Source organism: Urtica dioica, chromosome 2 (genome assembly GCF_054948205.1).
Source record: "Urtica dioica subsp. dioica isolate 48M chromosome 2, U.dioica_male_clone48M_v1_H2, whole genome shotgun sequence".
In the NCBI taxonomy this organism is placed as follows: Eukaryota; Viridiplantae; Streptophyta; class Magnoliopsida; order Rosales; family Urticaceae; genus Urtica; species Urtica dioica.
The window spans coordinates 28,488,456-28,632,634 of NC_142757.1; the positions used below are offsets into that span (position 1 = coordinate 28,488,456).

Here is a 144,179-nt window from a genome sequence, read left to right on the forward strand (position 1 = left end):
TGACCCGGAGTCCATGCAACTCGATGGTGATTAGCATGGCAATTATTTTCTAATTGCGACATGTTAGGGGAAGATCATGGCATCCGTCTCGGCCAGCTTGGAAGGCGACTGCACTTTTGCGTTTTGCAAAGGCGTGCTCATTCCGAGGTCTTGAAGACGGAGGTTGATGCTACGGGTCGATGCTTCGAGAAGACGAAGTGGCACCTGGTGGAAGGCTCTGCCGCACCGGAGGGCTTCGACTGCTGCGGGATCAACGCTAAAAGTTTGACCACGCATCAAGCATAAGTCAGTCTCACGGGGCATCCGCCATTCCTGCCCTGGTGACGCTTCTTCGTCTGCGTTCGGAAGATCGGCCCTTATTCCCCAGACGCGAGCGAGGGTCTCTACTTTGGCTGACCTGTTCTTCAGGTCGCTCCAGGTGTTTGCTCGAGGAGCAGAACTCGACTCGAGGAGAATGGCTCGACTCGAGGAGCAAGGCTCGACTTGAGGAAAATGGCTCGACTCGAGGAGCGAGGCTCGACTCGAGGAGCGAGGCTCGACTCGAGGAGAATCACTCGACTCGAGGAGCAAGGCTTGACTCGAGGAGAATGACTCGACTCGGGGGGCGAAGCTCGACTTGAGGAGAATGATTTGACTCAGGGAGCAAGGCTCGACTCGAGGACAGTGATTTGACTCGAGGAGCAAAGCTCGACTTGAGGAGAATGACTCGACTCGAGAAGCGAGGCTCGACTTCGAGGAGAATGACTCGACTCAAGGAGCGAAGCTCGACTCGAGGAGAATGCCTCGACTCAATGAGCAAAGCTCGACTTTAGGAGAATGACTCGACTCAAGGGGCGAAGCTCGACTCGAGGAGAATGACTCGACTCGAGGAGCAAAGCTCGACTTGAGGAGAATGATTCGACTCGAGGAGCGGGGCTCAACTCGAGGAGAATGATTTGACTCGGGGAGCAAGGCTCGACTCGAGGACAATTATTTGACTCGAGGATCGAAGCTCGACTCGAGGAGAGTGACTCGACTCGAGGAGCGAGGCTCGACTTCGAGGAGAATGATTCGACTCAAGGAGCGAAGCTCGACTCGAGGAAAATGACTCGACTCGAGGAGCAAAGCTCGACTTGAGGAGAATGACTCGACTCGAGGAGCAGGGCTCGACTCGAGGAGAATGATTTGACTTGGGGAGCAAGGCTCGACTCGAGGACAATGATTTGACTCGAGGAGCGAAGCTCGACTCGGGGAGAATGACTCGACTCAAGGAGCGAGGCACGACTTCGAGGAGAATGATTCGACTCAAGGAGCGAAGCTCGACTCGAGGAAAATGACTCGACTCGAGGAGCAAAGCTCGACTTGAGGAGAATGACTCGACTCGAGGAACAAGATTCAACCCGAGGAGAATGACTCGACTCGAGGAGCGAGGCTCGACTCGAGGAGAATGATTCGACTCGAGGAGCAAGGCTTGGCTCGAGAAGATTTTAAATGACCTCACTCGTCGCCTGGGACTCTTCTAGGAGGAGCATGCTCGTGCGAAGTCTCAGCTAGCTCAGGCCGAGCTAAGTTCTTGCTCAGAGGCGGAGTTCACGAGTCTTTGCGAGCAGCTTCCATTAGCTCGCATGGAGTGGGGAGTCTCCAAAGGCGAGTGTGATCGTGCTCAGTTGGCGGTGCCGAAGATGGCAGGACCTACGCCTTGTATGACGGTTCAGGTGTGTCTTGTGGCGGCTCCAAGTGCGTTGTGATTGGTCATCGTACGCAACGCCTTGTGGCGACTCAGAGCGCGTCGTGAGAGACGGTTCTGTGCGTCGTTTAGCCGTCTAGGCAAGTCGCGAGGGATGGCCTAGATATGTCATGTAGGCTTCCTAGGTGCGTCACGAAGGACGACGTGGTTGCGCCATGTAGGCGTCTTACGTGCGCCACGTAGGCGTCTTAGGTGAGTCACGATGGACGACGTGGTAGCGCCATGTATGCGTCTTACGTGCGCCATGTAGGCGTCTTTGGTGCGCCATGTTGGCATCTTAAGTGCGTCGCGAGGGACGACTTGGTCGCGCCATGTAGGCGTCTTTGGTGCGTTGCGAGGGATGGCTTTGGTGCGCCATGTAGGCGTCTTAGGTGCGCCATGTAGGCGTCTTACGTGCGCCACGAGTGACGACTTGGTCGCGCCATGTAGGCATCTTACGTGCGCCATGTAGGCGTCTTTGGTGCGTCGCGAGGGACAGCTTTGGTGCACCATGTAGGCGTCTTAGGTGCACCGCGTAGGCGTCTTTGGTTCATCGCGAGGGACGACTTGGTCGCGCCATGTAGGCGTCTTACGTGCGCCATGTAGGCGTCTTTGGCGCGTCGCGAGGGACGACTTTAGCCTGCATCTCTGGGATGTCTTATGGTGCGCCGCGGAGGCGTCTTAGCCTGCATCTCTGGGATGTCTTATGGCGCACCGCGGAGGCGTCTTAGCCTACATCTCTGGGATGTCTTATGGCGCGCCGCGGAGGCGTCTTCAGCCTGCATCTCTGGGATGTCTTATGGTGCGCCGCGGAGGCGGCTTAGCCCGCATCTCTGGGATGTCTTATGGCGCGCCGCGGAGGCATCTTAGCCTGCATCTCTGAGATGTCTTATGGCGCGCCGCGGAGGCGTCTTTAGCCTGCATCTCTGGGATGTCTTATGGCGCGCCGCGGAGGCGTCTTTAGTTTGCATCTCCGGGATGTCTTATGGCGCGCCGTGGAGGCATCTTTAGCCTGCATCTCTGGGATGTCTTATGGCGCGCCGCGGAGGCATCTTTAGCCTGTATCTCTGGGACGTCTTATAGCGCGCCGCAGAGGCGTCTTAGATGAACGCTCGTTCCCGTTTATGTTTGGGTGTTTTGTTTTGGTGGAGCGTACTTTCTTTCGGTGGAGCGTACTTTCTTGAGGATTTTGAGTGTACTTACCGTTGCCTATGTCACTAGCCCCCCTGGTTTTTAGGTTTACATTCGTATTTTGATGACCGAAAATCTTTGATAAAGTGGATTTTGAAGGAAAAACCTCGAACTTTATTAATATTGCAAAAATATGAAATCCTAAAACATTGGCTCGTAGGCTTTATTGAATGTTGGAAAGCAAAGAAATAAAATGGGGGGAGGGCTGGCTAATGGTAGTACTTTCTCAAGTGTTCCGCATTTCACAGGCGACGGATCGGGGTCTCGTCCGTGTAGTATGTCCCGTCATGTATGACTTGGTAGACTTTGTGGGGTCCCTCCCTGTTTGGGATGAGGACGTCGGCACCTTGCACTTGGGTGTCATGCAGATGTCTTCGTGGATTTCGAGGAGGACCTTGGTCGACTCGACGCTATCTCTAAGCTGGGAGATCGTGTTAACCGTCTTGCTAGCGGTTTTTCCATCGATTCCTTGGATGTAGCAAATTCTGGCTTGGGATTGATCTCAAGCCATGATGCCGATTCCACCCTTGGTAGGGAACTTCACCAGTAGGTGGTATGTAGAAGTAATAGCCCTTAGTCGGTTCAGCGTGGGTCGCCCAATGATTACATTGTAGGGCGACTCTTGATCGACCACTAAGAATGGGACCATGTGAACGACTTCAATGCCTCCGGGAGTTCCGAAGGTGACCAGTAGATCGATGATGCCTTCGGTCATGACTCTCTCCCCAGCGAACCCGAATAGAGGCGTTTGGGTCAGAGTTGGGCGTAGCCCCCCGAGTTTCATGCGCTCTAAGGTGGTCTTGAAAATTATGTCTGCAGCACTGCCGTTGTCGATGAGAACTCTTTTCACCAAGTTATTTGCCACTTGGGCTTTGAGCACAATTGCGTCATTATGCGGATGCACAACTCGCTTGGCCTCTTCGTTGGTGAAGTACATCGTCTCGTGAGGCACGGACGGAGGTTCTTCATAGGTGAGGTTGACGTGCATAGCAGCGTCTTCTTGAGCTACGGCCCTTAGGAATTTTTTCCGTTGTCGGGCTGAATCTCCATCTTGTGGGCCACCCAGTATGGTGGTTACAACGTGGAGTTGCGGATTGGCGTTGGCAGTAGCCGTGGTTCGGTCGGCAGAAGCGGCTGTTCCTCATCCTTTACCAGATTGTGATCTGTTTGTGGTGGGGCCCCCAGCGCTGATCATGCGTAACACGAACTCTTTCAGCTCACCCCGTTGGATCAATGCCTCGATCTGCCTTTTAAGACTGTAGCATTCGGAGGTTAAGTGACCGTATTCCTGATGGAACTCGCAATATTTAGATCGATCGCGAGTCGTGGGATCTTTGCTCATTGGAGCCGGGGAATGAACTTGTCACGTGCCAAAGCCAGGATCTGCTCTGGCGGCGTGTTCAGCGGTGTGAACGACGAGTACCCTTTAAAGTCTTCTGTAAGTCGCGACTTTTGGGGCATGGGAGGTCGGCTATCAGAAGTCTGACCCCCTCTGTTTCATCTTTTACGGGAGTTGCCTTGCTCGTCGCTAGGCTCGTCTCGGCGGTGAGGGCTTTGAATATTGCCCTTGCGGCCATCGAGATAATCTTCGACTCCCATGAAGGTCTTGGCTCGAGTCATTAACTCGGCCATGGTAGAAGGGACACGGCCGACGATGGACTTAAGAAAGTCACTTGTGCGCAAGCCTTCAATGATGGCAGTGATTGCGTCTTTGTCGTCAAAGCGGTCGACCTTATTCGATTCTTCAGTGAATCGGGCGAGGTATCGTCTAAGAGACTTGCCATTCTCTTGCCTGATTGACCACAGGTACATCTTGGTCTTCTTTTGGACCATAGATGTAGCGAAGCGTGCTAGGAACATGTCCTTCGGGTCTTTGAACGATCGGATGCTTCCCGGGCTTAAGTTCTTGAACCACTCGAAGCCGGGTCCGGCGAGGGTAAGACAGAAAGCTTGGCACATGGCGCCGGGAGCGACACCCTGCATCGTCATCCAGGTTTCATAGTGCTGGATATGGTAAGCGGGATCCGCTTTTCCATCGTAGGGAGAGAGGTTCGGGAGTTTGAAATTTCCCGTGCATACCTCGGCCAATATCTTAGTCATGAAAGGTGAGGAACTCTCCTCAACAACCCCATAGGCACTTCCGCCTATTCCATGTTCTAGGAGATCTCGTACTTCATTTCGAAGATTGTGGATCATTGTGATCACATCGAGACCGGTAGTCGGAGTAACTCCCTGTTCGGGAGGAGTCACCTGTCGTCTTTCATTTGACCCTTGACCCGTGCGGCGGTTCCCGTTAGTTGGGACTGCTACGGGGATGTTTGGCCGAGAGCTTAGTCGCTCTCTTAAGTCATTGCCACGCTCATTGCGTTGGGCGGTGAGGTGATCCTTAAGATAAGGGCTGGTCGTACGGAGGCGCAGGCTTCGTCTGCGACGGCGCGCTCTCCGCTTGCTCTGACTCTCCGTAACATTCTCCCTTTGACCTAGTCGGTCGAGGGCCGAACGTCGGGAATTTCCCTCTTGAGAAGCAGCCGGCGCGTCGCTTGTGCGGGTTAGGGGACTCGAAGGACCGGCTTCAAACACGGCGGGGTGTTCCCCGTCGTTCGTGAGAAAAGTCTCGATATCCTCCGACTCACCAGTACCCTCGTAATCAGGGTCGCGGTCGCGGCTTTCCTCGTTGAGGTTCTCAGGATCCCCGTTGGGGATTACCGTGTCACGCACAGGTTGCTTCGCAGCCAGTCGGCTGTGGTACCTTGCGTTCCTCGCCTTTAGTCGGCGGATACTCTCCTCCAACTCCATGATGCGGTTGTCCCTGCTATCAGGAGACAGAGATGGTGAGCGGGTCGAGGTCTCTTCATGGAGTGACTCTTCGTCACCATGCGCTCGGGAGCGCAAGAAGTACTTTTTGGTCCCAGTGACGTTATCGGGGTTGTTAACGCCCTCAGAACGTATGGGTGGTTGACTACTCATCTTTTCTCAAGTTCGAGAAAGTTGAGTTTGTAGAAGAAAAGAAGAAGATGAACAGAAGGGATTTCGGGCTGAACAGGTCGGGAAGTCCCCTCCTTCTAGCGCCAAAATGTTGTCGCACGAAAATGAACAACTATTGAATACCTCGGGCGGTTCGATCCAAGACCGGACCAAGTGATCGCACCCGGGCCAAAAGTGTGGACTCGAAAGTCTCGAGCTAGGCTTTCTCCGATCAACCCACGTCTCAGAGGAGAGAAGGGGTGAGGATGGGGAGTGACCGTGCCTTGTGTGTCGGCTGCCTACGTACCCGTGTGTGGGATCAGGTCCAAACATAGTTCAGGCGTATGTAACGCAGTGTGAGGCGTAGAGCCTTGGTGGAGAAGCGTACTCGACGAAGGAGACGAGGCGCGGAGGAGTCCTCGGCGGCGTCTCAGAACTTCGGAGATCGCGTGAGCGTCTGGCGTGTTAGACGCGCAGGGGGACTCTAGTCGAGAACCCTAGGGGCGTGCTTGAGCACCGGGGGGCGTTTGGTAAGAGGGAGCAACGTCCGAGAAGTCCCCGTGAGTGCTTCGGAACCTCCGAGAACGAGAAATCGAGGAGAATCCGCTTCAGGCCAAGGATGGCATCTAGAGAAGCAAAGAGAAGTTTCAAGTTCCTTGAGAATGAATGGGATGGCTTTCCCCTCAATAAGAGGGGGTATTTATAGGTGTTTGAGGGCCTTAGAAGGCTTCTTTTTCGTCCATGTGGGACTAGGGGCACGCGCTGTTGTCAATGGTGCCCACAAGAAGAGTAGAAGTGTCTATTTATGTACATTTGATGTCATATAGTCTTACGAAGACTCTTGCTTGTAATTGCTTATTCATTAATAAAAAGTTGAAACGTTCATTCAATCTTCTTTGTTTGAAGCTTTATGATAAAACCTTAGTCTTTTAGTCCATAAACAAACTTAACAACTTACGAAGAGACAAATGTAGATTTGCATGAACAAACTCTTCGTAGTTTGCTTAAAACGATATATTCGCAATCTTAGGGTCAAAGGACTATTGACCTCAGTATGATTGTTAGAAGAATCTATGATGTCTGGTTATGAGGCATTGAGAGTTGGAGACTCTATAGTTCTTCTAGGTATCTTCCGAAGGTACTGAATTGACCAGTGCACTTCTAGAGACAATATAAGAACAAACCATTTAACCTCTTATGTCTCGAAGTCACTATGTATGAATTGCATCATGCTTACCTTAATCCTGAAATGAGACATGCCATTTCACACCTTAGTATTCTCATTTGAGAAAGTCAAAGTTCGGACTCACTATGTGATTTCGCACAAGGCCTATTGGTGAAGTACTAAGTTGTGAGTCTGTCATGAGTAACTTTGTGAAGTTCTCATAGATATGGAATTCATGTACAAGATTGCTGAAATGCAATGTATGTCACCTCATGCTTTGTTCCTTGGAGTGTGAATAAATGAACTGGCCAGTGTCCAAATTGAGTCCTGACTCTTTCGGATGAAACAATGTGACTTGTTAGCTCCTCGTCAATACATTGTTTCTAACTTATTCACAAGCGACAAAGGAGTTGAGGAAATAACAGCTAGAAGGGTAAAATGGTAATTTAGTAAATCCCGATTAGCTGATGACATTCATGAAGGGTAAACATAGATAATATTCAGTGGATCCGCTCATCATAATTAGGTTGAATTCTTGAGTAGAAAATAAATTCATTTGAACCGAGAGATTTTCAGTGTCAACTCTTTAGTGGAGTCAGTTGGCATTAAGCTAAACTTGGAAAAGGTTTGTGAACTTTTGAGTCCAAGTGTTTAGCTCAAGCTTTGTTCATTTGGGTCCATGAGGTCACTGTCACGAATCACATCGAGTAGGAATAGTTAAACTGGAAGCTAAGTCAAAACAAGAACGAAAATTGTCGAAAGGGTATTTTTGTCTTTTGAGACATAAGGATGAAATGGATGTCAATAAATTTTGACAAGTTCATTTGATGACTTAATGTCACTCGGCCATAATATGATTAACTGGGCCTTGTGAATTAATTTCATTTCATAAGAATTTTATTGAAAATTCTAAATGGGCTTTTTCTTATGTTGTCATGAACAAGTGAAGAAAATTCTAGAAGCCTTTTCTAGAAGCCATAGGCGCCCAACACTACCCAAAGAGAAAGGGAAATTATTTTGTGCATAAATGTATCAAGATACTTGCCAAAAGAAAAAGAGGAAACAAATTTCCTCTATGAGGAAAGCATAAGTTCGGCCAACACAAGGGAAAGAGAGAGACAAACTAAATGAGGAAACAAATCCAAGGCTTATTGAAGCACATGTTGTACGTGCAAAGCAATGGAAAAAGAGGAAATAAGATTTCCTCATAAAGGCTTGGAAAATAAGAGGAAACTACTTCTTTCCAAGGCCAACCCTTCTCCTATAAATAGGACCCTCATTCCTCTCATTCTATTCATTCAACATAAGTTAGAGATTGAGAGACTCTCTCTCTAGACATTGTTGGCCGCCCCTCTTCTCTCTCTCTCTAGTTTCTATTTTCGATTTTTCTTGTCTTGGCACCTAGGTCCTCACTCGACCTAGCGTTTAGCTCTGCGACTTCGAGACTCGTTCTTAATTCGTAGCGTTTAAAAGTGCCCACTCACTGATTCCTTCTTTTCGAGTGATTTAGTGATAGAAACTTTCGTGGTTGCTCGAGCTGCCGAGGAAAGAAAGAGAGACGTGCTGCGAGGGGAGACGAGCGTTGCAAACTTTCCACAAGCTTCTTCAAAGTTCAAGCTTCAAGAAAGGTTAGTAAACTTCTAGCTCATATTGGTTTTTAATTACATGTACTTGCACTTGTCTAGGTTAGTAAAAACCGTTTTTACTTGTAAAAGAAAATTTTTAAAATTCCGCCGCTTACCGAAGCGTTAATTATTTTCTCAAACCCTAGATCGATTCCAACAAATGGTATCAGAGCTATGGTCAAAGATTAGAATGTACATGTTTTTAAAATTATGAGCTTGAAAATCGTTTTCGAAAGTTTACTAATTTTGTGACAAGTTAGAATTGTAATCTTAGATTTTTTTAATTTAATGCTCATGTCTTTAAATTAAAAAGCATGTTGATTTTCTATGAGTTTGGGATGTTTTTAAAACACATTAGAATCAGTTCTAAAAGTTTTTAATTTTTTATATTGAAAAACGTGTTTTAAAGGTTTGAGAAATTTCGGTAAATTTTGTGACTAGTTACTTTGTCTTTCTAGTTTCTTTTATTTACCGTATTCGTTTTATGCTTGTTGTTATTTCTTTTATTCTATGTTATTACCCTGCTAATAAAACACAAATAAAAGCTTTAAACAACATCTTAAAACGTTCCGTTACACTCGATTCTTTTTCGCACTTAAAAAGGACCAAGCTTTAATTTATTTCTTTTTCTTCGAGCTGGAGTAAACCCGCATTAAAAGTGGCATAACTCTCTACTCAGAAATCGAAATTTAATGATTCTTGAATCAAATTAAAGCTCTGTCTGTCCTCTGTCCAATGCCACCGGTTTCAGCTGAAAAGGACATCGGAGCCACCAGATATGGCGATTTTACTCCGAGGTGCGTGGCTGTCTGAAACTCCAGTTTTTTTTAGAAATCCGGATCTTCAAACCCCACTACCATGAGTTATAGAACTCTAATGAGAAAATTTTCTTGAGCAAAATTTTTTTTCATATGATTATAAACATGATGTGTGAGATTAAAATGTTTTGTTTTTTGAAAGTTTAATTGAAATTGAATCTTTACAAAACTAGTTTGAATTTTGAAAAACCGTTTTCACTTTCAAACTTGAAAAATATTTTGTCATCCAAATCAAATAAATTTTCAAAATGTTTTCAAAACTATATCTATATCACATATGTTCAAAATCTATATGCTCTTGAAAATTTAAGTGGGAGGTCTCCTTGTAGACAAGCCGAAAAATAAAAAGATGTGTAATCTCAAACTTTCAAGTGTTCGAGTGAGTTGAAGTTCACACTTCCCTCACGCACTTTCCCGAAATAGAAAATAGGAAAAGATCGAGTATGTACCTTGTGCCTTTATGCACTAATACTGCTCTGAACATGTCAATCTAGGATTCTCTTCTAGTTGTCCGCTCTGTCGCTCTCTAACTAGGAAATTTGTTTCCGAAATTATAAGAGTCGATGAACCAACTCCAAAAACTAAGTGGGAGGGTTATATTCGTTGTTTGTAACCCACGATCCCCAACACTAATGAAAGATGCAATAACGTGGGACTAAGAGCCGCTCTTGCGACCCTCACTTAAATGTGAGTACTCCAAGGCGTTATTGCTTCGATCATTGCTCAATGAGCTACGTCCGAGAGTGATGCAATGATGGCAAGGCCTCCCCTTGAGGGATTGTTTTTCAAAGCTGATCTTTTGGACTAAGTAGTTGGTTGCACACTTAGGCTCAATCCCTAGTATCCTCCCTTGAGGCTCTGGGAAAGGATGTGAGTGATCAAACCAATTTAAAAGGTGGCTAGTCTAAATAGATGTATTGACATCTTGGCTTAGCATTAATGATGTGTCATTTACTTATAAATGGAGATTTTTTGCGGCCTTCTCTTGAGGGAGTAAATTATCGTTTGGTTTATAACACCTTTGGATTTTACAAAAGTCTTAATAAAACTTAAATCCTAAACCAAAGACTAATCATAAACTTGTTTCAACTTTTATAGGCAATATGTCTCTCAACCCTCTCTCTACAATTCTTTCCTCGATCAAACTCGAAAACGAAAACTACGTAGATTCGAAACGTAACCTCGACATAATACCTACCGTTAACAAGCACAAATGGGTACTCACCACCCCGTGTCCTCCTCTGACGAATGCTGATTCAACTCAAGAGGACAATGACGCCTTAGCGGCCTGGCTTCGATCCGATGAGATTGTGAGGTGCTATATCTTGGCATCTATGAACAATATGCTGAAAGAGCAACATCGTGACTTCGAGACTGCCGCTGACATGCTCTACAATCTCCTTGAGATGTTTGGAGGGCAAAGGCGTCAAACAAGGCTACAAGCAGTCCGACAGTTTATGAACTGTCATATGCAGGCTAGGACTCCTGTTGGAGACTTCATGATACTGATCATTAGTTTTCTGAATAAAATGGAAATCCTAGGATCTGAGATTGATGGGAAGAATATCATAGATATGATCTTAGAAACTCTCCCCGCATCTCTTGATACCTCCAAGATGAACTACTCCATAAACAAGCTAGAGTACACTGTTACCAAGCTTGTGAAGGAACTTCACACTGCTGTAGGTCTCACTAAGAGAAAGAGGAATCAAGGAGAGGCACATGCTACTGAGCAAAAAGCCTCTGCCTCTGGAACTAAGAAGAGACCTCACAAGGCCGATAAAAAGAACTATCCTGCCAATCTCAAAGCAAAGGAACATAGTATTGTACTAGTTACCGAAGCATGCTTAATAGCTGATAATGTATCAACGTGGATTCTTGACTCCGCTGCTACTAACCATATTTGTTGTTCCTTGAATGGTTTCAAGAAAACCAAAAGCTTAGAGGAAGGCGAGTTCTGTTTCAAATGGGGTGATGGGAGCCTGGTGTCTGCAAAGGCTGTGGGATCCGTGACGCTGTCTTTTGAAGACCGCACTTTAAACTTGAATAATGTTTATTTTGTTCCTACCTTTGGGAAGAACGTAATATCCGTTGCTCGTCTTCGTGAGCAAGATTATTGTTTAAAGTTCATTAAGAATGGAATTCGTATTTCGTTTCTTGATAATTCTTTTGTCACTGATGCATGTATGAAGAATGCTCTTTTCTACATCTATCCCACTCAACCTCCTCTTTTAGACACCGAAATAGATAACGATCTAATTAGGGAGCCAAAGAGGATCAAACTTTCTGAATCCTCCGATCTAACAAAATCAACATACCTCTGGCACTTAAGACTTGGTCATATCAGTCTAGATAGGATTAAGAGACTTGTGAGGGATGGTCCACTCCAAGCCTCTGCAATAGGTTCACTACCTACTTCTGAATCCTGCATAGAAGGAAAAATGACTAAGCGACCTTTCTCCGATAAGGGTCGAAGAGCCACTGAGTTGCTGGAACTAATACATTCTGATGTATGTGGTCCGCTCAACCAACAAGCACGTGGAGGATACGAATACTTCGTTACCTTCACTGATGATTACTCAAGATATGGGTTTGTCTATTTGCTTAAACACAAATCCGAGACCTTTAACGTATTTAAGGTCTTTAGGGCTTTAGTGGAAAAGCAAACTGGCAAAGTGATCAAAACCCTTCGATCTGATCGAGGTGGTGAGTATATGTCTGGAGAGTTCGATGACTTTCTTAAAGAAGAAGGTATCGCTTCTCAGCTTACCGCACCTGGCACACCTCAACAAAACAGAGTGTCAGAGAGAAGAAACCGAACTCTTATGGAGATGGTTAGATCAATGATGAGTTACTCATCACTCCCGCTGTCCTTTTGGGGATATGCCCTCGAAACAGCCGCCTACATTCTGAACCAAGTTCCATCCAAAACGGTTCCTGGTACTCCTTATGAACGATGGACTGGCCGTAAAGTGAATCTTGGCCGCATCCGAATTTGGGGTTGCCCTGCACACATGCTGAGGCAAAAGACTAGCAAGTTGGCTAGTAGGTCAGAATTGTGTCTGTTTGTAGGATATCCGAAGGAAACCAAAGGTTTTACTTTCTATAGTCCCGAGGACGATAAGACTTTCGTTAGCACGAATGCTCGTTTCCTTGAGGAGGACGTTATGAAGGATGCGAAACCTAGAAGCAAAATTGTGCTTGAAGAAAAGTTGGGCGAGGAAGCTTCTACCTCATCTGTAAGAACTGTTCTTACCCCAACTGAAACACAACCTAACTCATCAGAATCTCGTCAAGTAGTACTTAGACGTAGTGGGAGGGCTACTCAAAAGCCTGACAGGTACATGTCTTATGGAGACTCTCTTGTAGCCGTCTCCGACATGGATGACCCTGTTTCCTATAGCCAAGCGATGGCTTGTTCTGAATCAAACCTTTGGCTTGACGCCATGAAAGTTGAAATGCACTCGATGTATGTCAACAAAGTCTGGAAACTTGTAGACCGTCCTGAAGGGATTAAACCCGTAGGGTGTAAGTGGATATACAAGAAGAAAAGGGGTCCTGATGGGAACGTCGAGACGTTCAAAGCACGACTTGTGGCAAAGGGTTATACCCAACAAGAAGGGATTGACTATGAAGAAACCTTCTCGCCAGTCGCGATGCTTAAATCCATCCGCATACTCCTATCCATAGCTGCAGCTCTCGACTATGAGATCTGGCAAATGGATGTCAAGACAGCCTTTCTGAATGGCAATCTTGACGAGCGCATTTACATGGCTCAACCAGATGGTTTCGTGGATAAAGGTCAACAGACCAAGTTTTTTGAGTTGCTTAAATCCATTTATGGACTAAAGCAAGCATCTAGGTTATGGAATATTAGATTCGATGAAACTGTAAAGAGCTTCGGCTTTGAACAGTCAATAGATGAGCCCTGTGTTTACAAGCTAATACACGAAGGCAAAGTTGTGTTTCTGGTACTAGATGTCGATGATATATTACTCATTGGTAATGACGTGGGTAAATTATCTTAGGTTAAGGTCTAGTTAGCAAAGCAATTCGATATGAAGGATCTAGGAGAAGCCGCGCACATTCTGGGGATCCAAATCTTTCGAGATAGGAAAAACCGGACCCTGTCGCTCTCTCAAGCATCTTATATTGATAAGGTGATGGATCGCTTCTCGATGCTAGACTCCAAGAAGGGCCAAACACCCTTTAGGCATGGAGTTTCACTCTCTAAGGACCAGTCTCCCAAGACTGCACAAGAGATTGAAGACATGAGGAAGATTCCTTACGCCTCTGCCGTAGGAAGCCTCATGTATGCTATGCTTTGCACTAGACCTGACATCTGTTTCGCCGTTGGCGTAGTTAGCCGTTTCCAATCCAACCCTGGACCCGAGCACTGGATTGCTGTTAAGCATGTTCTTAAGTATCTTCGAAGAACTAGGAACTTGATGCTTACATACTCAGGTACTGACCTGACTATGACGGGAAATCCACTTCGGGATCTGTGTTCATCCTTAATGGTGGAGCTGTTGTGTGGAGAAGTATTAAGCAATCTTGCATTGCTGACTCCAGAATGGAGGTAGAATATGTTGCTGCTTGTGAAGCATCCAAAGAGGCTGTATGGCTTAGAAAATTCCTTAAGTATTTGGAAGTTGTTCCAAACGTCGACGAGCCCATGACCCTTTATTGTGATAATAGTGGGGCTGTCGCTAACTCAAAGGAACCTAGAAGCCATAAGCGCTCTACACATATTGAGAGGAAATACCATTTGATTCGAGAGATCGCGCAACGCGGAGACGTGGAGGTGAAATAGATCTCTGGAAGATCTATTCACCAAAGCCCTAGCGAACAAGGTCTTCGACCAACTTCGAGAGGGATTAGGCATGTAGGACTACTCACATCTGCTTTGAGTCAAGTGGGAGTTTGTTGTCAATGGTGCCCACAAGAAGAGTAGAAGTGTCTATTTATGTACATTTGATGTCATATAGTCTTACGAAGACTCTTGCTTGTAATTGCTTATTCATTAATAAAAAGTTGAAACGTTCATTCAATCTTCTTTGTTTGAAGCTTTATGATAAAACCTTAGTCTTTTAGTCCATAAACAAACTTAACAACTTACGAAGAGACAAATGTAGATTTGCATGAACAAACTCTTCGTAGTTTGCTTAAAACGATATATTCGCAATCTTAGGGTCAAAGGACTATTGACCTCAGTATGATTGTTAGAAGAATCTATGATGTCTGGTTATGAGGCATTGAGAGTTGGAGACTCTATAGTTCTTCTAGGTATCTTCCGAAGGTACTGAATTGACCAGTGCACTTCTAGAGACAATATAAGAACAAACCATTTAACCTCTTATGTCTCGAAGTCACTATGTATGAATTGCATCATGCTTACCTTAATCCTGAAATGAGACATGCCATTTCACACCTTAGTATTCTCATTTGAGAAAGTCAAAGTTCGGACTCACTATGTGATTCCGCACAAGGCCTATTGGTGAAGTACTAAGTTGTGAGTCTGTCATGAGTAACTTTGTGAAGTTCTCATAGATATGGAATTCATGTACAAGATTGCTGAAATGCAATGTATGTCACCTCATGCTTTGTTCCTTGGAGTGTGAATAAATGAACTGGCCAGTGTCCAAATTGAGTCCTGACTCTTTTGGATGAAACAATGTGACTTGTTAGCTCCTCGTCAATACATTGTTTCTAACTTATTCACAAGCGACAAAGGAGTTGAGGAAATAACAGCTAGAAGGGTAAAATGGTAATTTAGTAAATCCCGACTAGCTGATGACATTCATGAAGGGTAAACATAGATAATATTCAGTGGATCCGCTCATCATAATTAGGTTGAATTCTTGAGTAGAAAATAAATTCATTTGAACCGAGAGATTTTCAGTGTCAACTCTTTAGTGGAGTCAGTTGGCATTAAGCTAAACTTGGAAAAGGTTTGTGAACTTTTGAGTCCAAGTGTTTAGCTCAAGCTTTGTTCATTTGGGTCCATGAGGTCACTGTCACGAATCACATCGAGTAGGAATAGTTAAACTGGAAGCTAAGTCAAAACAAGAACGAAAATTGTCGAAAGGGTATTTTTGTCTTTTGAGACATAAGGATGAAATGGATGTCAATAAATTTTGACAAGTTCATTTGATGACTTAATGTCACTCGGCCATAATATGATTAACTGGGCCTTGTGAATTAATTTCATTTCATAAGAATTTTATTGAAAATTCTAAATGGGCTTTTTCTTATGTTGTCATGAACAAGTGAAGAAAATTCTAGAAGCCTTTTCTAGAAGCCATAGGCGCCCAACACTACCCAAAGAGAAAGGGAAATTATTTTGTGCATAAATGTATCAAGATACTTGCCAAAAGAAAAAGAGGAAACAAATTTCCTCTATGAGGAAAGCATAAGTTCGGCCAACACAAGGGAAAGAGAGAGACAAACTAAATGAGGAAACAAATCCAAGGCTTATTGAAGCACATGTTGGACGTGCAAAGCAAGGGAAAAAGAGGAAATAAGATTTCCTCATAAAGGCTTGGAAAATAAGAGGAAACTACTTCTTTCCAAGGCCAACCCTTCTCCTATAAATAGGACCCTCATTCCTCTCATTCTATTCATTCAACATAAGTTAGAGATTGAGAGACTCTCTCTCTAGACATTGTTGGCCGCCCCTCTTCTCTCTCTCTCTAGTTTCTATTTTCGATTTTTCTTGTCTTGGCACCTAGGTCCTCACTCGACCTAGCGTTTAGCTCTGCGACTTCGAGACTCGTTCTTAAGTCGTAGCGTTTAAAAGTGCCCACTCACTGATTCCTTCTTTTCGAGTGATTTAGTGATAGAAACTTTCGTGGTTGCTCGAGCTGCCGAGGAAAGAAAGAGAGACGTGCTGCGAGGGGAGACGAGCGTTGCAAACTTTCCACAAGCTTCTTCAAAGTTCAAGCTTCAAGAAAGGTTAGTAAACTTCTAGCTCATATTGGTTTTTAATTACATGTACTTGCACTTGTCTAGGTTAGTAAAAACCGTTTTTACTTGTAAAAGAAAATTTTTAAAATTCCGCCGCTTACCGAAGCGTTAATTATTTTCTCAAACCCTAGATCGATTCCAACACGCGCGCCGTCAAGTGGAGGCGCACGGCGCGCGCAGCGCGCGGCGCGCGGCGCAGGGGGCGTGGCGCGCGGGTCATCTGGCGCGGCGCGGGATGTGCAGCGCGGGATGCGCGGCGCGGGATGCATGGCGCATGGGCGCACGGCGTGGGCGTGTCTTCACGCGGTGCGCGGTCTGCCTGGCGCGGCGCGCGGCCTGCCCGGCGCGGCACGCGGCTTGCTGTGTGGCTGACCAGCGCGGCGTGCTGTGCGCGCGGTGCATGGCCCGTCTCGTCAGACTCTTGTGGGCCTTTTGGTCTTTGGATATTTTGCTTTCTACGCGAAATGTGAAGGTCTCTATTTGACGAGAGTGTCTCGACTCAAGTAGCGACTCGAGGCTCTACTCGAGGAGGACGACTCGAGGCTCGACTCGAGGAGGACGACTCGAGGCTCGACTCGAGGAGGACGACTCGAGGCTCGTCTCGAGGAGTGACTCGAGGCTCATCTCGAGGATTGCCTCGAGGCTCGACTCAAGGAGAAAGACTCGAGGCTCGACTCGAGGAGCGAAGCTCGACTTAAGGAGCGAGGCTCGACTTGAGGAGCTGAGAGTATGGCACGAGGGCTTGCCGGTTGACTCGTGATGGAAGGCTCGCCGTTCTTCAGGACCTCCAGCTTGACCACTGGCCCTTTGAGCGGCGCGTCTTTCCGGCGTTCCGAGTTTTCCGAAAACGACCGAAAACATCACGGATCCCATAGCCTTAGCAGACACCAGGCTCCCATCACCCCATTTGAAACAGAACTCACCTTCCTCTAAGCTTTTGGTTTTCTTGAAACCATTCAAGGAACAACAAATATGGTTAGTAGCAGCGGAGTCAAGAATCCACGTTGATACATTATCAGCGTCTAAGCATGCTTCGGTAACTAGTACAATACTATGTTCCTTTGCTTTGACATAGGTAGGACAGTTCGTTTTATCGGCCTTGTAAGGTCTCTTCACAGTTCCAGAGGCGGAGGCTTTTTTCTCAGTAGCATGTGCCTCTCCTTGATTCCTCTTTCTTTTAGTGAGACCTACAGCAGTGTGAAGTTCCTTCATAAGCTTGGTAACAGTGTACTCTAGCGTGTTTATGGAGTAGTTCATCTTGGAGGTATCAAGAGATGCGGGGAGAGTTTCTAAGATCATATCTATGACATTCTTCCCATCAATCTCAGATCCTAGGATTTCCATTTTATTTAGATAACTAATGATCAGTATCATAAAGTCTCCAATAAGAGTCCTAGCCTGCATATGACAGTTCATAAACTGTCGGACTGCTTGTTGCCTTGCTTGACGCCTTTGCCCTCCAAACATCTTATGGAGATTGTTGAGCAAGTCGGCGGCGCTCTCGATGTCACGATGTTGTTGTTGCAACATATTGTTCATTGATGCTAAGATATAGCACCTCACAATCTCATCGGATAGAAGCCAGGACACGGGGTGGTGAGTACCCATTTGTGCTTGTTAAAGGTAGGTATTATGTCAAGGTTATGTTTCCAATCTACGTAGTTTTTGGTTTCGAGTTTGTTCGAGGAAAGGATGATCGAGAGAAGGTTGAGAGACATGTTGCTTAATGAAGTTGAAACAAGTTTATGATTAGTCTTTGGTTTAGGATTTAAGTTTGTTTAAGACGATAAAATCCAAAGGTGTTAGAACCCAAACGATAATTTACTCCCTCAAGAGAAGGCCGCAAAAAATCTCCATTTATAAGCAAATGACACATCATTAATGCTTAGCCAAGATGTCAATACATCAATTTTGACTAGCCACCTTTTAAATCGGTTTGGTCACTCACATTCTTTCGCAGAGCCTCAAGGGAGGATTACTAGGGATTGAGCCTAAGTGTGCAACCAACCACTTAGTCCAAAAGGTCAACTTTGAAAAACAATCCCGCAAGGGGAGGCCTTGTCATCATCGTCTCACTCTCGGACGTAGCTCAATGAGCAATGATCGAAGCAAAAACGCCTTGGAGTACTCACATTTAAGAGAGGGTCGCAAGAGCGGCTCTTAGTCCCACGTTAATTGCTTCTTTCATTAGTGTTGGGGATCGTGGGTTACAAACAACAAATATAACCCTCCCACTTAGTTTTTGGAGTTGGTTCATCGACTCTTATAAGTTCGGAAACGGATTTCCTAGTTAGAGAGCGACAGAGCGGACAACTAGAAGAGAATCATAGATCTTCATGTTCAGAGCAGTGTTAGTGCATAAAGGCACAAGGGACATACTCGGATCATTTCCTATTTTCTATTTCGGGAAACTGCATGAGGGAAGTGTGAACTTCAACTCACTCGAACACTTGAAAGTTTGAGATTACACATCTTTATTTTTCGGCTTGTCTACAAGGAGACCTCCCACTCAAATTTTCAAGAGCATATAGATTTTGAGCATATGTGATATAGATATAGTTTTGAAAACATTTTGAAAACTTATTTGATTTGGATGACAAAATTTTTCAAGTTTGAAAACGAAAACGGTTTTTCAAGATTCAAACTAGTTTTGTAAAATTCAATTTTAATTAAACTTTAAAAAAATAAAAACATTTTAATCTTACACATCATGTTTATAATCTTATGAAAAACATTTTTGCTCAAGAAATTTTTCTCATTAGAGTTCTATAACTCATGGTAGTGGGGCTGAAAATCCGGAATTCTAAAAAACTGGACTTTCGGAACAGTCGCGCACCTCGGAGTAAAATCTCTATAACTGGCGGCTCCGATGTCTTTTTGACCCAAAACTGGTCGCATTGGAAAGAGGACAGACAGACCTTTAATTTGATTTAATAATCATTAAATTTAGATTTCTGAGCATAGAGTTATGCCACTTTTTTTGCGGATTTTACTCCAGCTCGAAAAAAAAGAAATAATTAAAGTTCGGTCATTTTAGGTGCGAAAAAAAAATCGAGTGTAACGGAACGTTTTAGGAGGTTGTTAAATATTTTATTTGTGTTTTATTAGCAAGGTAATAACATGGTATAAAAGAAATAACAACATGCATAAAACGATTCAAGTAAATAAAAGAAAACTAGTCACAAAATTTACTCGAAAAATTCTCAAACTTAAAAACACGTTTTTTAATATAAAAAATTAAAAACTTTTAGAACTGATTCTAATGTGTTTTAATAACATCCCAAACTCATAGAAAATCAACATGATTTTTTTAATTAAAAGGCAAGAGCAATAAATTAAAAAAAATCTAAGTAAACAATTCTAACTTGTCACAAAATTAGTAAACTTTCGAAAACGATTTTCAAGCTCATATTTTTAAATACATGTACATGCATATCTTTGACCATAGCTCTGATACCATTTTTTGGAATTGATCTAGGGTTTAAGAAAAAGTTTAACGCTTCGTTAAGCGGCGGTATTTTAAAAAATTTCTTTTTCAAGTAAAACAGTTTTTACTAACCTAGACAAAGAGCAAGCACATGTAAATAAAAACTATAATGAGCATAAAAGATTACTAACCTTTTTAGAAGCTTGAACGTTGAGAAGCTTTTGGAAAAGGTTGCAACGTTTGTCTCCCTCACAGCACGTCTCTCTTCCTTCCTCGGCAACTCGAGCAACCACGAAAGTTTCTATCACTAAATCACTCAAGAGAAAAGGAATTAGTGTGTGGGCACTTTTAAACACTACGACTTAAGAACGAGTCTTGAAGTCGCAGAGCTAAACACTAGGTCAAATGAGGACCTTGGTGCCAAAACAAAAACCGAAAATTAACTAGAGAGAGAGAGAGAGGATCGGCCAAGTTCTAGAGAGAGAGTCTCTCAAATCTCTTAAACTTGGATGAATGAAATGAGGAGAATAAAGCTCCTATTTATAGGAGAGGTCTCACCTTCAATAAGGTAGTTTCCTCTTCTATAGAATATCACATATTCATGAGCAAATATTGCCTTATTCTCTCACAAGTCACACGGCCAAGGGAGCCTTCTAGAAGGCTTGGATTTGTTTCCTTTTTTGTTCCCTTGCCTTGGTTGACTTGTCTTGGCCGATTCCCTTCAAGCATGTGTGGGAAATTTGTTTCCTCTTTTTTCTTTTGGCAAGTATCATGATACATTTATGCACAAAATACTCTCTCTTTCTTTGGGTATGTTGGGCGCCCATATTGTCTAGAAAAGGCTTCTAGAAGCTTTTCCATTTATTCATGACAACATGAAAAAGGCCCATTAAGAATTTTCAATAAAATTCCTATGAAATGAAATTAATCCACAAGGCCCAATAAATCTAATTTTGGCCGAGTGATGCATGTCATCAAATGACCATGTCAAAAAATTTATTGACATTCATTTCATCCTATGTCTCAAAAGACAAAACACTACTACAAATGTTGGATTATACAACCCACTTTCTACAACGCTTAACATAAGCGTTGTAGAAACTAGGGATTCTACAACGCTTATGGGTAAGCGTTGTAGAATCTCGGTGTTTCTACAACGCTTATGGATAAGCGTTGTAGAATCTGATGGTTTCTACAACGCTTAAAGCTAAGCGTTGTAGAAGTACATAAATTTCAGATTTTCCACAACGTTTACACTATCTGTTGTAGAATCCTCGCCGTGGCACCACGTGATTTATGCCTCGGCGAGAACTTTCTACAACGCATGGTAAAAGAGTTGTAGAAGGATGGGCCTCGTCGCGGCACAATTTCAACATCGCCGCGGCGACACTTTCTACAACGCTTGTTACAAGCGTTGTAGAATCTATTCGCCGCGGCGATAAATATTTCTCGCCGCGGAGACATAATTTCGCCGCGGCTAGAAATATCCTCCGCCGCGGCGAGGTGGATACCGTGGCCAAGCAGTTTTTTAAGAAACTGTCTCGCCGCGGCGACTGAGGAATCTCGCCGCGGCGAGACGTTCCTACAACGGTTATAATATCCGTTGTAGGAACACCTCGCCGCGGCGAAGACATATGTTCGCCGCGGCGAGGGTTTTTAGGTTTTCACTATAAAAGGCCGTTTTCAGTTTTTTTCTCATTTTTTCCAATACCCACACACGAGACAACCATTTTCGGCCGCATCTCTCCAGTTTTTTCTTTCAAAATCCCTCGCCACGTCCTCGCCGCCCCAAAATCTCGCCGTCGCCTTGTCCTCGCCGCCAACTCTCTCTCACGTTATCCTCACCGCCATTTTTCTCTCGCCGAGTCCTCGCCGTGCTTCCTCTCGCGCCTCTCTCTCTCTCTCTCTCTCTTGCCGCCTCATTGTAAGGTATGATTTTAAAAGTTTTTTAAGGTGTATATTGATTTAATTTCGTGTTGTTGATATGGATTTCTTGTTGTTTACCCGAATTGCATATAGTTTGATTTTTTTAATTCACAAATTTAGGGTTTTGTTTGATTTTCTCTTTTTAGAACAAGAAATTAGGGTTTAGGTTAATGGAATTTGAATGAGTGAATTTAGGTTAGTGGAATTTGAATGAATGAATTTAGTGAAATTAGGGTTTTGTTGATATGAATGAATTTGAATGAGAATTTGAGTTAAATTGAAATGTCCGGATTGTGTTTGACATATTGTTACATAGGTTAGTGGTTAAAATGGTTATGTATATTAATGTTGAGATTGAATTGTTTATGAATTTGTGATTGATCGAATTGTTCATGAATTTGTGATTGGTCGAATTGTTTATGAATTATTTGTGATTGTTGGAATTGTTTTAATTTGTCATGTTTAAATATATATTCTTGGAATTGATATATAATTTGTTATATGTTAATTGTAGAATTGTTTATGATTATGTTTTGTAGGAGCTTGAAAATGCGTCGAACTAAAAACACGGCCTCCAAGGCTCCGAGCTCTTCCAGAGGTCAGAGTAAAGGAAAAAGCAAGCGACCTCGTCAACAGTCTCCCGAAGAGGAATACAACTCGAGTATGTTTACTAGCAAGGTCGCGGAGGAACGCTACGACAAAATCTTGCCGCGTAATATTATCCATGAGAGAGGATTCAATGTAAGCAATACGTCGGATATAGGAAAGCTAATCCGCAACAGCATAGTTGGTCATGATTGGGGGAGATACTGTGTTGTACCCGAGTTCGATTTGAACGTCAACTTCGTGTACGAATTCTATGCAAACTTGCCGGACTCCCAAGGTGATGTTGTGACGGTCCGTGAGAAACCGGTCGATATGAGTATCGAAGCTATCAACGATCTTCTTGGGACCCCAGATGTGCCTTTCGAGAATGAGGGCTATCGAGAATGGCTAAGAAGTTGCAGCCATGAGGAGATGTCGCGGGTGTTGTGCATTCCAGGAGAGGATTGGGTCACTGAAAAAGGAAAAAGGGTACTCAAGCGTGACCAACTCACCAGGATCGCTAAAGCGTGGATTTACTTTGTTTGCGCTCGTCTCTATCCGATCAAGCACTTCACCACTCTCGACGAGGATCGTATCCAGGTGTTGTTCTGCATTGTTAAAGGCCTTTCCATTAATGTCGGTCGATTCATCTATAATTGGATGAAGAAACTAGACTATACTAATGAACGACACGGTTTGCCATATCCGGCGATCATTACCGGCCTTTGTACAAATGCGGGGGTACCACGCTCGAAAAGGGATACGATCAACAGTTCAATGGGGCCTATTACGGATTCCATTATCGAGCGGTACAAGATTAGGGAGGATCCACAAGCGGAGGAAGCGGAAGAAGCGGAGGAAGCGAAGGAAGAGGGGGAAGAGGGGGAAGTGGAGCCCCTATTGCGCTTACCAGCACCTCCGGTAATTGACCCCGCCACCATCGACTACATTGCTCATTGCTCCAACTACCTCGTCGGCGGGTTCCAACACACGCAACGGTACATGCACCAACAAGCGGAGTATGGCGCCTCTCACATCAATCAGTTGAACGATCTCTACTCTCGGTGGGATATCAACCAAGAGAATCAGGTGTTATTTCCTCCATATCCTCAGTACTCCGACTATCCGTACACACCACCACAGTGGCCACCGCATATGGCACCTCCTCAATATCCGGCGAACCCACCACCACCACCACCGAATGACGAGTAAATTTCAAGAACCAACAACACCAACTCTTCCATATAAATTTCAAACTCTTTTTAAATTTAAGTTTCAGTTTAAGACTCGCTTGGTTTGTTTGTTTATGTTTATGACTCGCTTGGTTTGTTTATGTTTATGACTAAATTTAAGTTTCAGTTTAAGACTAGTTTGGTTTGTTTTATTGATTGTAGAAATTTAAATTGAATGATCATTTTTAGTTGGAGAACAGGTTAAATATTGCAAAAAAAAGTGAATGATTAGGTGGTAGAGTGTTTCTTTGCCGCGGCTAGGTACCTTTCTCGCCGTGGCGTGACTATTCTCGCCGCGGCACAGTATATTCCCCGCCGCGGCGAGTGGTCTACGCCGCGGCTAAAATATTACTTCGCCGCGGCGAGATTTTGATTTTTTTAATACCGAGAGTATGTGTTTTTTAAGAACTTGTCTCGCCGCGGCGAGTTGATATTCCCGCCGCGGCGTAATAACCTCGCCGCGGCATGGAATATACGTTGCTGCGGTGAGGTTTCTACAACGCTTGTTAAGGCGTTGTAGAAGGGTCCTCGCCGCGGCAGGATTTGTATGTCGCCGCGGCGAGATTTTGATTTTTTAATACCGAGAGTCTGTGTTTTTTAAGAACTTGTCTCGCCGCGGCGAGGTGATATTCCCGCCGCGGCATAATAACCTAGCCGCGGCATGGAATATACGTTGCCGCGGCGAGGTTTCTACAACGCTTGTTTAAGCGTCGTAGAAGGGTCCTCGCCGTGGTAGGATTATGTCGCCGCGGCGAGATTTTGATTTTTTAATATCGAGAGTCTGTGTTTTTTAAGAACTTGTCTCGCCGCGGCGAGGTGATATTCCCACCGCGGCGTAATAACCTCGCCGCGGCATGGAATATACGTTGTCGTGGCGAGGTTTCTACAACGCTTCTTTAAGCGTTGTAGAAGGGTGCTCGCCGCGGAAGGATTTGTATGTCGCCGTGGCGAGATTTTGATTTTTTAATACCGAGAGTCTGTGCTTTTTAAGAACTTGTCTCGCCGCAGCGAGGTGATATTCCCGCCGCGGCGTAATAACCTCGCCGCGGCATGGAACATACGTTGCCGCGGAGAGGTGTCTACAACGCTTGTTTAAGCGTTGTAGAAAGGTCCTCGCCGCGGCAGGATTTGTATACTGCCGCGGCGAGATTATCCTGCCACGGCGAGAGTTGTACTCAGCCGTCGGAGAAATATAATTTTAATGTAAATGACATTGTATAGAGAAATTTTGAATGAAAAATAACGTTGTCCACAGGAGAATAACATAAAATCCAAAATGAAAATACATTATCTAAATGTTCAATATCAAACAAAAATAGGATCTATATCCTTACGAAGTATATATGAAACATCGTCATCATCAAAATCATCCACCTCTTGATCAATTGGCGGTAATCCTGATGTGAACGGAGGAATGCTAGACATGTCTTCGTCTTCTTCTTCGTTACCGTTTCTCGCTTTCATATGAACCACTAACGATAACTCAGGATTTGCTGGATCCGAAACATAAAACACTTGACTTGCTTGCGAAGCCAAAATAAATGAATCATTCTCGTAGCCAATCCGTCTAAAGTCAACAATTGTAAGTCCTTCATTATCAACTTTAACGTGATTATTGTCTGCCCATTTGCACTTGAATAATGCGACTCGCAACCCGCAATAATCAAGTTCCTAAATATCTTCAATGTATTCGTAATACTTCATAAAAGCATGTTTTGGATTCTTATCTTTTGCCGACGAAACATGTAAAGCTTCAGCAAACAATGTAACACCACTATTTTGTACGGGATGCTTATTGTCTCGTTCCCTTGTGTAAAATGTAAAACCATTAAAAGACCAAGCAGTGTACCTTGTAACCATTGAGGAAGGCCCGCCAGATAGTTTACTCAACGTAGATGAATGTCCTGCCTCTTTAAATATGCGTTTTCCAAGCCAGTTTTGAAACAAACGGTTGTGCTCTTCTTGCAACCATTTTTCATTTCTACCCTTCTTTGGATGATTTACTCTCAACTCATTCAAATGAATATCCACAAATGGCTTGATCTCGGAAACGTTGTGTAGCACATGGAGACTTGCTTGCTCCCATTCTTTTCGGTTGACGATCGAATAAGTACCTATAATGAAACAAATACTTAAAAATAATGTTCATATATAATTTAAATAAACAAATAAAGTGTTAAAAAAATACCTTTAGATAGAGCTTTTGAATCAAAATTGGTATTCTTGGGTAACCCAATTTCGTCTGTTTTAGCTAAATACTCATAACAAAACTCAACCGACTCTTCTGCTATGTAATTTTCAACTATGCTTCCTTCCGAATCAAAGTTGGATCGATGACCTTTGAGCAAATCGAGTTAAAGAATACACATATCTTTGATATTGCAAACCTCACATCTTTTGGCACAATTCCTCGCAAAGCAAGAGGCAACATTTGTTGTAGCAGCACATGACAGTCGTGCGTCTTCATTCCAGTAAGTCTCAAATCTTTCAAAGACACGAACCTCTTATAGTTTGACGAATGACCTTCTGGGACTTTAATAGAAGCAAACCAGTTACACAATTTCTTTTTCTCCTTTCGATCTAGAGTGTACTTTGCCGGTGGTAATTTTGTTTTTTTCCCACCCCCCTCCTCGGGATGCAAAATGCTTCTTATATTCATCTCTTTGAGATCCAATCGAGATTGTATTCCGTCTTTCGATTTATTTGGATCATCAAGAAGTGTACCAATAAGCGATTCGCAAACATTTTTCTCGATGTGGATAACATCCAGACAATGCCGGACGTAGTGTGTCTTCCAATAAGGAAGGTCGTAGAAAATCGATTTCTTCTTCCAAGGATTCTCTTTGAACGATTCTTTAGTACTAGCACTCCGCTTTCTTTTCCCAAGCACTTCATTGACGTTTTTAACCATCTCATAGACATCTTCACCAGACAAAATTCTAGGAGGGGGTCGTTCTTCTGAATTTCCATCAAACGCTTGTTTCAATCTTCTATACGAGTGATCTCTTGGTAAGAATCTTCTATGACCCAGAAAAACAGTTTTCTTACCATGCTTCAAACGGATGGAAGATGTGTCTTTCATGCAAATCGGACAACCAATCGAGCATTTCACAGAGTATCCTGACAAGTTTCCATAGGCCGGAAAATCGTTAATAGTCCACATTAACATTGCCCTTAAGTTGAACGAATCTCCACGGTAAGCGTCTTTAACTTCCATCCCTTTTCTCCCATAACATCTTCAAATCATCGACCAACGGTGCCAAATAGACATCAATATCATTTCCTGGTTGATTCGGTCCTGAAATCAAAAGCGTTAACATCAAGAACTTTCTCTTCATACATAGCTTTGGAGGGAGATTGTAGTTCACAAGTATAACCGGCCAAACACTGTATTTACTACTCATCATGCTGAACGGGTTCATTCCATCAGAAGCTAGACCAAGGCGCAAATTTCGAGTATCAACACTGAAATCCTTATACTCTAAATCGAATGATTTCCACTGTGCAGCATCAGCAGGATGTCTCAACATACCATCATCGATACGCTTTTCGGAGTGCCAAACCATGTTCTTCGCGTGTTTGACACTATTAAACATTCGACGAAAGCGCGGCATTAGAGGAATGTACCATAAAGACTGAAATATATTTAACAAAAATCAGTAATAAATAATGAATATGAGCTACATGTATTTCCTAATCAAGTGATGAAAATGTACGTACCTTAACTGGAACTCCTTTAACCCCGTTACATGGAATTTTACCCTTCTTCCACCGTGACGCTTTGCACGTCGGACATTCATCTAGATCTTCATACTCGTGTCTATATAAAACACAATCACTTGGGCACGCATGGAATTTCTCGTACTTCATGCCTAATGTACCCAAAGTCTTCTTTGCTTCATACATACTTAAAGGTACTTTATTGTCTTTCGGAAATGCTTCTTTCAGTGTTTCCAACAATAGAGTAAAACTAGTGTTTGTCCAACCCCCCGACGCCTTCAAATGAAATAATGTAACTAAAAATGACAACTTCGAATAGCTTGTACACCCTTCATATAATGGTGTCTCCGCATCATTCATCATGGACTCAAACAATTCCGGTCTCTCAACAAAATCGTCCTCCAAATCATTCATCATTCCTCACATATCATCAATATCATCTTCAACATCATCCTAATTTGCCGTAGAACGAAAAACCTCACCATGGTAGAACCATCTTTGATACGAGGTCATTATTCCATATGCAAACAAATGGGTCCGAACGACATCAATCGAAAAATGTCTATGATTTCCACATTTAATACAAGGACAACGAATAGATTTCAAATCTACCATGTTCTCTCTAGCAAAATCACAAAACTCATCTACACCTTTCCGATATATCTCATTCAATCTATTCTCCCACATCCACTTTCTCATATTCATAGAAAAACCCTAATTATACAAAAAATTGCCAATTCTAATTAGTAAACTATCAAGAGAACAACAATTAGAACAAGTTAAAGAAGAACTTACAAGATTTGAATGTGTAGATGAGACTAGTAAACGAGGACGCTCTAGAATGAGTAGGAAAGGTACTGGAAATATTTTTTCGAGTGAGGTTATGAGAGAGTTCAAAGTGAAAAAGACCAGAAATGAGAATTTATATCACGAGTCGCGTGTCACTCGCCGCGGTGACATTTCTACTTCGCCGTGGCGAGACATTCTACAATGCTTCCAAAAGCGTTGTAGAATGTCCTCGCCGCGGCAAAAATATGCGTTCGCCGCGGCGACTAAATCACGCCGCGGCGAGGTACAAATCTCGCTGCGGCAGGAGTCCTGCGCCGCGGCGGGAACACGTCGTCGCCGCGGCGAAAATCTTACCGAGAGCACCATGTTCCAGACATATAGTCTCGCCGCGGCATTATACATTTTACGCCGCGGCGACAATTCGCTGTCGCCGCGGCGAGGATTCTACAACGCTTGTTTAAGCGTTGTAGAAGGGTTTCGCCGCGGCGAAAATTGTATACTGCCGCGGCGAGGACATCTAGGGTTATCTCGTTGCGGCGATGGCACATTTTCGCCGCGGCGAGAATTTTCTGGGTAACCCTCGCTGCAGCGAGAATTTGGTTTCGCCGCGGCGAGGCTCCTACAACGCTTTTTATAAGCGTTGTAGAAGCATCTCGCCGCGGCGAGAAATATACATCACCGCGGCGAGATCCTACAACGCTTAGAATAAGCGTTGTAGGAGCGTTTTAAAATCTGAAAATTTCAAATTTTTTTAACTACCCGCCCATTTCATATTCTATACTTAGCGTTTTTTTTTTCAATTTTCCCTCATTCTCATTCCTTATTCTACTTCAGTTCTTCTCATCTCTCTCTCCACTACTCATCTCTCTCGTCCCTCTCTCTCTCTCCGCCACTCTCTTGCCGCCCCGCCCCTCTCTCGCCACCACTCTCTCTCTCTCGGCCCCTCTCTTTCTCTCCGTCCCTCACCTCGCTGAGCCCCCGCGCCCTCGCCCCGCGCGCTCTCTCCCTCTCTCCGACCCTCACCTCACTCATCTCTCTCGGCGCCCCCGCCCCCGCCCCCTCCCTCACCTCGCCGTGCACCCACGCCGCCCTCCGGCCCCCACATTGCCGCGCCCCCTCCGGTCTCACCTCGCTCGCGCCCACCCTCGCCGCGCGCCCTCACCTCGCCGCCTTCGGCCATTACCTCTCCGGCCCTCATCTCACCACCTTCTCTTCGCCGCCCTTGTGCTCGTCCAACTCCGGGTAATGTTTTTGAACATTTTTACATGGACTTATTTAGTGTGAATTCGATATTGATTTGAAATTAGGAGATATTGTATTGGATTTGAGTTTAATGAAATTTAAGTTTGATATTGATTTGATTTGAGAAATATATTTGATATTACATTGAATTGGGATTGAAATTGTGTTTTTGTTTAGAATCGGATTGGATTTGAGTTTATATTGTGATTGGAGTTGAGTTTATATTGGATTTTTGTTACATTTGAGTTGAAATTTTGATTACATTTGAGTTGAAAATTGAAATTATGTTTTGAATTTTGTTTATTAGATTCAATGTCGTCCACTACTACTACTTCTAGCGGTAGTGGTAAAAGAAAAATTAGAAGACAACTAGCGCTTAACTCCGATGAACAAGGAAAACGAAGAAACACTCTTATGGGTCGGGTTAATAAGGCTAAAACACTTGGTAAAAAAATCCCGGTACAATTTGATGATAAAGGGCAACCAATCGGTAAAGAGGGTGATGAGTTGTCGAGTTACTTTGGCGTGTTAGCAAGAGAACACGTTCCACTTTCGATGCGTGATTGGAGATGTAAAGACAACGCCAAAATTAAAGAACGGATTTGGAATGAAATGCAAGAAGGATTTACGATTCCTATCGAACAAAAACGCGATTGCCTTATGAGAGTCGGAGAAGCCGCAAGGTTATTTCGTCATGAGATATACAACGATCTACTCAAAGACATAATCAACGAACCAATCGCCTTAAAGAGACCGGCTTGTATTTTGAAATACTATACAAGTATCACCAAAGAAGATTGGATAGCATTTGTTGAGTATAGACGAACCGAAATGTTCAAACAAACATCGGAACATGGGAAATCAAATATCGGAAAAAGTGTGTACAAATCTCGAACGGGCCGAAATGGATATCGAAAGCTTGATCAAGAAAAGGTTAGATTCATTTTTTTCTTTTAGTTATTTCAAATGTTGCAATTATTTTTTAATTTATTATATAATTACTTCTTACTAGCATGACGAAACGGGGGAATGGCCTACGAAAGAGGAACTTTGGATTGACTCGCGAATGAAAGACGTAGATAACTATAAGGATGAGAAAGACAAATTGATGGGAGAAAAAATCGTAAGTTCTTTACCTTTGTTATAACAATTAACCTTGTAATTTTATTTTCAAATAATTTTATGTGTAGAAAACGTTATCACAACAAGCATCGCAAGGGACATGGTTGCCGGAATCGGGAAAGAGTGTTTTGCAAGAAGCTTTGGGAACGTCGCGAGTTTGCGGTCAATCCAAACACACGTCGCGTTTTAAGTACTTTGTTCCTCCAACGCCCAACGAAGAAGTAATGAAGATGCGTCGGGAAATGAGCGAGTTAAAGTCTTTGGTGATGAAGGCCTTCGGTGGAAATGGTAGCATTAATGTCGAGTCGCCTAGTGTCGAGCAAGTGGAAGAGAATCTCAACCCAAAGGTTGTTGATGATAAAGAGATGGCAAATGTTGAAGAACACGTCAATGAAGCGGTCTCTTTAGGTATGTTTAATTTTTTTTATCTATTTATTAAAGATAAATGTTTTGGTATTAAGTTATTCATAAAATTCTTGATTCGCTTAGAACACGACGATGTTGATGATCGTCCGAAGATCGATCCTATCATTGCTGATGATCGTCCGAAGATCGATCCTATTGTTGTGGAAAAACCCAATAGTGTTCGTGCTAGTTGCTCTTTGAATCCAACCACGCCGGTGACACCGAGTTCGGGTGAAAGGGTCGAGTGTCTTCTTTTCATTGATGACACCGAGTTCGGAGGCACAATTCATGTTGCAAATGGGCGAGCGTACATGAATGGAGGCGTAGTTCATTTCTCACATTTGGAGGAAGGAAATTTACGCGTGGCCGTTTTGGGGGTTTTGATTAAAAAAGCAAAATTGCCAATTCCCACCGAAGAAGCTCAAACCATTGAAGATGCTATGGGCGGGTTTGTCTCGTGGCCGAAGAGACTCATGGAAATGGACACGGGAATAGAGAGTCGCGGTCCGGTTGTCAAACAACTCTCAAAGCTCGGTTTTGAGAGTGAAGCTAGCATCGATGATGCTAAGAAGATTCCGTACAAGGTGATTAATCCCAAGTATCGATTGCTCGCTCAACATGCCAACAAAGTAATGTTACCGGAAGGGGATGTGATTATGGTCAATGTTAGTCCAAGTCTCGCGGCTATCCCGATTCCGGTGTCGTTTGAAGACATTTCCGATTTTTTGCAATACTTGGAAATTGGCGCGGGGAGCATAACGGTTTATATGGAGTAAGAGTTTTCTTTATATGCGTATTTTAATATCAATATTCAATATTTAGTGTTTTGATCAACTAAATATTTGTTTGTCATAGCTATCTACGCTCGAGGCTAGAAAAGGCAAAGAAGACTCGAAATCATTGTTTTATAAATCCGAGCTTAAGTTCGTATATCGAAAATGACGACGAGGAGGCTTATTTGTCAAAACGAGTCAAGGACGTTGGAAACGTGGTACGAGATTGCAAATTTGGTGAATTAGTTTTGATGCCGTATAACAAAGGTGCGCATTGGATGCTCGTTGTCCTCGACCTTTGGAGAAATAGCGCTATGTTCTTTGACCCGTTGAGAAATAAAATCCCAATCGATTTAAATCGATTGATAAAAAGGTAATATTTTGATTTCTTAAATAATTTTTATTATAAATCGTTCTAGATGTTTTTTCTCTTATAATCTCCGTGTTATATAGGGTTCTTGTTGATTTCAAGCTCGAGCATCAAAACGCCCATAGTATCGGGCAATCAACGTACATCAAGGCTTGGGACGCTCCGAGACAAACGGGAAACACATAATGCGGGTATTTTGTGATTTCTTATATGCGTGATATAGTCGTAGGAGGTGTAGGAAAATTAGAAAATAAGAAATCCTATACAAAGGAGGATTTAGAGAGAGTTAGGGAAGAATGGGTAAGTTATGTACAAACATTTATTAACTGTGATGATTAGCTAGTTTTTTTTATTGAATTATGGATTGGTTGTAGATGTATATATTAGATTTTGAATTATTTGAAGATGAGAATATTTGAAGATGAATGTATATATTAGATATTTTTTGTATTGAAGATTATTTTCAGGTGCTAGTATCGTGTAAAAACAGATTTTGGATTGAAAATAAATGATTCTCGCCACGGCAAACTATACTTCTCGCCGCGGCAAGTAATTCGAGCTGCGGCGGGAAATATTATTCGCCGCGGCGAGAAAAGATACCGAGAGCAGGCAAATTAGAAATCTTAGTCTCGCCGCGGCGAGTTTTAAAAAAAATTCATCGCCTTCCTACAACGCAAAATTATCCGTTGTAGAATAATCTCGCCGCGGCTAAGATATGACGTCGCCGCGGCGAATTTCTCGCCACGGCGAAGTGTAATATTCGCCGCGGCGAGTTGATTCGAGAACGCTTGACAATCCGTTGTAGAATATTGTCGCCGCGGCTCGGAACGTACCTCGCCGCGGCAAATAACTCGCCGCGGCGACGTATATTTCTCGCCGCGGCGAAGTGATTCTACAACGGATTGAAGATCCGTTGTAGAATATGTCGCCGCGGCGAGAAATATACTTCGCCGCGGCGAGATGTTTGAAAATATTTAAAAATTACACAATGGATTCTAACTGTTGTAGAAGCTTCTACAATGTTTAAAAATCCGTTGTAGAATCTTAGTTTCTACAACGGATAATTAAGCGTTGTAGAAAGCTGTTGGATTCTACAACGGATTTTTAAGCTTTGTAGAAGCTTCTACAACGCAGGATTCTACAACGCTTAAGAAGCGTTGTAGAATCATTCTACAACTGTTTTTAAGCGTTGTAGAATCATAGTTTTGTAGTAGTGAAAATACCCTTTTGACAATTTTCGTTCTTGTTTTGACTTGGCTTCCAGCTTAACTATTCCTACTCGATGTGATTCGTGACAGTGACCTCATGGATCCAAATGAGCAAAGCTTGAGCTAAATACTTGGACTCAAAAGTTCACAAACCTTTTTCCAAGTTTAGCTTAATGTCAACTGACTCCACTAAAGAGTTGACACTGAAAATATCTCGGTTCAAATGAATTTATTTTCTACTCAAGAATTCAACCAAATTATGATGAGCGGATCCACTGAATATTATCTATGTTTACCCTTCATGAATATCATCAGCTAGTCGGGATTTACAAAATTACCATTTTACCCTTCTAGCTGTTATTTCCTCAACTCCTTTGTAGCTTGTGAATCAGTTAGAAACAATGTATTGACGAGGAGCTAACAAGTTACATTATTTCATCCAAAAAAGTCAGGACTCAATTTGGACACTGGCCAGTTCATTTATTCACACTCCAAGGAACAAAGCATGAGGTGATATACATTGCATTTCAGCAATCTTGTACATGAATTCCATATCTATGAGAACTTCACAAAGTTACTCATGACATTCTCACAACTTAGTACTTCACCAATAGGCCCTGTTCGGAATCACATAGTGAATCCGAACTTTGACTTTCTCAAATGAGAATACGTAAGCTGTGAAATGGCATGTCTCATTTCAGGATTAAGGTAAGCACGATGCAATTCATACGTAGTGACTTCGAGACAGAAGAGGTTAAATGGTTTGTTCTTATCTTGTCTCTAGAAGTGCACTGGTCAATTCAGTACCTTCAGAAGATACCTAGAAGAACTATAGAGTCTCCAACTCTCAATGCCTCATAACCAGACATCATAGATTCTTCTAACAATCATACTGAGGTCAATAGTCCTTTGACCCTTAGATTGCGAATATAGCGTTTTAAGCAAATCTACATTTGTCTCTTCGTAAGTTGTTTAGTTTGTTTATGGACTAAAGACTAATGTTTTATCATAAAGTTTCAAACAGACACGGAAGAATGAATGAACGTTTCAACTTTTTATTAATGAATAAGCAAATTACAAGCAAGAGTCTTCATGAGACTTTATTACATCAAATGTACAATATAAAGATTACAACTCTTCTTGTGGGCACCATTGACAACAGTATATGCATGATCTCAAAGTGGACATCGTGAGCCAAGTGGATAGCGGTGAAATTGGACCTCGCACCTATGCCAATGTTGTCCAGAGAGCCCTACGAATTGCCTGATGGCGTGAGGCGAATCGAACTCCTGGTCCAAAGCCAGATGCTGCAGTTCCACCGGAGACCCCCAACCTAAATCGGGTCAACGACGGGAAGCAAAGTAGATTTCAGTCGAGACATGAGGATAGGAATAAGTCCTTACAAGGATCTAATAATCGATCTCAGTCTACTTCCTGGAATAGATCGCATGCGAGGAAGCAAACATGAGTGGCTGGAATAATAGTCAACCAGAGCCGTCCAATAAAAAAGCCAAGACTTCTGCAAATGACCAGTCGTTGCAATGCAAAAGGTGTGGTAGAGTACAAAAGGGAGATTGCTTTGGGCGTACGTTGGTGTATTTCCGCTGTGGTCAGGAAGGTCATTTGTCTCAGGTCTGTCAAAATCTAGAGATTAACGCACCAGCACCACAAGAGCAATCAAAGGCAAATGCACAGGTCTTCACGATCTCCCAGGATGAAGACCGAGTAGAGACGTCCACAACCACTACTACAAATTCAATTTTCTAATCCGGAAAGGTATAAGTTGCGACATGTCGCACCTAAGCACATATTAGGTGCGACATGTCGCACCAGATACCCATACAGATAACTAAATATTTCGTTGAAGTTAAGTGGTATTCGATGTGACAATGTCGCACCAGATATGATTTCGTCGCACCTAAATGGTTCAAAGTTTAAAACGGTCTGAAAATCCCCTCAAAAATTTTTCACTGTGTGATTTCATATTCGGTACGACGCTGGGTGCGACGGCATCGCACCGAATAAGTTTAGGAAATTATAAATACCTGAGCCCTCTCTCTCTCTCTCTCTCTCTCTCTCTCTCTCTCTCTCTCTCTTTCTCTCTTTCTCTCTTTCTCTCTCTCTCTCTCTCTCTCTCTCTCTCTCTCTCTCTCTCTCTCTTTCTCATTTTCTCTCTCTCTCTCTGCAACTCCCTCTATCTCTCTCTGCAATTCCCTCTGCGCCGACCTCGGCCCAACCCCCTCACCTAACCCCATCGGCCCCGCCTCCTCGCCCCAGCCCCCTCCAGCCCTGCTCGTCGTCCTCCTCCGGGAAGCCCTCCTCGACCGATTTCGGTAAGCCCCTCTCTCTCTCTCTCCATGTCTCCCCATCTCTCTCAATCTCACTATATCTCTCCGACCAGCGCCGCCGCCTAACCCTCCCCTCGACCCGCCCCTCGGCCCAACCCCCTCGGCCCGCCCCTCCCCTCGGCCCGCCCAACCCTCCCTCGGCCCGACAGACGTCCCAGCTCCTCGGCCAGCCCCTCTCCTCGGCCCGCCCAACCCTCCTCAGCCTAGCCCTGCTCGCAGCCGCCCGAAGTAGCGAGTCCAGCCCGTCCCCGACCTCGCCGCAGCCCACTGTAACTCTCACTCTCTCACTCACCGTCTCACTCTTTCCACGCAGCCCGGTCATTCGCAGCCCCGTGTCGTAGCTCACTGCCTCGCAGCTCCTCCTCGTCTCATCGTCGCCTCGGTGAAGGTTAGTTGTTATTTGTAATTAGTAACATTTTTAGATTATTTAATATGTAATATGTTATAAAATTAAATAATAACATGTTAGATTAGTTAAATTAAATTAAAAGTAACCTGTATGTTTAGTTTGATAATAAATATGTAACATGTTAGATTAGATTAATTAAGTTAAAAATAACATATTAAATTAATTAGTAACATGTTTAGTGTAATTTAAAGTAATTGTAACATGTTTTGTTTAATTTGATTGCAATTTGTTGAAAATTTGGTTAATTAATTAATTAGTAACATGTTTAGTTAGATTAATTAGTACTATATATTAATATGTTTTAAAATGAATTAGTAACATGTTAAATTTAATTTAAATTTATTGAAAATTTATTGCGACTGAGCCACGGAGGCTCGGTTTAGCATTTAGTATGTTAATAGGATAGTCCTGGTTGGTTTTATATGTGTTTTTTTTTCATTGTAGATTTTGGTTAGTCAATATTATAGGGGAAACTCTACCGATTTTTTGTAGAATAAAACGTATTTGTCAAAAAATTAACTCTTTCAATAACATATTTTAATAAAATTAACTAATTTGTTGAAATTGGTTAACTCGTTAATGAAATCAGTAGCAAATTTGTATTTAATAACGTATTCTAACAATTTCGTTTCAAAATTAATACGTGTCTTTCACAATTTAATGTAGCTATCAAGTGAAGGACTTCCGGGAGGTCAGAACGATAGAACTGTGCTGCTTTGTTGTTTGCATGTCTTCAACCACCAAGAAATGACTAACATTAACAGCGGTTGTTAAAGCAAGGGCATGTGATGCTCTATAATGCTGGGTCTATAAGGACAGTTCAGTTGAAGAGCCTTCACTCTTACGAATTCGCTCTCGACTCTTTCAAATCTTAATGATTCATTTTTTCATCTCAATTTCCTTACAAAACGAATCCTAACGATTTATTTTTACCTCTCAATTTCCTAACAATTCACTCTTATAAAATGAATTCTAACGATTCATTTTTACCTCTCAATTTTCACTCTCATTCAGCGGAATATCAAATCCAAGTAGAGATTGGATTACCAAGAACAATCGGTTGAGTTTGCAGTATAAAACAAGGGTTAACGAGTTTATCCGCCTTGCAAGCAGACTCCCGAACAAAAATGGTCAATATCATTGTCCTTGTAAGTCTTGTAATAACATGAGATGGCACGACCTCGGGGTCATAAAGAATCACCTTTTGAACAAGGGGTTTACACCGAGATAAACCGATTGGTATCATTACGGTGATCGTCATGTGCTTACCCAAGTAGAAGACGCCAGCGAAACTAACCAGAGAGGAGTCAGTGGATTGCACGATGCTCTCCATGATATAATGGATCACGAGGACTTCGACGACTTTGTGGATCCGACCCCGAGTGAAGTGCGTGCACAGGAGCAAGTGGAAGACTTATTCGTCGAGTTGGAAGCGGAACTGTACCCTGGATGCAAAGAGTTTTCGTCTTTGTCGTGATTGATTTCGTTGATGCACATCAAAATCACGAACCATTGGACGAACAAGTCGTTCACAGAATTGTTGCAGCTCTTGAGGAAGTCTCATCCAATTTTTTAACCGAATTCTAGAAAAACACTACGAGGCCAAGGCGAAGCTGAAGCGTTTCGGCATGGGATATGAGATGATCGATGCGTGCTGAAGTGTACCCAATTTGTAATGAGAGCAGATGGAAGCCAACCAGGAAAAATATATCACAAAAGATATTGCGATACTTTCCCTTGAAAGATCGATTGAAGCGATTGTATGCTTCTCGACACACGTCGCTTGAGATGCAGTGGCACGAACGAGATCACGTCAAGGAAGAAGGCGTTTTGCGACATCATGCAGATGGTTCGACGTGGAAGAATCTAGATGAGAGATACCCAGATTTTGCTGCAGAGCCTCGCAACGTACGGCTGGGACTAGCTTCTGATGGGTTCACCCATTTGGGGAAATGAGTCTAGCATACAGTATGTGGCCCGTGGTACTAACTATGTACAACTTGTCGCTTTGGTTATGCATGAAAAAGGATTACCTGATGTTAACGCTTCTGATACCTGGGCCGAGCTCACCTGGAAAAGACATGGACGTGTTCTTACAACCAATTGTTGAAGAGCTAAAAGAATTGTGGGATACTGGGTTCCAAGTGCGGGATGGGGCGAACGATGAAGTGTTTTGGTTGCGTGCCGCGCTTCTATGGACGATAAACAATTTTTCGGCTCGATCGTATTTGTAGGTATAAAGTGGCCAAGGGTATCTTGCGTGCCCCACGTGCAACCTCAAGCAGCCATCTACTAAAGTCAGAAAGAGGATCGTCTACTATGACAATCGTCGATTCTTGCCTACACCTCACTGATTAAGGAAAAGCACTGATCACTACGAGAAACGCCGTAAACCTGGCAAGTTGACTCCGCAAGACATACTCGATCAGTTGACTAGAGTTTCTTGCACGACAACTGGCAAACATGTCGATAAACGAAAACATGCTGAGTGCGAATTGAATTGGACCAAAAAAATCATCTGCTATTAGTTGTCTTACTGGTAAGAGTTGGAGTTGAAGCACAACATGGACGTCATGCATATAGAGAAGAACATGTGTGAGAATCTTCTTAGGACGATGCTCAGCTTGGAAAAGAAGAACTATGATACGGAGAAGTCGAGACTTGACTTGATGGACTTAAAAATCAAGACTTCTCTGCACTTGAGACAACAAAGGAATGGGTGGTATAAACCGCCAGCAGCGTACACGTTAACCCTTGAACAGAGACAACGGTTTAACATGTTCTTCCAATTTGTAAAATTCCCAGACAGTCTCTTATGAGCTCGATTCATAACGAGTACCGCTTCATGTACGCTCATCCTGACACTAGCTAGCGAGCTTGTGTCAGCAGATCCTATTCGCAACGAGATTGATATGGCTACCATTCGCGATGCGAAGAAGATGCGACGTGGCCAGAAGTTGAGATTATCGCAGCTCTTCTTCAAGACATTTTGCGGGAGTAAGAATCCCGCTAGAAACGAAACTCCCGAGAGCTATAACCAGAAAGCCTGGTTGAAGGCAATAGAGACGTTCGACACGTCAGAGCATAAGGTATGAGTTGAATTTTTATTTGAATTTCTTATTATTGAATTTAATGAATTTATGTCTCGTAGATTATGGAAGTTCAGGTACCATATAATAGACATAAGTTCAGTTTTAACTCATCTAAATGTCTTTATCTTGGTCCTAGTCCTCATCATAAGGGTCATAAACATCTTTATTCCACTGGTCGTTCATACATAGTTCGTGATGTCACCTTTGATGAATCTGACTTTTCTTGTTCAACTTTGATTGCTAAATCAAAATCTTCTTCTGTCACATAGTCTACTTCATCTAAATTGTTGTTTCCTAGTCTAAGTTGTTGGAATTGATCTAGGATTTAAGAAAAAGTTTAACGCTTCGGAAAGCGGCGGAATTTTAAAATATTCTTTTGACAAGTAAAACGATTTTACTAACCTAGACAAAGAGCAAGCACATGTAAATAAAAACTAATATGAGCATTAAAGATTACTAACCTTTTTAGAAGCTTGAACGTTGAGAAGCTCTTGGAAAGTTGCAACGTTCGTCTCCCTCGCAGCACGTCTCTCTTCCTTCCTCGGCAACTCGAGCAACCACAAAAGTTTCTATCACTAAATCACTCGAGATAAAAAGGAATCAGTGTGTGGGCACTTTTAAACACTACGACTTAAGAACAAGTCTTAAAGTCGAAGAGCTAAAACAAAAACCTAAAATTAACTAGAGAGAGAGAGAGGATCGGCCAAGTTCTAGAGAGAGAGTCTCTCAAATCTCTTAAACTTGGATGAATGAAATGTGAAGAATGAGGCTCCTATTTATAGGAGAGGTCTCACCTTCAATAAGGTAGTTTCCTCTTCTATAGAATATCACATATTCATGAGACAATTTCCTCTTTTCCTTCATGAGTCACACGGCCAAGAGGATCCAAGTGTATCCTTGGATTTGTTTCCTCTTTTATTTGCTTCTCCCTTGACCCATTTGGCCGCCCCTTATACTTTCCACTTAGAGTAGATTCGTTTCCTCTTTTTCTTTTGGCAAGTATCTTGATACATTCATGCACAAAATATTCTCTCTTTCCCTTTGGGTAGTGGGGGCCTAAAATAATTCTAGAAAGGCCTTCTAGAAGCTTTTCCATTTGTTCATGACAACATGAAAAAGGCCCATTAAGAATTTTCAATAAAATTCTTATGAAATGAAATTAATCCACAAGGCCCAATAAAACTAATATTGGCCGACTGATGCACGTCATCAAATGACCATGTCAAAAAATTTATTGACATTCATTTCATCCTATGTCTCAAAAGACAAAAATACCCTTTTGACAATTTTCGTAAAACTTATCTCGTTCTTGTTTTGACTTAGCTTCTAGTTTAACTATTCCTACTCGATCTGATTCGTGACAGTGACCTCATGGATCCAAATGAACACAGCTTGAGCTAAACACTTGGACTCAAAAGTTCACAAACCTTTTCCAAGTTTAGCTTAATGTCAACTGACTCCACTAAAGAGTTGACACTGAAAATCTCTCGGTTCAAATGAATTTATTTTCTACTCAAGAATTCAACCAAATTATGATGAACGGATCCACTGAATATTATCTATGTTTACCCTTCATGAATATCATCAGCTAGTCAGGATTTACGAAATTACCATTTTACCCTTCTAGCTGTTATTTCCTCAACTCCTTTGTCGCTTGTGAATAAGTTAGAAACAATGTATTGACGAGGAGATAACAAGTCACATTGTTTCATCCAAAAGAGTCAGGACTCAATTTGGACACTGGCCAGTTCATTTATTCACATTCCAAGGAACAAAGCATGAGGTGATATACATTGCATTACAGCAATCTTGTACATGAATTCCATATCTATCAGAACTTTACAAAGTTACTCATGACATCTTCACAACTTAGTACTTCACCAATAGGTCCTGTTCGGAATCACATAGTGAGTCTGAACTCTGACTTTCTCAAATGAGAATACGTAAGCTGTGAAATGGCATGTCTCATTTAAGGATTAAGGTAAGCACGATGTAATTCAAACGTAGTGACTTTGAGACATAAGAGGTTAAATGGTTTGTTCTTATCTTGTCTCTAGAAGTGCACTGGTCAATTCAGTACCTTCGGAAGATACCTAGAAGAACTATAGAGTCTCCAACTCTCAATTCCCCATAACCAGACAACATAGATTCTCCTTACAATCGTACTGAGGTCAATAGTCCTTTGACTCTTAGATTGCGAATATATCGTTTTAAGCAAACTACGAAGAGTTTGTTCATGCAAATCTACATTTGTCTCTTCGTAAGTTGTTAAGTTTGTTTATGGACTAAAGAATAATGTTTATCATAAAGCTTCAAACAGACAAGGAAGAATGAATGAACGTTTCAACATTTTATTAATGAATAAGCAATTACAAGCAAGAGTCTTCGTGAGACTTTATTACATCAAATATACAAAATAAAGACTACAACTCTTCTTGTGGGCACCATTGACAACATAAGTGACCTCCCTCCTCTATCAGCGTCATCTTCTCAGTCTCTATCACAATCTTTCATTGTTTCTAGTGTAGAGTCCGGTTCTAGGAATCAAATTGCATCACCATCTGTGTCTCTTGAGCTAACTAATTCTACGCAAGATTATCTCCACAAATTCCCTAATCATCTCAGCAACAGCCAGGCAGTGGACATAAATTCCCACATAATCCATTTTACCAATACTTCCTATTTTGCCAACCCTTGAACCTCCAAACACCTACCCCATGATAATTCGCTAAATAAATGGTATTTTCCAACAAAAAGTACTTCTTGTTCATTATTTTACTCTTGATACACTAACTAAGCCACAAAATGCTGATGACGCTCTAGCTTTGCCTTCATGGAAATTTGCTACGCACTCTGAGTTTGCTGCCTTATTGAAAAATGGCACGTGGGAGTTAGTTCCTATAAGTCCTGACATGAATGTTATCATCAATAAGTGGGTTTTCATAACAAAGTTCAAGGGTAATGGGTCGTTGCACAAGTTTAAAGCCAAGTGGGTCGCTCATGGATTTCAACAAACCGTTTGTGTATATTTCTTTGACACGTTCCGTACGGTGGCCAAACACTCCACAATTTGTGTGCACTTCACCATGGCGACCATGTTCAACATGAAAATTCAACAAGTGAACGTGAACAATTCCTTTTTGAATGGTGTCTTACATGAACAGGTTTTTATGGAACAACCACTTCGCTTTGTGGATCCGAGATTTCCAAGGCATATCTGTCAACTCATGAAGGTAATTTATTGCCTCAAACAAGCTCCTAGAGCTTGGTTTGAATAACTCAGCCATGCTCTCGTGGATCTTGGTTTTCGCAGCTCTTGATCGGATCACTCACTCTTCTACAAAGGTGCTTGGTCAAGCCTGATTTTGTCGTTGGTTTACGTGGAAGATATCTTGATTACAAAGGGTGATCGTAATGCAATCAAATACAGTCAGGAAAATCAACGGCGAGTTTTCTCTCAATGATCATGGTTTGATCAATTTCTTTCTTGGCTATAAAGCAAGCAAAATGGAAAATGAGTATCACTTGTCTCAGCGCAAGTACACAGTGGATATACTAACCAAGACTGGTATGCTCAGCTCCAAAGCTAGTCCTTCACCCATGTGTTAGAACAAGCATTTATCAAAGGAATGGGTTGCCTTGTTTGACACTCCACAACTATATAGGAGTACGGTTGGAGATCTCACTAGGACTAATATTGCCTATCCAGTAAATAAACTGAGTCAATGTATGCAAACTCTAACCATTGAAAATTGGAGTTCTTGCAAGAGATTGTTGAGATATCTCAAAGGAACGCTTGATCGTGGCATTTTCAAGCCTAGTGCCAAATTGGATCTGATATGTTTTTCAAAAGCTGATTGGGGTTGTTCGCTAGATGATAGAAGATCAAATTGTGTTTATCTTGGAGGTTGCTTTGTTACTTGGTGCTCACGAAAATAGAAAGTGGTGTCTTATTCAAGTTATGAAGCAGAGTACCGGCTACTAGGATATCACCGGCAGTCTTGTCATGGTTCCAAACTCAACGGTGGCAACTAAACACGAGGGTTGCGCTTACTACGGGACTTAACCCAACACATTACGACATGAGCCGAAGACAACCCTGCATCACCATTGTTCGCGTTCTCGAAGGTACCCCTCTCTTTCAAGAGGATTCGCGGCAAGTCAAGCTCTGGCAAGGTTCTTCGCTTTGCATTGAATTTATTACAGAATAATATACATTTATTAGAGATATAGGGCAGTTATTACAATATATATGTAGTTATTACAGAGTATCTTTATATTCATTGCTTTTCTTGGTTATCACAATTTGTATATGTATAAAAGGACCACTACATGATACAACATAGAACTTTTAGTCTCAATTCTCTCTACTACCCTGATTACATGGTATCAAAATCTCGCCAAATTCAAAATTAATCATCCCAGTCGTGGGTTCAAAATTCATCCTCAGAAAATCTGCTACCTTCTCTAAATTCAAAAAAATTAATCCCGACCAAGTCTGTGCCGGTCCCCGACCCAGAGCTTCAGCCATGCGCCACCCACTAGCCGATGCTCTCCACCGTGCGTGCAAGCCACGCACCACCTTCTGCCAGTCATTTTCCAGTCCCTTTGCCTCCAGCTTTTTCGTCCTCATCTGCTTAGTCGTTTGAGCCTAGTTCGAGCTTTTTTGTTAGAGGTTTCATACGTGTCTTTTCCTTGCTCCCGTTCTCTCAAACATTTTGTTCTCTTTGATGACTCTACTCTAATTTAAATGATTGAAAATGCTGAACATAAGACTCTTAGTGTATCGGAGATGGTACCCGTACTCTCGACGATCAGGACCACAAGTTGAATGGTTCAAACTTCCCCGATTGGAGCAAGACTTGTTAGGAACTCTTGCCCACGAGAAGATACTTTTGTAAATTCTCGCTCAAATATTAATTATATAAAAGTTTTGACATTTATGAGTTATTCGAATCGAAAGCGTTATTTCTTATACACTAAGATTTATCAAACATTTAATACGATTTAGTTAACTGATCAAGTGGATCACCTATATTAATGTTAATGCTAGGAAAATTAAAATACTAAAAGTATATTGAGTCTGTAAGGCCTCCAACATTAACACAACACTGTGAGGGTGGTCTTGCTCGCCTCGTGACCGACGGTCTTTTAGACATGGTGGTCTATTCCCTTCGGAAGGTATAAGCGCATTCCAATACCAAGGTTGTGTTTCTGACGATAGGTGGAGAAGTGGATCTCGTGTCTGACCTAGGCTTCCCTAGCACACACGGGCTAAGCTTTGTCTGCTGAAATATTGGGTCGACTCAAGTGTGAGATGACCGGTGGTTGTCTCATATGCCAAAGACTCCTATAAAACTGGTAGTTAGTAAAGCATAGTTATGAATTTCCATGAACCACGATTGCTTTATTAATCTGAGATGGTCCTCATTTTCGCTAGGTGCACTCTGTTGCATCACCTTAGTGAAACAGACTATGACTATTGGTGAATTACCATGGAACATAAAAACTAGGTCTTTTTATTAATTAGTATTTTTTTTCCCCATGCTTGTTGCATTATGTTTTTATTTCCTAAACCTTTGTGATGAATGTTTTTCTTTTCAAATAATTATTTGTGTACTTGTATTTTATTAAATTTCAGCATGACTTCATACTATTCCTTGTTAAAAGAAATAATGGATACTAAGATGAAAAGCAGAGAGTGTGCCCTCGAACACATGAAGTCGATGACTGATAGATTGAATCTGATTGCCTTATTGGGCATTGACATTAATGAAGCAACTCGAGTCGAGATCATTCTTGGATCCCTCGCTGAGGAGTACGCCAGCTTTATAGAGTACTTTCGTGGTTTTGGCCCAAAGTATGTCATGAAGAAGTTCCAAGTTGAACTTCTAGCCCGGCGTGATGGTTTAGTAAAGGACGAGCTCCTTTATAGATTGCACTCTGCTGGTGTGGCAATCCCATCTCATCATTACTCTCCGATAAGACAACCCATGGAGAATGTTCTCGCAGTGGGAGAGACTTCGGTTATCTACATCTCTGATGATGATGACGAAGTAGTAGACTTGTACCCAGAGTCTCGTTGAGGTATGGTCCCGTCCACAAACATACATGTATTAGAGGCATTTTATGCTAGAGATTTATTCTCGTCCTGGATTGTAGATTCAGGGACTACTAATCATGTTTGTACATTTTTATAAGTGTTTGATTCCTGGGAGGAGCTGAATGGAAATGAACTATAGCTTAAAGTGGGGAACGGAGAGTCCGTCCGGCTAAAGCTATGGGAGTAGTTCGGCTCCAATTTGGAAATAAATATTTGATACTTGATTCAGTTTATTTTATGCCTGATTTTTATAGAAACCTTATTTTAGTTTCTGATTTACTAAAACATAAATATTCTTTGTCAATGAATGAAAATGCTATTAGTATTTCTTATGATGGAAGAATCATATGTGATGCTTAATTATACAATGGCTTATATGTGATATCCCCTGAAAATAAATTTGCTTTTAATGTTGAGATGTTTAAGGTAGCTAAACCCACATCTAATAAAAGATTAAAGGTATCCAATGATGATGAAACATATTTATGGCACCTAACACTTGGTCACATTAATATAAACAGGCTAGAGAGGCTTTCAAGGCTTGGGCCATTGAAACACCTTAAAGTGGGAACTCTGCATGTTTGTGAATCTTGTATTGAAGGAAAGATGACCAAGAGATCTTTCTCTGGAAAAGGACTAAGTGCCACCGAGCCTCTGCAACTAGTTCACTCTGACGTCTGCGGACCGATGAGTGAAGCTACGAGTGGCTGTTATGAATACTATGTCACTTCACTGACGATTATTCTAGATATGGTTTCATTTACCTAATGCACCGAAAATCTGAAACTTTTGGCAAGTTCAAAGAATTTCGTGCCTATGTTGAAAACCAATTAGGTAAAACTATTAAGACCTATCGATCTGATCGGGGAGGCAAGTTCTTAGATACTGAGTTCACCGATTATTTGATGGAACATGGGATTGTGTCACAATTATGGACTCTTGGTAACCCACAACAAAATGGTGTTGCTGAAAGGAGAAATATGACTCTATTAGACATGGTTAGATCCATGATTATCTATTCTTCACTCTCAACATCTTTCTGGGGATATGCTTTGCAAACTGATGTATTTTTCTTAAACCATGTTCCTTCTAAATCAATATCCAAAACCCCATTGGAACTATGGAATGGAGCTAATCCTAGCTTCGTCACTTTCGCATATGGGGTTGTCCCGCTCACGTCTTGAAAAAGAAGGCGAGTAAACTGGAACCAAAAACAAACTTATGTTTCTTTGTTGGTTATCCGGAAGGGACTAGAGGAGGTATATTCTATGATCCTATGGATAAGAAAACTTTCGTCTCTACTCATGCTACTTTTCTTGAAGATGATTATGTTAAATTACATGAGCCTTGTAGTACAATAGTACTCGAGGAAACGATTAGACCAACCCCAAAGACTAACGTCCGAGGGGAACCATCTCCACCTATAATTGATGTGAGAGTGGGAGATGAAGAAGAAAACACAAACATTAGTCCAAGTGCTACATTGCCTCGTCGTAGTGGGAGGGTCTCTAGAGAGCCTGACCAATATCTTGGCTTTGAAGCAAATGTTGTTACATTGGATGCGAGCGACGACAATACCGCATCATTTAAAGATGCAGTGGTCGACTTGGACAAAGATAAATGGCTAGAAGCCACGAATCAAGAGATAGAGTCTATGCACTCAACCTCAGTCTAGACTCTTGTAGATGCACCAGAACAAATTAGACCGATTAGGTGCAAGTGGATCTATAAGAGAAAGAAAGGAGCTGGTGGACAAGTCGAAACCTATAAGGCTAGAGCTGTTTAAGGGTTTCACCCAAAGAGAAGGAATTGACTACGATGAAACCTTCTCTCTTGTAGCCATGTTTAAATCCATCAGAGTTCTTTTGGTCATTGCCGCTCATTATGATTATGAGATATGGCAAATGGACGTAAAGACAACATTCTTGAATGGCTATCTGGAAGAAGAAATCTATATGGCTCAACCAGACGGATTCATACAAAAGGGTCAAGAGCACAAGGTTTGCAAATTATTGAAGTCCATTTATGGACTTAAGCAAGCGTCTAGATCATGGAACCAAAGGTTTGATGAGGTTATCAAGACCTATGGTTTCGAACAAAACCTTTCTGAGATTTGTGTTTACAAGTACTCAAAGGGAAAGGTAGTGGTTTTCTTAGTGCTTTATGTAGACGACATCCTACTGACATGAAGTGATATTGAGATCATGTCTGACATAAAAGCATGGCTGGAAAAGCAATTCCAAATGAAGGATTTGGGAAATACGGATTTTGTTCTTGGAATCCAAATCATACGTGATAGGAAGAACAAACTACTAGCTCTCTCTCAAGGTACTTATATTGATAAGGTACTTGCCCGCTTCTCTATGATAAATGTTCATTGCGCATTGTTACTGATGCGGATAGGGTTAGCCCTGTCAAAAGAGCATTGTCCTAAGACACCTCAAGAAGTGGAGGATATGAGTTGAGTTCCATATTCCTCCGCAGTTGGGAGTCTAATGTATTCCATGTTGTGTACTAGACCTGACATATGCTATGCAGTGGGAGTTGTTAGTAGGTACCAGTCAAATCCTGGTCTTGATCATTGGATAGCTGTTAAGCATATCCTCAAATATCTTAAGAGAACTAGGGACATAATGCTTGTGTACACAAGTAATGACTTGGTGGTACAAGGATACACTGACTCTGATTTTCAAGCAGACCGTGACATGTTGAAGTCAACGTCTGGGTCAGTGTTCACTCTCAATGGAGGGGTGATTGTCTAGAGAAGCATTAAGCAATCTAGTATCGCGGACTCTACGATGGAAGCTGAATATATTGCAGCATCCGAGGCAGCCAAAGAGGCTGTTTGGCTTAAGAACTTCTTAGCCGAACTGGAGGTAGTTCCTGATATGAACGAGCATGTGCAACTCCACTGTGATAACACCGGAGCGATTGCAAACTCGAAGAAACCTCGCAGCCATAAGAGAGGAAAGCATATAGAGCAAAAAAACCACCTCATAAGGGAGATAGTTCGAAGGGGAGAGGTGGTTGTCATGAAGATCTCGACGCTGGGTAACATCGCGGATCCAATGACTAAGGGGCTACCCGAACGTGTGTTCTTGAAACATATAGAAGGGATGGGTCTTAGATATATGCCATATCTTTTCTTGGTCAAAGTGGGAGATTATTAGGAATTCTTGCTCACGAGTAGGAATGGCAACGGGTACGGGTTTTAGCGGGTACACCAATACCGGTACCCGTACCCGCCTATTAAAATACCCGTTAACCCGGTTTTCCCAACAGGGCGGGTAACGGGTATACCCGCCGGGTGACGGGTGCCAAAATTGAGCACCCGCTAACCCGTTAACCCGTTTTAAAAAAATAAAAAAATAATTTTTAATAAGAATCAAAACAACAACCTACTCATTATGATGTAATCTAATGTTTTCTTAAAAAAAATATCTAGTTTTTTTCCATAAAAATAATTAACGGGCGGGTTAGCGGGTTAACGGGGCGGGTTTAACATTTTCGCTACCCGACCAGTACCCGCTAAAATACTAACGGGTAATACCCGTTAGCCCGTTAACTCATTTTGAACGGGTATTACCCGACCCGTTAAGACCGGGTAACGGACGGGCTAACGGGTTTCGGGTAAAAATGACATCCCTACTCACGAGAAGATACTTTTGTAAATTCTCGCTGAAATATTAATAAAATAAAATTTTGACAATTTTAAGTTATTCGAATCGAAAGCGTTATTTCTTATATATTAAGATTTATCAAACACTCTGTTGTCAATGGTGCCCACAAGAAGAGTTGTAGTCTTTATCTTGTACATTTGATGTAATAAAGTCTCACGAACACTCTTGCTTGTAATTTCTATTCATTAATAAAAAGTTGAAACGTTCATTCATTCTTCTTTGTCTGTTTGAACCTTTATGATAAAACATTAGTCTTTAGTCCATAAACAAACTTAACAACTTACGAAGAGACAAATGTAGATTTCATGAACAAACGCATCGTAGTTTGCTTAAAACGATATATTCGCAATCTAAGGATCAAAGGACTATTGACCTCAGTACGATTGTTAGGAGAATCTATGATGTCTGGTTATGGGGCATTGAGAGTTGGAGACTCTATAGTTCTTCTAGGTATCTTCTGAAGGAACTCAATTGACCAGTGCACTTCTAGAGACAAAATAAGAACAAACCATTTAACCTCTTATGTCTCGAAGTCACTACGTATGAATTGCAGCGTGCTTACCTTAATCCTGAAATGAGACATGCCATTTCACAGCTTACGTATTCTCATTTTTGAAAGTCAGAGTTCGGACTCACTATGTGATTCTGAACAGGACCTATTGGTGAAGTACTAAGTTGTGAAGATGTCATGAGTAACTTTGTGAAGTTCTCATAGATATGGAATTCATGTACAAGATTGCTGAAATGCAATGTATATCACATCATGCTTTGTTCCTTGGAATGTGAATAAATGAACTGGCCAGTGTCGAAATTGAGTCTTGACTCTTTTGGATGAAACAATGTGACTTGTTAGCTCCTCGTCAATACATTGTTTCTAACTTATTCACAAGCGACAAAGGAGTTGAGAAAATAACAGCTAGAAGGGTAAAATGGTAATTTTGTAAATCCCAACTAGCTGATGATATTCATGAAGGGTAAACATAGATAATATTCAATGGATCCACTCATCATAATTAGGTTGAATTCTTGAGTAAAAAATAAATTCATTTGAACCGAGATATTTTCAGTGTCAACTCTTTAGTGGAGTCAGTTGACATTCAGCTAAACTTGGAAAAGGTTTGTGAACTTTTGAGTCCAAGTATTTAGCTCAAGCTTTGTTCATTTGGATCCATGAGGTCACTGTCACAAATCATATCGAGTAGGAATAGTTAAACTAGAAGCTAAGTCAAAACAAGAACGAGACAGGTTTTACGAAAATTTTCTAAAGGGTATTTTTGTCTTTTATGACAGGACGAAATGAATGTCAATAAATTTTTTGACATTGTCATACGATGACAAATGATTTAAAAACCACTCGGCCATATTAAAGAATTTGGGCCTTGAGGATTAATTTCATTTCATGGAATTTTAATTGAAATTTCATTTCATGGAATTTTAATTGAAAATTCTTAATAGGCTTTTCTTAGTTGTCATGAACAAATAAAGAAACATCTAGAAGCATGTTCTAGTGCCTAAATTTCGTCCAACCCAATAGAGAAAAAGAGAGTTTATTTTTTGCATAAATGTATGAAGATACTTGCCAAAAGAAAATGAGGAAACAAATTTCCTATACAAGGAAACCATGTGGGCGGCCAACAATAGGCAAGAGAGAAGCAAAATAAAAGAGGAAACAAATCCAAGGCTTCTAGAAGGCAAGCCTTGGCCGTGTAACTCATGAGGAGAAAGAGGCAATATTTGCTCATGAATATGTGATATTCTATAGAAGAGGAAACTACCTTATTGAAGGTAATCCCTCCCCTATAAATAGACGCCTCATTCTCATTGTTTTCTCATCCCACATAAGTTAGAGATTGAGAGACTCTCTCTCTAGACCTTGTGGCCGCCCCTCTCTTTCTCTCTCTAGTTATTTTTCGGTTTTGTTTTGGTATCTAGGTCCACATTTGACCTAGAGTTTTAGCTCTTCAACTTTGAGACATGTTCTTGAGTCGTTGTGTTTAAAAGTACCCACACACTAATTCCTTTCTTTCTCGAATGATTCTTGTGATAAAAACTTTCGTGGTTGCTCGAGTTCCCGAGGAAAGAAGAGAGATGTGCTGCGAGGGGAGACGAACGTTTCAACCTTCCGAAGGCTTCTCAACGTTCAAGCTTCTCAAAGGTTAGTAAATTATATAATGCTCATTTATAGTTTTTATTTACATGTACTTGCTCTTTGTCTAGGTTAGTAAAATCGTTTTACTCGTTTTAAAGAAAAATTTTAAATTCCGCCGCTTGCTCGAAGCGTTAAACTTTTTCTTAACCCTAGATCAATTCCAACACACTCATCACACCATAGTTTCCATATCAAATTGAGTCACATGCACGGCATCTGAGCTCGGGCGGTGAACTAAAACTAGTTGATGATTGGTTCATGCCTGGGTAGCTGAATGTGAAATCATATATGTGGAACACAAGTGAAGGTTGACCACTTAGTGGGAGCATTCTACACTTTTGGTTAGTGTAGGACCCGGACAGATCTTGGTTGTAGATGTGTCGTTTAAGGACCGTTACGACAAACTAACCGAGATCACAAATGATTGTCACAGTGAGACTTTATCTAAATCCTGAAGTGATCATGGACACTGAATTATGTTACCGCACTCTTTCACTCGCTCGCTAAAAGGCTACTATCATGCTAATCAGAGCTTATGTCTTGGGAGTATAGAGGAACATGGTTCGAGTGGAAGTGATTTGCAGATATGGAATCCAGCCTTCCTAAAAGAAGGTAAATGTTCTCTCACCTAAAGGTTGATTCCAGAACTGATAGATTGCGCGCACTTCCGAAGTTTTACGTTCGGAAGAATCTTTCGCTGGGGAAGCAACAATGCTTAGGGCTTATAGGTGTCAAGAAAAGTATAATGGAATAATTGACTTTTCTCGACACGAGTTGAACCTGGAGGATCTTGATCACGAATTGACTATATTAGTGGACACTCGCCACGATATAATTCTAGTACCAAGGAGGATTCAGTCTTTGGCTTGCAAGGTGGAGTCTGACCAAGATTAGACAAATCGATGTAGAAAAGAGAAAGGACTTTTTCGTCTTTTCATCGGATTTGTTAAGCTTCTAATACTAGGTCCATAGTCCCTGATTCGGCTCTGATAAAGAAGGATAAGAACTTTCGAATAATAATGTTTTCATTATTATAATCTCACTAGTTGTAATTGTGATTAACAGCATCAATTCTGGAATTTGGGTATTTGCATAATTAAATAATTATTTATGGTAGTATTAATTATTTATTGTTTGATCAAGTATATAATTAATCAATTACTTATTTGTTTATTGTTGGACCAAGTAAATAAATAATTAATTAGGTTTTAAGCAATTGGGCCTTATACAAATTGAGATGGACGTTTTTTTTGGAGGACCCCGGCACAAGATTTAGGCGAAATCCTCCTTGGCCGTGTGCCATAAAAATCGTCCATGCCTTATTTGTACTTACCAATATTTCATCTTTAGTTGTTTAAATAAAGGAGAGAAAATTATTTAAAAGGAAAAAGATATTGTCATTTATTCTCTTTCATGAATATGAGGAGAGAATAATATTTAAAATGAAATAAGATATTGTCCTTTATTCTCTTTCATGAATATGAGCAGAGAATAATATTTAAAAGGAAATAAGATATTGTCATTTATTCTCTCTCATGAATATTAATGAGAGTAATATTCAAAAGGAAATAAAATATTGTCTTTTATTCTCTCTCATGAATATTAATGAGAATAACATTTAAAAGGGAATAAGATATTGCCATTTAAGAGGATTCGTGAGAAGAAAAAAACGCACTTCTGTGCATTGAAAATTTCGACCAAGAGAGCATCTCTCTCTCTCTCGGCCGACTCTCCCTCTCCCCTCTTGGAAGTCCGTGATTCCAATCCCGTAAACATGGTGCGATCTAAACACCTCGTTGTAGATCGTAGTGAGATAAAGATTGTGCCCACTCGTCTTTCTTATTCGTCTCGGAGATTACGTTTCGGAAGATCACTATGTCATCACAGACGAGTTCAGAGTATCGAGGTGCTAAAGCTTGAAGAATGAGCTAAAAGCTTGAAGATAGTCTTTTAAGACTGATGATGGAGGAGTCAAAGCTTGAAGATTCTGTAGCTGATCCAAAACATGTAAGTATTACTGAATCTCTGAACCTAGGTTTTATTGTTTGCTTATATTGCTTTCGTGAATAATTAATAAGTAAATCTAGATCTTGTTAGATAACCATAATATTAATTAGCTCTTGTTACTGTAATTCTTCTCCGCACTTAAAATGGTTATCAAGGTGCAATAATCACCAACAAAACCATTTGTATGTTCCTCCGGAGTATTGACAAAGATGATCATTTGACCAATACGGCTCCGAGTGACGAGTCAAAGCAAGCATGGATTCACGAGGATGCTCGTCTTTTTCTCCAAATCCAGAAATCCATTGATAGTGATCATTGGACTTACTTTACTCCGGAAAAGGAAATCTATCTCGTATGTTCGATGTGTGCAAAGCCTTCTATAGGGTTGAGAAGTGGGACCAATCACTCACCACCTACTTCATGGATTTTCAAGAAAACATATGAAGAGCTCAACATGCTTCTACCCTTCAGCGCATGTGAAAGTTCAGCAACAACAACAAGAGCAAATGGTCATTATGATTTTTCTTGCAGGACAACTCCAACCTTTGACACTGCAAGGCCTCAGATTATCATTGGCTCTGACATTTCCTCTCTCCAATAGGTTTTTAGCCACGTTCTTTGCATGGAGGGAACCGCACCTAATTCTGTTAGTGGAGCCCAACTCTCTCGAAACACGTATGGCTCAAACCGTCCTACTAATTACAAACCCGGAGGCCAAAAGAATTCTAATTCTTGTCCTAAAGATATTACTGCAATCACTTGTAATTATATCAAGAAACCGGGTAACACCATACAAGAGTGCAGAAAGCTTCAGTACAAGAATCAGAAAAACCAGTCAGGTCATGTTGTATCTCCCTCTGAAACTCATTTTGCATCCTGACCGATGAGTATCCCAAATTTTCCGAATACCAGGAATCACTAAGGACTTCAAAACCCTTTGTCATTGTCATTGTTGAATAAGGTAATCCAAATTCGTGTCTTCTTTCCTCATCCTCCAAATGGGTCATTGATTCTGGTGCCACAGATCATATAATAGGTAATTCAAAACTCTTCTCCACCCTTATACCTCATACTTCTGCTTCCACAATTACTCTAGCTGATGGATCCCCTTCAATTGTTATTGGCTCTGGCACTATCACACCTACTCCTTCTTTTTCATTATCTCATGTCTTGCATTTACCCAACTTATCATTTAACCTATTGTCTGTTAGCCAACTCACAAAAACATTATATTGCTCAATCTCTTTTTCCCCGATTCTTGTGTTTTTCAGGATCTCATGACAAAACAGACTATTGGTAAAGGAATGAATCTAGGGACCTCTACATTCTTGACACATCCAAATCCATTGCTTTCATGAGCGTCACATTTTCGCTTGAAGAACATTGTCGTTTAGGTCACCCATTCCTTCATCTTCTCAACCTACTTTGTCCTCAATTATTTGCGTGTCCAACAATTGATCATCAAACAGCATTAGAGAAGATCTTGTGTTATTTGAAAGGAGCACCGGGACATGGAATCTTATACTCAAATCATGGTCATACTCAGATTGAATGCTTTACAGATGCAGACTATGGAGGGTCCAAGATGGATAGAAGATAAACTACTGGATACTGCGTCTTTGTCGGAGGAAAATTGGTCTCATGGAAGAGCAAGAAGCAACATATTGTATCAAGATCCAGTGCTGAGTCAGAATACAAAGCCACGGCATAAGGAACATGTGAGATAATGTGGATATATCAGCTTTTGACAGAGTTAGGCTTCAACGTCACTTCCAGCGAAGTTATTGTGTGACAATCAAGCCACCAATCATATCGCATCCAATCTAGTATTCCACAAGAGAACAAAACACATTGAGATCGACTGTCACTTTGTTCGCAAAAAGATTCAATAAGACTTGATTTTCACATCATACGTAAAGATAGACGATCAAATAGGAGATATATACACGAAGGCACTTAATGGGGTTCGGGTCGAATATTTTTGTAACAAGCTAGGCATGATTAACATACATCCTCAAGCTTGAAGGGAGTGTTACACAATAATATACATTTATTAGCGATATTAGGCAGTTATTACAATATATACGTAGTTATTACAAAGTATCTTTATATTCATTGCATTTCTTGCTCATCAAACTTTGTATGCGTATAAAAGGACTACTACGTAAATATAAAACATAGATTTTTCAGTCTCAATTCTTTCTATTACTTTGATTACATAATTAAACCACATGCTCCAACCTCTTGTGCAGGCCCCCGTCAATTCTTTTGAGTTTCATTCTTGCAAACGTACTCCCAAAGCAGGACATGCAGCTTCTGAACTAGTGTGGATACAAAGTCTGCTGAAAGAGCTGGGCATTAAAACAGTTGGTGAAACTGTTCTCTAGTGTGATAATGTTGGAGCGACTTCACTTGCTGCTAATCTTGTTTTTCACGCCAAGTCAAAGCATGTGGAGATAGACGTTCACTTTATGCGTGAGAAATTCTTGGCCAACGAATTGGATATCAGGTACGTCCCATTTGAGCATCAAACAGCCGACATCTTTACAAAGGCACTATCAATCCCTCGTTTCCAGATTCTATGTGACAAGCTCATCTCTACTTGACATGACGTCTCGCTTAAGGGGGTGTGTTAGATATATTAGCGATGTACATTGTTGCTTATGTGTTCAGCTGAGTCAGCAATGAGGTGGTCAATTGTCTGACCAACTCAATGCATATAAGTACTCAAGCCTACGTGTAATAAACGTCGAGAAAATCAGAAATATTATTCTCCAACTTTACTCTATATTCTCTTTCCGTTCTCTATCTACTCTTTATACTTGCTTTACATCCATAACATAGATAATAAGTATCTACGCTCCTTAAACTCCTATCCACGCCTTTGCCACCTTCTTTGCGCGACACGTGGCTCAATTGGCCTATTCCTTGCGTTTTCTTTTCTCGATACCCACGCCATCGATTCGTCTTCTTCTAAAAACCCACGCCATCGATTCGTCTTCTTCTAAAAAATGAAAAAGAAATCAAATTCATTTATCTTACTTCTTTTCTTTTCCTCTTTCTTCTTCACTCGACCACGCCCAAAAAACACCCAGAGAAGAAAGAGAGCGAGAAGCAATAAGAGAGAGAAATCGTGAAAGATCGGAATTCCTCTGCCTCATCCAAGGTAAGGACTCGCTTTTTTTTTCCTCCTTAATCGCTCGGATTTTGTTGATTCTTGAGCGTGATTTTTAGAAGATGAAGTGGAGATGAAGAGCGTGAATCCGTGATTCCTGATTGGAACCCGATTGACTTTCACACTTCTTCTTCTTTTTTGGCACTCTCTCTAGATCGACGTCGATCTTCTCTCTTTCTTGCTCTCTCGAACCTGTCTCTTGTCAGTCCCTCATCTCGTTTGCTCACTCTCTATCTCCTAAAAACCAGGTGAGCTCGACCCCCCCAGGCGAGCTCGACCCCCAAGTCAGGCTCGACCTCCAAACGAGCTCGACCTCAAGGCGAGCTCGTCCTCCAGGCGAGCTCGACCCCCCCAGGCGAGCTAGATCTCCAGGCGAGCTCGACCCCCCCAAGGGAGCTCGACCTCCAGGTCAGGCTCGACCTCCAAACGAGCTCGACCTCCAGGCGAGCTCGACCCCCCCAGGCGAGCTCGAGACCCCCAGGCAGGCTCGACCTCCAGGCGAGGCTCGACCTCAAGGCGAGCTCGACCTCCAGGCGAGCTCGACCTCCAGGCAGGCTCGACATCCAGGTAGGCTCGACATCCAGGCGAGCTCGACCCCCCAGGCGAGCTCGACCCCCCCAGACGAGCTCGACCTCCAAACGAGCTCGCCTCCAGACAGACGACCTCCATGCCAGGCTCGCCCTCCAGGCGAGCTCGACCTACAAACGAGCTCGACCTCCAGGTCAGGCTCGACCTCCAGGCAGGCACGACCTCCAGGCGAGGCTCGACCTCCAGGCAGGCACGACCTCAAGGCAGGCACGACCTCCAGGCCAGGCTCGACCTCCAGGCCAGGCTCGACACCCAGGCGAGCTCGATCTCCAGGCAGGCTCGATCTCCAGGCGAGCAGGACCTCCAGGCAGGCTCGACCCCAGGCGAGCTCGACCCCCCAGGCGAGCTCGACCTCCAAACAAGCTCGACCTCCAGGCAGGCTCGATCTCCAGGTGAGCTCGACCTCCAGGCAGGCTAGATCTCCAGGCCAGGCTCGACCTCCAGGCGAGCTCGTCCTCCAGGCCAGCTCGACCCCCAGGCGAGCTCGACCCCCCGAGGCGAGCTCGACTTCCAGGTCAGGCTCGACCTCCAAACGAGCTCGACCTCCAAATGAGCTCGACCTCCAGGCGAGCTCATCCTCCAGGCAAGCTCTGCCTCCAGCCGAGCTCGACCCCCCAGGCGAGCTCGACCCCCAGCCAGGCTGGACCTCCAAGCTCAAGATCTGAACACCAAGCTCAAGAAAAAGCCAAAAATCGAAAAAACAAAAAAAAAAAACAAAACGTGTTACTTTTGTTGAAATCAAACTATGGTTTTTTATTTTTTATGACGTGTCCTTGAATTCACTCTTTTGCTCTACCTCCAGGCAGGCTCGACCCCAGGCGAGCTGGACCTCCAGGTCAGGCTCGACCTCCAAACGAGCTCGACCTCCAGCCAGGCTCGACCTCCAGGCCAGGCTCGACCTCAAGGCGAGCTCGACCTCCAGGCGAGCTCGACATCCAGGCGAGCTCGCCCTCCAGACGAGCTCGACATCCAGGCGAGCTCGACCTCCAAGCGAGCTCGACCCCCCAGGCGAGCTCGACCTCCAAACAAGCTCGACCTCCAGGCGAGCTCGACCTCCAGGCCAGCTCGACCCCAGGCAAGCTCGACCTCCAGGCAGGCTCAATCTCCAGGCGAGCTGGACCTCCAGGCAGGCTCGACCCCAGGCGAGCTCGACCCCCCAGTCGAGCTCGACCTCCAGGTCAGGCTCGACCTTCAAACGGCTCGACTTCCAGGCAGGCTCGATCTTTAGGCGAGCTCGACCTCCAGGCAGGCTCGATCTCCAGGCCAGGCCCGACCTCCAGGCGAGCTCGTCCTCCAGGCGAGCTCTACCTCCAGGCCAGCTCGACCCCCAGGCGAGCTCGATCTCCAGGCAGGCTCGATCTCCAGGCGAGCTGGACCTCCAGGCAGGCTCGACCCCAGGCGTGCTCGACCCCCCAGGCGAGCTCGACCTCCAGGTCAGGCTCGACCTCCAAACGAGCTCGACCTCCAGGTGAGCTCGTCCTCCAGGCGAGCTCCGCCTCTAGGCGAGCTCGACCCCCTAGGCGAGCTCGCCCCCAGCCAGGCTCGACCTCCAAGCTCAAGATCTGAACACCAAGCTCAAGAAAAAGCCAAAAATCGAAAAAAAAAACGTGTTACTTTTGTTGAAATCAAACTCTGGTTTTATTTTTTATGACGTCCTTGAATTCACCCTTTTGCTCGACCTCCAGGCAGGCTCGACCCCAGGCGAACTGGACCTCCAGCCAGGCTCGACCTCAAGGCGAGCTCGACCTCCGGGCGAGCTCGACATCCAGTCGAGTTCGACCTCCAGACGAGCTCGACATCCAGGCGAGCTCGACCTCCAGGCGGGCTCGACATCCAGGTAGGCTCGATCTCCAGGCGAGATGGACCTCCAGGCAGGCTTGACCCCAGGCGAGCTCGACCTCCAGGTCAGACTCGACCTCCAACCGAGCTCGACCTCCAGGTCAGGCTCGACCTCCAAACGAGCTCGACCCCCAGGCGAGCTCATCCTCCAAGCGAGCTCGACCTCCAGGCAGGCTCGACACCAGGTGAGCTGGACCTCCAGGCGAGCTCGACACCCAGGCGAGCTCGACCCCCCCAAGCGCGCTCGACCTCCAAACGAGCTCGACCTCCAGGTCAGGCTCGACCTCCGAACGAGCTCGACCTCCAGGAGAGCTCGACCCCTAGGCGAGCTCGAGACCTCCAGCCAGGCTTGACCTCAAGGCTAGCTCGACCTCCAGGCGAGCTCGTCCTCCAGGCAGGCTCGACATCCATGCAAGCTCAACCCCCAGGCGAGCTCGACCCCCCAGGCGAGCTCGACCCCCCAGGCGAGCTTGACCCCCCCAGGCGAGCTCGACCTCCAGGCGAGCTCGTCCTCCAGGCGAGCTCGACCCCCAGGTGAGCTCGATCTCCAGGCAGGCTCGATCTCCAAGCGAGCTGGACCTCCAGGCAGGCTCGACTCCAGGCGAGCTCGACCCCCCAAGGCGAGCTCGACCTCCAGGTCAGGCTCGACCTCCAAACGAGCTCGACTTCCAGGTCATGCTCGACCTCCAGACGAGCTCAACCTCCAGGCGAGCTCGTCCTCCAGGCGAGCTCGACCTCCAGGCGAGCTCGACCTCCAGGCGAGCTCGACCTCCAGGCGAGCTCGACCTCCAGGCGAGTTCATCCTCCAGGCGAGCTCGACCACCCAGGCGAGCTCGACCCCCAGCCAGGCTCGACCTCCAAGCTCAAGATCTGAACACCAAGCTCAAGAAAAAGACAAAAATAAAAAAAAAACGTGTTACTTTTGTTGAAATCAAACTCTGGTTTTTTATTTTTTATGACGTCCTTGAATTCACTCTTTTGCTCGACCTCCAGGCAGGCTCGACCCCAGGCGAGCTGGACCTCCAAACGAGCTCGACCTCCAGCCAGGTTCGACCTCAAGGCGAGCTCGACCTCCAGGCGAGCTCGACATCCAGGCGAGCTCGACCTCCAGGCGGGCTCGACATCCAGGTAGGCTTGACATCCATGCGAGCTCGACCCCCCCAGGCGAGCTCGACCTCCAAACGAGCTCGACCTCCAGGCAGACAACCTCCAGGCGAGCTCGTCCTCCAGGCGAGCTCGACCTCCAGGCCAGCTCGATCCCCAGGCGAGCTCGACCTCCAGGCAGGCTCGATCTCCAGGCGAGCTGGACCTCCAGGCAGGCTCGACCCCAGGCGAGCTCGATCCCCCAGGCGAGCTCGATCTCCTGGTCAGGCTCGACCTCCAAACGAGCTCGACCTCCAAACGAGCTCGACCTCCAGGTCAGGCTTGACCTCCAAACGAGCTCGACCTCCAAGCGAGCTCGTCCTCCAGGCGAGCTCGTCCTCCAGGCGAGCTCGACCCCCAGCCGAGCTCGACCTCCAAGCCCAAGATTTGAACACCAAGCTCAAGAAAAAGCCAAAAATCGAAAAAAAAAAAAAAAAAAAAAAAAAAAAACGTGTTACTTTTGTTGAAATCAATCTCTGTTTTTTTATTTTTTATGACGTGTCCCTGAATTCACTCTTTTGATTATAGATATAGAATGTAGGCTGCTCTTGAAGTTGGTTTTTTTTTTTTTTTTGGTATTACCCGCATGGTTCGGTTGGATGGATTAGATTTTGCGATATGTCAAAATTTTCATCAACGATTTGAATTTCTTCGAACTTTCTTGTTTTCGTTTTACGATCATTCGCGCGTAGCGCGTACCCATTACTAGTCAATAAAGAAAGCAAAAAACCCACCTTATCTCTTTGAGATTTTCGGTCAAATGAGTGGTGTGGGAACTCTCAAATGTTGTGCCTAGCTTCTAGAGAGAGAAATAATTGTCTTTTTTATTTCAAAATTCAAAAGGAAGAGGGAAATGTGTAAAGAATACGGTCAAATCATGAATAAAGTAAAGCAAACACAAGAGCCATCACCCCACATGGGAATCTTGGCCAAGAGAGAGAAGGAAGCGATGGTGACATGGACAAGAAGACAAAACCAAAGGAAAAAAAAAAAGCAAAAGCAAGCTCCTTTTTTATTATCTCGATTATTTTAAAGAAGAACGCTTCAAGAAAACCTTTTACCAAAAAAAGGATATAATTTTAGAAGTTAAACCTTTTTCGAAATGGAAAGTCAATAACACAGATATCAAGTGACTAAGATTCTCGGTGACACAGAAACCAAGAAAGTGATACAAATATCGAGGAAATCAAATGAAGTCTCCAGGTGACGAAAACTAAGAAAGGAGTGAACGTCGTGTTGAACCGGACCTCTCTGTGGAATGCACGTCACAAATGTTGAGCGATAAAATCGCATCAACATATATATATATATATATATATATATAAGAATGTATATATATATATATATGTGTGTGTGTGTGTGTGTGTGTACGAGAGAGAAGAAAAAATGGGCTTACGAAGCCGTAACCCTTGGATCTTCCGGTATTTATGTCAGTGATGAAAACGGCCTCAAGAATGTCTCCGAACTGCTCAAAATACCTTCTCATCCTCTCTCACTGAGTCTCCCTAGCCAAACCTCCGACAAAGATTTTTGTGAATGTTGTGTCGTTGTTGCAGTTATTGTTACCCATCATCTGAGACTGTCTACTCTTTTGATGAGGCATTTTTGGCTTTTACATGGAGACCTCTCTCTTCTCTTCTCTTATCTCTCTCTCTCTCTCTCTCTCTCTCTCTCTCTCTCTCTCTCTCTCTCTCTCTCTCTCTCTCTCTCTCTCTCTCTCTCACACACACACACACACACACACACACACATTTGCAAATCTGGTGCACAACGAGATCCTTGTTCCAAATCTATACTCCTCGGCCGTGGATGACACCACTCTTCCATTCCCCGACAGTCGTAGCTATTCTTTTAGACGTAGCGGCTATGGCCGTCCTGAAGTTTTTGTAAATCTGTATATTTGTGTTGATTTAGTGTTAACATCTTTGTAAATCAGCGTTACCTGCATTATCTTCTTCTATAAAACTTACTATTGTTTGTGTTTATCTATGTTAATGTCGGTAAATTTGTGTTAATTTCGAATTACTATATGTTTATTTGTGTTCATCTCTGTAAATTTATTACAGAAATGCGGGCTGAATAAGAATGGGAGACTACGATGTGAAAGAGTAAAAATTGGAGCACGTTTATGGGGAGAGAGAGAGAGAGAGAGAGAGAGAGAGAGAGAATTAAGGAATGAATGGTCATTAAACGTGGCTATGGCTAACTCATTTAATGACTCATTTTTATTTTTTATTTTTAATTCTGAAATGTTTAATGAATAGTATTTTTGATATTTGATGCTCGTTAATTTTTGTTAATCGCTGTTTTATAGAATTAACAAAACTTTGGTCATTTAGCAAAAATTAAGTTTGCTATTGGCTAGTTAGCTTTAGATTTAGAGTGACTATGATGTGCATAGTACACGCTTTTCCCCTTACATATATATATAATGTATATATATATATATATGATAATTTGTGACAAAAATAATAATACTAAATTGGAGTATCAACTTTAACAATGATATTACTCGACGAGAATCCATATAATAATTTTCCAAGAGCGATTATTTGTCTCAAACCAAAAATTATTGTGGGATTTCTCCGATACTCAAACAAATTGCTACATAGAAAAGTTACAACTCAAACTGTTCATCCCTTCAAAGTAATGAAAGCCACTGCAAAAAGGGCCGAGGTCAGAATTGCTGAAAGAAGAATGGTTGTGGTATGAATTCCTCTCCTCTTACTTTGAAATATGATGGCTTCATAAATGGGATAGCAATTTACCACCGCGAATGTAGCCACAAGTAACTGCATGAAGTATTTCTCAAAACCGTTTTTGCTTCCCAATACATAGATTAGCCCCGAGACAAGAGCAACGATGTTGGTCATAGCAGCCATTGTGAATGCCACAAACAAGGGTGAATGAATCCCAAACTCAAATCTACCTTGTTCATATCTTCTACTTTCTTCCTCGTTGATCACTTTGCTAGTTAGATTGAAACCAAATTTGGAGATGCCTAAGGATTTCGTAAGGAACTCGATCAACCCGAACAAATAGCTTGAAAGGCTTCTTATCAACCACATTCTTTGATCGCTCCACCATTTTTGAGCAGTTCCTCCTTCCACCAAGTAGTCCAAAGCATCTTGTCCATAGGCTCCGAAGAAAAGGAACAAATATAATGTAAACCACGATTCTGAAACCTAGAGATACATATGGCATTTAAGGTGAGATTGGGATTGTTACGTAAGAGAATAGCATATCATTGTCATAGATTATGAGTTGATACTGCGTGAATACAAAATCTCACATGCATCAAGGGTCGAATGTATTATATAGTAATTCTATAAATTGAAATAATAATAAGGAAATAACTCTCTATATATGTGTAGTTTGTTATGCAAAAAGGAAAACACTTCGTGGAAATAAGATAGTGATCAGTTACTAAAAAAATATACCATATTCCTTAACGACTTATGGCGACATCTTTTTATTAGAAAACTTTATTTACATCAATATGATTGTAAAGAATGGAGAATAAATATAAGAAAATCAGCACCATTAGTAATCTTATTATCATCTTATGATCATCCACTAATCTTCTAGTCCTTAATTTTTTTTAAATGTCACAATTTGAACTGTAATTATAAGTTACGTCTATAATCAAATGCATCCCTTTATCAAAATTCTTATTTACAATCGTACCCCATGAATGCGTCCTACTTAAACTATTAATGGCATGTTTGATTTCAGCAAAAATTAAAAGTAAAAATACTCCAATAGTGTCTCATTTCCTCACTGAAAAGCGCTTAAAAATGGTGCGTTACCTTAGGGAAGACAGAGATTCCATTGACTAGAGCTAGCTGGGGAAGAAATGCGTAAATAGTAACGGGGAACGACAAAATGGGCCAGAATGCATAATGGGCATATGCGAGGCCCATGGGAAGGCCCATTGAACGGACCCCGAATGTTAAAGGGCAATACTTGGAGAAGGCCACTTGAAGTAGGCCCACACACCAGCGCTTGTTCTGGTTAAGAACGTCTACAAGGTTTGTTGGGGCATTCCCATAGAAGCCTGCCCTTTTTGGATTGCAGAAGATAGCTTTCCATCCCTCGCATTGTACACGATAACCTGTGAAATAGTCCTCCACTAATGATCCATATCTCACACCAATCTGTGCAAAATTTAAAAAAAAATAAATAAATAAATAAATCTCTCTCTTTTTTATATATCAAAAGAAAAGTATTCCAAATCATGCTTTAAGTTTTCTTACATTTATAAAATATATGGAATATTTTACCTAAATGTCAATAGTAAAATAATGAAGAAATATAGAATAATTCCACCAAATTTGATTCAGAGCATTTTATTACAATTTTATGATGATATTTTTCGTAAAAAAAAAAATCAAACATTAATAAAAAAATATTCAAAATAAAAATTTATGATATTCGTCTTTCAACCTTTAATTAATGGTGATATTATATAGTTGAAAATGCTCTGACATCAAACCTGATCACCCCACTGTGTTTGGCGTTCATAGTTGCCATTTACAACGTTGTGTGCCAACTCCATCACCTCAAGAGATTGAATGGGCTTTGTAACAACATAGTGTGGAGCTAACTCGGGCAACTCAGGTAGCACAAAAGATTTTGGTCCCCCAAAGAAAACCCTTCTGCTAAAGAAGCACCCCGTACCCACATAATTTGGGCCCATAAGCCCATCCATTCCCTCTGGATTTATCACAAACAGTCTCTTCAATTCGGAACCGTAGATATCATTTTTGTTGACACCTTTGAAGCGCTGAGGAAACTGAACATAGCCAACGCTTTGTTGTAATTTGGGGTCTGAGAAATAGCAAAGTGCTCTCAACGGCGTCTGGGGGTCGTTTGAAGACGTATCACAGTCCAGTGTGAGAATTATCGGTGCGTTTGTCATGGTTGCCGATATCCTAATCTTCAATACGTTCAACACATCAGAATACTAATATTAATACACAATACAATCTAAAAAAGAGACCCAACACTAACAAAGACCCATGATTTCCTCAAAAAACAAAAAAAAATAACAAAGACGCATAAAAAAATTTAAAAAAAAAAAAAAAAAGCCACATTGTTAGATACCCAACCAACAGGGACTTTATACTAATCACTATATATTCATTATGGAATCTGAGTGAAGCAAAGTAAAAATAATAATAATAATAATAATAATAATAATAATAACAATAATAATAATAAATAATATTGTAACCGACTAAGCCTATTCAAACCTAAAAATTTAGTTTTATCATACGTTTCAAATTATTATTTTTTTATTTCTAGCCATTCTACTTATGTGTCACAATGTTTATACCATTTTTACTCTTATTAATTAGTTAATATAATTTATTTTCGAAATTAATTAAATCTAATTTATTATTCAAAATTCCTAATTATTAGGATCTCAGTTCTCTCTCTCTCTCTCTCTCTCTCTCTCTCTCTCTCTATATATATATATATATTATATATATATATATATATCACTCTCTCGTCATATTTTTTAGCCATGGACAAATGTCAAAAACATAAAAAAGCGCAATTAATAATCGTATAATTGTTTATAGGTTTCTGCTTTAACTAATAGTCAGTAATAACTGTTAATAGGTTTCTATAAGAAACCTATTAACAGTTATTATCGACTATTAACTCCGATGTTGTTTTTTTAACCTCTGTTATGGCTAATAATCGTTAATATATGTTAATAACTTGCTGATTTGCAATTTTTTGGGTTTTATGCACAATTATTAACTGTTAATTATTGGTTATAAGCGATTGTGTTCATTGGTGATTGTTATTTCAGTATTCTAAATTATACAGTCAATTTTTGTTTTCTTTACTCTAACCATTAGAGCTAATGTGATGGATTTTTTATTATTTATTTATTGAAATGGTAATTAATTTGTTTGATTGCGTGTTTTAGGGAGTTGTCCCCATAATTGAGTGATATTAGGATTGCATGTATATCACATAAATTATTATTTTTTAAAAATAAAAACCGTGCTTATATGTTGGTATAATTGTGGGGGTAATTTTGTAACATTTAGGCAGTTGATAATAGCAAGTGGCTAATTTTCAAAAATTTATAAAACTTTGGCTAAATTGAAATTCAACGTATCAATATTTGGCTATTTTGCTAGAGTGCCCAAAATATAAACTCAAATAAGAGTTTGTATAAGAGTACCCCTAAACCTTAAACCCTAGTTGACACAACATTTTGTCAAATCCCACTGGGATTATTCAAGATTTAACCGAAAATTTGTTAAATTGATAACCAAATGGATCAAGAACCAAAAAATTATACATTATAATATATTGTAATATGATAAATAAATAAATATTATACATGATCCGAATATTTTATTTATTAAAGTATTTTGGAGATATTTAATTTCTTTGTTCTATTCATAGAATAAATATCTCATATTAAATAGAATAATATAAATCAAATCAGAAAAATGCATACTTTATTTGGATAAAGTTGAAAGCTATAAATATGGGACTTGAGGTAAGTGAAAAAAACGTCCAACATAGGGTTTTCACTTGGTGTGGTCGAATTTTTCTCTCTACCGGAATCGAGAAATTCGTCCATAGCACTTCCCAAAGAAAGAAAGAATTTTTCCGACACATTGTTGGAATAATTAGTGAGTGAATATTTAGCCCACATATTGGTCTTTATCCTTCCGGAGATTACATCTTGAAAGATTACGGTATTGATCAACCTGAGCAATAGAGGAATCGACGATATGAAAATGAGGATATGTAGCTGAACCGAAAGGTATGTAATCTGATGTCCTCTTATGGTATTGTGTTTGCCCAAATATTAGATCAGTTGTTGTTGAATAATTTTAGGCATACTGGTAATTATTATTTACCTTAAAGATTAGCGATTGTTCGCATTTTCTTCTATTTCGCATTTGTAATCATATCCTAGGGTTAAAAGATTGGTTATCCAAAACGAAGTATCGAAACGATGGTTCGTGTTCAATACACGGGAACCATATCTAACCTTTTATAGAAGTAATTTACCCAATATGAAGTATCGAACAGATCGTTCGTGTTCAATACATGTAAATCGTAACTAACCCTTTATGGAAGTAATTTACCCACCAACTGGCATTAGAGCGATTATGTATGTCTAATATCACCTTATTTCCCCGAAATTGGTATAAAACATAAGTTAAATTCTCGTAGTTTACCATTTGACTCAAGAATCATAATTTTCGTTTTTAAAGCATTTATCAAAATATTATAAGATATGTTTGATCATTCATCATTTTATTCAAAGTTAAAATTATTCAAGAACATGTTCGTAATAATTTATGATTCGTTCTAAAACCTAGATTCATTGGTTTGATGAAATATGTAGTATGTTCATAATATTCTATAATTGGCTATGAGAATATTTTATTTAGTTTCATCGTTTATTAACCAAAGATCTTATTTCATTTATTTTATGGTTTTAAATCCTAGTTTAAAGGGTAACAAATAAATTTGATTTGATTTTTTTAAAATTCTATTCTAAAGAAAATATTGTTTTTAAAATAAAAGGTTTTTCTAACATAAAAGATTTGAATTTTTAAAATAAATTATTCAAAGAATATAATTATGGTTACAACGAAATCCTACTAGGTTATAACCATATTCATAAGATTTTATTTTTGTTTATTTCCGGAATGCTTTTTCAAGCAATTAAATTTTTAAAATTGGTTTTCTGAAAAGTGGGTAACAAACTTTTTTAGGCTTAAAAGTGTATTTCAATTGAAAGAGAGCTTAAGGCCCACACTTAAATGGGGATGTGATGTTCACTTGGCCAAACCTCACGCGGGTCGGGCTTGCGAGACTCATTGGGCCTACTTCATAAAGATTTAAAATTTAATTATTTTTCTTATGAAATTTTATTTTATCTTATAGGCCAATTGTATTGAGCCTAACCCCTTGGAACAAATTGTATGTGTCCAATAGCCTATGATGAGATTTATTTAAAATAATAAATAAAGCATAGTTTTTTAATTAAAATAAGATCAAAGGGATTTTGACCTAAACTTTTTCAAAGTTAATTTTATTTTCAAATGTTTTTCCAAAAATAAATCAACGATCATTCTTTATGACAAACCATTGCTTGATTATTACTAGATATGTTGTTGTTGGATAAGTATGAGTATCTTGGTAATTATTGTTTACGTTAAGGATTAGCAATTGTTCGTATATTCTTCTATTCTGCATTTGTAAACATATTTTAGGGTTAAGAGATTCGTCACTCAATAAGAAGTATCAAAACAATCGTTCGTGTTCGATACATGGGAGCCGTAATTAACCCATACGAAGTAATTTCTCAACAACTGGTATCGGATCGATTATTCGTGTCTGATACCATCTTATCTCAATAATTGGTATCAGAGCGATTGTTCAAGTATGATATGAACTTATTTTTTGAACACGAAGAGATCAAGGGGGATGGGGACAAACCTAACAGTCAAAACCTCCAAGGAGCTTTAGAAGAGTGATATTAGGTGGCGACGAACCTGCCAGTGACTTCCTTCCTTGGGATTGACTGGCTTCACTCATTCTTGCTCTTTTTTTTTTCCTAAGTCACGTAATGAAATAGGAAAATAATTGGATTTTCCTCTTTATAAGATGAGGATTTTGAGGATTTTGAGAATATGGTTTCAACAAACTCCTAAACACCTTGAGAAGGCTAATAATATAGCATCTTGTAGAGCCTACAAATGTATATGAGTGAATATGTGAGAAAATGATGTTGAGAGTAAGATGTAGAGAAATACAACTTTTCTTTGTTGTTTTTGTGGTTCTTTTGAGAGAAATGTGGTAAAAATATGGATTTTTTTGTGGTGATGAGAGTAAGGTGTAGAGAAATATGGTAAAAGGTAAGAGATATGGGTTTAAGGTGATGGAAAAACATATGTGGTACTATTGATGTGATGGGAGAAGAATACGGTGCTCTTGAGGTGATGGAAAAGAGAGAGATGATGTGATGCTCTTGAAAATTGTGTTTTTGTATAGTGAAATGGATGAGAGGGAATTTGTGTAGAATTTTAGTGTAAAATTGTGCTATTTCCTTATGAGGTGAAGAAAAGAGGTTTTATAGAGTTCTTAGAGTGTTGGGTGTATTTGGATGAGTTATGGGACACATTTTGGGTGTTGGAGCCGAGAAAATGGGTTACAAATCATTTCTAGGCGCCTTGGCTCGATTTCGGCCCAGCAGATGAGTTGGTCGGTCCGACAAGGGGCCGAGGCTCCCAACTTGGCAGATGAGTTGGCTGGCCCGGCAAGAGGCTAACCGAGGCTCGGGACCCAACAGGTCAGTTGGCTGGCCCGAAAAAAGTGTTGGATGCGTCAAGGGCCTAACCCTATAGGATGGTCGGCCAGGGATGTTGATTGTTAGGAATATTACCCAGTAGAAGATTATTATTACTAAATAAGATAAGAAGTTACATTATTAGCATCATATGATTAGTGGGTGGAGGTCTGATAACATTTAGAATCAATAACAACTATCATCCATAGTCTCCGTATCAAACTGAATTGCATGTTGGGCATCCGAGATCGGACGGTGAACTAAAACTTGGTCGATGACTGATATGCGCCTGGAAAGCCTTATCTAAAGTTATATATGTGGAACATGAGTGAGGGTTGATCACTCAGTGGGAGCATTATACACTTGCAAAAGGTGTAAGACCTGGACATGCTTTAGTTTGGATAGATGCGTCATTTAATGACCATTACGATGCACTAGCCGAGGCCGCTTATGATGGTCACAATGACGCTTGATCTAATATCCTGAAGTAATCATGGACTTCTAGATCATGTTATTGGCTTCTTTGACTCACCACGTTAAAGGCTAGTAAGAAGCTGAAGTCGGGATATGATTGTCGAAGAAAGTGTTTTACAGATACGGAATACAGCCTTCCTGAAAGAAGGTAAATGTTCTCTCACCTAAGGGTTGATTCCAGAACCGATTGATTGTGCACACTTCCGAAGTTGTCTTACGTTCGATTGAATCATTCACTGGGGAAGCAACGATGCTTAGGGCTTATATGGGACGAGAAAGGTATAACGGAACAAATTGACCTATCTCGATACGGGCAGAATCTGGAGGGTCATAATCACGTACTGACTAAATCAGTGGACACTCATTACGATGCGTAAATATAATTCTAGTATTAAAGAAGAGTTCCGTCTTAGATTACACGGTGGAGCATTGAAAGAGGCTAGACACTTCGATTTGAAAATATAAAGGAATATTTTGTCTTTTATCGAGATTGTTAAGCTTCTACTACTAGGTCAATCGTCCCCGATGCGCCTTCGATAAAGGCGGATAAGAACGTTGATATAAATCTGTTTTTTTTATTATAATCTCACTTGCTGTAATAGTGATTGACAGCATTAATTCCAAAAATGGTATTTTGGGAATTCAATAAATATGTATGGCAATGATGTTTATTTGTTGCTAGATCAAGTAAATAAACTTTATATTTATTGTTGGACAAATAAATATGTGTTTTAAATGAGTTTAAAGCTATTGGGCCTTGAAAAAGCAAAACTTTGGGCCTCCCTACCTTGGTATAGGTGATTGTTGTACTGGTTGTAGAACCAGTATTTTTTCTGTTTTTCTGTTCCTAAATTAAAGGAGAAAATATAAGAAATATGATTGTTCTATATTCTCTCCTAATATTTAGTATATTAGGCTAAATATTAGGAGAATATTTAGGAGGATATATTTTCCAAAATTTTCTCAACAACAAATATTTTATAATGTTGTAGAAAATAAAATCCTAGATACTGATCTGATGGATGAGAGGAAAAATAGGATTCACTTGTTGAGATCCAAGGGTTGAGATTTAATCCACTAGTATGAACACAATAAAAAGAAATAATATTTTCTAGAATATTCTGGAATATTCTATAAGATACATTTTGAACTGCTATAAATAGAGGGCTGATGAGAAGCAAATTTTAACCTAATTTGATCACAAATTTTAACCTAATTTGATCACAAATTTTGTGGCCTCCTATGCCTAGGGTGTGCCGACTTTTGCTTCATCTCCCTCCCCTCGGAGGCTCTTCAATTCCATTCTTATAAATAAGAGAGAAAGCTTTAAGGAAGAGTCCTTGAAGGAAGAGTTCCAGATCTGATCGTGTGGAGGCTTGTACGTTCAAGACAAAGATGGATTGTGAAAGCTTTCGGTTCGTGAGCAAAAAACTGTACGTTTTCTTAAACTCGTCTTTCTCATCGGTTGCTTGACATATTGCTTGCTCTCATTAAATAACGTAGATCTAGATCTTGTATAAATAACCATGTTTTAATTAGCTCTTGCTAGCGTAATTTCATTGCTTCCGCTGCATCATGGTTGTTTTCTGGTGTCGTTTAATCGAGTGAACCACCAACATTGATTGCATCAATGCATCAAGGGCCCAATCTAATAGGATAGCCGATCTAGGATTAATTGAGTCAAGGGCCTAGCCCAACATGATGACTGGGCGAGGTGGTTGATTGCATCATATTCGTGGTTTTGTCTCGGGTTCCGTTCCACACGTGTTTTTTTTTTACTTTTTCCGAACTGACGCGTTAACAAGTACCACAAGGGATCAGAGGGACGAGAGCGAGGACCAAGAGAACGAGCATTAGGAGAGCTTGGAGACAAAATCATATACCTATTTTCTGAGCCGTGATTTCACTTAATCCATATGACTTTTATATAAGTTATTGTATTTATCGAACCATCATATTTTGTACGTTTGTATAGTATATGTAGCTTATACTCTCGTATTTAATTTGAATTATTTTTTTGAAATTTTTCATTTTAAATCTTTTTTACCTAATTGGAAAAAATATGTACAAATGCGACTAGACCCGTCTAATCACAGGAGAAGATAAAACACGCAGAAGACTTCACGGATTTGTTTCTTCTCCCGCCATTCGGTGGGAGTTTATAATTGTGTCCTCCAGTAGTCATGCTTGTTTGTCGCATCTTTACAAACAGACGTGACTTGTCACGTTTATTTCTTTTTAGACACAGATCAATATGTGTGATGCGTGTCGCGTCTAAAGTTGTGTATGCTAAGAGAACAAATGCAAGTTGTATCACGTCTAAAAGTTTACTTTATCCTTATGTTCTTGATAAACCATTCTCCTACGTAAGTTTGGAGCACTATACCGAGTTAAGGTTGCTTTACCCTCCTATCGGATCACCCACTTTCCCATGAACTTCAACACCCAACCCAACTCATTGTCCGATATGCTACTCTATACTCCATAATTCTTGCATTGCTCTTTTCACTACCTATCAAAACTTTCTGCACTAAAATAATAATAATATAGTAAATCTAGAAAACATGAAGAGGTATATACAGGGCCGGCCCAAACTCACCGGAAACTCTAGGCGATTCAATATTTTGGGGCCTTATAATACTACTAAAAATTTAAATTTTCAGGGGAAAAAATGTAAATTTTTTAGAAAATGGGCCAAAAGTGTAAATTTTTAAGGTAAAAAAATGTAAATTTTCTTAAAAATAGGCAAAAAGTATAAAATAATTTTTTTGGAGGCCCGACCCAATTGGGGGCTCAAGTCACAAGCCTTGTCCGTCTTAGGTCAGGGCCGGCCCTAACCCGTATATATACTCCTCAAACTATAAGAGTCTATTTCTCACTCAAATTTGGTGCAGCCCAAATTATAATTTCCGTTTAAAGTGTCTTTCTTATCGAACAAAATTCTTTTTATGATCGAAACAAGACATTCTAGAGATTACAAATTATGTTTTCCTAATTCAAACCAACCGAATTACAATTGAAAGTTTTCTTTTCATTTACTATATGTTGACATACAAAAACGGTACAACAATTGTCCTGCGAGGAACACTAGGGTCCGAGTAGGGAGCCCCGACCACACATAGGTTCCAGGTAGGATTTTCTCTATATACAGACGAATCTAGTACAAGAGAGCAGGGGTGACCGTGCTCTTGATGAGCTGCCTACGTACCCGCGTTTGCGGGATCAGGTCATGACGTAGTTCAAAAATGTGGATGAGGGTGCTTTTGGATAGGTGAGATTTCCGGCGTATACTCATCTCTCCCCTTTTCTTTGTTGATTCGCCTCCCTTTTATAGAGTTGAGTTTGGAGATAATGGGGAGTTCAAACCCATGATCTAGAAGTTACTTTGTAACTTCCCCATTATCCTTGTGAGTGGGTGGTTATCATGCATAACCGCTTGGTAGTTATTTTTATTAGAGTAACCATCGAGTACGCATTCTCAGGTGGTTTTAAATAATGATATGACCACATTTTCTTAGTCATCCGACGAGGGTCTGACCACATGCTCGGAGGGTCCGACCACATGGGTCCGAGCACAAGGGTCCGAGTACAAGGGTCCGAGCACGTTCTTGACCTTGCTAATTTTATGTGTAACATCAGCCTTCCAGTTTCTTATTATTTTGGTAAAAATAATAAGTAACTATATTGAACAATCCTCGATTTAATTATTCATGGAATGCTTTTCTTGGATTATTCCTCGTGATGTTCCGAGGTTGATTATTTGTCGGCTTAAAAGCCGAGATTCGATTGAGGTGTCTTTATGAATTTCTTTTATATTGTTCTCATACCTCTGACTACATCTTATGAAATTTTTTCTATATCGTTCTCATACCTCCGAGAACAAACTTGAAATTTCATTCGTGTGTGCTCATACCCTTTGAGCTAACACTTATTATTATTATGAAATTTCATTTAAGTCTTTTTGCTCTTGACTTAGGAGCAAAGACTACATTTTATGAAATTTCTTCTATGTTGTTCTCATACCTCCGAGAACAAACTTGAAATTTCATTCGTGTGTGCTCATACCCTTTGAGCTAACACTTATTATTTTTATGAAATTTCATTTTAAGTCTTTATGCTCTTGACTTATGAGCAAAGACTACATTTTATGAAATTTCTTCTATGTTGTTCTCATGCCTCCGAGAACAAACTTGAAATTTCATTTATGTGTGCTCATACCTTTTGAGCTAACACTTATTAATTTTATGAAATTTCATTTAAGTCTTTTTGCTCTTGACTTATGAGAAAAGACTACATTTTATGAAATTTCTTCTATGTTGTTCTCATGCCTCCGAGAACAAACTTGAAATTTCATTTATGTGTGCTCATACCCTTTGAGCTAACACTTATTATTTTTATGAAATTTCATTTAAGTCTTTTTGCTCTTGACTTATGAGCAAAGACTACATTTTATGAAATTTCTTCTATGTTGTTCTCATACCTCCGAGAACAAACTTGAAATTTCATTCGTATGTGCTCATACCCTTTGAGCTAACACTTATTATTTTTATGAAATTTCATTTTAAGTCTTTATGCTCTTGACTTATGAGCAAAGACTACATTTTATGAAATTTCTTCTATGTTGTTCTCATGCCTCCGAGAACAAACTTGAAATTTCATTCGTGTGTGCTCATACCCTTTGAGCTAACACTTTTTTATGAAATTTCATTTAAGTCTTTTTGCTCTTGACTTATGAGTAAAGACTACATTTTTTGAAATTTCTTCTATGTTGTTCTCATGCCTCCGAGAACAAACTTGAAATTTCATTCGTGTGTGCTCATACCCTTTGAGCTAACACTTATTATTTTTATGAAATTTCATTTAAGTCTTTTTGCTCTTGACTTATGAGCAAAGACTACATTTTATGAAATTTCTTCTATGTTGTTCTCATGCCTCCGAGAACAAACTTGAAAGTTCATTTATGTGTGCTCATACCCTTTGAACTAACACTTATTATTTTTATGAAATTTCATTTAAGTCTTTTTGCTCTTGACTTATGAGAAAAGACTACATTTTATGAAATTTCTTCTATGTTGTTCTCATGCCTCCGAGAACAAACTTGAAATTTCATTTATGTGTGCTCATACCCTTTGAGCTAACACTTATTATTTTTATGAAATTTCATTTAAGTCTTTTTGCTCTTGACTTATGAGCAAAGACTACATTTTATGAAATTTCTTCTATGTTGTTCTCATACCTCCGAGAACAAACTTGAAATTTCATTCGTGTGTGCTCATACCCTTTGAGCTAACACTTATTATTTTTATGAAATTTCATTTTAAGTCTTTATGCTCTTGACTTATGAGCAAAGACTACATTTTATGAAATTTCTTCTATGTTGTTCTCATGCCTCCGAGAACAAACTTGAAATTTCATTCGTGTGTGCTCATACCCTTTGAGCTAACACTTTTTTATGAAATTTCATTTAAGTCTTTTTGCTCTTGACTTATGAGTAAAGACTACATTTTTTGAAATTTCTTCTATGTTGTTCTCATGCCTCCGAGAACAAACTTGAAATTTCATTCGTGTGTGCTCATACCCTTTGAGCTAACACTTATTATTTTTATGAAATTTCATTTAAGTCTTTTTGCTCTTGACTTATGAGCAAAGACTACATTTTATGAAATTTCTTCTATGTTGTTCTCATGCCTCCGAGAACAAACTTGAAATTTCATTCGTGTGTGCTCATACCCTTGAGCTAACACTTATTATTTTTATGAAATTTCATTTAAGTCTTTTTGCTCTTGACTTATGAGCAAAGACTATATTTTATTAAATTTCTTCTATGTTGTTCTCATGCCTCCGAGAACAAACTTGAAATTTCATTTATGTGTGCTCATACCCTTTGAGCTAACACTTATTATTTTTATGAAATTTCATTTAAGTCTTTTTGCTCTTGACTTATGAGCAAAGACTACATTTTATGAAATTTCTTCTATGTTGTTCTCATGCCTCCGAGAACAAACTTGAAATTTCATTCGTGTGTGCTCATACCCTTTGAGCTAACACTTATTAATTTTATGAAATTTCATTTAAGTCTTTTTGCTCTTGACTTATGAGCAAAGACTACATTTTATGAAATTTCTTCTATGTTGTTCTCATGCCTCCGAGAACAAACTTGAAATTTCATTCGTGTGTGCTCATACCCTTGAGCTAACACTTATTATTTTTATGAAATTTCATTTAAGTCTTTTTGCTCTTGACTTATGAGCAAAGACTACATTTTATGAAATTTCTTCTATGTTGTTCTCATGCCTCCGAGAACAAACTTGAATGTTCATTTATGTGTGCTCATACCCTTTGAACTAACACTTATTATTTTTATGAAATTTCATTTAAGTCTTTTTGCTCTTGACTTATGAGAAAAGACTACATTTTATGAAATTTCTTCTATGTTGTTCTCATGCCTCCGAGAACAAACTTGAAATTTCATTTATGTGTGCTCATACCCTTTGAGCTAACACTTATTATTTTTATGAAATTTCATTTAAGTCTTTTTGCTCTTGACTTATGAGCAAAGACTACATTTTATGAAATTTCTTCTATGTTGTTCTCATACCTCCGAGAACAAACTTGAAATTTCATTCGTGTGTGCTCATACCCTTTGAGCTAACACTTATTATTTTTATGAAATTTCATTTTAAGTCTTTATGCTCTTGACTTATGAGCAAAGACTACATTTTATGAAATTTCATCTATGTTGTTCTCATGCCTCCGAGAACAAACTTGAAATTTCATTCGTGTGTGCTCATACCCTTTGAGCTAACACTTTTTTATGAAATTTCATTTAAGTCTTTTTGCTCTTGACTTATGAGTAAAGACTACATTTTTTGAAATTTCTTCTATGTTGTTCTCATGCCTCCGAGAACAAACTTGAAATTTCATTCGTGTGTGCTCATACCCTTTGAGCTAACACTTATTATTTTTATGAAATTTCATTTAAGTCTTTTTGCTCTTGACTTATGAGCAAAGACTACATTTTATGAAATTTCTTCTATGTTGTTCTCATGCCTCCGAGAACAAACTTGAAATTTCATTCGTGTGTGCTCATACCCTTGAGCTAACACTTATTATTTTTATGAAATTTCATTTAAGTCTTTTTGCTCTTGACTTATGAGCAAAGACTATATTTTATTAAATTTCTTCTATGTTGTTCTCATGCCTCCGAGAACAAACTTGAAATTTCATTTATGTGTGCTCATACCCTTTGAGCTAACACTTATTATTTTTATGAAATTTCATTTAAGTCTTTTTGCTCTTGACTTATGAGCAAAGACTACATTTTATGAAATTTCTTCTATGTTGTTCTCATGCCTCCGAGAACAAACTTGAAATTTCATTCGTGTGTGCTCATACCCTTTGAGCTAACACTTATTAATTTTATGAAATTTCATTTAAGTCTTTTTGCTCTTGACTTATGAGCAAAGACTACATTTTATGAAATTTCTTCTATGTTGTTCTCATGCCTCCGAGAACAAACTTGAAATTTCATTCGTGTGTGCTCATACCCTTGAGCTAACACTTATTATTTTTATGAAATTTCATTTAAGTCTTTTTGCTCTTGACTTATGAGCAAAGACTACATTTTATGAAATTTCTTCTATGTTGTTCTCATGCCTCCGAGAACAAACTTGAAATTTCATTTATGTGTGCTCATACTCTTTGAACTAACACTTATTATTTTTATGAAATTTCATTTAAGTCTTTTTGCTCTTGACTTATGAGCAAAGACTACATTTTATGAAATTTCTTCTATGTTGTTCTCATGCCTCCGAGAACAAACTTGAAATTTCATTCGTGTGTGCTCATACCCTTTGAGCTAACACTTATTAATTTTATGAAATTTCATTTAAGTCTTTTTGCTCTTGACTTATGAGCAAAGACTACATTTTATGAAATTTCTTCTATGTTGTTCTCATGTCTCCGAGAACAAACTTGAAATTTCATTCGTGTGTGCTCATACCCTTGAGCTAACACTTATTATTTTTATGAAATTTCATTTAAGTCTTTTTGCTCTTGACTTATGAGCAAAGACTACATTTTATGAAATTTCTTCTATGTTGTTCTCATGCCTCCGAGAACAAACTTGAAATTTCACTTATGTGTAATGGTCAGTTATGTAGGGTGATCAGTCCTACATCCTTGATAGATATTAAGTAACCGTTCCCTGAATTGTGCGTAATGGGTGGTTATTTCATCGAGTGTTTTGTTTTGGAATTTACACGTGTTTGATTTGTTTTGACTAGTCTTTGACCTATTATCTTCTCTTCTCTTCGAAGTTCTGATTGATAGGGCTCGTTCTTAACTTATGAACAGGTCGTTCCTTCTCAATAGTGAGCTCTCAGGCCTATTTTTCCTGAGCTCGGTGCTGGATTCCTTGCGTCTTCTCGGGATTCCGACCAGCCTACTCGGCTTAGACAAAATAATCCCGTAACAGTAGCCTTCCAGTTTCTTAGTATTTTAGTAAAAATGGTAAGGAACTATTTCAGTTTGATTTCGCTGCAACTCAACTGTGTTCATTTTTACCTTATTCATTCCTCGGATTCGGCCCGAGAAGTACTTTTGTTCATTATAGAACGTTTTATTTTCTTCCTCAACTTTAGGCCGAGAAGAGATTCGCTTGAATCTTTTAAAACAAATATTTTTGTTAACGGTGTCATTTTGCTTTTATCGAGAGTGAATCGTATCGAGAGTGACTCGTTGCGGTTCTTACCCGAAATTTCATTCGTGTATGCTCATACTTTTTGAGTTAACACTTATTATTTTTATGAAATTTCATTTAGGTCCGTGCTCTTGACTTATGAGCAAAGACTGAGATTTTAGGAAATTTCTTTTATGTTGTTCTCATACCGAGCCGAGTAGAAGGTACCGAGGCCGAGAACAAACTTGAAATTTCTTTTTATTTTGTTCTTATACCGAGCCGAGTAGAAGGTACCGAGGCCGAGTTGAAGGTACCGAGGCCGAGAACAAACTTGAAATTTTATTAATGTCTTTTTGCTCTTAACTTATGAGCAAAGACTATGATTTTAGAAAAATTTCTTTTTATTTTGTTCTCATACCGAGCCGAGTAGAAGGTACCGAGACCGAGTAGAAGGTATCGAGGCCGAGAACAAACTTGTAATTTTATTAATGTCTTTTTGCTCTTAACTTATGAGCAAAGACTATGATTTTAGAAAATTTCTTTTTATTTTGTTCTCTTACCGAGCCGAGTAGAAGGTACCGAGGCCGAGAACAAACTTGAAATTTTATTAATGTCTTTTTGCTCTTAACTTATGAGCAAAGACTATGATTTTAGAAAATTTCTTTTTATTTTGTTCTCATACCGAGCCGAGTAGAAGGTACCGAGGCCGAGAACAAACTTGAAATTTCTTTTTGCTCTTAACTTATGAGCAACGACTATTATTTTAGAAACTTTCTTTTATTTTGTTCTCATACCGAGCCGAGTAGAATGTACCGAGGCCGAGAACAAACTTGAAATTTTATTAATGTCTTTTTGCTCTTAACTTATGAGCAAAGACTATGACTTTTGAAAATTTCTTTAATGTTGTTCTCATACCGAGCCGAGTAGAAGGTACCGAGGCCGAGAACAAACTTGAAATTTCATTTAGCGAGATCTATCCCGTCCATACGTACAAGTTATAGAAACATATATCTAGACTATTGTAAATTAATGAAAATATATTTAAAATAGTACCTTTTTATGCGTTTTTCGTGGGTTAGAGCATGTGCTCGGACCCTCTTCTCGACATCCATATCCATGCTCCTTATTTTTATAAGTTGCATGTGTTTTGATGTTATGGCCATCTAGCCATTTTAATGTGCCAGATGCCCTTAAATTATGCTATATTAAAGCCTTCCAGCCTTTCGGTGCGTGTTAGGCATTTTTTGTTTTTTCTAGTCATCCAAGCATCTAGACGTGCTAGAAACCATTTTTTGTCGTTTTCGACGGAGAGACAATGTTTCGACGGACCCTAATGTTCTCGATGATTTTTCACGAAGAGATGTTGATCTAAACACGGTCTACGATGTTCAAAACGTACTTGCCTTTAATCTCAACGATATCCACTCCTTCTAGCGCCAAAATGTTGACATACAAAAATGGTACAACGATTGTCCTGCGAGGAACACTAGGGTCCGAGTAGGGAGCCCCGACCACACATAGGTTCCAGGTAGGATTTTCTCTATATACAGACGAATCTAGTACAAGAGAGCAGGGGTGACCGTGCTCTTGATGAGCTGCCTACGTACCCGCGTTTGCGGGATCAGGTCATGACGTAGTTCAAGAATGTGGATGAGGGTGCTTTTGGATAGGTGAGATTTCCGGCGTATACTCATCTCTCCCCTTTTCTTTGTTGATTCGCCTCCCTTTTATAGAGTTGAGTTTGGAGATAATGGGGAGTTCAAACCCATGATCTAGAAGTTACTTTGTAACTTCCCCATTATCCTTGTGAGTGGGTGGTTATCATGCATAACCGCTTGGTAGTTATTTTTATTAGAGTAACCATCGAGTACGCGTTCTCAGGTGGTTTTAAATAATGATATGGCCACATTTTCTTAGTCTTCCGACGAGGGTCTGACCACATGCTCGGAGGGTCCGACCACATGGGTCCGAGCACAAGGGTCCGAGTACAAGAGTCCGAGCACGTTCTTGACCTTGCTAATTTTATGTGTAACACTATATATGCCAGAAAAATTAGGAAAACATTATTGACAAGTATGTTATTGCATAGATTGCGATTTCAAATCTTAAATTCAATTCAGCGAACAAAATTAAAATATGTTTAATAAGAAGTACTGCACTTACTAGGGCATTCAAGGCACCAGCTTTAAAATGGTGAATTGTAGACTTTCTTTTCTCTCTAGAGACGTATATGAGGTTGGGCATGACATGACCCATGACATCCTTATCTTCGCTATTATCCAAGATTACCTAAGAATAATAATTGTTGTATCAATGGAAACTCCAACATTAATATTTAATATATATGTATATGTTGTATTAATTATGTAATGAGACATTAACGTGGAGAATTAATGATGCATGTGATAGATGATCATATGAAACCTGGATGACCGTTGGATGATCTTGCCGTGTAAATCCATTCGTCCATTTGCTGAACGCCCGCCTCTCCTTATCACCACTGATGTACACATCGTCGACTATTCCTCTCTTCACCACGTTCTCTATCTTTACTTTCATGTTTTTGTACAAGCTCTACGGATACATAAATCAGTTCTTAGATTAAATTAGCCACATGAAAATAACAGGTTTCCTTTCTACACCGAAAAATTCAACACTAATTAGATCACTTCAACACTAGTTTGTATACACGAAGTTTAATAATTAAGATTGATCCGTTTTGTCCCTTTGATTTTCCAAAAAAGACAAATATAACTTAATATATACTTTTTGTTAGCTGTGGCTACTTCATATGAAAATATCTTATTTTAAGAGGGATTCGAGCTGGTCTATCTAAGCAACAGTTTTGGTTTTTCAAAAAGGAAAAAAAAAATTTAATGTCATTTATTATTTGAAACATTTTTTATACTAGCTACTTCATAAAAAGATAATGTGCTGGTTGTTGTTGCCGTAAATTTCAGAAAGTTCCATCAAGTAGAGGGATGCTACAGCCTGCGAATTATGGTATATCCAATATCTAGCTATGCCACAGCTATTCAGCCTGCGAATTATTATATCTGTTACATGGCATATATCATCGGAGTTATTATTCATTTTTTTAATGAATAATTTTCTCTAACTTCATTTATTATCTTCATTTTTTTTAATATTATTTAGTCCAATTCACTATCTTTTAAAGAAACGAGTAGCACATTAAAAAAAAAAAAAAAAAAAAAAAGCCCCCGACTAGACTTAATAAAATCAAGAAAAATCACATAAGCATTTAAAAAAAAATGTTTGATTTTGTGTAATAACATATTATAAACATTCTCGAATTCAAACTTATAAAACACCAATTATTCTACATAAATATATATATATATATATATATATATATATATATATATATATATATATATATATATGATCAACATCAGCAATAGTATCATTCATTTAGGTTTTTTAGAATTATTAAAATGTCTTACATCGGTCGGCTAAATATATGAGCAGTATACTCTTTATAAATTTGTGCCATCTATTCAGTTTTGAGCTAATTTTTTTAGTGTGAGTTAGACTCACGCTTCTAATCAGAATCTAATATGAGAATAGAGAACCAACCAACTAATTTTGTTTGAAAGCATGACAAAGAAAAGAACTTTAATTTATTGTTCGATGCATGCTCTTTACTTTTTAATCCAAAATATATTGCTACTACATTCGATGTAATTTTCTCTTTCTTCCTCGCATGTATTATGTTTTTAATTTTTTGGTATCATAATACGAAGATAATCTGGTTGGTTGTCTAAACATATGTACTTCTTATCACCTTTAAAATCAAAGCAGTGCCAGTGAATAAATAGTTCTCTTCTTCGGAAGGCAGTGAGCAATCACGTCTGATGCTTTTAGACATCGTTGTTACTATTTTTTTTCTCAAAAGATTAGTTGTCTTTTAGATTATTTCATGTTCTTTTTATAAAAAAAAAAAAAAAAAAAAAAAAAAAAAAAAAAAAAAAAAAACAGTATCAACATTGTAATGTTGAAATATATCTCCACATTGAATTTTGTATCCGCTTTCTAAAATTATCAATAATACATAATTTTCGTTCTAAAAAAATAATAAGACACAATTCCAATATAAAGAAAAACTTAGTAATAAGTTGAACAAGCCAACAAGAGGAAGAAGAAATAATGAAATTAAATAAGAGTATATGCTTTTTGGAAGGAAAAAGAAGATAAATGAAGACAAAATAATTTTACTTGTAGAATTTTACTGCTTTGCATTTTAAATTGTTTTATACAGAAGGAACAAACCGAGGAGAACTGACAAGAAAAATGGTGAACATCTCATTTAGCATTTATTGAAACTCAATCTTTTAATATTCTCAATAGTAATCTAAATTAATGTCTATGTCATCAAGGATCGTTACGTCAATACGTAAGATTAACATAAAAAAAAACTCAAGATAGTTCGCATTTTTATATTTTTAAAGATTTATTTTATAAAGTAACCAATTCAAGTTAAGTATTTAGCAAAATAGTCAAAGTTTCATAAGTTGGTGTATTCTAGCCACTTATAATGTAAAAATATTAATATACTCTTAATTAATCTAAGTGTCTAATTTTTTTTTATCTATTAGAGTTTCTTTATATACCAAATAGGTTCAAAAATTTTAATCGTCCCTTTAAAATATTTAATCCTCCACCTAAACTAGCAACAAATGTTTGAAGTCTAGTCATATGCAACGAGAAATCAACAAAGTGTCAAATTATAATAATGTATTCAAAAATTTAAATGCACTCTTCGATGAACTAGAAAAAAAACGAAGACAGTGATGGTGGTGGTGGTGGTGATGACGATCGATGAAGATATTGGGCACAAAGATCGACGGCAACGATCTAGAGACCGCCAAGCCCGGACACTGCCAAGTCCTAGCCCACTCACGATGATTCCAGCTAAAAATTAGAGTTTCGCGTCAGAGAAGAAGATGAGGCATAAAGCTTCCGTTGAATGATGAGGAGATGGAGGAGTCGCGACCGACGACGGTGAAGACTCCGACGACGGCGGAGACGAGATCGAGGTTGATGAACACAAGCTTCTTCATTCGGTTACCGATGATTCGATTTTTTATCTCGCGAAGAGCTTTGACCTTCACATCAAAGTCCGGCGAGACGAAGCGTGGAAGGAGGTCGCAGCGAAGTAGAGCGGCGGAGATACTCACAGGAAAAATCGAGGGAGAAGCTGAGGTTATGGCAATCTCGACGGGGTCAAAGTCGATAGACTTATGTCATACGAAAAAGAAGATGCAGAGCGAACGTCGCGCAATAGTATTTTTTGGAGTTTGAAAATTTTGGTTATTTTATCTTAATTTTGAAAAATTAGACTATTTTATTAAACTCAAATTTTAAAATGTCTAAATAGCCACATGATTTTTTTTTTAATGTTATTAGTTTGTTGCATCGTAAAATATGATTAATAAATATAAATAATCAATTCCAAAACTTTACAGTATTGATTTATATAATCTAGGAGTGGAATTTAACTGTACTTCCTTGTCTCAAAAATTATTAATTTGTTCCCTAGAGCCTAATATATATATAGTAAAGTGCGTTGTACTTTAATTCGGTGTAGTGTGATCCGTACGTAACCGTGAGGTCCTCACGGTTACGTACGGATCACACTACACCGAATTAAAGTACAACGCACTTTACTATATATATATTAGGCTCTAGGGAACAAATTAATTCGACTTTGAGTTGTATACCTCACGGTGAGGTATACAACTCAAAGTCGAATTAATGAGGTCCAGTTCCTCGAAAGGAACAACACGATTCAATTTCGGGAAAGGTAACCAAAATCAGATATTATAGGATCTCGTGCTCTTTTGTCTTATTGAAAGTTTAAAATACGGACGGCTGCGACGGCATCTTTATATCAAAATAAAAAAGCTCTTGCTAAATATCGATATACTATTGTTATTTATTTTTATTTTTTAACTAAAATAAATTACACTTTTATAATGATAGCTGAGTTATGTTTAAAATTAATATTACATGCACAATTGCATTTAAATTTTCATTTATACATACGATATTTTTATTTTTTGGCATATATAAATGACAAAAAAAATTTGTGCACATGGATATACAATTTTCATTGTAGATACTTCTTTGTTTTTTGTTTTTTTTTCCTTTATATATATATATATATATATATATTTGTTTATATATATAAAAATACATATATCTATGTATATTTATTAGATACGTTGGTATATATGATATACATTTTAAAAAATAAATATACAACATATTTATAGTTATATTGTTTTATAAGATAATAATCGGTATATCCGTCGGTAAGCAATACATCAACGATATACCTATTAACATATATATATATATATATATTAATTATTATTATTATTATTTTTAGGATTATTTTATTTTTTCTTTATTTCCATTTTTGGTGTATTATGGTTATATATACTCACACCATTGTATTTCTTTTCTATGCAATTCATTATTCAAATTTTCTCTTTTTCTCTGAATCCCTAAATCATCATAGTGTCAGAGCCATCTTCTCCACTCATGGCTTTTGTTAATTGATTGAAGAAAGTTAATCCCTACATTTTTCTGGCGAGTCGAGCTACGTTTTTCGTCCGTATCGTTTGTATTTTCGTCACCTTTTCTTGATTTGTGGATGTCGTAATTGTTTGAGTGATTGTCATGTTCGTCGTTTTGGTGCTGTTTGGATGCGTTGTTGATTTCGTTTTTGGATTTCGATTTGGGGGTTTCTTTCTGTCTGTTTGGATTTCGTCTTTGGAGTGTTTGGATTTGTGTTTTTTGATATGGCGGATCGTAGAGATGATTCTCTTCAGGCGATTGGTGTTCAACTGGATGGAAAAAATTACTCATATTAATGGAGTTACGTTATGAGGAATTTTTTGCGTGGAAAATCGATGTGGAGTTACGTTACCCGGTCGATCGGTGCTCAATTGGCGAAGTACGAGACTGCGAAAGAGGTCTGGGGGCATCTGCAGAGACTCTATACTCAGTCTATTTTCCCAAACAGTATTAGTTGGAGATGGATATTCGTGCGCTTCGGTAAAACGGTTTGAGTATTCAAGAGTTCTGAGTTCTATTCTGCCATGTCCTCGTTGTGGGATCAGTTGGCATTGACTGAGTCGGCTGAATTGAAGGCAGTGGCGGCTTACATCTCTGGGCGTGAAGAGCAGCGATTGGTTCAATTCCTGATGGCCCTTCGTGACGACTTTGAGGGATTGCTGGTGCAATTCTTCACCGCATTCATCTTCCTTCTGTCGATTCTGTGGTCAATGAGCTGCTGACCGAAGAGGTTCGTCTCAAGTCCAAGATTGACAAGGAGAGTCCATCACCCGTGATGCCTGCTGTCATTGCTGCCTCGTACCGTTCTCCTACTGGTAGTACGTCCAGGTCATCAATCCCTCTGGATAAATGTGTCTTCTGTAAAGAGAAGGGACATTGGAAGGCTCAGAGTCCGAAGTTAGGTAGGGACAGAGCACAACAGCATCAACAGAAGCAGCAACAACGCCCACCCCAGCCTCAGTCTCGGCCGACGTCTTCATGGGCACCCCACCCGACAACTCCATGGGCACGTCGTGCACCAGCTCTGTGGGCACCTCGTCCGACACCTCCGTGTGCACCTCCGCCCACCAACGACGTTGCTGCCCCATCTGTGGACCCGTACATGTTTGAGCAGTTCTAGTAGTTCCTTGCCTCTCAGCCTCATTCCATGTCAGCTTCTTCCTCTAAAGATTTGTCCTCATCGTCGGTCCCAGGTATACAATCCTCTATTTGGATAATTGATTTGGGTGCCTCCAATCATATGTCCCCTTATTTTTCATATTTTGTGTCTTTGTCCCCTCACTCGTCCATACTCATTATTACTGTTGATGGCACCCCTATGCCATCAAAGGGTTCTGGTTCTGTTGTTATATCTCATATTTTCATTCCTGATGTTTACTATATTCATAATCTTACTTTAAATCTTGTGTATATTAGTCACTTGACCGATTCTGGTTTCGTAGTCACTTTTTCTTCTTCATCTTATTGTGTTCAGGATCCGCGATCTCAGATGGTGATTGGGACAGGCCGTAAGCAGATGTGACTTTATGTCTTGGATGAACTTAAAGTAACGGATGTGGCTGCCTCTAGTGTGGATTTATCTTGTTTTCGTTTGAGTCATTCGTCCTCTAACTTTTATTTGTGGTATTCTCGTTTGGGTCATGTTTCAGCATCTCCTTTGTGTTTTATTTTTGTTTCTACGGGAGTTTTAGGAAATTTGAACTCCCAAGATATATCTGATTACAGTAGTTGTAAACTTGCAAAATTTTCATCTTTACCTTTTCATAAAAGTGTTTCGTCATCTCTTGCTCTGTTTGATCTTGTGCATTCTGATGTGTGGGGACCTGCTCCCGTGTCTACTAAGGGTGGTTCTAGATACTACGTTTCATTTGTTGATGATTTCACTCGTTACACTTGGGTTTATTTAATGAGGCGTAGATCTACTTTTTTTAGCATTTATCGTGATTTTAGAGCTCTCGTAAAAACACAATATTCTGCTGTCATTAAATGCTTTCGTTGTGATTTATGGGTGAATATATTTCTAACGATTTTTTCTAGGTACTTCCTCCCAATGGGGCCATCCGTCAAACCTCATGTACTGACACACCTCAACAAAAAGGTGTAGTTGAAAAGTTGTTTGGAAATGTCCCTGATTATGCTTTTTTGCGTGTTTTTTTGTTCCACTTGTTTCGTGCTTCGACCTCACGTCAAGCACAATAAATTATCTCCTAAGTCTGCTTTGTGTCTCTTTTTGGGATATGGTGTTGGTCAAAAGGGATATCGTTGTTTTGATTCGAATAGTAAGAAATTGTATGTCTCTCGTCATGTTGTGTTTTTAGAGCATATTCATTTCTTCATTGTTCCCGCTAGTTCTCATAACATGACTCAGAATGATCTTATTTTCATTGATCCTTTTGATATTGACACACTGATACTTTGGTTTCTGAGACACACATGCCTCCGAGCCCTTCTGCTACGACTGCTAAGCCATTACTTGAGATTGCGGATCATCCTCCTCTGCGTCAGTCCACTCGTCCTCGTAAATCCACTAAACTTCCCGATTTTTCCTGTTCTTCATACTCTACCTCTTTTGTTTCCTTTCTCGTGTCTCTTCACTCTTTGTCTGAGCCTTTGTCCTATAGAGAGGCTGTTGTTGACCCTCTTTGGTAGACTGTTATGGCTGAGGGACTTACTGTTAGGAATATTGCCCACTAGAAGATGATGATTACTAAATAAGATAAGAAGTTACTTTATTAGATCATATGATTAGTGAGTTGAGGTCTGATAACATTCAGAATCAATAACAACTATCATCCATAGTCTCCGTATCAAACTGAATCGCGTGCTGGGCATCCGAGATCGGGCGGTGAACTAAAACTTGGTCGATGACTGATATGTGCCTGGAAAGCCTTATCTAAAGTCATATATGTGGAACACACGTGAAGGTTGATCACTTGGTGAGAGCATTCTGCACTTGTGGTAAGTGTACGACCCGGACAGACTTTGCATGAAGATGTGTCCTTTAAAGACCATTACGACACACTAGTCAGGGTCATAGTGATGGTCACAATGACGCTTGATCTTAATCCTGAAGTGATTATGGACTTCTAGGTCGTGTTATCGGGTTCTTTGATTCATCACGTTAAAGGCCAACGAAGGTTGAATAAATGGATGTTTTGGGAACTCGGGACATGATTGTAGAATAAAGTGATTTACAGATACGGAATTCAGCCTTCTTGAAAGAAGGTTAATGTTCTCTCACCTAAAGGTTGATTCCAGAACCGATTGATTGTGCACACTTCCAAGGTTGAATAAATGGATGTTTTGGGAACTCGGGACATGATTATAGAAGAAAGTGGTTTACAGATACGGAATTCAGCCTTCCTGAAAGAATGTTAATGTTCTCTCACCTAAGGGTTAATTCCATAACCGATTAATTGTGCACACTTCCAAAGTTTGCTTACATTCGGTTGAATCTTTCACTAGGGAAGCAACGATGCTTAGGGTTTATATGTAACGAGAAATGTATAACAGAACAAATTGACCTATCTCGATACGGACAGAATTTGGAGGGTCATGATCATGTACTGACTAAATCAGTGGACACTCGTTACGATGAGTAAATATAATTCTATTATTAAAGGAGAGTTCAATCTTAGCTTACACGGTGGAGTATTGACTAAGATTAGACGAATCGATCGAAAAAGATAAATGACTTTTTTCATCTTTTTTATTGGATTTGTTAAGCTTCTACTACTAGGTCCATCGTCCCCGATTCGGCTTCGATAAAGGCGGATAAGAATGTTAATATAATAGTATGTATTATTATTATAATCTCACTTGCTGTAATAGTGATTGACAGCATTAAATTCCAAAAAAGGTATTTTGAAAATTAAATAAATATTTATAGTAAAGCTGTTTATTTATTGCTAAATAAAATAAATAAAGTTATTATTTATTGGTTGACAAGTAAATAAGTGTTTAGTGGGCTTAAATCTATTGGGCCTTGAAAAACAAAAAAAATCGCATACACCCCTACGGTGTTGGATGTCTTTTTGCACTGGTGTGGTAACCAGTATTTTTTCTGTTTTTCTGTTCCTAAAATAAAGGAGAATAAATAAGAGATATATTTTCCTATATTCTCTCTTAATATTTAGGCTAAATATTAGGAGGATATTTAGAAGAATGTAATTTCCTAGATTTTCTCAACAGAAAATATTTTATACTGTTGTATAAAATAAAATCCTAGATATTGATATGATGGATGAGAGGAAAAATAGGATTCAATTAGTGAGATCCAAGGGCTGAGATTTAATCCACTAGTGTGAACACAATAAAAAGGAAATAATATTTTTTAGAATATTCTGAATTATTCTATAAAGATACCTTTAAACTGCTATGAATAGATGGCTGATGTGAAGCAAAATTAAACTTAGTCAAACAGCTAAAAACGCCCACACCTTCTCCCTTGTAGCGTGAGCTTCTTGCTTCTTCTTCCCCTCGGAATTGCTTCAATTCCATTCTTAGAAATAAGAGAGAAAGATCGGAACACCCCGTTTCTAGTTCTAGTGAGATATAACGAAGCCCACTCTTTTGTCTTATCTTCCTCGAAGATTAGGTTTCGAAAGACTTTGGTGTCATCACATATCGAGTCCTTGAAGGAGGAGTTCCAAATCTGATCGTGTGGAGGCTTGTACGTTAAAGACAAAGACTTATTGTGAAAGATTTCGGTTCGTAAGCCAAAAACTGTAAGTTTTATTAAACTCGTCTTTTATCTGATATGGTTGCTTGATGAAGTTTCTTATGATTAATTAATTAAGTAATCTAGATCTTGCTTAATAACCATGTTAATAATTAGCTCTTGTGAGCGTAATTATTCTTTTCCGCATTTAATTGGTTATTTAAGGTGCATTAATCACCAACACTTACCGCTCTACATCAAACTCACAGTTGGGACTTCGTACCGTTGCCGTCAGGAAAGCGGGCCATCGGTTCTCATTGGGTCTATAAGATCAAGACCAAATCAGATGGGTCCATGGAGCGATACAAAGCCCGTCTTGTTGCGAAAGGCTATTCTCAGGAGTATGGTATGGATTATGAAGAGACTTTTGCACCAGTCCCAAAGATGACGACGATCCGCTCTCTGATCGTTGTGGCTTCCGTATATCGTTAACAAATATCTTAGATGGATGTGAAGAATGCATTCTCGTATGGTGATCTTCACGAGGAGGTCTACATGACACCCCCTCATGGTATCGCGCATCAGCTCGGTCATGTGTGCAAGCTGCTCAAAGCTCTTTATGGTCTCAAACAAGCTCCCTGAGCTTGGTTTGAGAAGTTCTCCACTGTGATCACATCCCTTGGTTTCATTCCTAGTCAACACGATAACGCTTTGTTCGTCAAGCATACAAGTACATGTCGTATCCTCTTGTCTTTGTATGTTGATGACATGATTATTACCGACGATGATTATAATAGGATTGAATCGTTGAAGTCTGACTTGGCTCGGTGCTTTGCTATGAAAGATCTGGGTTCGTTGTGTTACTTTGTGGGTATAGAGGTGGCTTTTTCTCCGAAGGGCTACCTTTTATCTCAATCAAAGTATATATCAGATCTCTTTGAGTGCGCTCGTCTCACTGACAACAGGATCGTTGATACTCCTCTTGAAACCAATGATCGCTACTCTCCATCTGGCGGGTCTCCTCTGCGCGATCTCAGTCTATACCGCACGGTGGTTGGAAGTTTGGTTTATCTCACGGTTACTCGTCCTGATATTGCGCATGCTATTCATATTGTCAGTCATTTTGTAACTGCTCCTACCACAGTTCATAGGGTTGCCGTTCTGCGCATTCTAACGTATCTTCATGGTACTCAGTTTTAGAGTCTATTGTTTCCCTCCTCGTCTTCATTAGAGTCGTGCGCTTACTCTGATGCCGATTGGGCTGGTGATCTTACGGATCGCAAGTCCACCACTGGATTCTGTCCTTGGAGATTCACTCATCTCTTGGAAGAGCAAGAAGCAGGATGTTATTTCTCGCTCTTCCACTGAAGCTGAGTATCGCGCTATGGCTGCGACAACATGTGAGATTGTTTGGTTATGTTGGTTACTTGATGATCCGAGTGTCACTCTTCATCATCTTACACCGTTAAACTGTGATAATCAGAGTTCCATTTAGATTGATCATAACTCGGAGTTTCATGAGCGAACAAAACATATTCAGATTGATTGTCGTTACACCCGCTATCATCTACAGCTTGGTACGATCACATTGCCATATGTTCCCTCTTCTCTTCAGATTGCCGATTTATTCACGAAGGCTCACTCCACTTCGCGTTTCCGCTTCTTAATTGACAAACTCTCACAACGCTTATTGTTGTAGCATCATGAGTTTGAGGGGGATATTAGCATATATATATATATATATATATATATATATATTAGTCATTATTATTATTATATTTAGGATTATTTCCCTTTTTGTTGTATTAGGGTTATATATACCCAGACTATTGTATTTCTTTTCTATGCAATTCATTATTCAGACTTCCTATTTTTTTCCGAATCCCTAAATCTTCAATACCAATAGATTATCGATACGGTATGTATATTTTTATAAGATACCAATCGATATATCAATCGGTAGTTGATATATCAGTAAAATCAGAACTTCGGTATCGATATCGATACTTTATTATTCATTGGTCTTATTTTCAGTCAACACAAAAAAAACACTAAGGCAATGTAAAAGCAATTTCAGTGTTTAACAAGTCGTCCAACTTTAACTTTGACACATCATTACAATAATGACATTTAATTTGATTCTATTTTTATCCCACATCATGTAGTTTCTAATTTTTAAGAAAAGAGAAAATGATGAATATATATAAATATAAATATATATTTTGTGTTTAAGTAAAATATCGAATTTAACATTTGGTTTTCAAAAATGTACAGTTTGTACCTTCTGTTTAATTAAAATGACAAAATCATACACTAAAATAGATAATTGTGCCATATATCTTCTTTTTATTGACTTTACATGAATATTGACTATCTGATATTTATATATAAAAATCATTTTACCCTTATTCATTCGCGCATTATAGTTCCATATATAATTTTTTTTAAACAACTCATAATCATCCGTTTTGAATTCGATCTAAATCAAAATAGATTAATAAAATTCATATATCTCAAATTGCAACTTTGATTCTTGGATTTCATGCTGGAATTAGTGATTTGATGATTTTTGAATGTCGATTTTTATCGTTTGCTCTGTATATGTTCTTCACGATATTTCAGATTTATGAGATCGTTGCATTTTTATTTATTTATTTTACAATAAATTACAGATATAAGACGTAAATGAATAAGGGTAAAATGAAGTTCACATATAAATATCAGAATCAAAATTAGTAAAAAATCAATAAAAAAATATTTATGACGCAATTATTTATTTTATGGTATAATTTCATTTAAACACAAAGTAGTCCATCAAGGTTTCCAATGACTCATTGTCAAAGTAGACTGGTTGCAAATTATTCTCCATTATTATCCTAAAACAATTAATCTAGTTAGACTTAGATATACGTACTCCATGTGGCTAATCTTTTCATTCATACTTTTCGTTATTTGACGGCTCAATATAACACTTTCATTATCTTTAATGCTTTTGTATTGTTTTGCATAACCTGGTCACTCTTGATCAACTATTATGCCTAGTAGTTGTTGTGGTTTTTTTATACAACTCTGTTTGTTAAAAATAACAACAATTCCTTCCTTAAAAAAAAATGCAACAACAACAATAATAACAGTAGTAATAATAAGAAGGAAGTCTGAGTTTTTTTTTTATTATTTTTTTATACAACAATAGGCATCACTGAGTAAAAGAATAACATAAAAAAAATTTGATTATATGTTTTTTTTATAAGAATATGAAGAAAAAAAAATTATTTGACGCATGTCTAATCAAATTATCAATTAAAAACGAATTGTGTTAGTAAATATGCGTTATACAACAAAAATTGGAACTAGGCATCTCCAACCATTACCCCTTATCCTAAAACCTCAAAAATTTGATGATAAGGGTGCTGTTCTCCAATGTAAACTCTTATCTTTATCTTTATAATTTTTTAGATATTATATATTAGTCCTTAATATTTATTATTATTGTATTTTCATATAAAATATTAAAACATACACTACATAGAATCATTATGTAATTAAAACTAAGTTAAACACACCTAATAATAATTAAATAAAAGTTACAATTTAATAAAAAAAATTACACAAATATTAATAAGGCATACACTACTACTCGGTCGACCTATTTCCGTAATTCTCCCATATATGACCAATTAATGCATTTTTGGTAATTTTGGAAGTTCGGGGTCCGATTTGCCAGATTATTAGTCAATTTTTATTTTCACTTAGTATACTTGTATCTTGTATTTAATTTAAATATCAATGTGATGTAATTTTTTTTAATTTGAGTGTAGTCTAATTTATTTGTACTCTTCAAGATAATTTGTGTTTTTTTATTCATACACTAGCAATAATATCTATTAAAATACTATACTGGATCTAATTAAAATATTTTATATTTTTATTATTTTTTGTGAAATGGGATAGTTTTTAACAAGTTTTATAAGTAATGGATCTAATATATAATTTATCATAAATTTTTGAGGATCCAAATAATTGAGGGTATACTATTTGGATCCTAAAAAATTTAAGGATTTGAGGTTCGAGGGTAGACTTGGAATAGTATGAGGGCACCTCAAATTCGAGGATATGATGATAAGGGGCCTTGATTTGAGATGCTCTAACACCTTATCACCGAAAAACTCCAAAAGACATGTCAATATGAAATCTGTGATATTCTCTCAACTATCATTGTTTTTATTATTTTTAGGGAACTTGCTATGCTTAAAACACCAGGTAAAATATATATATATATGAAATTTGTGATATTCTCTCAACTATCATTGTTTTTATTATTTTTAGGGAACTTGCTATATGCATTCAGAGGTGCAAAGGTGTTTTTTTTTTTTTTTTTTTTTTTTTTTTTTTTTTTTTTTTTTTTAGGAATAAGCTCCTAAAGTATGCTTTTGAGGAAGAAAAAAATCATTGTAGAAATTACTTAATTTATTTAATAGTTTTTTTTTTCATTTATGATGATTTAAAAACCAAACATAAGGACAAATGCAATGTCAGAAAGAAAAAAAATGACTATATAAATCGTGCAACTGATGCAATATTTTTACAAAAAATTGACTACGTAAACCACCTAAAGTATAAGAATTGTAAATTAGCCAACCTTTAGTAAATATTTTGTAAATAGCCAAATTGCATACGTGGCAACCTATTAACTACTTTTTATACATATTTGGCTGAATTAAATAAGTCTTTTACTAATCCGTTAATAAGTTAACTTGCTATTTACAAAAAATTAACCAAATGTGGACTATATCTCAATTCACTATAACCGTGTGGTTATATAACTTAATAACCCATATTTTTATTCCATGCGGCGAATTCTTATCTATATCTTTCTACGTGGAAAACCGCATTTTTAATATATACTAGTCTTACGCCATGCACCCCCCCCACCCCCCCCCCCCCCCCCCCCCCCCCCGCGTATGGCACATTAGCATAGTTACAATAGCCCCCCCCCCCCGTACATTAGCATAGTTACAATAGCCCCCCCCCCCCCCGTATGGCACATTAGCATAGTTACTATTGTATAAGAAATATATATTAAATGCTAGAAAATAATATAGAAAACATAGTATTAGGTTTGAGAAAATTAAATTATTTTAAATATTATATTTGAGTGATAAAATTAAATCAGTAATAATTTAACATTTATAACTAAATTGATTCTAAGGAAAGAGATAGCATTATACATTTATACTTATACTCTCCTACGAATAAAAAAAAGTAAATGATAAAAAACATATACAATCCTCTAAAATGAAAAATCTACGTTTTGTTATAAAATGCTCTAAATCAGTAATACGTATTTTTTTTATATTAAAATAATTTATTAATAAATTTACAGTTTTTAAATAAACTTAGTCGTTAGTAATAAAAAAATGCGATTTTTTAATATAATTCATAAATATAATTATCATACAATGTATTGTAAATAAATCAATTTATCAAGTTGTAATATTTTTCGTAGTTATTAATAATAATTTATTCAATTAATTAAATATAAGTTTTATTCTACAGTAATTAATAAAAAATGAAGATTTTAAAATTTAAGTGTACATTTATAAAATTTTTAATCTAATATCTAAATACATGTTTTTGTGTGGCACGTGGCATTCATTCATATAAAATGATCCATGATAGCTTAAAAAAAACCATTCTTAAAAAAAATTGATTAAAAAAACTCATAAAGGCGCTTGTCACACTCTCAAAGAGCTTCCACTATTTATATTTAGTAATAGATTTATTTATTTTTCCTTCATGAGAAAAAAAAAAAAAATCCTTCAACATATGGTATGGAGCTGCAACTATTTTTGTATCTTTGTGAGGTTTTCCACGTGTTTTATTGATGCTTATCATTTCACATTTTACAATCCACACCGTAAAAGAAAAAATGCAAGGGAAATATGTGACACGTGTCACTTTACAGTCCATTCCCTACGCTTTTTATAGCATGTATAGCATGTATAGATTGTTGTCGTGTTTAGTTTCCCGAGGTCCGAATTATCGCTCACACTCATCAAGTAAAAACATCAACTGCTAATGAAAAACTACTAATAAAACAAACAAAAATAGCTACTAGAGACTTTGACCAAGAACAAATGACCGACAAAATTTTCAAGTAAAAATGAGATTCAATAACAAATTAAGTATCATGAGTCCATGACGTACGTACCTGAATCCTTTCAAACTCGTCGGACCACACAGAGCGACCGTCAAGGCTATCAGAAGTAAAAAACGCCTCCGGCGAGCGCTCAAGGACGCCGTATTTGCGACAGAAGGGGAGCCAATGGGCAGCGAACTTGGCGGCCTCGAAGAACGCGAAGAGAGTGAGAGAGGAGCCTCCGTCGTCGGAGACGTAGACGGAGAGCTTCTCCGGCGGATAGTCGTAAGCCATGGCAGCGAGGGCTGTGTCGGCTACTCCGGCCGGCGGTTCCTTCAAGGGGTCAGCGGTGCACACGAACACGTCCATCGCCGGGCGATCGTCCCCGGCCGCGGTCTTTAGAAGATCCGGCGATTCAGAGCGGCGGAGGGGTCGCAGCCGGAAAGCCTGCGTTGTAGTCCACATGAAGGCGAGTACGAGGTCGGCGGCGAAGAGGAGGAGAGAGATGAGGGTCGTTAGGGTTTCAGTTTTGGGTATTATTAGGGTTTTGAAATGGCGGTAGAATAGGGTTAGAAGGGCGAGTGCGTAGGCGGCGGAGAAGACGCGGTTTGAGTGGCTTAGGCGGGAGAGCTTCGCCGTGTGGAGTGGTTGAGCTCTGCTGGTGCTCCGTCTCAGAGCCTCCATGTATTTGGTGCGGTTATTTTTTTTTTTATATTATTTTTTGGGTTGAATTGAAGAATATTGCCGATGACTTTGCTACTGCTACTAATATGTGGCCTTGGGTGGGACTGTTTTAGATAAGCTTATTTAAAGTAAGAAATTTCCTTCTAACTTTTTTTATTTTTTATTTTTTATTTTTTATTATTATGTCACAAATAGGACCAACTCAAGTCAGAGAGTTTTATTTTTTCTAATCTACTATTGTATCAATCACTAGAACAAATAGAGGCATCTGGTGCGATGATTGTCACACTTAACCAAAAGTCGCACCTAATAGTTTATTAGGTGCGACTTTTGGTGCGACGATGTCGCACTTAAAAGTCCGTCGCTATAGGTATTAGGTGCGACATATTGCATCTAAAGTGTCCATATTAGGTGCGAAACTATCCGGTGCGACATATCGCATCTAATGCCCAATCTAGTTTGCTGCCAAAATTCTTGAAATTGATTGGTGATTTCATATCAGGTGCGACATGTCGCACCGATTAATCTTCAGACCATTATATTCGGTGCGATATGTCCTACCAAATATGTTATTTTAATTAATTTTTTTTTACAAATTTATATATTAGAAAATTAAATCAAAATTAATCTATAATTAAATAAAAATTAATTAACAAAATTATAAATTAGAAATAATATTATGAAAAATAGAATTCCGAATTAAACATACAAATCCAGTCTAATAAAAACGAAAAAATCAATTCCCAATTTTTTTCTTATACAACTTATCGATAGAAGAATTCCCTCTACCAAATAAGTTGGCAGAACTTCGGGAATCGCTTCCCCGTCCTTGTCCGCCGTTGCATGACGCGCTGCCGCTCGTTCCGCCGCTTCCGTAAGGACGGTCTCGCAAGAAATCCATAGAACCAGGCGTAGAACCCGACGTAGAACCTAGCGTCTGCTAATCTGTGCCACTTGGTTGCGGTGCAGACGGAGGTTGAGGAATTGTGGGAGGCTGGTTGTGCATCTGGGACTAGGTGAGGAAGGCGATCTGTTGTCGCATGAAAATGAACAACGATTAAAAACTACGGGCGGTTCGATCCAAGGCTGGACCAAATGATCGCGCCCAAGCCAAAAAATGTGAACTCGAAGGCCGAGTTGCACCCTCCAGAACTAAGGTGTGTATTGGAGGGTGTGACCGTGTCAAGTGTTGGCTGCCTACGTACCCGTGATTCGGGATCAGGTCAGAACGTAGTTCAATGTTAGTGTGGTGGCTATCTTGGACTCGGAGGTTGAGAACTTGAGGCTTTAAAGAAGGACCCGGCTTGTAGCTTCTAATGAAGACTTTAGAGAGGTCGCTTGACTCGTGGCTCAGAGCTCTAACTCAAGGGTCAAGAAGCTAGGGCGCGGCTAGCACATTGTGAAGACTTGGGTCGCAGAAGTGGAACGCGCTCCCTCTCGTTGAGGGGGGTTCTCGGATTTCTGAGCCAAGCCGGGAGAGGAGGTGAGAACTCTTGGAATGTCACAAGAGAGTCGTGAGGGAGAAGAGAGAATTCTCAAAAAGAGGTTTTTTTTTAGAGGATTCAAAGTCCCCCTCAAGTGAAGAGGGTGGGTGGTATTTATAGAGGTTAGAGGAGGCCATGGGCTGGCGTGCGCGCGGGTGGCGTCCTCGGCCAGGGCGCGGGACGCGCGAGGCGTGATGCCTGGCTAGGCGCAGGGCACGCGCGGGTGTGAGGTCTTGCCGGGCGCAGGGCACGCAGGGGCCTGGAGCCCGGTCGGGAGTGTGATCGAGCCGGCATCCTGAAAGGGATGTGCCGGCGCTCGCTGAGGGAGGTCCGGCGGGCGTTGGGGCGCACGGCCGGGGGAGGCCCGGCCAGCGTTGGGCTGCACGGCCAAGGACGCAGGCGCGCGCGCGGGTGAGCGCATGGGTGAGTTTCGATAATCCGAATATAAGGAAAATAGATTTTTGAAAGCACTTGAATGTTGGAATAAATTTAAGTGCTTGAGAACGAAGGAAATAATATTTAAGGGTGACGAAATTTCGTAATAAGGATATTCGAATGAACTCGATATTATTTTCCGAATAAAGATTACTCGGAATGTACTCGGAGATTTAAAAATCTCAAGAGTGAAAATAAATTCCGAAATCCCTTAAATATATATTCAAGATAACGAGAATTAATTAATGTGAATTTTCTCGGTTATTTTTCGAGATTATTTTCAATTAATTAAGGACAAGATTGTGAGATTTTATATGGAAAGGACTTATGTGCAACAAATAAGGGCGAGATTGAAAGGAAAAAATAAAAAGGGGTCAATTGGAGTGAAACATGTCTGTCTGTGGTGCAGCCACGTGTTCTCTGTGTGGCTTGATGAGGAAGAGCCACGTGGACTTCTCATTTTCTCTTCCTTCCTCTCATTTTCGGCCTCTCCTTCTCTCTCTTCTTTCTTTCTTCTTCTCTTCTTCTTCTTGTCCCGCGCGAGAAATACCTGCCCGAAAAATTGTTAGCTCAAATAGTCATCATCGCTGAGACTCATCATCACCACCCGACCTCGCCTCTCTTCTTCTTCCTTTCTTCTGGTCGCGCGCCATCTCCGCCGTGAGCCTCCATCACCGCGCACTCCAAGCTGAGGAGAACGAGACTCGCCGAGAGCCGCCGTGACGCCGGAGCAAGAAAAACCACCGGGAAAGAAGTGAGAACTCTCCAAAGAAGCTTGAATTCGTTGATTGAGGTATGAATTCCTCTCCTTGGATTGAAATTCGAAGCTAGGGTTCATGAGATATGATTTGGGGGTTTTTGGAATCCGAGTTAAATCTGTGAAATTGGTTGGTTTTGATTGTTCATTGAACTCGTTTAGTGATAGTTATAGCTCGAATATGAGGATTGATTTCAGATTTCTTGAATTTGGTATGTTTTGGCCTAAAATTGTTTGAGCTATAGGGTTTGAGGATTTTGAATTTTGGGGCTTTTTGATTTCTGAGGATTGATTAGTGATTCTGAGATGTTTTTATATTTGTTTGATGCCTGGGTTTTGATTGAGAAGCGTTGTTTGATTTTGGATGAATTTTGGTTGATTTACTTGTTTTGGCCGTGTGAATTCTTTTGGTCTTGGTTGAGGAATTCTGATTGTTAGTGTTGTTATTTTGAGGCTGTGATGGTTTGTATGAATTCTGGATGTTTTGAATGGTTGTTTTGGGTTGTAGTGTGCTTGGGCGAGTGATTTGGTTGCTTGGCCGTGTGAGCATGTTTTGGGCGTGTGATGCGTTTTTGGCCGTTATGCTTCATAATGTTTAATATGAGCCTCGGGATTTGTTTGTGATCAACTTTGTTGAGATTATTTTGGTTAGTATGGATTCGATTTGGATTGGGTTCGGTTTTGGATTTAAGTGTCGGGATTCGGATTTCAAGATTTTGTTATGTTTTGGGAATCATGAATGGACTCATTTTCGGATTTCCCGACTTGATTGCAGATCTAGACGGATGAGCGGAAACCGGACGAGTCAAAGGCGACGAAGCCGGGTTTTGAAGACTTTAAGAAAAAGAGTTATCTAAATTAAAGCTCGATTAACTCGTGAGTCTTTTAATCGCTTATAGCATTTAAATACTCTTGGATTTGATTATGTAATGTATTTCTTGTATTTAAATAAATAATTTATGATTATTTATTTAACAACGTTTAAGAATTTAATTTTATTATTCGCTTTGGAATTCTCGGTTACTTTTTATTCGGATCAATTTATTAAAGACTCATAAGCATATTATTGGATTTTATTTTGTATTATTCTCGATACGAAAATACGCGAGTCTTGAATAAGTTTGACTTATGAAAAACCGGAGAATAATAAATTAAATTCTTGAATTCTGAACCAACTCTAATCTAATCCCGACAACGAACCTTATCTTTTCAAGTAGTTTCGAATCCAATAACTAACGAAGTTTCAACTTCGGATTTTAGTTCTCTCGACGCTTCAGGACGTGCTAAAGGTCTCGGGATGCGTGTAATCAGAGTTTCGTGACACTTATGCTCCGGCGAGTTATAGCCTTCGAGAGTTTCGTTTCTAGCGAGATCCTTACTCCCGCAAAACGTCTTGAAGAAGAGTTGCGACAATCTCGACTTCTGGCCATGGCGCATCCTCTTCGCATCGCGAATGATAGCCATATCAATCTCGTTGCGAATAGGATTTGCGGAGACAAGCTCACCAGTATCAGGATGAGCGTACACAAAGCGGTACTCGTTATGAATCGAACTCATAAGAGCCGCCACACTCTAAGCCACCACACTCTTGATTAGGTTTCCTATGCGGTTTTGGAATGTCCTGATCAATGGGTTTAGAACGCTTGCTGTGTCTGATCGTAACGACCTATGTTTGCTCCAAGAGTCCCAACACCAGCTCTCGAGGAAACGAGGCCAGTCGTTGGTTCCCGCTTCTTCCTCGGCATCTGTGGGGGATCACGATCTCCTCCTGATGTGTCTAGACATGAAGTCGACATCTTGCAAAATGAATTGTAGTTAGTATTTATTATTTAATTAGTATTCGACGACTGTGGTTATTACATGGTGTTAGTCATTCATCGTCGTCACTCGATGTAATGTTATATCAACATCAACATCGTCTCCCTGAGAAACGGCGCATACCTCATCTTCTTCATCCACTTCTTCATCATCGTCAACAACAGTAACAAGCTCGACCGTAGCGGTTTCGTGTCAATGATTAAGACGGTCGATATTTGACAATTCTATTGTCAACGGAATCGATGCTGAAGTGGTCAGGTCAACTTCAGGAATGTCCATTATCCCTCGATGATTACATTCCTGAACGATTTCCCATTCGTGACCCTTAACGAGATCTTGGATGTAAACCACTTGCATCGCCTGAGTCGCGAGTGTATAAGGCTCTTATGTAAACCACTCTTAGGCGGTATACGAACTCGTTGCTCCGGTGGTCTTATCATCGTGCACTATACGCCCTGCATTGTACTTGTCACCATACCATATGCATTACGCGAGCCCATCTGGGACTTTGACGGATTGGAGGAACTCGGTAAACCGCTGTCTCTGCTCAAGGGTTAACGTGTTCACTACTGACGATATGTACCACCTATTCCATTGTTGTCTCAAGTGCAGAGAAGACTTGATTTTCAAGCCCATTAAGTCAAATCTCGACTTCTTTGTATCGTAGTTCTTCTTTTCCAAGCTGAGCTCACGTTCTTCTCTATATGCATGACGTCCATGTTGTGCTTCAACTTTAACTCTGACCAGTAAGACAACTCATAGAAGATGCTCTTTTTGGTCCAATTCAATTCGCACTCAGCACATTTTCGCTTTCCGGCATGTTTGCCAATTGTTGTGCAAGAAACACTAGCCAACTGATTGAGTATGTCTTGCGCAGCCAACTTGACAGATTTACGGCGTTTCTCGTGGCGATCTACGTAGTGATCAATGCTTTTCCTCAATCGGTGAGGTGTAGGCAAGAATCGACGATGGTCATAGTAGAGGATCCTGTTTCTGACTTTCATAGACGGCGTCTCAAGGTTGCACGTGGGGCACACAAGATATCCTTGGCCACTCCATCCCGACAAATACGAACGAGCCGAAAAGTCGTTTATCGTCCATAGAAGCGCGACAAGAAAGCGAAACACTTCATCGTTCGCCCCATCTCGCACTTGGAACCCAGTATCCCACAATTCTTTTAGCTGTTCAACAACTGGTTGTAAGAACATGTCCATGTCTTTTCCAGGTGAGCTCGGTCCAGGTATCAGAATTGTTAGCATCAGGTACTCCTTTTTCATGCACAATCAAAGGGGCAAGTTGTACGCAGTTAGTACCACGGGCCACATACTGTACGCTAGACTCATTTCCCTAAACATGTTGCGAGGCTCTGCAGCAAAATATGGATATCTCTCGTCTAGATTCTTCCACATCGAACAATCCGCAGGATGTCGCAAAACGCCTTCTTCCTTGACGCGATCGCGTTCGTGCCACTGCATCTCAAGCGACGTGTGTCGAGAAGCATACAATCGCTTCAATCGATCTTTCAAAGGAAAGTATCGCAATATTTTTTGTGATACATTCTTCCCGGTTGGCTTCCATCTACTCTCATTGCAAATTGGGCACACTTCAGCTTTCTCGAGATCTTTTCGAAATAACACAATTATTGATGCACGCCTCGATCATATCGTATCCCATGCCGAAACGCTTCAGCTTCGTCGTGGCCTCGTAGTGTTTTTTCGGAATGCGGTTACCAATCGGATGAGACTTCCTCAAGAGTTGCAACAATTCTGTAAACGACTTGTTCGTCCAATGGTTCGTGACTTTGATGTGCATCAATGAAACCAGGAACGACAAAGACGAAAAACTCTTTGCATCCAGGGTACAATTCCGCTTCCAAATTGACGAATAAGTCTTCCACTTTCTCCTCTGCACGTACTTCACTCGGAGTCGGATCCGCAAAGTCATCGAATTCCTCGTGATCCATTATATCATGGAGAGCATCGTGCAATCCACCGACTCCTCTCTGGTTAGTTTCGTTGGCATCGTCTACTAGGATAAGCACATGACGTTCGCCGTGATGATACCATTCGGTGTCTCCCGGGGTAAACCCCTTGTTCAAAAGGTGATTCTTTACGACCCCGATGTCCTGCCATGTCACGTTATTGCAAGACTTACAAGGACAACAATATTGACCATTTTTGTTCGGGACTCTACTTGCAAGACGGATAAACTCGTTAACCCATGTTTTATACTGCAAACTCAATCGATTGTTCTCGGTAATCCAATCCCTACTTAGATTTGACATTCCGTTGAATGAGAGGGGAAATTGAGAGATAAAAATGAATCGTTAGAATTCATTTTGTAAGAGTGAATTGTTAGGAAATTGAGAGGTAAAAATGAATGGTTAGGATCCGTTTCGTAAGGAATTTGAGATGAAAAAATGAATCGTTAATATTTGAAAGAGTCGAGAGGGAATTTGTAAGAGTGAAAGAGAAATTGTGAAAGACATGTATTAATTTTGAAAAATTGTTAGAATTCTCTATGATATACAAATTCAGTACTGATTTCATTAACGAGTTAACCAATTTCGATAAATTAGTTAATTCGTTAAAATATATTATCTAAAGAGGTAATTTTTTTCATAATTACATTTTATTCTACAAAAAATTTGACAGAGTTTCCCCTATAATATTGACTTACCTCACACGGGCGGGTGGGCGGCGCTGGTCGAGGGCAGGGGGGGCTAGTCGCGGCCGGGGGGCGAAGGGCGGCGCGCTGGAGCGTCGGGTTGGTCGAGGGCAAGGGGGGAGGGGTCGCGGGAAGGAGGCGTAGGGCGGCGTGCAGGCTGGGGGCGAGTGGGGCTGGTCGCGGGCGGGGGGGGGGGGGGGTGGGGAGGACGCGCTGGTCGCCGAACACGTGCCGAGGGGACGCGCTGGTCCGAGAGAGAGAGAGAGAGAGAGAGAGAGGCATGCCGGAGGATGACGGCGAGGTTCACAGCGGATGACAACTGTGTGCGCTGCCGGGCCAAGGTCGAGCTCGCCGGAGTTGAGGAGAGAGACGCGGGGCAGATAGTTAGAGAGAGAAGGCTCGGGTGAGGAAGAAGAATGCTCGGGTTTTATAATACCTTAAAACTATTGGGTGCGACACCGTCGCACCTAATAATCATATTTGGTGGGACATGTCGCACTGAATATGAAATCACACAGCCAAAATATTTTGGGGGAAATTTCCTGACCATTTTAAATTTTAAAACCTATTGTCGCACCTAAAGATATTAGGTGCGACGAGATATTATCCGGTGCGACAGTGTCGCACCAAATACCACTTAACATTACCGAGATATTTAGTCACCTGGATGGGTATCAGGTGTGACATGTCGCACCTAATATGTGTTTAGGTGCGACATGTCGCACCTAATACCCTTCCGCACCAGAAATGTGAATTTGTAGTAGTGAATTAACACATTTACCCTATTTTTTTAACCAATTTTTACATAACAAAAAAAAACTCTACTCAATCAAAAGAGCTCATTCTCTCTTTTCCTTTAATAAAACAAACATTTGCAACAACCGCGACAAAAGCTGTGGTTGTTGCTATGAAAATCGTGGCGGTTGATACTTCAGCCACGACAACAGCCACGACATAAGTCGTGGCTATTAGTAAAATCAACCATGACTAGTCGTGGCTGTTGTCGCGGTTAATTTCGGCCACATTATTTAACCGGGAAACCTATTTTCCCGTCAATTTTTCCGCACTTTTTTCCTGTCTTTTTTTCCCGCCCTCTTTCCGGGTAATTTATTGTCCCGCCAATTTTTAATATGTTTTAAATGTAAAAAATAATTACACAAATAAAATCTTATAAACCAAAATAATATATATTTCATTCATATGATGAATTCATAATCATACTAATAAAATGTCTCGTACTAAAAAACTAAAATATAATGTACTAACAAACTAAAATAGATAACGCTCGCGGCGCTAATAAACCAAAATATAACATATTATCAAAGTAAAGTAAATCACTACTTGTTGATGCTGATTTCGGGATCGTCAACAATCACAAATATTTATATGATATATTCGTTTTATTTAATAATAGGTCTTAGAAGACTTCGTATAAGAAACAGAAATAAAATCCCAATTTGACTCGAGAGAAATATTAATACAAAATATAGAAGGAAGAAACTTTATTAATAATAAATGTTTACAGTTGGGGCGAAGTGCCGAGGTCAAGAGGGCGAACTCAACAAAGACTAGAGAATTCGAATACAAAAATTAAAGTTTGAGTCGAAGCTTGTACGTGCATGAAAATGAATACAACAATATTTTTTTTATAAGCGAAGAAAGAATCATCTCTTGGACACGTGTTGATCAGCTCGTCCTCGCCACGTCGCAAGTTGGTCAATTCTCAGATCCTGTCTTCTCGACGAGGTTTCAGCTTGACCACGACTTCGCTGCTAGACTGGACCAATGCGGACGATCTATTCTCCTCGGCGAGCTGGGCTTGGGCTGAATCACTTATTGGGCTTTGGTGGAACCAAAGCCCAATAAATAATAATTATTAAAAAATTTTATACCCCCACAATTAGCCCCTAAATATTTCTAAAATATTCTGAATATTTTGAAAATATTTAGTGCAGAGAATTCGAACCTTCTCGAATTTAAGGAGGGAACTTTAAATATTTTTGACACGTGGCCTCTCGTGAAGACACATTCCTTTACACGTGGCGTAGTCTGGTTGTACTTTAGGAGTCGGAGTCGGAGTCGAAGAGTCGCGAGAGTCTATTGATATCTTCGGAGATATCGAGAGAATATTTTCTTATTTGATTTGATTTCATTCGAAATCATTAGATTTTTACGGGATTTGGTTAAACATAAGGATATATAAATAAGCGCGCCGAAGAGTGACTTCCTTTCATTTATATTCTCATCATTTGCAGTAAAAAGGTAACTCTTTCTTCTTCTCATCTACTTCGAACTTGAGTTCTCTCTCTAGGTTCTTTAAATTTGTTTAGACTTCGGCTATTTTTCGTTTTAGTTCGACCAACGAACTCAAACAAATTCATATCTTTATACACTTCGTCCTTTAAAATTCTTAGTTTAGATGTCGAACTCAGGACTTCGTCCGTCGGGGTCCCAACCATTAGGAAACGAGGATATTCTTTTACCCTCTACCGTAATTATTTATTTGGGCCTTGAGGATTAATTTCATTTCATGGAATTTTACTTGAAAATTCTTAAAGGGCTTTTCTTATGTTGTCATGAACAAATGAAGAAACATCTAGAAGCTCCTTCTAGAAGCCCTCCAAACCGTCCATGCAAGACAATAGAAAGAGAATTATTTTGTGCATTGATGTATGAAGATACTTGCCAAAAGAAAAAGAGGAAACGAATTTCCTCTAGAAGGAAACCTTCCACACGGCCAAGGCATGGGAGAAGCAAATGAGGAAACAAATCCAAGGCCTTCTAGAAGGCATCCTGGACGTGTGAGATGAGGAAAAAGGGAAGCAAATATTTGCTCATGAATATGTGATATTCTATGGAAAAGAGGAAACTACCTTTTGAAGGTAAACCTCCTCCTATAAATACCCCACCTCATTCACAACTCACAACACACAATTTTGATATTGAGAGCTTCTCTCTCTAGATTGTTTGGCCGCCCCTCTCTCTCTCTCTCTCTAATCCCTCTTGTTCTTTTTTTTGGCCCCTAGGTCCTCGTTAGACCTAGCATTTGTTTTAGCTCTTTGGCTCCAAGACTTGTTCTTGAGTCATCGTGTTTAAAAGTGCTCACACACTAAATCCTAACCACACTCAAAGACTCTAGTGGTAGAAACTTTCGTGGTTGCTCAACAGGTTCAAGAAGACTAGTGGGAGAGGCGTGCTGTGCGGGGAGACGAACGTTTGAACCTTCCAAAGACTTCTCAACGTTCAAGCTCCATTCGAGGTTGGTACCGAGTAAAACTAAATGTAGTTTTAAAATTTTAAATTATATGTTCATGCGCTTTGTCTAGGTTGTAAAAACGTTTTACGTGTTTGAAAGAAATTTTTTATATTCCGCCGCTTGCTAGAAGAGATAAATATTTTCTTAACCCTAGATCTATTCCAACATTCTTGTGGGCACCAATGCCAATAAACTCCCCATTGACTCAAAGAAGATGTGAGTAGTCCTTCTTGGCTAATCCCTCCTAATGCTGGTCGAAGACCTTGTTGGCTATAGACTTGGTGAATGGATGTACCGGGTTATCCACCGTCGAGATCTTCGTCACCTCCATGTCTCCGCGTTGTATGATCTCTCGAATCAAATGGTATTTCCTCTCAATATGCTTAGAGCGCTTATGGCTTCGAGGTTCCTTTGAGTTAGCGATAGCCCCACTGTTATCACAATAAAGTGTCATGGGCTCGTCGACTTTTGGATCGACTTCTAAATACTTAAGGAATTTTCTAGGCCATACCACCTCTTTGGATGCTTCACAAGCAACCACATATTTTGCTTCCATTGTGAAGTCAGCAATGCAGGATTGCTTGATACTCCTCCATGTTAGGAATATTGCCCACTTGAAGATAATGAATAAATGATTACTAAATTCGATAATAAGATAAATCTATTAGCATTATATGATTAGTGGCTTGAGTTCTAAACAATTAGAATCAATAACAACTATCTTCCATAGCCTCCGTATTAAACTGAGTGACGTGCTGGGCACCTGAGTTCGGGCGGTGAGCTAAAACGAGGTCGATGACTGATAGACGCCTGGAAAACTATATCTAAAGTCATATATGTGGAACACATAGGTGAAGGCTGATCACTATGTGGGAGCATTCTACACTTGTGGTAAATGTACGACTTAGACAGGTCTTGGTTGTAGATGTGTCGTTTAAGGACCGTTACGACACACTAACCGAGGCCACTATGATGGTCACAGTGAGACTTGATCTAAATCCTGAAGTGATCATGGACACTGGGTTATGTTATTGAGCTCTTTGACTCATTCGCTAAAAGGCTATTCATGCTAATCACAACTTATGTCTTGGGAGTTTTCTCAGAGCATAATTCGAGTGGGAAGTGATTTACAGATACGGAATCCAGCCTTCCTGAAAGAAGGTTAATGTTCACTCACCTAAGGGTTGATTCCAGAACCGATAGATTGCTAGCACTTTCGAAGTAAGTAACGTTCGAAAGAATCTTTCGCTGGGGAAGCAACAATGCTTAGGGCTGATATGTATCAAGAGAAGTATAACGGAAAAAATTGACTTCTCTTGACACGGGTTGAACCTGGGGGATCTTGATCACGAACTGACTATATCAGTGGACACTCGTCACGATGAGTAAATATAATTCTAGTATAAAGGAGAGTTCAGTCTTGGCTTACAAGGTGGAGTATTTGACCAAGATTAGACGAATCGATGGAAAAAGAGAAAGGACTATTTCGTCTTTTTCATCGGATTTGTTACGCTTCTATTACTAGGTCCATAGTCCCCGATTCGGCTCTGATAAAGGCGGATAAGAACTTTCGTATAATAATGTTTATCGTTATTAATCTCACTTGCTGTAATTGTGATTGACAGCATTAATTCTGGAGAACGGGTATTCGCAGAATTAAATAAATATTTATGGTAGAATTGTTTGTTTATTGTTTGATCAAGTAAATAAACAATTATTAATTATTTTTTTTTATTTTTGGACCAAGTAAATAAATAATTAATTGGGTTTTAAGCAATTGGGCCTTGCACAAAATATGAAAATCGGATTCGGGAATTTTGGCATGAGAGTTGCGCAAATCCCCTTGGCCGTGTGCCTAAAAACCGATTTTTATAATATTGGTATTTACCAATATTTTCTCTTTAGTTGTTTAAATAAAGGAGAGAGAATAATATAAGATATTGTCCTATATTTTCTCCTTATTTAAAGGAAAGTATTTAGGAGAATATATGAGAATATATTTAAAGGAAAATAATATATTCTCCTTTATTCTCTCACTAAGTAAAATATTCTCTATTTAAATAGAGAATAATATCCCATAGATATTGATCTGACGGATGAGAGAAAAAGTATGATTCACTTGTTGAGATCCAAGGGCTTAGATTAAATCCTCTAGTGTGAACACAATAAAAGGAAATAAAATATTCTGGAAGATTACATGAATATCTCCTTTTACTACTATAAATAGGGGTTCATTAGAAGGAAAAAATAACCAATAATTTTGTGAAAATTTCGTGCATCCTAGCCTCTCTTTGGCCGTGCATCTGCCTCTCCCTCCCCTCGAAAATTCGTTTCCATTCTTAGTAAAATAAGAGAGAGATCTTGAAACACCTAGTTTCATGATCTAGTGAGATAAAGACTGTGCCCACTCATCTTTCTTATTCGTCTAAGAGATTACATTTCGGAAGACTAAGGTGTCATCCTCGAGTCCTTCATCAAGACGACGCAAGGAGTACACGATTGGTTTAGGAGCGTTCTGTAGCTGAACCGAAAATCAATGTAAGTGTTCGTTTTTCGTTCAAATCGGTTGCTTGATAAATATGCTCTCGTGAATTAAATTAATTAAACATAACTAGATCTTGTTAATTATAACCATAATTTAATTAGCTTATGATCAGCGTAATTAATTATTTTTCCGCATTAATATGGTTATATGGTAGAATCATCTCAAACGAGTCGCATCAGAGCGATTGTCCGTGTCTGATGCGAGCCCGATTCACAAACACTCCAAACAACAGATCTACCATTTAGGATGAACACAGATCCTAAAGTCGATTTCTTGGAATCCTTATTCGCCTGAAAATCGGAGTCGGTATATCCCGTCATACTCAGGTCAGCACCTGAATATGTAAGCATCAAGTTCCTAGTTCTCCGAAGATACTTTAGAACATGCTTAACAACAATCCAAAGCTCGGGTCCAGGGTTGGACTGAAAACGGCTTACTACGCCAACTGCAAAGCATATATCTGGTCTAGTACAAAGCATAGCATACATGAGGCTTCCCACAGCCGAGGCGTAAGGAATTTTTCTCATGTCCTCAATCTCTTGTGCAGTCTTGGGAGACTGGTCCTTAGAGAGTGAGACTCCATGTCTAAAGGGTGTTTGGCCCTTCTTGGAGTCTTGAATCGAGAAGCGAGCCATCACCTTATCAATATAAGATTCTTGAGAGAGCGATAGAGTCCGGTTCTTCTGATCTCGAAAGATCTGAATCCCCAGAATGTATGCGGCTTCTCCTAGATCCTTAATATCGAATTGCTTTGCTAGCCAGATTTTAACCTCAGATAATTTACCCACATCATTGCCTATGAGTAATATATCATCGACATATAATACCAGAAACACAACTTTGTCCTCGTGTATTGACATGTAAACACAAGGCTCATCTATTGACTGCTCAAAACCGAAGCTCTTCATAGTTTCATCGAATCAAATATTCCATGACCTAGATACTTGCTTTAATCCATAAATGGACTTAAGAGACTCACAAACCTTGGTCTCCTGACCTTTTTCCACAAAACCGTCTGGTTGAGCCATATAAATGCGCTTGTCAAGATTGCCGTTCAGAAAGGCAGTCTTAACATCCATTTGACAGATCTCATAGTCGAGAGCTGCAACAATGGATAGAAGTATGCAGATGGATTTAAGCATCGCGACTGGCGAGAAGGTATCCTCATAGTCAATACCTTCCTTTTGGGTATAACTTTTAGCCACTAGTCGTGCTTTGAACGTCTTGATGTTCCCATCCGGACCCCTTTTCTTCTTGTATATCCACTTACACCCTACTGGTTTAATCCCTTTGGGAAGGTCTATAAGTTTCTAGACTTTGTTGACGTACATCGAGTGCATTTCAACTTTCATGGCGTCAAGCCAGAGGTTTGATTCAGAACCAGCCGTTGCATGGCTATAGGAAACAGGGTCATCCATGTCAGAGACGGCTACGAGAGTATCTCCGTAAGACATGTACCTGTCAGGTTTTTGGGAAACCCTCCCACTACGTCGAAGTACTACTTGACGAGATTCTGATGAGTTAGGTTGTGTTTCAGTTGGGGTAAGAACAGTTCTTACAGATGAGGTAGAAGCATCCTCACCCAACTTTTATTCAAGCACAATTTTGCTTCTAGGTTTTACATCTTTCATAAAGTCCTCCTCAAGCAAACGAGTGTTCGTGCTAACGAAAGTCTTGTTGTCCTCGAGACTATAGAATGTGAAACCTTTGGTTTCCTTCGGATATCCAACAAACAGACACAATTCTGACGTACTAGCCAACTTGCTAGTCTTTTGCCTTAGCACATGTGCAGGGCAACCCCAAATTCGGATGTGGCCTAGATTTACTTTACGTCCAGTCCATCGTTCATAAAGAGTACCAGGAACCGTTTTAGATGAAACTTGGTTCATAATGTAAGTTAATGTTTTGATCTAGAGGAAACATTATTTAAATTTAAAGTTCTGTCTTCAAAAGATAGCGTCACAGATCCCACAGCCTTCGCCGACACCGAGCTCCCATCACCCCATCTAAAGAAGAAGTCACCTTCCTCTAAACTTTTGCTTTTCTTGAAACCAGTCAAGGAAATAAAAATATGGTTAGTAGCAGCGGAGTCACGAATCCACTTTGATACATTATCAGCTACTATGCGTGCTTCGGTAATCAGTACAATACCTTAGTTTTGAGGTAGGCAGGACAGTTCCTGTGCAAGTGTCCGGGTTCATTGCAGTGGTGGCATTTGTCATTAGACTTGTCCACCTTAACTGCCCGGGTCTTCTTCTTCTTCTGAACCTTGGTTTGGCTCTTCTTCTCGACATTGGGCGGTCTCTTCTTAGATCCAAAGGTGGAGGCTCTATGCTCAGTAGCATGTGCCTCCCCTTGATTCCTCTTTTTCTTAGTGAGACCTTCAGCAGTGTGAAGTTTCTTCATTAGCTCGGTAACAATGTACTCTAGCTTGTTCATGGAGTAGTTCAGCTTGAAGGTATCAAAAGATTCAGGGAGAGTCTCCAAGATCATATCTATTTTAGTCTCCCCATCAATTTCAGATCCTAGGATTTCCATTTCATTCAGGTAAATAATGATCAGCATCATATGGTCCCTGATAGGAGTCCCAGCCTTCATGCGACATTTCATAAACTGTCGGACTACTTGCTGTCTGGCCTGACGCCATTGCCATCCAAACATCTCATGGAGATTGTAGAGCATGTCGGTGGCCGTCTCAATATCATGATGTTGTTGCTGGAGCCCATTGTTCTTAGACGCTAAGATATAGCATCTCGCAATCTCATCGGAACGGAGCCAGACCACCAAGGCGTGTTTGTCCTCTTTAGTCGAATCATCATTGGTTTGAAGAGGAAACGGGGTCGTGAGTACCCACTTGTGCTTGTCAAAGGTAAGGACGATGTCGATGTTACGTTTCCAATCTACGTAGTTCTCGCCTTCGAGTTTGTTTGAGGAAAGGATGGTTGAGAGAGGGTTGAGAGACATCTTGCTGAAATTAAGGTCAAACAAGTTTATGATTAGTCTTTTGGTTTAGGGTTTAAGTTTGTTTAAATTTTTAGGATGAACAAGAAAGGAAAAATCTAAAGGTGTTATAAACGAAATGACACTTTACTCCTTCGAGGGAAGGCCGCAAAGAGTCTTCTTTCATAAGTAAATGACTCATCATTAATGCATAGCCAAGATGTCAATACATCAAATTTGACTAGCCACGTTGTAAAAAAGTTTGATCACTCACATCCTTTCTAAGGGCCTCGATGGAGGATTACTAGCGATTGAGTCTAAGTGTGTAAGCAACCACTTAGTCCAAGAGATCGACTTTGAAAAACAATCCACCGAGGGGAGGCCTTGTCTCATCGTTTCACTCTCGGACATAGCTCTTCGAGCAGTGATCAGAGCAAAGCGCCGTTGAGTACTCTCATTTAAGAAAGGGCCACGAGGGTGACTCTTAGTCTGGCGATAATTGCACTTTTCATTAGGTTTGGGGATTGTGGGTTTTAAACAACAAGTATAACCCTCCCACTTAGTTTTTAGAGTTGACACATCGTCTCTTATATGTTTGGAAACACATTTCCTTGTGTTGTCAATGGTGCCCACAAGAAGAGTAGTAGTGTCTAATTGTATACATTTGATGTAATATAGTCTTACGAAGACTCTTGCTTGTAACTGATTATTTATTAATAAATGTTGAAACGTTCATTCATTCTTCCTTGTCTGAAGCTTTATGATAAAACCTTAGTCTTTAGTCCATAAACTAACCTAGCAACATATGAAGAGAGATGTAGATTTGCATGAACAAACTCTTCATGGTTTGCTTAAAACAATATATTCACAATCTAAGGATCAAAGGACTATTGATCTCAGTACCATTGTTAGGAGAATCTATGATGTCTGGTTATGGGACATTGAGAGTTGGAGACTCTATAGTTCTTCTAAGTATCTTCTGAAGGTACTGAATTGACCAATGCACTTCTAGAGACAGAATAAGAACAAACCATTTAACCTGTTATGTCTCGAAGTCACTGCGTATGAATTGCATCATGCTTACCTCAATCCTGAATTGAGACATGTCATTTTATAGATTACGTATTCTCATTTGAGAAAGTTAGAGTTCGGATTTACTATGTGATTCTTAACAGGACCTATTGGTGAAGTACTAAGTTATGAAGATGTCATGAGTAACTTTGTGAAGATCTCATAGATATGGAATTCATGTATAAGATTGCTGAAATGCAATGTATATCACCTCATGCTTTGTTCCTTGGAATGTGAATAAATGAACTGGCCAGTGTCCAAATTGAGTCATGACTCTTTTGGATGAAACAATGTGACTTGTTAGCTCCTCGTGAATACATTGTTTCTAACTTATTCAGAAGCGATAAATGAGTTGAGAAAATAACACCTAGAAGGGTAAAATGGTAATTTTGTAAATCCCGACTAGCTGATGATATTCATGAAGGGTAACCATAGATAATATTCAGTGGATCCACTCATCACAATTTAGTTGAATTCTTGAGTAGAAAATAAATTTATTTGAACCGAGAGATTCTCAGTGTCAACTCTTTATTGGAGTTAGTTGACATTAAGCTAAACTTGGAAAAGGTTTGTGAACTTTTGAGTCCAAGTATTTTAGCTCAAGCTTTGTTCATTTGGATCCATGAGGTTACTGTCACAAATCATATTGAGTAGGAATAGTTAAACTAGAAGCTAAGTCAAAACAAGAACGAGACAAGTTTTACGAAAATTGTCAAAAGGGTATTTTTATCTTTTTGGACATAGGATGAAATGAATGTAAATAAATTTTTTGACATTGTCATATGATGACATATTATCACTCGGCCATAACAAGTTTATTGAGCCTTGTGGATTAATTTCATTTCATAGAATTTTACTTGAAAATTCTTAATGGGCCTTTCTTATGTTGTCATGAACAAATGAAGAAACATCTAGAAGCTCCTTCTAGATGCTCTTGGCCAACCAACATAGCTAGAAACAGAGAAATTATTCTGTGCATTGATGTATGAAGATACTTGCCAAAAGAAAAAGAGGAAAACAATTTTCTCTACAACGAAAGAGGATTTCGGCCAAGCAAGGAGAGAACAAATGAGGAAACAAAGCCAAGCCTTCTAGAAGGACTCTCTTGGCCGTGTGAATGAGGAAGGAAGGAGAGCAAATTTTGGTCATGAATATAAGATATTCTATAGAAGAGTAAACTACCTTATTGAAGGTAAACCCTCTCCTATAAATAGAGCTCTAATTCCTCTCATTTAATTCATTCCAAAGTTTAGAGATTGAGAGCTTCTCTCTCTAGACTTGGCCGTCCCTCTCTATCTCTCTCTCTAGTTTTCTTTCGTTTTTGTTTTGGCACCTAGGTCCACATTTGACCTAGTGTTTTAGCTTCAACTCTTAGACTTGTTCTTGAGTCTTCGTGTTTAAAAGTGCCCACACACAAATTCCTTTCTTTCTCGAGTGATTATTGTGATAGAAACTGTCGTGGTTGCTCGAGTTCCCGAGGAAAGAACAGAGACGTGCTGCGAGGGGAGACGAACGTTTCAATCTTCCTAAGGCTTCTCAACGTTCAAGCTTCTCAAAAGGTTAGTAAACATATAATGCTCATTAATAGTTTTAATTTATATGTACTTGCTTTTTGTCTAGGTTAGTAAAAACATTTTACTTGTTTTAAAGAAATTTTTAAATTCCACCGCTTGGTCGAAGCGTTAAATCTTTTCTTAACCCTAGATCAATTGCAACATCTTGTGTATAGAGAGATAGAGTGGAATTCTAGAAATTGAATCCTAGATCGACATGTTTCATGGAGAGCAGTGTTAGTGCATACTCAGACATTTTCGTATGTTCTACTAGGGAAAATGTATGAGGGATGTGTGAACTTCTAACTCGATTGAACACTTGAAGTTTGAGATTACACATCTTCTTGCATCCTTTTGTCGACTAATCTACGAGGAGACCTTCCACTTAAATTTTCAAGAGCAAATAGATTTTGAACATAAGTGATATAGATATAGTTTTGAAAACATTTTGAAAACTTATTTGATTTGGGTGACAAAATATTTTCAAGTTTGAAAGTGACAACGGTTTTTCAAAATTCAAACTAGTTTTTTGTAAAACTCAATTTCAATTAAATATTCAAAAATCAAAACTTTTCAATCTTACACATTATGTTTATAACATTTAGAAAAACATTTTTTTCAAGAAAGTTTTTCCATTTGAGTTCTAGAACTCTTGGAGTGGGAGTCGGGATTCGGATTTCAAAATTAAATTTTCAAGAATCCTGGAATCCGTGGCAGCGAACAGCTCGGAGTAAAAATGCCGTAAACGGTGACTCCATTGTCCAATTGAACTAATTTTAACTGTTTTGGAAAGTAGACTCACAGAGAATTTTAATTTGGTTCAAGAACCATTCAAATCCAAGTTCCGAGCAGAGAGATACATCCCTTTTACAGTAGGTATTCTTAAGCTCAAGGAAAACTGGACAGTAATTCGGTCGGGATTTGAGTGCAAAAGATTTAAGTGTAACAAAACGTTTTATTAAGTTGTTAAGTCTTTTGGATGTGTCTTATTAACATGTTAATAATATAGCACAAGAGATAATAACAACTAAAATAACACGAGCGAGTAAATAAACAAAGCAAGCAAGACTATATTACTTGTCACAAAATTACCTTAAATTTCTCAAACTTATCAAAATGTTATTTTGATTATGAAAAAATTAAAAAATTTTAGAACTGATTCTAAGTGTTTTAATATCATCCCAAGGGTGTAGAAAATCAACTTGCTTTTTAATTTAAAGACACGAGCAATAAATTAATAAAAATCTAAAATAACAATTCTAGCAGAACCATTACTCGAGTGAAATTATGAAAACGATTTTCAAACTCATATTTCAAATTATATGCACAAGTTTATACTTTGACCACTCTGATATCATTTGTTGGAATAGATCTAGGATTAAGAAAAGATTTATCGCTTCTAGCAAGCGGCGAAATATAAAAATTTATTTAAAAACTCGTAAAACGTTTTTACAACCTAGACAAAGTGCATGAACATATAATTTAAAATTTTAAAACTCATTTAGTTTTTACTCGGTACCAACCTTGAATGAAACTTGAAAGTTGAGAAGTCTTAGGAAAGGTTGAAACCGAGTAAAAAGTAAATGTAGTTTTAAAATTTTAAATTATATGTTCATGCACTTTGTCTAGGTTGTAAAAACGCTCGTCTCCACACGCAACTCGCATCTCCCACTAGTCTTCTTGAACCTGTGAGTAACCATGAAAGTTTCTACCACTAGAGTCTTTGAGTATTGTTAGGATTTAGTGTGTGGGCACATTTAAACACTATGACTCAAGAACTAGTCTATGAGCCAAAAAGTTAAAATAAAACGCTAAGTCTAATGGGGACCTAGGTTCCAAAACAAAAAGGAAAAGCAGAGATAGATAGAGAGAGATAGGGTGGGCGGCTACAATCTAGAGAGAGAAGCTCTCAATATAAAAAAAATAATTTCTCTTTCTCTCTTGATGGTGCACGAAATTAATAATCTAGAATAAGCTTCTAGATGCTTCTTTATTTGTTGAAGACAATACAAGAATATCTCATGTGGAATTTTCACATAAAATTCCATAAAATGAAATTCAATTCTCAAGGCACATATATCGTGCATGGCCGTGTGAATCAACTTCATTGTCATCATAGGAAAATTTCAAAAACTTATTTATTGACATTCATACCATCTTATGTTCTAATGGACAAAATTACCCTTTAGACAATTTTCGTAAAATTCGTCTAGTTCAACACTTGAACTTGTTTTGACTTAGCTACTAGTTTAAAAAATCATACTCTAATGACTTGTGGTAGTGACCTCATGGATCCAAATGAACAAAGCTTGAGCTAGCATACATGGACTCAAAAGCCCACAAACCCTTTCCAAGTTCTAGCTTAATGTCAACTGACTCCACTAAAGAGTTGACACTGAAATCTCTCGGTTCAAATGAATATGTCTTCTACTCAAGAATTCTACATAATTGTGATGAGTGGATCCATTGAATATTATCTATGTTTACCCTTCATGAATATCATCAACTAGATGGGATTTATAAAATTACAATTTTACCCTTCTAGTTGTTATTTCCTCAACTCCTTTGTCACTTGTGAATAATTTAGAAACAATGTATTGACGATGAGCTAACAAGTCACATTGATTCATTGAAAAGAGTCATGACTCAATTCGGACACTGGCCAATTTATTTATTCACATTCCAATGAACAAAGCATGAGGTGATATACATTGCATTTCAGCAATCTTGTGCATGAACTCCATATCTATGAGATCTTCACAAAGTTGTTCGTGACATCTTCATAACTTAGTACTTCACCAATAGGTCTTCTCTATATCACATAGTGAATCTAGAACTCTGACTTACTCAAATGAAAGTATGTAGGCTATGAAATGGCATGTCTCATTTCAGGATTGAGGTAAGCATGATGCAATTCATACATAGTGACTCTGAGATAGAAGAGGTTAAATGGTTTGTTCTTACAATGTTTCTAGAAGTGCACTGGTCAATTCAGTATCTTCAGAAGATACCTAGGCAGAACTATAGAGTCTCCAACTCTCTATGTCTCATAACCAGACATTATAGATTCTCCCTTTGATCCTTAGATTGTGAACATACTGTTTTAAGCAAACCATGAAGAGTTTTTTTTCATGCAAATCTATATTTGACTCTTCATTTGTTGTTAGGTTTGTTTAAGGACTAAAGACTAAGGTTTATCATAAAGGTTCGAACCAACAAGGAAGAATGAATGAAAGTTTCAACTCTTTATTAATTATTCAGCAGTTACAAGTAAAAGTCTTCATAAGAATCTATTACATCAAATGTATATAAGTTATGACTACTACTTTTCTTGTGGGCACCAATGCCAACAGGTGTTCGATCGGGATGACTGACTCGATTCCATGTGTTAGGGAAAATGGGGTTTCCCCGGTCGGCCTCCGTGGGCTAGGCCTATAGGCCCAGAGCACGCCTGGTAGCTTCTCTGCCCATCAGCCCATTTTAGCCGTCAGCATTTTCTTGATGGAGTTCACGATGGTATTGTTTGCTGCTTCAGCATGTCCGTTTTCCTGAGGATATCGTGGTGTTGACATCATCAATTCAACGTTTGTTGTATTAAAAATTCTCTTAGTCTTTTAGATATAAATTGTGAGCCGTTGTCCGCCACAATTTCATGAGGCGTCCCATGCCGACAGATTATGTTTTGCCTGATGAGGGCCTCCACGTCAACGTCTTTTACTAAGACGAAGGTGCCTGCTTCCACCCATTTGAAAAAAATAATCTGTCGAGATTAAGAGGAATCTTAGTCCGCCAGGGACGACTAACATTGGTCCCACAATGTCCATAGACCACTTCATGAATGGGTATGGAGCCGAAACGGAGGACAGCTCTTATGCGCGTCGTTTTATGTTAGGGGCGTGTCGTTGGAAACGCTCACAGTGACGTGAGTGTGCGTCACAATCGGCTAACATTGTGGGCCAGAAGTAGCCCGGTCATTTTATTTTTATGGCGAGGCTCTTCCACCCGCATGGTATTCGCATTCCTCCTCGTGTACGTCTTCGAGGATTTGTTTAGACTCGGCCAATCCGACGCATCTAAGGTATGGTCCTGCGAAGCCTCTTTTGAACATGCTTCCGCTTATAATGCAAAATCTTGCACATTGTAGTACGAGCTTGCGTTTCACCATTTTTTCAGTCGGGGTTGTACCAGTGGTGATATAATGTACGATTTCATCTCTCCAATGTTTTCAATGGTGCCCAAAAGAAGAGTTGTAGTCTTTATTTTGTACATTTGATGTAATAAAGTCTCACGAAGACTCTTGCTTGTAATGGCTTATTCATTTAATAAAAAGTTGAAACATTCATTCATTCTTCTTTGCCTGTTTGAAGCTTTATGATAAAACATTAGTCTTTAGTCCATAAACAAACTTAACAACTTACGAAGAGACAAATGTAGATTTGCATGAACAAACGCTTCGTAGTTTGCTTAAAACGATATATTCGCAATCTAAGGTTCAAAGGACTATTGACCTCAGTACGATTGTTAGGAGAATCTATGACGTCTGGTTATGAGGCATTGAGAGTTGGAGACTCTATAGTTCTTCTAGGTATCTTCCGAAGGTACTGAATTGACCAGTGCACTTCTAGAGACAAAATAAGAACAAACCATTTAACCTCTTATGTCTCGAAGTCACTACGTATGAATTGCATCATACTACATTAATCCTGAAATGAGACATGTCATTTCATAGCTTACGTATTCTCATTTGAGAAAGTCAGAGTTCGGACTCACTATGTGATTCCGAACAGGACCTATTGGTGAAATACTAAGTTAAGAAGATGTCACGAGTAAGTTTGTGAAGTTCTCATAGATATGGAATTCATGTACAAGATTTCTGAAATGCAATGTAAATCACCTCATGCTTTGTTCCTTGGAATGTGAATAAATGAACTGGCCAGTGTCCAAATTGAGTCTTGACTCTTTTGGATAAAACAATGTGACTTGTTAGCTCCTCGTCAATACATTGTTTCTAGCTTATTCAGAAGCAACAAAGGAGTTGAGGAAATAAAAGCTAGAAGGGTAAAATGGTAATTTTGTAAATCCCGACTAGCTGATGATATTCATGAAGGGTAAACATAGATAATATTCAGTGGATCAACTCATCATAATTCACTCATCATAATTCGGTTGAATTCTTGAGTAGAAAATAAATTCATTTGAACCGAGAGATTTTCAATGTCAACTCTTTAGTGGAGTCAGTTGGCATTAAGCTAAACTTTGAAAAGGTTTGTGAACTTTTGAGTCCAAGTATTTTAGCTCAAGCTTTGTTCATTTGGATCCATGAGGGAACTGTCACAAATCATATCGAGTAGGAATAGTTAAACTAGAAGCTAAGTCAAAACAAGAACGAGACAAGTTTTACGAAAATGGTCAAAAGTGTATTTTTGTCTTATTGGACATAGGATGAAATGAATGTCAATAAATTTTTTGACAAAGTCATTTGATGACTTAAAACCACTCGGCCAAGTTAGTTTAATTGGGCCTTGTGGATTAATTTCATTTCATAAGAATTTTATTGAAAATTATTAATGGGCCTTTTTCATGTTGTCATGAACAAATGAAGAAGCTTCTAGAAGCTCCTTCTAGAGAGCCTCTTGGCCGCCCATCACCCAAAGAAAGAGAGAGATCTTTTTGTGCATTAATGTATGAAGATACTTGCTAAAAGAAAAAGAGGAAACAAATTTCCTATACAAGGCAATGGGATTTTCGGCCAAGGCATAAGAGAAGCAAAATAGGAAACAAATCCAAGGCTTCTAGAAGCCTTGTTTGGCCGCCCAAATGAAAGAGGAAAGGAGGAATATTTTCCTCATGAATATGTGATATTCTATAGAAGAGGAAACTACCTTATTGAAGGTGAGACCTCTCCTATAAATAGGGGCCTTATTCTCCTCATTTCATTCATCCCAAAGTTTTAGAGATTGAGAGCTTCTCTCTCTAGAATATTGGCCGAACTCCTCTCTCTCTCTCTAGTTATTTTTCGTTTTTGTTTTGGCACCTAGGTCCACATTTGACCTAGCGATTTTAGCTCTTCAACTTTGAGACTTGTTCTTGAGTCTTCGTGTTTAAAAAGTGCCCACACACTAATTCCTTTCTTTCTCGAGTGATTCTTGTGATAGTAACCATCGTGGTTGCTCGTGTTGCCGACGAAAGAAGAGAGACGTGCTGCGAGGGGAGACGAACGTTTTCAACCTTCAGAAGGCTCATCAATTTTCAAGCTGCTAAAAAGGTTAGTAAATTTATTATGCTCATAATAGTTTTTATTTACGTGTACTTGCTCTTTGTCTAGGTTAGTAAAATCGTTTTACTTGTCAAAACAAAATTTTTAAAATTCCGCCGTTTACTCGAAGCGTTAAAATTTTTCTTAAACCCTAGATCAATTCCAACAAATGGTATCAGAGCTGTGGTCAAAGATATGCATGTACATGTTATAGTCGGAGAAAGAATGAGAGAAAGTGTGTATTCTTATTCGTCAATATGGCTGGTTTAAATAGACTTTACAAAGTAAATGCAGAATAAAAGCTTTATATAAAAATAGCAACTAAATTTGATTCTATCCTATTAATACCGATACACCTAATTAGCTAATTATTCTAATCGATTACATAATAACAAAGATACTAAATAATAATCCTAGCACTTATTGTTAATATTTTCGACACCCCTCCTCAAGCTGGAGAATAGATATCTATCATTCACAGCTTGGATAGAAAATCTTCAAACATAGTCGAAAAAAGTCCTTTTGTAAGAACATCGGCGAGCTGCTCGGAGGATGGAACATAGGGTATGCAGATATCGCCATTTTCCAGTTTCTCTTTGATGAAATCTCGATCTATTTCGACATGTTTCGTCCGGTCATGCTGCACAAGATTCTGAGCAATGCTGATCGCTGATTTGTTGTCGTAGTACAACCTCATTGGTTTCTCTCCTTCAATCTTCAGCTCCTCTAAGATCTTCCGAAGCCATAACAACTCGCATACTCCTTGCGCCATGGCTCTGAATTCTGACTCCGCACTGCTTCGAGAGACAACTGGTTGTTTCTTGCTTCTCCATGTAACTAAATTACCCCAAATGAAGGAGCAATATCCTATGGTAGATCTCCTATCTGTCGAGCTTCCACCCCAATCAGCATCCGTGAAGATCTCTACTCGACGGCTCACATTCTTTGAGAACATAATTCCTTTACCCGGGCTTCCTTTCAAGTAATGAAGAATCCGATAGACAGCCTTGGACTGTATTTCTGATGAACAGTGCATAAACTGACTAACCAAGCTTAGTGCAAACGCAATATCCGGCCTTGTATGCGCCAAATAAATTAGCTTCCCCACCAGCTTTTGATACCGGTTCTTGTCTACCGCCTTAGCACCATCTTCTTTTTCGAGCTTCTGATTCGGATCGATAGGAGTTGTCACTTGTTTAGATCCGAGTAATCCAGTTTCCTTTAAGAGATCAAGGACATACTTTCTTTGCGAGATAACTATTCCTTTGGAGGATCTAGCCACCTCAATTCCGAGAAAGTATTTGAGCTGTCCTAGATCTTTAACTTTAAATTGGTTGGATAAGAAGTTCTTCAGTGACTCCAACTCTACAATGTCATCTCCTGTCATTACAATGTCATCTACATACACAATTAGAATAGCAATTTTACCAAGATTGTGTTTGTATCGTATGATCTGAATGTGCTTGAGTGTAGCCATGTTGCTTCACCGCTTTCGTGAATCTCTCGAACCATGCTCTCGTAGACTGTTTCAATCCATATAAGAATTTCTTCAGCTTACATACGTTGCCATTCTTACCAAAGCCTGGTGGGGCTTCCATTTACACCTCCTCCTCTAGCTCGCCGTTTAAGAATGCGTTCTTCACATCAAACTGTCTGAGAGGCCAATCTAGATTAGCGGCTAACGAGAGAAGAACACGTACGGTATTTAGTTTAGCCACCGGAGCAAAGGTTTCCTCGTAGTCAAGGCCGTATGTCTGAGTGAAGCCTCGTGCTACGAGTCGAGCCTTGTATCTCTTAACCGAGCCATCAACATGGTATTTTATGGTAAACACCCACTTGCTGCCTACACATTTTTTCCCTTCGGGTAAAGAGGTAAGATCCCATGTGTCATTCTTCTTCAGGGCCTTCAACTCCTCAAATACCGCCTCTTGTTGGAATCGATCTAGGGTTTAAGAAAAAGTTTAACGCTTCGTTAAGCGGCGGAATTTTAAAAATTTCTTTTTAAGTAAAACTAGTTTTTACTAACCTAGACAAGAGCATATGCATGTAAATAAAAACTAATATGAGCTATAAAAGTTACTAACCTTTTTGATGCTTGAACGTTGATGAGCCTTTGGAAGGTTGGCAACGTTCGTCTCCCCTCGCAGCACGTCTCTCTTTTCTTTCCTCGGGAACTCGAGCAACCACGATAGTTTCTATCACTAAATCACTCGAAAAGAAGGAATTAGTGAGTGGACACTTTTAAACACTACGACTTGAGAACGAGTCTCGAAGTCGCAGAGCTAAAGACTAGGTCGAGTGAGGACCTAGGTGCCAAGACAAGAGAAAACCGAAAATAAACTAGAGAGAGAGAGAAGAGGACTTCGGCCAAGTTCTAGAGAGAGAGTCTCTCAAATCTCTTAAACTTGGATGATTGAATTGTGAGGAAATGAGGCTCCTATTTATAGGAGAGGTCTCACCTTCAATAAGGTAGTTTCCTCTTCTATAGAATATCACATATTCATGAGCAAAATAACCCTTATTTCCCATTCCTCTTAGGCGCCCAAGGCAGCCTTCTAGAAGGCTAGGATTTGTTTCCTTTTTTGTTCCTTGGCTTGCCTATTAGTCTCTTGGCCGAAATTCCCCATGCTTGTGTGGGAAATTTGTTTCCTCTTTTTCTTTTGGCAAGTATCTAAATACATTTATGCACAAAATAAACTCTCTTTCCTTAGGTATGTTGGGCGCCCAACATGTCTCTAGAAGGAGCTTCTAGAAGCTTCTTCATTTATTCATGAGAACATGAAAAAGGCCCATTAAGAATTTTCAATAAAATTCTTATGAAATGAAATTAATTCACAAGGCCCAATGATCAAGTCATGGCCGAGTGAAACATGTCACAAAATGACCTTGTCAAAAAATTTATTGACATTCATTTCATCCTTTGTCTCAAAAGACAAAAATACCCTTTTAACTATTTTCGTTCTTGTTTTGGCTTAGCTTCCAGTTTAACTATTCCTATCGATGTGATTCGTGACAGTGACCTCATGGACCCAAATGAACAAAGCTTTAGCTAAACACTTGGACTCAAAAGTTCACAAACCTTTTCCAAGTTTAGCTTAATGCCAACTGACTCCACTAAAGAGCTGACACTGAAAATCTCTCGGTTCAAATGAATTTATTTTCTACTCAAGAATTCGACCTAATTATGATGAGCGGATCCACTGAATATTATCTATGTTTACCCTTCATGAATGTCATCAGCTAGTCGGGATTTACTAAATTACCATTTTACCCTTCTAGCTGTTATTTCCTCAACTCCTTTGTCGCTTGTGAATAAGTTAGAAACAATGTATTGACGAGGAGCTAACAAGTCACATTGTTTCATCCAAAAGAGTCAAGACTCAATTTGGACACTGGCCAGTTCATTTATTCACACTCCAAGGAACAAAGCATGAGGTGACATACATTGCATTTCAGCAATCTTGTACATGAATTCCATATCTATGAGAACTTCACAAAGTTACTCATGACAGACTCACAACTTAGTACTTCACCAATAGGCCTTGTTCGGAATCACATAGTGAGTCCGAACTTTGACTTTCTCAAATGAGAATACTAAGGTGTGAAATGGCATGTCTCATTTCAGGATTAAGGTAAGCATGATGCAATTCATACATAGTGACTTCGAGACATAAGAGGTTAAATGGTTTGTTCTTATCTTGTCTCTAGAAGTGCACTGGTCAATTCAGTACCTTCGGAAGATACCTAGAAGAACTATAGAGTTCCTAACTCTCAATGCCTCATAACCAGACATCATAGATTCTTCTAACAATCATACTGAGGTCAATAGTCCTTTGACCCTAAGATTGCGAATATATCGTTTTAAGCAAACTACGAAGAGTTTGTTCATGCAAATCTACATTTGTCTCTTCGTAAGTTGTTAAGTTTGTTTATGGACTAAAAGACTAAGGTTTTATCATAAAGCTTCAGACAATGAAGATTGAATGAACGTTTCAACTTTATTATTAATGAATAAGCAATTACAAGAAAGAGTCTTCGTAAGACTATATGACATCAAATGTACATAAATAGACACTACTACTCTTCTTGTGGGCACCATTGACAACAAACTCCCACTTGACTCAAAGAAGATGTGAGTAGTCCTACATGCCTAATCCCTCTCGAAGTTGGTCGAAGACCATGTTCGCTAGGGCCTTGGTGAATAGATCTGCCAGAGATCTATTTCACCTCCACGTCTCCGCGTTGCGCGATCTCTCGAATCAAATGATATTTCCTCTCAATATGCTTAGAGCGCTTATGGCTTCTAGGTTCCTTTGAGTTAGCGACAGCCCCACTATTATCACAATAAAGGGTCATGGGCTTTGTCGACGTTTGGAACAACTTCCAAATACTTAACGAATTCTCTAAGCCATACAGCCTCTTTGGATGCTTCACAAGCAGCCACATATTCTACTTCCATTGTGGAGTCAGCAATGCAAGATTGCTTAATACTTTTCCACACAACAGCTCCATATTAAGGATGAACACAGATCCCGAAGTGGATTTCCTGGAATCCTTATCCGCTTGAAAATCGGAGTCGGTATATCCCGTCATAGTCAGGTCAGTACCTGAGTATGTAAGCATCAAGTTCCTAGTTCTTCGAAGATACTTAAGAACATGCTTAACAGCAATCCAGTGCTCGGGTCCAGGGTTGGATTGGAAACGACTAACTACGCCAACGGCGAAACATATATCAGGTCGGGTGCAAAGCATAGCATACATGAGGCTTCCTACGGCAGAGGCGTAAGGAATTTTCCTCATGTCTTCAATCTCTTGTGCAGTCTTGGGAGACTGGTCCTTAGAGAGTGAAACTCCATGCCTAAAGGGTGTTTGACCCCTCTTGCAGTCTTGCATCGAGAAGCGATCCATCACCTTATCAATATAAGATGCTTGAGAGAGCGACAGGGTCCGGTTTTTCCTATCTCGAAAGATTTGGATCCCCAGAATGTACGCGGCTTCTCCTAGATCCTTCATATCGAATTGCTTTGCTAGCCAGACCTTAACCTCAGATAACTTACCCATGTCATTACCAATGAGTAGTATATCATCGACATATAGTACCAGAAACACAACTTTGCCTTCGTGTATTAACTTGTAAACACAAGGCTCATCTATTGACTGTTCAAAGCCGAAGCTCTTTACAGTTTCATCGAATCTAATATTCCATGACCTAGATGCTTGCTTTTGTCCATAAATGGATTTAAGCAACTCACAAACCTTGGTCTCTTGACCTTTATCCACGAAACCGTCTGGTTGAGCCATGTAAATGCGCTCGTCAAGATTGCCATTCAGAAAGGCTGTCTTGACATCCATTTGCCAGATCTCATAGTCGAGAGCTGCAGCTATGGATAGGAGTATGCGGATGGATTTAAGCATCGCGACTGGCGAGAAGGTTTCTTCATAGTCAATCCCTTCTTGTTGGGTATAACCCTTCGCCACAAGTCGTGCTTTGAACGTCTCGACGTTCCCATCAGGACCCCTTTTCTTCTTGTATATCCACTTACACCCTACGGGTTTAATCCCTTCAGGAAGGTCTACAAGTTTCCAGACTTTGTTGACATACATCGAGTGCATTTCAACTTTCATGGCGTCAAGCCAAAGGTTTGATTCAGAACAAGCCATCGCTTGGCTATAGGAAACAGGGTCATCCATGTCGGAGACGGCTACAAGAGAGTCTCCATAAGACATGTACCTGTCAGGCTTTTGAGCAACCCTCCCACTACGTCGAAGTACTACTTGACGAGATTCTGATGAGTTAGGTTGTGTTTCAGTTGGGGTAAGAACAGTTCTTACAGATGAGGTAGAAGCTTCCTCACCCAACTTTTCTTCAAGCACAATTTTGCTTCTAGGTTTCGCATCTTTCATAAAGTCCTCCTCGAGGAAACGAGCATTCGTGCTAACGAAAGTCTTATCGTCCTCGGGACTATAGAAAGTAAAACCTTTGGTTTCCTTCGGATATCCTACAAGCAGGCACAATTCTGACCTACTAGCCAACTTGCTAGTCTTTTGCCTCAGCACGTGTGCAGGGCAACCCCAAATTCGGATGTGGCCCAAACTTACTTTACGGCCAGTCCATCTTTCATAAGGAGTACCAGGAACCGTTTTAGACGGAACTTGGTTCAGAATGTAAGTGGCTGTTTCGAGGGCATATCCCCAAAAGGAAAGCGGGAGTGATGAGTAACTCATCATCGATCTAACCATCTCCATAAGAGTTCGGTTTCTTCTCTCTGACACTCCGTTTTGTTGAGGTGTGCCAGGTGCGGTAAGCTGAGAAGCGATACCTTCTTCTTTAAGAAAGTCATCGAACTCTCCAGACATATACTCACCACCTCGATCAGATCGAAGGGTTTTGATCACTTTGCCAGTTTGCTTTTCCACTAAAGCCCTAAAGACCTTAAATACGTTAAAGGTCTCGGATTTGTGTTTAAGCAAATAGACAAACCCATATCTTGAGTAATCATCAGTGAAGGTAACGAAGTATTCGTATCCTCCACGTGCCTGTTGGTTGAGCGGACCACATACATCAGAATGTATTAGTTCCAGCAACTCAGTGGCTCTTCGACCCTTATCGGAGAAAGGTCGCTTAGTCATTTTTCCTTCTATGCAGGATTCACAAGTAGGTAGTGAACCTATTGCAGAGGCTTGGAGTGGACCATCCCTCACAAGTCTCTTAATCCTATCTAGACTGATATGACCAAGTCTTAAGTGCCAGAGGTATGTTGATTTCGTTAGATCGGAGGATTCAGAAATTTTGATCCTCTTTGGCTCCCTAATTAGATCATTATCTATTTCGGTGTCTAAAAGAGAAGGTTGAGTGGGATAGATGTAGAAAAGAGCATTCTTCATACATGCACCAGTGAAAAAAGAATTATCAGGAAACGAAATACGAATTCCATTCTTAATGAACTTTAAACAATAATCTTGCTCAAGAAGACGAGCAACGGATATTAAGTTCTTCCCAAAGGTAGGAACAAAATAAACATTATTCAAGTTTAAAGTGCGGTCTTCAAAAGACAGCGTCACGGATCCCACAGCCTTTGCAGACACCAGGCTCCCATCACCCCATTTGAAACAGAACTCGCCTTCCTCTAAGCTTTTGGTTTTCTTAAAACCATTCAAGGAACAACAAATATGGTTAGTAGCAGCGGAGTCAAGAATCCACGTTCATACATTATCAGCTACTAAGCATGCTTCGGTAACTAGTACAATACTATGTTCCTTTGCTTTGAGATAGGCGGGACAGTTCTTTTTATCGGCCTTGTAAGGTCTCTTCACAGTTCCAGAGGCGGAGGCTTTTTGCTCTGTAGCATGTGCCTCTCCTTGATTCTTCTTAGTGAAACCTACAGCAGTGTGAAGTTCCTCCATAAGCTTGGTAACAGTGTACTCTAGCTTGTTAATGGAGTAGTTCATCTTGAAGGTATCAAGAGATGCGGGGAGAGTTTCTAAGATCACATCTATGACATTCTTCCCATCAATCTCAGATCCTAGGATTTCCATTTTACTCAGATGACTAATGATCAATATCATAAAGTCTCCAATAGGAGTCCTAGCCTGCATATGACAGTTCATAAACTGTCGGACTGCTTGTAGCCTTGTTTGATGCCTTTGCCCTCCAAACATCTCAAGGAGATTGTAGAGCATGTCAGCGGCAGTCTTGAAGTCACGATGTTGCTCTTTCAGCATATTGTTCATAGATGCCAAGATATAGCACCTCACAATCTCATCGGATCGAAGCCAGGCCGCTAAGGCGTCATTGTCCTCTTGAGTTGAATCATCATTCGTCAGAGGAGGACATGGGGTGGTGAGTACCCATTTGTGCTTGTTAACGGTAGGTATTATGTCGAGGTTACATTTCGAGTCTATGTAGTTTTCGTTTTCGAGTTTGATCGAGGAAAGAAAGATTGAGAGATGGTTGAGAGACATATTGCCTATTTAAGTTGAAACAAGTTTATGATTAGTCTTTGGTTTAGGATTTAAGTTTCATTAAAACTTTTGTAAAACCCAAAGGTGTTATAAACCAAACGATAATTTACTCCCTCAAGAGAAGGCCGCAAAAAATCTCCATTTATAAGTAAATGACACATCATTAATGCTAAGCCAAGATGTCAATACATCTATTTTGACTAGCCACCTTGTAAATTGGTTTGATCACTCATATCCTTTCGCAGAGCCTTAAGGAAGGATACTAGGGATTGAGCCTAAGTGTGCAACCAACCACTTAGTCCAAAAGATCAGCTTTGAAAAACAATCCCCCAAGGGGAGGCCTTGCCATCATTGCATCACTCTCGGACGTAGCTCATTGAGCAATGATCGAAGCAATAACGCCTTGGAGTACTCACATTTAAGTGAGGGTCGCAAGAGCGGCTCTTAGTCCCACGTTATTGCATCTTTCACTAGTGTTGGGGATCGCGGGTTACAAACAACGAGTATAACCCTCCCACTTAGTTTTTGGAGTTGGTTCATCGACTCTTTTAAGTTCGGAAACAGATTTCCTAGTTAGAGAGCGACAGAGCGGACAACTAGAAGAGAATCCTAGATCGACATGTTCAGAGCAGTATTAGTGCATAAAGGCACAAGGTACATACTCGATCTTTTCCTATTTTCTATTTCGGGAAAGTGCGTGAGGGAAGTGTGAACTTCAACTCACTCGAACACTTGAAAGTTTGAGATTACACATCTTTTTATTTTTCGGCTTGTCTACAAGGAGACCTCCCACTCAAATTTTCAAGAGCATATAGATTTTGAACATATGTGATATAGATATAGTTTTGAAAACATTTTGAAAACTTATTTGATTTGGATGACAAAATATTTTCAAGTTTGAAAGTGAAAACGGTTTTTCAAAATTCAAACTAGTTTTGTAAAAAAAACAATTTCAATTAAACTTTCAAAAATCAAAACATTTTAATCTTACACATCATGTTTATAATCATATGAAAAACATTTTTGCTCAAGAAAGTTTTCTCATTAGAGTTCTATAACTCATGGTAGTGGGGTTTGAAAATCCGGATTTCTAAAAAACTGGAGTTTCAGACAGCCGCGCACCTCGGAGTAAAATCGCCATAACTGGCGGCTCCGATGTCCTTTTGAGCCGAAACCGGTGGCATTGGACAGAGGACAGACAGAGCTTTAATTTGATTCAAGAATCATTAAATTTCGATTTCTGAGAAGAGAGTTATGAAGCTTTTAATGCGGGTTTACATTCCAGCTCGAAGAAAAAGAAATAAATTAAAGCTTTGTCCTTTTAGGTGCGAAAAAGAATCGAGTGTAACGGAACGTTTTATGAAGTTGTTTAAAGCTTTTATTTGTGTTTTATTAGCAGGGTAATAACATAGAATAAAAGAAATAACAACATGCATAAAACGATTCAAGTAAATAAACGAAACTAGCAAGAAAATAAAACTAGTCACAAAATTTACTCGAAAAATCTCAAACCTTTAAAACACGTTTTTCAATATAAAAAATTAAAAACTTTTAGAACTGATTCTAATGTGTTTTAACATCATCCCAAACTCATAGAAAATCAACATGGTTTTTAATTTAGAGACAAGAGCAATAAATTAAAAAAAATCTAAGATTACAATTCTAACTTGTCACAAAATTAGTAAACTTTCGAAAACGATTTTCAAGCTCATAATTTAAAAACATGCACATGCATTCCTTTGACCATAGCTCTGATACCATTTGTTGGAATCGATCTAGGGTTTAAGAAAAAGTTTAACGCTTCGTTAAGCGGCGGAATTTTAAAAATTTTCTTTTTAAGTAAAACTAGTTTTTACTAACCTAGACAAGAGCATATGCATGTAAATAAAAACTAATATGAGCTATAAAAGTTACTAACCTTTTTGATGCTTGAACGTTGATGAGCCTTTGGAAGGTTGGCAACGTTCGTCTCCCCTCGCAGCACGTCTCTCTTTTCTTTCCTCGGGAACTCGAGCAACCACGATAGTTTCTATCACTAAATCACTCGAAAAGAAGGAATTAGTGAGTGGACACTTTTAAACACTACGACTTGAGAACGAGTCTCGAAGTCGCAGAGCTAAAGACTAGGTCGAGTGAGGACCTAGGTGCCAAGACAAGAGAAAACCGAAAATAAACTAGAGAGAGAGAGAAGAGGACTTCGGCCAAGTTCTAGAGAGAGAGTCTCTCAAATCTCTTAAACTTGGATGATTGAATTGTGAGGAAATGAGGCTCCTATTTATAGGAGAGGTCTCACCTTCAATAAGGTAGTTTCCTCTTCTATAGAATATCACATATTCATGAGCAAAATAACCCTTATTTCCCATTCCTCTTAGGCGCCCAAGGCAGCCTTCTAGAAGGCTAGGATTTGTTTCCTTTTTTGTTCCTTGGCTTGCCTATTAGTCTCTTGGCCGAAATTCCCCATGCTTGTGTGGGAAATTTGTTTCCTCTTTTTCTTTTGGCAAGTATCTAAATACATTTATGCACAAAATAAACTCTCTTTCCTTAGGTATGTTGGGCGCCCAACATGTCTCTAGAAGGAGCTTCTAGAAGCTTCTTCATTTATTCATGAGAACATGAAAAAGGCCCATTAAGAATTTTCAATAAAATTCTTATGAAATGAAATTAATTCACAAGGCCCAATGATCAAGTCATGGCCGAGTGAAACATGTCACAAAATGACCTTGTCAAAAAATTTATTGACATTCATTTCATCCTTTGTCTCAAAAGACAAAAATACCCTTTTAACTATTTTCGTTCTTGTTTTGGCTTAGCTTCCAGTTTAACTATTCCTATCGATGTGATTCGTGACAGTGACCTCATGGACCCAAATGAACAAAGCTTTAGCTAAACACTTGGACTCAAAAGTTCACAAACCTTTTCCAAGTTTAGCTTAATGCCAACTGACTCCACTAAAGAGCTGACACTGAAAATCTCTCGGTTCAAATGAATTTATTTTCTACTCAAGAATTCGACCTAATTATGATGAGCGGATCCACTGAATATTATCTATGTTTACCCTTCATGAATGTCATCAGCTAGTCGGGATTTACTAAATTACCATTTTACCCTTCTAGCTGTTATTTCCTCAACTCCTTTGTCGCTTGTGAATAAGTTAGAAACAATGTATTGACGAGGAGCTAACAAGTCACATTGTTTCATCCAAAAGAGTCAAAACTCAATTTGGACACTGGCCAGTTCATTTATTCACACTCCAAGGAACAAAGCATGAGGTGACATACATTGCATTTCAGCAATCTTGTACATGAATTCCATATCTATGAGAACTTCACAAAGTTACTCATGACAGACTCACAACTTAGTACTTCACCAATAGGCCTTGTTCGGAATCACATAGTGAGTCCGAACTTTGACTTTCTCAAATGAGAATACTAAGGTGTTAAATGGCATGTCTCATTTCAGGATTAAGGTAAGCATGATGCAATTCATACATAGTGACTTCGAGACATAAGAGGTTAAATGGTTTGTTCTTATCTTGTCTCTAGAAGTGCACTGGTCAATTCAGTACCTTCGGAAGATACCTAGAAGAACTATAGAGTTCCTAACTCTCAATGCCTCATAACCAGACATCATAGATTCTTCTAACAATCATACTGAGGTCAATAGTCCTTTGACCCTAAGATTGCGAATATATCGTTTTAAGCAAACTACGAAGAGTTTGTTCATGCAAATCTACATTTGTCTCTTCGTAAGTTGTTAAGTTTGTTTATGGACTAAAAGACTATGGTTTTATCATAAAGCTTCAGACAAGGAAGATTGAATGAACGTTTCAACTTTATTAATGAATGAATAGGCAATTACAAGCAAGAGTCTTCGTAAGACTATATGACATCAAATGTACATAAATAGACACTACTACTCTTCTTGTGGGCACCATTGACAACACCTCTCTCCATCTCGGAACCTCAAGAGCTTCATGTATCGACTTAGGTAGTTCATCATCCATAATCCTGGTGGAAAAGGCTTTGAAATCTGGTGAGAGCTTATGATAAGATACGAAATTGGATATTAGATGTTTTGTGGTACATGATCTGACACCTTTGCGTACAGCTATGGGTTCAAAGAATTCTGTAGAAGGTTCTAAATTTGGAAGAAAAGTAGGAAAAAGAGAAGTCGTACCTTGGACCTCGGTCGAGTCCGATGATTGGCCCACCTTGGGAGCTGGTGGAATATTACTTGGTTGAGTCCTCCTTTTAGAATAAACACGAAGTTCAGTAGGTGGTTCCAAATTGTTTTCTACCTGGGTATCACGAGGTTGTGAATTTATAGGTTGTTAAATCCTAGGATTAGTTACAGATATAATTGGTTCCACTGAACTATTTTCAACGGATTTTGGCAAAGATATTTTTTCCCAAAAACTCATTTCAGAATCATTCTCCCCCGGAATTGAGTTTTTCTCAAAAAAAGGTTGTTTTTAAAAAAAAGTGACATCCATACTCACGTAATATTTTCCTGATTTAGGATCAAAACATTTATACCCTTTTTGTGTTGGTGAAAAACCAAGAAATATGCATTTATGTGCCCGGGGATCAAGCTTTCCTCTATTATGGCCGTGTATATGAACAAAAGCAATGCAACCAAAAATTTTAGGTGCTAAATCAGTGAACGATCTATTTTCAGGAAACATATTCTTTAGTGCTTGCAAAGGAGTGATGTAATTAAGAACTCTTGTAGGCATTCGATTAATCAGATAAGCCGCAGTTAAGAGCGCTTCATTCCAAAAACGATTAGGAACACTCATAGTAAATAATAACGCCCTAGACACCTCTAATAAATGTCTATTTTTCCTCTCAGCCACTCCATTTTGTTGGGGAGTATCAACGCAAGAACTGTGATGAATAATTCCTTTTTCTTTCAAAAAATCACCTAAGATTGCATTAAAATATTCTCGGCCATTATCAGTTCGAAGGACTTGAATATTAGTATGAAACTGAGTATTGAATAAAGAATGAAAATTTTTGAAAACATTTGTTGCCTCGGATTTTTCCCAAGTAGCTCTAGTGTGATCATCAATGAATGTGATGAACCATCTAGAACCTGAGGCAGTTTTTACTCTTGAAGGGCCCCAAATATCACTATGTATAAGTGAAAAAGGTTTTGATGGCATATATTTCAAAGAAGGATAAACGGTTCTATGATATTTTGCCAATTCACAAATTTCACAACAAAAAGATGAAATGTCTTTATTTTTAAAAAGAGTTGGAAACAAATATTTCAAATAATTAAAACTGGGATGGCCTAACCTATAATGCCACAACATTATTTCATTCCCATCAGACAAGGTAGTAAAACAACTTGGTTTCCGAACTTGTTTATCTGAAGTAGTTTCCATGACCAAGTGATAGAGTCCATCAACCTCCTTAGCAGTGCCAATCATCTTCCTCGAACAAGGGTCCTGAAATTCAAATCCAGCAGATGTTACGGTAGCAATACATTTGCAATCATGAATGATATGACTAACAGAAATGAGATTGCAGGAAAGCTTAGGAACATGTAGGACATTTAGTAATGTAAGAGAGGGAGAAACAATGATTGATCCTTTTCCAGCAATAGAGGTTAGAGATCCATCGGCAATTTTAACTTTCAAGTTTCCAGATAGGGGAAAATATGAAGAGAATAAAGAGGAACTACCGGTCATATGATGTGTTGCCCCCGAGTCTATGATCCAATGATTTAATTTCGTTCCGGCTGTGAAAGCTTTAGGGTATGTACCTTTTTGGGCTAGAGAAGAGGAAGCAATGTAGGATGGTGACGAGTTGGGACTGTTGGATTTGGAATAAGAACTGATAAATCGATACAATTGCTCTAGCTGTTCTTTGCTGAAGACAGGCATCTCTGAAGGAGGATTCGGCTCTTTGGGCGTGGCTTCAGATGATGCATAAAACTCCTTTGAATCACGAGGATTTCGGTTAGAAGGGGGGGTCTCGGCTGGCCTTCCATGCAGCTTCCAACACTTCGCTTTGATGTGTCCCGGCTTGTTGCAGTGCTCACAGAAAGGTTGGTCTCTCTCGATGCGACGATCAGTGTGACGTGGTGGCTGATTGGAGAACAGGGCAGATGGCTCGGTGGAGGCTGATGAGTGTCCGCCGAGCATAACAGTCCGCCGGCTCTCTTCTCTTCTGACCTCGGCAAAGACCTCCCTTGTACTCGGCAGTGGATCACGGCCAAGTATGCGTCCCCTCACTTCATCCAGCTCCTTATTAAGTCCAACGAGGAACTCGAAGACGCGCTCTTTCTCCACCATTTTCTGAAATAAGGCTCGATCCTTTGCACAGACCCACTCATGATCGCTGAACATGTCTATTTCTTGCCACAAGGTTTTCAAATCCGTATAATATTGAGTAACGGTTTTATCACCTTGTTTTAGCCGCCATAGCTGAGTTTTGAGCTCGAACCACTGTCCCGCATTCCCGAGATCAGAGTAAGTCTCGTTCACAGCGGTCTAGAAAGCATGAGCGGTGGGCAGGAAGAGATATGTTCTTCCTACGCTCGGTTCCATGGAATTTATGAGCCACGACATGATCATAGAGTTTTCTGCCTCCCATTTTTCCGTGTCTTCAGCCTTCTCAGTCGGTCTCGTGCTGGTACCTGTAAGATGGCCGAATTTTCCACGGCCTCGGATGAACAGTTTAACAGATTGGGACCACTGTAGGAAATTGTTTCCATTCAGTCTGTGAGAGGTTATGGACAGGTTTTGGAAGGTTTCAGTGTTTGGGGAGATTTGTGGTGAGTGAGCAGAGCTCATAGGAGCCGATGTATCATCGGAGGCTTTAGCCATTTTGGCTTTGATACCATATAGTCGGAGAAAGAATGAGAGAAAATGTGTATTCTTATTCTGCCAATATGGATGGTTTAAATAGACTTTACAAAGTAAATGCAGAATAAAAGCTTTACATAAAAATAGCAACTAAATTTGATTCTATCCTATTAAAACCGATACACCTAATCAGCTAATTATTCTAATCGATTACATAATAACAAAGATACTAAATAATAATCCTAGCACTTATTTTTAATATTCTCGACACATGTAATTAAAATTATGAGCTTGAAAATCGTTTTCGAAAGTTTACTAATTTTGTGAGAAGTTACAATTGTTTTCTTAGATTTTTTTAAATTTATTGCTCTTGCCTTTAAATTAAAAATCATGTTGATTTTGTATGAGTTTGGGATGTTATTAAAATAAATTAGAATCAGTTCTAAAATTTTTTAATTAAAAAAAAAAAACGTGTTTTAAGTTTGAGAAAATTTCGAGTAAATTTTGTGAGTAGTTTTCTTGTCTTACTAGTTTCTTTTATTTGCTTGAATCGTTTTATGCTTGTTATTATTTCTTTTATACCATGTTATTACCATGTTAATAAAACACAAAATAAAAGCTTTAACAACTTCCTAAAACGTTCCGTTACACTCGATTCTTTTTACGCACTAAAAGACCGAACTTTAATTATTTCTGTTTTCTTCGAGCTGGAGTAAAACCTGCAGTACACGTGGCAGAACTCTCTGCTCAGAATTTAAAATTTAATGATTCTTGAATCAAATTAAAGGTCTGTCTGTCCGCTTTCTAATGCCACCAGTTTTGGGTCAAAAGGACATCGGAGCCGCCAGTTATGGTGATTTTTTTGAATTCTGGATTTTCAGCCCCACTACCATGAGTTATAGAACTCTAATGAGAAAATTTTCTTGAGCAAAAATGTTTTTCATAAGATTATAAACATGATGTGAAAGATTAAAATGTTTTTATTTTTTGAAAGTTTAATTGAAATTGAATTTTTACAAAACTAGTTTGAATTTTGAAAAACCGTTTTCATTTTCAAACTTGAAAATATTTTGTCATCCAAATCAAATAAGTTTTCAAAATGTTTTCAAAACTATATCTATATCACATATGTTCAAAATCTATATGCTCTTGAAAATTTGAGTGGGAGGTCTCCTCGTAAACGAGCCGAAAAATAAAAAGATGTGTAATCTCAAATTTCAAGTGTTCGAGTGAGTTGAAGTTCACACTTCCCTCATGCACTTTCCTGAATAGAAAATAGGAAAAGATCCGAGTATGTACCTTGTGCCTTTATGCACTAACATTGCTCTGAACATGAAAATATAGGATTCTTTTCTAGTTGTCCACTCTATCGCTCTATAACTAGGAAATCCGTTTCCGAACTTATAAGAGGTGATGTACCAACTCCAAAAACTAAGTGGAAGGGTTATATTCGTTGTTTGTAACCCACGATCCCCAACACTAATGAAAGAAGCAATTAACATGAGACTAAGAGCCGCTGTTGTGGCCCTCTCTTAAATGAGAGTACTCTATGGCGTTTTTACTTCGATCATTGCTCAATGAGCTATGTCCGAGAGTGAGACGATGAAGACAAGGCCTCCTCTTAGGGGATTGTTTTTCAAAGTTGATCTTTTGGACTAAGTGGTTGGTTGCACACTTAGGTTCAATCCCTAGTAATCCTCCCTTGAGGCTCTGCGAAAGGATGTGAGTGATCAAACCAATTTAAAAGGTGGCTAGTCAAAATTGGTGTATTGACATCTTGGCTAAGCATTAATGATGTGTCATTTACTTAGAAATGGTGATTTTTTGCGGCCTTCTCTTGAGGGAGTAAATTATCGTTTCGTTTATAACACCTTTGGATTTTATCAAGTCTTAAAGAAACTTAAATCCTAAACCAAAGACTAAATCATAAACTTGTTTTAACTTAATTAAGCAACATGTCTCTCAACCCTCTCTCGATCATCCTTTCCTCAAATAAACTAAAAACAAAAACTACGTTAATTGGATACGTAACCTCGACATCGTCCTTACCATTAACAAGCACAAATGGGTACTCACCACCCCGTGTCCTCCTCAAACGAATGATGATTTGACACAAGAGGAAAAAGACGCCCTGGTGGCCTGGCTTCGATCCGATGAGATTGCGAGGTGCTATATTTTAGCATCTATGAACAGTGTGTTGCAACAACAATATCGTGATATCGAGACTGCCACCGATATGCTCTACAATCTCCATGAGATGTTTGAAGGGCAAGGACGTCAAGCTAGGCAACAAGCAGTCCGACAGTTTATGAACTGTCGCATGAAGGCTGCAACTCCCGTTAGAGATCATATGATGCTGATCATTAGCTATCTAAACGAAATGGAGATCCTTGGATCTGAGATTGATGGGGAGACTAAAATAGACATGATCTTGGAAACTCTCCCCGAGTCTTTTGATACCTTCAAGCTGAATTACTCTATGAACAAGCTAGAGTACACTGTTACCGAGCTTATAAAGGAGCTTCAAACCGCTGAGGGACTCACTATGAAAAAGAGGACTCAAGGAGAGGTACATGTTACTGCCTCTACCTCTGGATCTAAGAAGAGACCTTGCAAGGCCGAGAACAAGAACCAACCTAAGGTTCAAAAGAAGAAGAAGGCGTGAAAGGCTCCGAAGGTGGACAAGTCTAACGACAAGTGCCAGCACTGCAATGAGCCTGGTCACTTGCGTAGGAACTGTCCTACCTACCTCAAAACCAAAGTAAAAGGTATTGTACTTATTACGGAAGCTTGTTTAGTAGTTGATAATGTATCATCATGGATTATTGACTCCGCTGCTACTAACGATATTTGCTGCTCCTTTACTGATTTTAGGAAAAGCAAAAGCTTAGAGGATGGCGACTTCTGCTTCAAGTGGGGTGAAGGGAGCGTGGTGTCCGCAAAGGCTGTGGGATCCGTGACGCTATCTTTTGAAGACCGCACTTTAAATTAGAATAATTTTTATTATGTTCATTCCTTTGGGAAAAACCTAATATCTGTGGCTCAACTTTTAGAGCAAGATTATTATTTAAAGTTTATAAAGAATAGAATTCGTATTTCTTTTTCAAATTCTTTTGTCACTGATGCATGTATGAAGAATGGTCTTTTTTACATTTATCCCACTCCACCTTCTCTTTTAAACACCGAAATAGATAACGATCTTATTAGGGAGCCAAAGAGGATCAAACTTTCTGAATCCTCCGATCTAACAAAATCAACATTCTTATGGCACTTAAGACATGGTCATATCAGTCTAGATAGGATTAAGAGACTTGTGAGAGACGGTCCACTCCAAGCCTCTGCAATAGGTTCACCACCTACTCGTGAATCCTGCATAGAAGGAAAAATGACTAAGCGACCTTTCTCCGATAAGGGTCGAAGAGCCACTGAGTTGTTGGAACTAGTACATTCTGATGTATGTGGTCCGCTTAGTCATCAGGCATGTGGTGGATACGAATACTTTGTTACATTCACCAACGATTACTCAAGATACGGTTTTGTCTATTTGCTCAAACACAAATCCGAGACCTTTAACATATTTAAGGTATTTAAGGCTTTAGTGACAAAGCAAACTGGCAAAGTGATCAAATCCCTTCGATCCGATCGAGGTGGTGAGTATATTGTTGTCGGTCGTTTTCGGAAAACCCGAGACGCCAAGAAGGCACGTCGCTCAAAGGGCCGATGGTCAGGCCGGAGGTCCCGAAGAGCGACAGGTCTTCAAGCCCTCGCCTAAACTCTTGACTCCTCGAGTCGAGCTTCGCTCCTCGAGTCGAGCCTTGAGTCAATCTCCTCGAGTCGAGCTTCGCTCCTCGAGTCGAGCCTTGAATTGTTCCTCGAGTTGAGCCTCGAGTCATTCTCGAGTCGAGTCTCGAGTCATTCTTGAGTCGCTCCTCGAGTCAAGTCGTTAGTTACTCTCGTCGAGTTGAGCCTTGCTCCTCGAATCGAGTCACTCTTGTCAAGTGAAAATCTTCATATTTCACGTGGGAAGAATGATATTAGAAGGCCCGCAAGAGCCCGGCAAGACGAGCTGTTCATCACGCACACAACACGCTACGCCGGCCGGCCGTGCAGCAGACGCGCGCCGCGCGCTCTATGCGCCGCGCGACCTGCGCCGCGCCCGGTGACCCGCGCGCCGCGCGTTGTGCGCCGCACGCGCCGTGCGCCTCCACTTGATGGCATGCGCGTTCCTAGTCCCACATGGATGAAAAAGGGACCTTCTAAGGCTCCCAAACACCTATATAAACCCCCTCCCATTGAGGGAAAAGCCATCCCAAAATATCCAATAATTTGTGTTCATCTCTGATCGACACGCTCGATTTCTTACTCTTCTCTGCTTCTCTGGATGCCATATTTGGCCTGAAGCAGACTCTTTTCTCCCTCCCTCGTTCTCAAAGGTTCCGAAGCACTCACGGGGACTTCCCGGACGTCGCTCCCTTTGATCGAACGTTCTCCGGTGCTCAAGCACTCCCCTAGGGTTCTCGACTAGAGTTCCCCTCGCACGTCTAACACGCTAGACGCGTACGCGATCTCCGAAGTTCTGAGACGCTGCCGAGGACTCCTTGCGCCCCGTCTCCTTCGTCGAGCACGCCTCTCCACCAAGGCTCCGCGCCTCATACTGCGTCCTACACGCTTGAGCTACGTTCTGACCTGATCCCACGCACGGGTACGTAGGCAGCCGACAACCAAGGCACGGTCGCTCCTCCTCCTCATCCCCTACCTCTCCCGAGAGGCGGGTTGATCGGAGAAAACCCTAGCTCGAGACTATCGAGTTCACACTCTTGGCCCGGGTGCGATCACTTGGTCCGGCCTTGGATCGAACCGCCCGAGGTTTTAAATAGTTGTTCATTTTCGTGCGACAACATTTTGGCGCTAGAAGGAGAGGACTTCCCGACCTATTCAGCCCGAAATCCCTTCTATTCATCTTCTTCTTTTCTTCTGCGAACTCAACCTTCTCGAACTTGAGAAACGATGAGTAGCCAACCACCCGTACGTTCTGAGGGCGTGAACAACCCCGAAAACGTCGCTAGGACCAAGAAATACTTCTTGCGCTCCCGAGCGCATGGTGACGAAGAGTCGCTCAACGAAGAGAGCTCGACCCGCTCACCATCTCCATCTCCTGATAGCAGGGACAACCGCATCGTGGAGTTAGAGGAGAGTATCCGCCGACTGAAGGCGAAGAACGCAAGGTACCACAGCCGACTGGCTGCGAAGCAACCTATGCGTGACACGACGATCCCCAACGGGGATCCTGAGAACCTCGACGAGGAAAGCCGCGACCCTGATTACGAGGGTACTGACGAGTCGGAGGATATCGAGACTTCTCTCACGAAGGACGGGGGACTCCCCGCCGTGTTTGAAGCCGGTCCGTCGAATCCCTTACCCCGAACAGGCGATGCGCCGGTAGCTTCTCAAGAGGGGAATTCCCGACGTTCGGCTCTCGATCGACTAGGTCCGAGGGAGAATGTTGCGGAAAGTCAGGGCGCGCGGAGAGCGTACCGCCGCAAGCAAAGCCGGCGCCTCCGTACGGCCAGCCCTGATCTTAGGGACCACCTCACTGCTCAACGCATTGGGCGTGGCAATGATCTGAGAGAGCGACTAAGCTCTAGACCCAATATCCCGCTGGCAGCCCCAACTAACGGGAACCGCCGCGTAGGACAAGGGTCTAACGAGAGGCTACAGGTGACTCCTCCCGATCAAGGGGTTACTCCAATGACCGGTCTCGATGTGGTCACTATGATCCACAACCTTCGAAATGAGGTACGAGATCTCCGAGAATACGGAATAGGTGGAAGTGCCTATGGGGTCGTTGAGGAGAATTCATTACCTTTCACTACTCAGATACTAGCTCAGGTTTGTACGGGGAATTTCAAAGCTCCCGAACCTCGCTCCCTATGATGGGAAAGCAGATCCTGCCTACCACATCCAGCACTATGAAACCTGGATGACGATGCAGGGTGTTTCTCCTGGCGCCATGTGCCAAGCTTTTAGTTTGACCCTCGCCGGACCCGGCTTTGAGTGGTTCAAAAACTTAAGGCCAGGAAGCATCCACTCGTTCAAAGACCTGAAGGACATGTTCCTAGCACGGTTCGCTACGTCTATGGTCCAAAAGAAGACCAAGATGTACCGGTGGTCAATCAGGCAAGAGAGTGGCGAGTCTCTTAGACGATACCTCGCCCGATTCACTGAAGAGTCAAACAAGGTCGACCACTTTGACGACAGTGACGCCATTGCCGCTATCATAGAAGGCTTGCGCACAAGTGACTTCCTCAAGTCTGTCGTCGGCCGTGTCCCTTCCACCATGGCCGAGTTAATGACTCGAGCTAAGACCTTCATGGGAGTCGAAGACTACCTCGACGGCCGCTAGAGCACTAATCAAAGCTCTCGCCATCGAGAAGAACCTAGCCGCGAGCAGAACGAACCTCGTAAAAGGCGAAACAAGGGGAACCAGGTTTCTAGCAACCAACCCCCTGTACCTCAGAAACCGCGACTTGCGGAAAACTTCAAAGGGTACTCGTCATTCACGCTGCTGAACACAGCGCCGAAAAGGATCTTGGCTCTGGCACGTGACAAGTTCACGCCCCCGGCTCCAATGAGAAGGATCCCGCAACTCGCGATCGATCCAGGTATTGTGAGTTCCATCGGGAATACGGTCATTTGACCTCGGAATGCTACAACCTCAAAAGGCAAATTGAGGCTTTGATCCAACGGGGTGAGCTGAAGGAGTTCGTGTTGCGCATGATTGGCGCTGCGGGCCCCACCGCGAACAGACAACAGTCTGGTCAAGGAGGAGGAACAGCCGCTTCTGCCGACGGAACCACGGCTACTGCCAACGCCAACCCGCAACTCCACGTGGTGACCACCATACTGGGAGGTCCACAAGATGGAGATTCAGCCCGACAACGGAAGAAATTCCTTAGGGCCGTGTCTCAAGAAGACGCTGCTATGCACGTCAATTTCACATATGAAGAACCTCCGTCCGTGCCTCACGAGACGATGTATTTCACCAATGAAGAGGCCAAGCGAGTTGTGCATCCACACAATGACGCAATCGTGCTCAAGGCCCAAGTGGCCAATAACTTGGTGAAAAGGGTTCTCATCGATAATGGCAGCGCTGCTGACATAATTTTCAAGTCCACCCTAGAGCGCATGAAGCTCGGGGGGCTGCGCCCGACTCCGACCCAAACGCCATTGTTTGGGTTCACTGGAGAAAAGGTCATGACCGAGGGCATTATCGACCTGCCGGTCACCTTTGGGACCCCTGGAGGAATCGAAGCCGTTTACATGGTCCCATTCCTAGTGGTCGATCAAGAGTCGCCCTACAACTTAATCATCGGGCGACCCACGTTGAACCGGCTAAGGGCAATCACTTCCACGTATGACCTACTGGTGAAGTTCCCCACCGAAGGGGGAATTGGCATCATGGCTGGAGACCAATCCCAAGCCAGAATATGCTACGTGCAAGGAGTTGATGGCAAGTCCGCGGGAAAAGCGGTCAACACAATCTTCCAACTGGAAGACGATTACCCATGCAACCCAAGGGATGCAAGGAAGTTCGGAGAACTTGACCCCGTGATGAAATCGAAAGACTTAAGGTGGAAACCTCCGATGATCTTGTGCCAATCGTCCTGGACGAATCGAAGCCTGATCAGGTTGTAAAAATCGGCACCCGACTTCCACTCACCATCAAAACTCAGCTTACCGCCTTCCTTAGGGAGTTCAAGGATGTTTTTGCATTGACTCATGCGGACATGCCCGGAATCGATCCCGAGGTAATAGTGCACCGACTGAACGACGACCCAAAAGTCGCCGAAAAAGTGCAGGTTAGACGAACGTTCAACCCAGAACGATACCTGGCCATAAATGAAGAGGTCGAGAAACTCATCACCGCAAACTTCATTCGAGAGGCTAAGTACCCCAAGTGGGTCGCCAACGTGGTAATGGTAAAAAAGTCCAACGGGAAGTGGCGAATTTGTATAGAGTACAAAGATCTTAACAAAGCCTGCCCTAAGGACTGCTTTCCACTCCCGCGCATCGAACAACTGGTGGACGCCACGGCCGGCCATGAACTTCTAAGCTTCATGGACGCCTATTCAGGCTACGACCAAATTCGAATGCACGAGCCCGATCAAATTAAGACGACCTTTGTCACCGATCAAGGTCTCTACTGTTACAAGGTCATGCCTTTCGGCCTTAAGAACGCGGGAGCGACATACCAACGCCTGGTAAATCGGATCTT

The 144,179-nt window shown here is 40.1% G+C and overlaps 2 protein-coding genes across 2 annotated transcripts; both read right to left on the minus strand.

Annotated features, from left to right (window-relative positions):
* Positions 1-62,236: 62,236 nt before the first annotated feature.
* Positions 62,237-96,521, minus strand: LOC149404255 (cellulose synthase-like protein G3). The gene is made up of 6 exons (XM_089602687.1): positions 95,735-96,521; positions 80,685-80,834; positions 80,424-80,549; positions 64,262-64,705; positions 63,576-63,923; positions 62,237-62,951 (listed from the first exon to the last, which is right to left on the minus strand). The coding sequence occupies exons 1-6, from the start codon at positions 96,344-96,346 to the stop codon at positions 62,400-62,402; spliced, it is 2,232 nt and encodes a 743-aa protein (XP_089458813.1). The 5' UTR covers positions 96,347-96,521; the 3' UTR covers positions 62,237-62,399.
* A 38,431-nt stretch (positions 96,522-134,952) lies between these two features.
* On the minus strand, positions 134,953-135,925 carry LOC149404256 (uncharacterized). The gene is made up of 3 exons (XM_089607468.1): positions 135,635-135,925; positions 135,081-135,589; positions 134,953-135,034 (listed from the first exon to the last, which is right to left on the minus strand). Exons 1-3 carry the CDS (start codon positions 135,923-135,925, stop codon positions 134,953-134,955), a joined length of 882 nt encoding a protein of 293 aa, XP_089463594.1.
* Positions 135,926-144,179: the final 8,254 nt, after the last annotated feature.

Excerpts from the sequence above, each read along its gene's own strand:
- LOC149404255 (XM_089602687.1), bottom strand. The coding sequence starts at position 96,346 with ATGGAGGCTCTGAGACGGAGCACCAGCAGAGCTCAACCACTCCACACG. Across the intron at positions 80,835-95,734 it reads ACGAGTTTGAAAGGATTCAG|AGCTTGTACAAAAACATGAA; the intron begins GTACGTACGTCA and ends ATGTATCCGTAG. Across the intron at positions 80,550-80,684 it reads ATCATCCAACGGTCATCCAG|GTAATCTTGGATAATAGCGA; the intron begins GTTTCATATGAT and ends TATTATTCTTAG.
- LOC149404256 (XM_089607468.1), bottom strand. The coding sequence starts at position 135,925 with ATGGCTAAAGCCTCCGATGATACATCGGCTCCTATGAGCTCTGCTCAC. Across the intron at positions 135,590-135,634 it reads TAAATTCCATGGAACCGAGC|ACCGCTGTGAACGAGACTTA; the intron begins GTAGGAAGAACA and ends CATGCTTTCTAG. Across the intron at positions 135,035-135,080 it reads TGTTGGAAGCTGCATGGAAG|GAGTTTTATGCATCATCTGA; the intron begins GCCAGCCGAGAC and ends CGTGATTCAAAG.